Genomic DNA, 115,464 nt, shown 5'->3' on the forward strand with positions numbered 1-115,464 from the left:
ACATTCCTGGGAGACCGGGCTTTTATCCAAAACAGACAGTACCCCCCATCCCAACATCAGTAGGGATTCAGGACAAGGTAAGAACAGTCAAGATTCGAGAACGTTTTCCTGTGCATTCCATCTGCAGGGTATCTAATTCTGACTCTCATAAAACACTGGTTTTATTCTCCATTGGGTCAAGATGATCTTTCGGGTTCTCAAGCCTCCCAAATCTGCCATCCTCCTTGATTCCTCCAATCCTCTCAGCACATTCGTTGCTCCTTGGGGCTTGTAAGATGTTTCCACTGTCCACCTTGATCTCTCGCAACCATTCTTAACCTGTCACATTGAGACATCTAGTCCTCCAAGTGCCTCCCAGAGGAAACCAGCTCCTTTCTCCCCGAAGCCTGCATCTCACGACTGTTAACGCTTACTTCACATCGTGTGAACTCCTACTCGGGAAGACACCTTATGTCTGGCCCTGAACCCAGTGTAGTAATGTTTAGGGTTGGGCCCTCCACAACAAAACACGTATGTGTGCATTCACAGTCTTGATTCTTACAGGCACCCTCTGAGGTGGGTGGCAGGTGTCATCGTTCTCATTTACAAACGGAGTACAGCCCAGAGAAGTCCATCGATTTGTCCCAGGTTGAATAGTGAGTAAAAGAAATCCTTGTCAGATTGGGACGCAGGGTCACTAAGCTTCTGGACCCCAATGTGCACACCTAGAGCTCCCGGAAATGGCCTCTGATACTGCTCCCCACCAGACAGATGACAGACAGACAGCTGAGAGATGTTACTGGATGCATGGGGGGCAGGTGAGGGGGTGGGAGAGGGCACAGACCATAAGAGGCCAATAAGGTAAAACTTCCATAGCTGAACCTAAGTAAAGGGCGAAGGGGTGTTCTCTGTACTCTTCTTATGATAACTTTTGTGTAAGTTTGCGTTATTTTCACGCAAAGTTAAAATCACAACAAAAGTTACCTGTTTAGTTTTTCATTTCTTTAATAATAAATTTATTTTTTTATTGGTGTTCAATTTGCCAATATACAGAATAACACCCAGTGCTCATCCCGTCAAGTGCCCACATCAGTGCCCGCCACCCAATCACCCCCACCCCCCCACCCACCTCCCCTTCCACCACCCCTAGTTCGTTTCCCAGAGTTAGGAGTCTCTCATGTTCTGTCTCCCTTTCTGATATTTCCTACCCATTTCTTCTCCCTTCCCCTCTATTCCCTTTCACTATTATTTATATTCCCCAAATGAATGAGAACATACACTGTTTGTCCTTCTCCGATTGACTTACTTCACTCAGCAGAATACCCTCCAGTTCCGTCCACGTCGAAGCAAATGGTGGGTATTTGTCGTTTCTAATGGCTGAGTAATATTCCATTGTATACATAAACCACATCTTCTTTATCCATTCATCTTTCGATGGGCACCGAGGCTCCTTCCACAGTTTGGCTATTGTGGACATTTCTGCTAGAAACATCGGGGTGCAGGTGTCCCGGCGTTTCATTGCATCTGAATCTTTGGGGTAAATCCCCAGCAGTGCAATTGCTGGGTCATAGGGCAGGTCTATTTGTAACTCTTTGAGGAACCTCCACACAGTTTTCCAGAGTGGCTGCACCAGTTCACATTCCCACCAACAGTGCAAGAGGGTTCCCCTTTCTCTGCATCCTCTCCAACATTTGTGGTTTCCTGCCTTGTTAATGTTCCCCATTCTCACTGGTGTGAGGTGGGATCTCATTTTTCATTTCTAGGTGCTTTTCCATTGAATGGATAGCAATTAGCTTGAACGCTAAAACAACGCTTTGGGCTGTTAAAAGTCGATAGGAAGCTTCTGGAAACGCCCGTTTCCATCTCAGGCCCTCGGGAGGCAGCCTGAGGAGAGAAGGGCTTCCAGGTGTGACTAAGGGGGACCTGCCACCACCGGGAGGGGCCCGCCCCCGAGTGCGCCCTAATTTACTTCTTAATTTGCGGTTGCCGCACCGACCCCAGCGGCTTCGCAGGCAACAGCCCCTCCCCCCACATCGACCCCAGCGGCTTCGGAGGCAGCACCCCAACCCCCTCTGGGCCCCAGCGGCTTCGGAGGCAGCACCCCCCACACACCGGGTCTCCTGATATTTTCTTGGGCGTCTTTAGCTCGTTACTTAACTAGGAGAGCAGGAGTGGGCGCAAAGCCACTGCGGGTCGCGCCCAGAACCCCGCTTCCCTGTCCCCGAGGGGTGTCACTCCCGGCGGCTGTCCCCTGACCTGTCCAGGGCCAGCCCTTCGTCCACCTGTGTTCCTCCCGGAGCCGCTCCTCCCGCGGGCGGAGGGGAAGGGGGGCCGGCGGCGAGCGAGGGGGGGGCGCGGGGCTGCGAGCACAGGAGGGGGCAGCGCCGCGGAGACGAGCAGGGGGGACCTGGGGGCCGCGGGGCCAAGGGGGCGCGGGGCGGGGCCCGGGCGCGGGGGGCGGAGCTGCGGGGCGCGGGATGCCGCCGGGCGGGCGGGCTGGGGGGGGGGGCGGGGACCCAGGGCGGCCCACGCGCTCCGGCAGCCCCGTGGCAGCTGCGGGGTGCGCGGCGCTCGGACTGCGGGAGCTGGGGGCGCGGGGCCCGAGCCGCGGTGCGCGCCCGTGGCTCGGCCCATGTCGCCGGAGCCGGGATGAGGGCGCCCGCGCTGCTGCCGCCCGCGCTGCTGACCTGCTGCGGCTGGCTGCTCGCTCCCGTGAGTGCGTCCTGCGACCCCTGCCCTCCCCGCACCCGAGCCTCGTCTTCCCTGTCCTCCCATCCCCGAGAGGAGCGCGGTTCGCCTGGTGCGCTCCTCTCCGGTGTCCAGGAGCCCCGCACGGGGCCGGCCTGGGGACCCTCCCCCTCCGCCGGGACCCGGAGTCCGGGGTGTGGGGTCCGATGTCCAGGGTCCAGGGTCCGAGGTCCGGGATTCGGGATCCGGGGCCTGAGCTCGGGAACGGGGTCGTCTGGGGAGCTCCGGGACCCTCCCTCTCTGGGACTCGGGCAGGGAAGATGCCGTTGCGGGTCCCATCGGCCGCCCTGGATTTGCTAGAAGCTCCATCAGGTTCCCTCTGAGAAGCTGGTCAAGGAGGAGCTGATCTGGGTCGCTCCTTCCCGGGGCGTGAGGCAGGTCGTGCTGGGGAGACAGGGGACAGGGTTGCGGCCACCTGCGCAGATTCGCGTTCCCGAGGGAAATTTCAGTTACCTTGTGGTTGAATAGGTCCCCTTCCACCCCTTGTGCTTGTTACTGGTTTGTAAGTGTTTCAGTGTGTTTGGGAGGGAGCCGGTGTGGTGAAAGAAAGTTTCCTTTCTGAAATATTCTGCTCTGATTCTTTCATCATTGTTGAAGAGCACTGGAGCACATGAGACCGCGCAGGGTTTGTTCAAGCACTGCACTACTAGATCCTCTGCTGCTCTAGAATTCCTCCTTTTCTTTGAAGACCTTCCTCTTCCTTGAAGACCTTTTAAAACAAAACTGTCAGCTAGTTTCTTGCTTTCCTCCTGGGTCGTTTTATGCGTGTGGCACCAGATCATTGGCCCCCTGGCATCCTAGCCCCCTGAGGTCCTGTAGCAAGGACCGAGCTCTGGGCAGCTGGTCACTGCTGAGGGTATCCGTTACTTGGGGGGTAAGCACCTGCCCAGCTCCCTTGTCTGGTAGGAAGGTCCACCAGGTGTCCTGGGGTGGGGGGGGGGATGGTGCTTTAAAAAGACCCTTGTAAAAAAATAAAATAAAATAAAATAAAATAAAATAAAATAAAATAAAATAAAAAGACCCTTGTTAGTAACTGTCCCTCTTTGAAAGCTAGTTTGTTAGAAGTACCAGGAATTTCCTGGCCAATGCAGCTTTGTTTTCTAAGATCTCCCAAAGTACGTTATTGCTTGTCATGTTAAAGCAATGTCAGGAGCCATAGTGTCTTTTTAGTGACATTTTTTTTAAGTCAACATAATTTTCTCAATTCTGAAATTTAAAGACCGTTGACTTGTTCATATATGAAAAGTGTGATCTGTTTGAAACCAGGACTTTCTTAGTTGCTGGTTGTCCTCATGAGCTGGGAGCAAGGAGCTTTGTGTCTTTTAAAAATTGACGGTAAATGTGGCAAAAGTATCAGCACTTACTTCTTTTAATTCTGTTCAGAAACTTTATTCCTGGGGCACCTGGGTGGCTCAGTGATTGAGCATCTGCCTTTGGCTTAGGTCGTGATCCCAGGGTCCTGGGATAGAGTTTTGCATCAGGTTCCCTGCGGGAAGCTTGCTTCTCTCACTGCCTGTGTCTCTGTCTCTTTTTCTGTGTCTCTCATGAATAAATAAATAAAATATTAAAAAAAAGAGAAACTTTATTCCTGGTTAAAATTTATTCCTAACTGAGCATTTTGATAGTAGGATAATTAGATATAGATGGCCATAATATACCTGGAGTATGACTGTCTTACAATAAAAGTAAAATTTTGTTCAGACACGGGAGGGGGTGTGCAGTTCCAGCCTGTAGTATGAGTACTGGGGGTGTGGAGAAATAAAAAAAGAGAACAGAGATCAGGGACTATTTTCTTCTAAGACTAAATGTGCAGCTTTGTCTTTTGCACACAGTAATAGGCAACATTAATCACTCTGTGCCACAGCTTTAGTTCCTATGACAAATCGCAATGGGAAATCACCTCCTTATTTAGAGGCAGCAATCATGATAATACCCTCCTCGCTCTTCATCTTCCTACTTACCCCTCTAATCTTTTTGAAAATCTCCTTCGCACCAGATTCTAAAGTTTGAAATGTGACCTGCAGCTCCAGAAATAAAGTTATCCTAGTATAGTTCTGTTCAGTGAGGGCAGAGGCTGTGCTGAGAGGAGGCGTGCTGGCGTCTGGGGATAGTGCCTGGTCGTTAAGAAGAGTCTTATGAGTAGACATGTATGTGCCGTAATTAAATCAAGGGCTATGAAGCGGAGGACTCAAACACTGAAAAGTTAGTTATTGGATTAAAAAACTCTGTTGCTGCCAAATTAGTACTAACAACATACAATGTATTATGTTAGTAAGTTGTTTTCCTGCTCAGAAAAAAATTCTATTAGGTTTATGTTTGTATTATAATTCCTTACAAAGTAAACTTTTTTTAAATAACCATGCCAGAAATATGAAGGTGATTGCTTCTTTAATGAGTGTTATTTGGGGAGTAGTTTAGAATGATGAGGTGCTTTGTTTGGTTTTGTAGAACTGTTGTTTGACTTTCCTCTTATGGTGGAATTTTTAGTTCCTTCCATTTTTTTAAACCTTGACCAGGTGAATAGTGTTCACCCAGAATGTCGATTTCATCTGGAAATACAAGAGGAAGAGACAAAATGTGCAGAGCTTCTAAAGACTCAAACAGGAGAATACAAAGGTAAGATAGGGGCTTGGTGAGTACAACAGTCTCAGCTGGATAAGCTGATAGGCAAATAGCTCATGTCTCACTCTAAAAATTGATGTTTAAAATTGTTTTAAAAATCACCTGCATCTTCAAAAAAAGGTCTGTTTTCACTTTTTTAATGAACTACTGGTAAAACTCATATGAATATTGGGGGCCAGGGAATCCTTCCCATAATATACCTTTTAAAAGAGAAGCTCATCCTTAACAGTAACCGTATTCATGGTTTGACATAATAGCAACAGTTACTAAAATAATTTCATGGACACTGTTATGCGTTGCTGAAACAACTCTGTTATCCGTGGAAGGGGTATTTATCTGGTTTCTTGCATTTAAAATTTTTAGTTTAGTCGGGATCCCTGGGTGGCTCAGCAGTTTAGCGCCTGCCTTTGGCCCAGGGCGTGATCCTGGAGTTCCGGGATCGAGTCCCACGTCGGGCTCCCTGCATGGAGCCTGCTTCTCCCTCTGCCTGTGTCTCTGCCTCTCTCTCTCTTTCTTTTCTTTTATTTTTTTTAAAGATTTTTTTTAAAATTTATTTATTTATGATAGTCACAGAGAGAGAGAGAGAGAGAGAGAGAGAGGCAGAGACATAGGCAGAGGGAGAAGCAGGCTCCATGCACCGGGAGCCCGATATGGGATTCGATCCCGGGTCTCCAGGATCGCGCCCTGAGCCAAAGGCAGGCGCCAAACTGCTGCGCCACCCAGGGATCCCCCCTCTCTCTCTTTCTCTCTCTCTCTCTCTCTCTCTCTCTGTGTGTGTCTCTCATTAATAAATAAATAAAATCTTAAAAAAAAAACTTAGTCACCTCCCAGATGATTCTAATACAGTTAAGAATGGTGGAAACATCAGAAATCAAACAGGAAAATTAGACTTTTGATTTCTTGAAGACAGACCTATTGTGAATACAGTGAATTTGCTCATTTTATTTTCTCCACATCAAAAAAAAAAAAATAACACATACTGGGACCACTTGCACTCCAGCTATGCACATTCAGAAGTCTATTAATTCAGAAAGGTTCTGTGGTAACACCCAAATTATAACAGTAACAAAAACCTTTTGTCCTTCAGCTTGCTTTTTCTCTTTTCATTCTGAAGACAAAAATTAAAATCAAAGTAAGACTGTGCTAAGTAAGTTTAGTGTCCTACAGAGGGACTTGAAACCAGAAGTTATGGATGTGGGTTTAGTTCTAGACCAGCGCTGCCCAGAAGAAATGGTATGTGGACCACATAGGTAATTTTTAATATTCTTGTTGCCACATTAAAAAAGGAAAAAAAAGTGAGATTAATTTTAATGTACTTTATCCAAATATATCCAAATCATTATCATTTCAATTTGTGATCAATATAAAATGTCGCTGAGAAGTTTTGCATTTTTTTGCACACTAAATCCTAGAACCCAGCATTTGATTTACACTCATAACACGAAACGGTTTGGACCTACCACATCTCAGGTGCTCCCAGCAGCCAGTGGCTCCCATGCTGGACAGCTCGGCTTCAGACCATTGCTAACACAGGCATCCTGGGCCCTCTCTGATCCCCTCTGGAGCCTGTATTTCCTCAGCTGAAAAATGAGGTCTCTGACCCCAGGATTCCTCCAGTCTTAAATATCTGTGATTTTTGTAATGCAGACATGGTCCTGAGGCCACATCTTACAAATGGTCTGGTGGAGTTCTGACCAGAGAGAGGCAAGTGAAAAAGCTCAGCTCCACAGCAAAGGTGGACTGTGCGTCTGTCCTGTGCAAAGCCATGCACTGGCCATTAGCCAGCTATGAGGATAGATGAGACACAGGCCCTGCTAGCCAGGCCCTCAAGACAAAACAACTGTCAGGTCTGTTCCCTTCAGTTAAAATTAAGAGATTTAGGAAAAATAGATGCTGAGAGGAAATAGACTTTAGAATCGTCAGGTGAGTGGCTGGTGAACCTAGGTCACAGCAGCACCAACCCTGGGGCCTCTGCATGGAGACGGGTGGGCCCACATGCTATCTGTCCATCCTCAGTGGGTGACCCATGGGGGTTCACGGGAGTGGGAGCTCCAACCCCTCATGCCATCATTGCACAGTCAAGTCGCTGACATGTTCCAAGGCTGCCCACACATGGTGGCCACTCACTGGCATTAATTGTGCTCCTGGAGCAGCAGTGAGCAGAACTTCTTCATGTGAGCTCATCTCCCAGTGTTCAAAAGGCATTCGTAGGCTCTGTGGAGCCTACAACTTCCAACTCCTGCAGCCTTCTTCAGGACATACTTTCCAGGCCCTCTGCCATGAGCCATGGACACACACAGATGTTTCCAGAAGGGGGAAGGGAGGAAGACTGCCATTGCCACTGCTGGTCATAATGAAAAGCAGACCAAGCTATACTCGGTTTTATTGCCGTTGACAGCTTCTTTACACACAGCGCACCTGTCCCTGCCTACACCTGGGCCACAGGTCCCCTCCCCTTGCTCTCTCACAACTGATATTCTAGGGAAAAGCTCCCAGAATATTTACTGCTTCTTTCTTGTCACTCTTGATTTCCTACGTTCATCAAGAACATTTTGTTAACAAATAGAAAACTGACACTATTTCAGTGGACGACAAGGGACACTTAACACTTCAAACACAGCATTTGGCTCATGACTTTCCCTCAGAAGAATCCCCCCTGACGGTTGACCCGCACTTGGCTACATAGCGGATGGAGCTGGGCAGATGGGGTGACTGTAAGTTCGTGCCCGTGACTCACTTGACAAGTGCTGGGATGAGAAATGGGACGAGTTCAGGAAAGTTTTCTGCCATCATGAAATAGGATATTATGATCACCACAATCAGGAGGGGTTTTGTACATGAAAGAGTCTTTATTACTAGTTATCTTACTTAGATGGAGTGTGGCATTCGTTCGTTCAGAACAATGTTCTTTTAGTTTTACTCCATTCCAATTCTGAAGGCACAGTTGTGACCCCAAGTCCCTGGCCTTCATGCATGTAAGGGGTTGGGCCTATGAGAAAGCTGACGGCCTTGTGGCTGGGGGGTTGGTGGTGTTGGGGGCTGTGAGTGGCAGCTGCTCCTTACAACCCTTGTTTGTCACTATGAGAAAATGTAGGAGACAAAATGCCCAGCTTCCTATTTCCAGAATATCAGAAATGCAAACTTTACATCAAACATTCCAATTTCTTAAAAGTTTACAACTATCTCTTAAAAGTTTTGCAGGAGAGAGATAAGCCTCTTGTAGGGCCTGAGAGCTGCCAAATGGCTCTCCATGTGATGGCTGCACCACTCCCGGCTGTCCCACTGTCACACAGCTCCTCGTGGTGCAGAGATGGGCCAGGACATTTGAAATCTTCAGGACAGTCCCCTTTACAGATTCCTCCTGCCTCAGTTCAGAGATTCTCAGAGGTGATCTGTTTGTGACCCGTATAGACCCCAGGATGGCAATACCTAAGGACAGAGTCATTGAAAATCCCTAGTTCACCTTGACATCAGCTTGAGCAGAAAGAACGTGGTAGTTTTAGATGAAGGCTGTGAAAGATCCTCCTTGTTGAGAGTGTGGAGAAAGATGTCACTCAGGTTTCTTGCAATGACGAGTCTCAGACCTGGACATTGTCTTATATTGAAGGCTCTTATTATGAATATTAGTTCTACAGCAAAGATATCTGCGTATCACTTGTTTCAGGCAGAAAGAGCCCAGCTACCCTTCGGGAGAAAAGCGGTAATGTGACTGTTGCTCAGGTCTGGCCACCCTTCAGCTTTTTGTAAAGAGGCACAACTTGTGTTCTAAATTCTTTTTTTTTTTTTCTTTTTACTCTTTGAAATATATGCATGGCTCAAATGCCAGAGATATAAATAGTAGTAAGTTACCAGAATAAAGATTTTGTAGAGGAGGTAAACCAGAAGCAGCAAGTGAAGGCATTCTGACAAGATGAGAGTGTACATTTGCTTCATGAAATTAAAAGTGAGACGGTCTGTAGTGTCTACTTTTAAATTCTGTAGGATTAAGAAGTTGGTGAAACAGAAACAAGGAAAAATTGGCCTTTAATTATAGCGAGATAATTCATATAAACCTGACAAGGAGTTCTTTTTATTATGTGCTGAATCTAAAACAAATGCAAACATGTAAATCCAGATGAAAGACAATTTCAATTCTAAATCCTTTTAAAGAATTCACTATATAAGAAAGAAAAGCTTAGGAGGTATTTAGAACATTGTCATTTAATATTGATTCATCAGTAGACTAACTTAATCCTACTAATAGATGTATGAGGCACTCTGAGGCCTCCGATGCCTAAAAATATAGCTAAAATCCGGCACTGTTCCCTAGTGGTGGCCTGTGCCGACCTGCTGCGGGGTGGGAATGAGTCAGCCACACAGGCTTTGCCCAGTTTTTCTGCCTGTGCAGAGTGGAGAGGAACTTTTACATGACTTTGCATTATTTATGCTGAGATCTGGAGGGGACGTGGCCTGTGCCTTGGCAGAGCAGAAGTGGCTTCTGTGTTTTCTTGAGAGCTCCCCACTCTGAGCTATCCCTTCGGAAGGGGGTATGGTGGTGGATGTTAGCTTAAGACCCGGGCCCTGAGCGGTGCCAAACTAGAAAACATTCTATTCTTTGACTTTGATCCACTTGTCAAGCTGTCAAGCTGTGAGGAGTTTGGATTTCCCATCCTTGCAGGCTGACGAGTGAGCTGGCCACAGTCTCAGAGATGCCTGCAAAGGACTTGGGGGCCCTGGGTCAGAGACAGACTTGAATGCTCTTGGCACATAGGCCGCTTGGGTGTCATGCTCTCTCCTAGTTCCCTTTTCCCAAGTCACACAGGAGCGATGCAGAACGGCCACATGGGGCAAGGCCCACAGGCACCTTGTGTCACAAGAATGCTGCTGGCACTCCTGCCTGGCCTTGGCTCCAGAGAAGGATGCTCTGTCATTTCTTGTGGTCAGTCCAGCGGGAAGCCTCTCTCACAGACGTCTTCGAAAAGACAGTCTGGAACAAAGCTGTCACGGCCTCTTTCCGAGACATGGCCAGAGAGCATCGTCTCCAGCACAGGAGAGTGGCTTCTCCGGAGGGTTGGATTCCTGTGGATACGCAACAGCATGACTGTTAGCACCGCGGCTCACTGTCCTGTGTGGTGGCGGTCATCCTGCCACACTGTCTTCAAGGGGGAGATGGAATCTGTTCCCACCACAGCCCCAAGTCCTACAGTACTTGGCATTTAAAAACATACTGAATAAGCTTTTGCTAAACAAATTAATGAAAATTTTCACATTAAAAATTAAGTGACATATGCACATGGGGGAAAAAAAGCTTCAAAACCGTTTCTAATGACAGATATTTCCCACTGCGGACCCCTGGTTCCCCACCCTGGAGACAGCCTCTAACCAATCCCACGAACAATGCATGCACAGTATGTACCCGTATCCCCTCTCCATGCCTCTTTCTATGGATGGAAGCTTGGTACCCCAGGCCCATATGTTCTGGTCTATACTTTCTCTTCCTTCTTGTTTTTCACTTCAGCAGTGTATTTGGAGATTATTCTGTGTTGGCTTGAATATTCTGTTAAGACCTGTGTAGTGGTCTTATGTATTTCCTTAGTCTGTCCAGGCTCTAGAGCTTTCAGGTAGCTTACAACCCATGTTCTAGGGACTGCATTTGTTCATGTGAATAAAATATTTCACCAGCATTTGGGGGTGGCCTTCAAGGCACTGATCATGAAATCATCACCAGATAGCATCGTTTTAACAGCTTTCTTATTTCTGCGGTGGTCGTGTCGCATAGAATATAAGTCGTTTACATCCAGGCTTTTTCTTGCCCCTTTTCATCACAAAGGGAACTAGACAGTTCCATGAATCAGTTCCCTCAGACAATCAAGTGGGGAAGACGTCTCCTTGTCTGCAAACTCCTCCTGGATTCCCAGCTGTTAGAGATGCCTGTCTCTGCCACGGTGGCACCTGTGGAGCCCTGCTGTCACGTGCATCATCCACTGTCTGATTGCCCTTCTCCCTGTGGAGCATGAGCTCTTGAAGAGTGAGCGCTGGTTCCTGGCTTTCTATTCCAGGTCCCCAGCAGACACGCAGTAGATGCGTAAACAGAGTACCCACCATCTTCTATTCACGTGGGTCTGAAGGGAGCTGTTCTGGAAGTTCACGGCATAGCCATGGAGTCAGCAGCTCCCCTCTGACGCCAGGGTGATGCCAGAGCCTGTTTCTTCCCCTTTCAATTTCCCTCTGATGTAAGCAGATCCTTGTTCTAGTCCAAATATCTCTGTGGGCTGATAAGTTCAACAGCCTGATCTGTTTTTTTTTTTTTTTTCCTTAGGACTGGGTCTTTTTTAAATTTTTTTTTAACTAGATTTCTCCTAATTCTGAACTCCTTAAAATCAGCTAGTAGCCTAATATTGGATATTTAAATAACCAGTAATTATTTATTCAGTTTTCTGAAAGTATTGACTTTAAATTTACTTTTTTCAGGAAATGAATCTCTCTGAAAAAATTCTACTCTGAATTAATTTTAACGTTTAGACTCCAAACAGGAATCACAAACACAACATCAGTTTCGAGCAGATAGGGCATCTGCACGCCTAGATGCCTCAGTGGATGCTGATTGTGTTTAGAAGAAGAAAGCTGTAGCCTGAGACTGTTAACCACAGGAGGGAACTCAAAGCAGACTCACAGTGCACGGGTCGGGACCACGTTAGCGTCTCACCCCTCACAGATTCTGGTGGCTTTTCAATCATGTGGGCAGGTCATGGCCCTTCTTGACAAGGAGTTGAAGATATGAACTGTTCAGTTGCAAGGCTTTCTAGAGTTTTCTGGGTCGAGCACCAGTTCCAGGGATGGCCTCGAAATGCCCCATGGCCAGAGCCTCTGGTTTTGAGTGGTTGCCTTGTGGCATGGATGAGGGAGAGACAGGCTGTCTGGTTTTTGTTTGCTGATGCATCAGCTGGTTCTTTTATGAACTTTTGCAGCATGCTATAATTAAGTGCATGCCAGGAGGGAAGGCACAAAGAGGAGTTGGTTGGGGTGTGATCATCCCCAGGGAACCCCAGATCGTGTCCCTGTGGCAATGCTGTGGGTTTGCAGAGATAACAGGGCTTTGAGTCGAGAGACTCTGACGGGGGGGGGGGGTAACCAGAAAATGTGAATGTACAATAATATCAATTTACTTGGAACCAGAAACCGACAGTGACAGTGACTGAGGACTTATCTCTCCTCAGAGATAAAGGCAGAAGCAGGATGGGTGGGAAATCGACCAAGAAAAATGGATGTTCTTTGATTGTAAGCTAGTGGGTGTTGAGTTCTGTGCTCATTTACTGAGTCCTGCTCACAACCGTCGTCTTGGTCTCCTTTTGGCCTGGTGTGTGCCGTGCTCAGGCCTGGCTGGACTTGTTCCCTCCGGCAGCCACCCTGCCACAAGGCCAAGCCCTGCAGCCTTCCTTCCAGCTCCCCTTGTGCCTTGGCATTGCTTCTGTTGTGACACCGAATGCATGCACCTTGCACAGCAGGTGCGGTGTCCCATCTCAAGTTCCTCAGCCTCCTGGCACAAAGGCTTCTGCTGGAGGGACCCTTCCCATTCAGCACAGATGGAGCAAAGACTGTGCAGACCTCACGCAGCGCCTAAGGCAGAGCATGCTGTGCACCTGAGAGGCTGTGCGGGGTCCTGTCTCAGGACAAAGGAGGGAGATGCACCAGCACCCTTGTCGGGGGACCCCTCCTCCTTTGATCACCAGTCACTGCGTCAGGACGTGTCAAAGTACAGAAATTCGAGAGAGCATTCCGAGCATCTCCTCCATGTTGGTGGCAGAAAGAGCCCAGGTCCCTGGACTCCTACTCAAATACTCTTTTTACAAAACCATATTTGGTATCTTAGAGGGAAGATGCTTTAGAAGACGATTTCCTTCCTCTTTAGTGACTGCTTCAGGGGAAGGGACGTTCAGGTGGGTAGACCCCACCGTTTACCAGCCAAGAGCATACCAGCTTCTCCAAATGTTCATTCTTAATTGTCAGCATGTTCAGCCTAAGGTGGCTCATGAACAAGTATTCCCTCCATTGACTGTACCCCTGAAATCAGCGTTTCCTTTCCTCTGGCCTACAGTAATGGTCTTGAAGTTTCAGGACAGGAGCTTCATTGGTACCTTGTGCCTCCAGCCTTAGTTCGTTATCACACCCCTGGGGGTGGGGGTGGGGGGTCAAGTCGGTTCTCTGCTCTTCTGTGTGTGAACATGGACCCGTCACAATCAGCCGTGGTTTATCTGCAAGTGGAGACCATGCAGTTGGGGATCGTAAATCCGTGCCCCAGAGCATTCGCAGATGTCTGCAGCCTGGGTGTCAGGGTTACTGTGAGCACAGTCGGGGCACTCTGGCAGCCCAAGAGTCACTGACAGAGGCACCCTCCTCCCATCCCAGCACAGCATTAATACAGCTTTTCAAATCTGTGACTTCTTTGCAGCTCCCTCCTTCTCTGCAACAGGAGGGTAGAGGCTTATTTGAGAGGACGTGGGATGGGGCTGGGCTGCACAGCTCCCAGTGACAGGGCAGTGTGCTCTTCCTGCTCCCCTCCTGCCCTATCCTGTGAGGCCTTGGGCTCAGTACCCCGTGACTCTAAAAGATCCGTGCAAGACAGTCTCCTTGCTGCAAACCACAATACAGGGATTCAGAGGAGGGAGGGTTTCCACCGGGGGACCAGGTGCTGGCTCTGTTCCAAAGCTCAGAGGTGCAGGGTTTGGATGTGCAGCAAACAGGGAGAGAAACCTGTGTCGGCCTCTGCGCTCAGCGGGAAGTCTACTTGGGATTCCTTCTCTTTCCCTCTCTCCCCCCCACCCTCTGTCTCCCACTCTCCCCCTCTGTTCCTCCCCCAGCTAGTGCATTCTCCCCGCCTACCAAAATACGGAAATAAAATCTTCAGAGAAAACAGAGATAGAGGCTGTTAATGAAAGGTCACAGCAGCAAACGTCTCAGTGAGTGAGAGGCATGAGCATATTGCACACTCATCAGTTAACACACTCATCAGTGTTCCTAAACGGTTGCATTTTGGGGCCTGCACAGGCTTCCTGAGGCCAGCGTGTGCACGGATGTCTGAGGAGTGGCGTGGATGCTGCACCTCCTTTGAGGGGTTGGCAGCCGATCTGCTCAGGCTCAACTGAGAAGACCGCTGGATGCTTGGGATTTATTGTGTCCGGCACATGTTTTTAAATATATAGGTTCAAACTGGATCTCTTCTTTGAAAAATCCTTTTGTTGAGTTAACAGCCTTGGTTAATTCTGGATTCTGCGTCTTGGTTTAATTGTGAGTTCAGGTCCCAGAATATGACCCTTACCAACAGAACCTGCCTACACTGCCATCCCTATGGGGGCTAAAACTTTCTTGCTTCCAGTGGCAATGTCCCAGCAAGTGGTATTTCCAGACAAGCTGTGGCTTGCCCCAGCTACTGAGGGGGTGCCTCCTTCAGCAGCCTCATGAGGCAGAATATTGGGGTTCCCCGGCACTGTCCACAAAATACTCTTATAGCACCCTACATGTCTTTAGAGAACCCGGTTCCCTGCTGTCCAGGTGCCTTGGTGGTGACTGAGGAAGCATCATGGTCCCGGGGCTCGACCCTAGCCTTGGTGTCTCACAGGGACCCAGGGCCTGACCTGCTTATGGGCCTGTGTACGAGTCAGGAACACAGAAGGGCCGGTGCCCAGTGGAGGTCATGTTGGCGGAATCTTCTGGCATTGGTGCTACAGGAAGAGCTCTGGGTTAGGGCCCCCCTGGCAGGGCTTCCCTGGGGTTGTGCAGCCTTGGGAGGTGTAGGTGCTTAATAGACACTGGCAGAAGCAGTGAGTCCCTATTCCTGCCGATGCTGAGAGGGCCTGGCTTACCTCAGCTACAAGCTGCACTGTGTCAGGAAGGACGTGTGGCCCATGGTTGGACCAAGCATGTTCCGTTTCTGCCTCCGCGGGACACGGAGAAGGTTGTCACCATGCCCCAGGCTGGTTCTATCAGCTGGTCTGGACCCTTCCAGCAACAACCCTCTGGTATTGCCTTCCACTCACACTCATGGTCTCGTTCTGACAAGTCATGGCTTTGGGTGTCTCCCCTCAGTAGGCTCCTTTCTGCTCTGCTTCTGCCAATAACCATTAGTTTTCATCATTCCTGATGGCGGTGTTTTTAAAATAGCATTTGGTACTGTCCCTGGTTCTGTGAGTACATGGATAGAGCTTGCCTTATCTCAACAGAAAATATTTTAGGAACAAATGATGTCAGTACGCATCCTTAGAGCAATAGAAGAAGGAATCCCTCATCTAGTAGGAATTCATCGTCACTATTCATGCTTAGATGAACGGTTCTGTAAGACTTGGAGCAGTAGGATGTCTGTAACTGGATAAATATGTACAAAGATACCCAAAGAGCAAACCCAAAACTGAAGGGGGGACTGGCAGGAAAATTTAGGAGTGAAGTGTGTTCAGATCCAGTATTGTGTTCACTGTCCGGGGCTGGGAGTCCGCACCCTCGGCATCACCACGCAGCTTCCTGCAGAGCTCGGTTGGCGTCACTGGGGTGTCTTGTCGACAGTAGACACTGCCACAGCCTGGGCACAGCGTGTTCTCTCGCAGCTCCTGCGGCTGCTGGGGGTACAATGTCTGTATCTCAACCCCATGCTGTGTACACAGCTCCAGCCCCGGGAAACCACGGCCCAAGTGTCCAGGAATGGTAGCACTCTGGGAACATCTCTGAGCAGAAACTCACGGCAATGTAGAGGTGAGGATATCGTTACGTTGCTGCCGGTTGTAACTGCAGTTGCTCACTGAAAGCTCCAATGCCAGACGCAGGGCCAGGAACAGATGGTACGATTTTGACCATAGGACATAGGATAAATCCTATCACTATTGCCCAAGTGACCTGAAGCTTCAAAGTAAGAGGGTTGCTTCAAGATGCCCTGACCACCCCTGGGAGAAATGACAGGGGCCCAAGCTGCCCATTGGGGGCGTATCTGTCCTTCGAAGCCTAGGTGCCCGTGGAGCCTGGCATCTAGTCTCGCTGGCTCTGGGGCCCTCAGGAATGCTGGTCCCTGTTTGTGAGCACCAGGCAGAGGAGGATGCACAGTGTCCCCAGGAGCCTGTCTGCAGTAGCCCGGGGGCCAGCTGTGGGGCCAGCAGGCAGGGATGGGCGAGTCAGCTTGTCTGAGGGTTCAGGTCAGAACACGCGACTGGGGTCACAGACAACAAGGCTCTTTTAAAAATGGTTTTTTTCCAACTCAATTGGTGAGTCATTCTGTCGAGCTCGTAGTTTTTTTGTTTTGTTTTTAAAGATTTTATTCACTTATTCATGAGAGACACAGAGAGAGAGGCAGAGGGAGAAGCAGGCTCCATGCAGGGAGCCTGATGCAAGCCTGGATCCTAGGACCCCGGGATCACCCCCGGGGCCAAAGGCAGATGCTCAACCACTGAGCCGCCCCAGGTGCACCGAGCTCTTAGTTCTTTAGATTGATCCTATGCATGGAGGGGGCTGGAAATGGGAAACAAACCAATGGTCTTGACCACAATGGCCAAAATGAAGATGATTCATGGCTTTAAAGACCATTAAATTAAATTAGAATTTCAGATCTCAGAGGGTCTGTGGAAAACTCCTGGGAGGTTGCAGAGCTATGCCTGTCAGGTGCCCTCTGGTTATTTTAGTGGGAGGGCAGAGTACAGCTTCGGCCACCCAGACCTGCTGGTGGCGGCCAGCCTGCTGAGAGTACCTGCCCTGTGCTGCTCCTATCTCTGTGTTTACCTGGCTCGTTCTTCTTCTGCAAGGACACAGAGTGCAAGGCAGGGGGCGGGGGGTGTCCTCAAGGAATAAAACTGAGTGAGCCACGCAAAAGCAGAAGGGAGTAAAGGCTTCAGAGGGACCCCTGAGGTCAGTTCCTGTCAGGGCCAAGACCGCTTTCCTCTGTATTCGAGCTTGTCCTCTGTCCAGGAGGCTACAGAGCAGGGACTGCATGAGGACCAGGGATGCAGCTGGGAGACAGAGGCCCCCTCCGACTGCACGAGGACATGCCAGTGGAGGTTTGTCCAAGAGAACCTGCAGGAAGAGCAGCAGTATCTCTGAGGAGCTCAGGGCCCAGCCTCCTCACCCCCAGAGCCACTGAGGAAGGCCCCTGCCCACCCTGGCGCCCAGCACCCCCCACCCCACCCCCCACTGCCCAGCCCAGGCGGAGCTGACCCCACCAGGTGCGGAAGAAGCAGACTCATCCCGATCCCAGGTGGTCAGAAATGCAGGGCCAGACCTGGCGCCTGGGTGGCCACCCCCTGATCAGTCTGTTTCCCATTTCCAGTCCCCTCCGGGCATAGGATCAATCTAAAGAACTAAGAGCTTGGGGCACCTGGGGTGCTCAGTGGTTGAGCATGGGATCCTGCGCAGATGGGGCAGGGCCCCATGTCATGGCCTTAGGGACCATGGATTCCCCGCATGCTGGCAGGGGCACCAAAGGTGACCTGGGAGCTGCATCTCCATCCCCCCTCGTGGGAGCTGGTGCCAAATGGAAATGCGCTTCTGGTGGGTGTGTGCGCTTTGGTTCCTTAAGGCACAAGAGGCCTAGAATCCTACAGATACACTCCGGTGAAATGCTCTCAGTGTCCCCCCCCAAGTCGGGGAATGTCTGAGCCTGTGGATGGAGGAGCTGCGGGGTTGGCCAGGGCCTGTCTCATGGCCTCAGGAGCCGGGACCTCCCTCCGCTGCACAGTGTTTCCCAGGTGAGCCGTGAGTCTCTTCCCGAATGACCCTACACTGACCCCATAAATCGCTGCACTTGCTGCTACTTCTCCTGGCAGATGACTGGTGCTCACACCAACAGACAGATAAAGGCAACACCACAGCAAGCGACCACACGGACGTTCATTGTCAAAGTGCTTCACCCCATTTGGAGATGTCCAAGGAGGATTCTGGCTTGAGTCACCACTGCCCCACCCTGGCCCGGGTGCCGCCCCCACCACGGGCGGTGAGACCTGAGGCCCCAGGCCGAGCCTGCCAGCCTGGCACTCCCAGGGACTGCCACCAACCCAGGCTGCAGCTGCTCCCTAGGCTGAGTGGCCTGCTGTCTACACCGCAGCCACAACAGCACATGGCCTCAGAGGCCATGTGGGCCAGGGGTTGGGGGAGCGGTGGGGGGGGGGGCGTAGGGAGAGGAGCAGGGGCTGGAGTCCGGAGAGGCAGGTGCGTCGACACCCCTGGGAGAGTGGGAAGCACTGCCCTGCCCGCGGTCTGGTTTTCTGCTCAGTGCACTGACCGGGGCCCACTGCTCAGAGGGAGAAACTGAGGCTTAGAAAGGCTCCGCCTGTTCTTGCAGGCAGAGCTACACATGTTGTTTCTGGTCTTTTTTGAGCAAAGTTAAAAAAATAAGAAGTAAATGAAACTCAGGTGTACAGCGAGGCCCTTGGACCTGGGGTGTGCAGCATGTCCGCGGGGAGGCAGGGAGGCTGCCGAGTGATCCAGCACCGAGACCTCACGCTTCGTCCTCCGCCGCCGGATAGCATCCCCGCGCAGCGTCCCCCCGCAGTCCCCCGGCTGGCACAGCTCTCCTGTCCCGTCCCTGTCTCGTGGCCTCGAACTCTGTCCCTGGCGTCTTCTCTCAGATGTGGCGTTTCTCACTCGCACTCACAGCCCCTGGAAATCCAGCAACGGAAGCTCGTCTTGTGGGGCTGTGGGTGACTTCCCTGGGATTCGGGCTGGATTGAGGGGCGCGGGGCCGAGGGGAAGCCGCAGGTGGACGGGCTCCTTGCTCTGCAGCCCTGCGCAGACGCAGCTCCGGGCGGGCCCTCCCGCTCGCCCTTTCCCTGCAGCGGCTGAGTCTGGGAGACACTTTGCTGCATCAGACTTTCCACAGCGATTAAGCTTCTGAACCAGGAGCTGCTGGTACCATTTCCTGTTACCTGTGGAGGGAAGCATGCGGCCAGGGACTGCCCTGCAGCGCCAACAGTTGCTCGGTCCCTCCTGCCGCCGGGCCTCAGCCCCCGTCCCCCCATCACTGCTTCCTACAGGACCTCAGCCCCTGCCCCATCACCCATCACCGCTTTCCCACGGGTCCTCAGCCCCTGTCCCCGTCCCTGTCACTGCTTCCCCATATGACCTCAGCTCCTGTCCCCATCCCTGTCTTCCCCGTGTGCTGGGGAAACACTGTGGGAACCCCAAGTCCACCTCTGAGAGCCATGCCCACCGGGCCCCCAAAGGTGTCTGTCTCTGGGCTGATATTCATGGGGACTGGATTTCTCTAGCCGTGGAAAGGTAGATGGCTCTGGCCTGGCCATGGCCTGTGGCACCCCGGGGCCCTCATGCACAGAGGGCGGCCCCCACAGGCGTGGCCCTGGTCACAGCCTGGTCTGAAGCACCGGCACAGTCACCCCACTGTCAGCCCATCCCCTGATGCTTCGGGCGTAACTGGCCTCACAGCCGTGCCCTTGGCCCTGTGCCCCGTGCTCTCTGCATGTAGTGTCCTGATCTGGAGGGCAGGAGTGATGGCAGCAAGTCACCCCAGCCCCGCAAGGCCCAGAGCACACGCGGCCCTGGCCCTTGTGGCCCCGGCCCTTGCCCACTGGGAGCCTCATGCAGCGCGCCCACGGGCCCCTCCCTACAAAGACAGTAACATGAATGTGAGGTGCACGGTGTGCTTCTCCAGAAAATTCCTCGATGTTGATGTCACTGCAGAAATGAGAACAAAATCCAAACCTGAAAACAACACGTGCACCGTCATCTGTGAGAGTCCTGACTTGCCTGGAAATATGTTGGAGAGAAAACTGGTTACGAGGGCATCCGTTTCCTTTTCGTTATGGCAGATTCCCCCCCACTGGGTGGGACCCTGCGCTCTGACAAGAGGATCCCAGGTTCAGGTGTGTCCCATGTGCCTGTATCTCCCGCACATTCCAGGAACCGCGTCTCCTAACCCATATTCATCAGTGTCCTGTCTGCGCCGCCAACAGTGTTTCGAGGCTGCACATGCAGGTCAGTGTTCCTGAGCCGCTTGGTCTAGATGATTGTTTCCATTGGGGCCTGTCCTCGCTTTGCCCCTGAAACTGGCCGGGCTCCTGGGGGGCTCCTGGTCAGTTCCTGGGGGGCTCCTGGCAGCTTCTGGTGGCTCCTGGCCGAGCCCCCGCCCACCTGGCTCCTCCTGAAGCCCCCAGGAGACTCTGCACCCTACCGGTGCATCCTGGACCCGTCACTGACCCAGCTGCCCAGGTCATGCGTTTGTCCTGGGAAAAACAGGGAGAGCGGTCGGCGGGCAGTGTGGACTTGGAGCTGCCAGGGGTGGCAGGGGCTGCTCCGGGAGCTCACGTGGCCGGAGTTGTCGGCGGCCCTGCAGACCCTCAAAGAAGAAATCACAGACAAGGTGCGTTCACGCAGAAGAAACGCACGGAGCCCCATCAGCAGGTCCAGACTCAAGGGAAAGGCGCTGGCTTTATGTCTCAAGTTCCAGAAATAAACACACACTTTATGTTTCGAATTAATAGATGTCAGAGGCATTTTTTCTGGCTTTCAGTTCGCCAGGCTGCTAACCATCGCTTAAGGAAGAGGCTTCTCCTCCATCTTCTTGGTGGGTTTTGAAAGACAGAGAATATTTGTGTGATAAGTGAAAAATACACTTTTTAACAAAAACTCACATATTTATTCATAAAACATGTTAGATAATTTACATGGGTGTTTTAGCTGGTAAACACCATGTGGAGAAAGTCTCATCTGCTGGACGAGGGGACCCTCAGCAGCGGCCCTGGGATGGTCACGGCTTCTGTGATCTTCTCTCTCTGCGTTAAGCCTCTGGATGACTTGCGAGCCTGGCGTGTCGGTCAGTGGGGGGGCCTGTGTTGGCTGGAGCTGCAGGAGGGTGCCGTCCCGGGGAACTCCCTGCGGCCACGAGCTGTTCCCATCTGTGCTGTGCTGTTGTCGCCACAGACCACGCGTGGCTATGGAGCGTTTGTCCAGCTCCTGCAAAGGAGGAACTGAATTGTTATTGTATTTGATTTTAACTAATTTAGATTGAAATTGAAAAGGTCACAGAAGCTTGGGCTGCCAAATTGGAAAGTGCGGTTCTCAGACTTTGTCCTCAGCTGTATATGAGCGTGTACCACTTGGTTCATCCTCTTGTTCTTACTGTTTTAGCAGAGTTCTGACTTCCGTTAAGTAACCAGTGTCGGCCAGGATCCGGGTGGGTCCCTGCCTGTGGTTGCTCACGGAGTTTAATCATTTCTAACCATACCTGCCATTTTTTAAAAAAAAATTTTTTTCATTTATTTACGATAGTCATACAGAGAGAGAGAGAGAGGCAGAGACACAGGCGGAGGGAGAAGCAGGCTCCATGCACCGGAAGCCCGACGTGGGACTCGATCCCGGGTCTCCAGGATCACGCCCTGGGCCAAAGGCAGGCGCCAAACCGCTGCGCCACCCAGGGATCCCCATACCTGCCATTTTAAACAAATGATCTTTGTTACATTAAAGGAGTCTCATTAAGAGTTTTTGAAAATGAGGAATGGCTGCTAAACTTTGTCAGATGACTTTTCAGAGTCTATTGATATGAACAAACGCTTTCCCTTCCAGACCAACTGACATCCTTATCACCATCTTAATTCCCAAGGTTGCTGCCAAAGTGTCAGAAAAATGAATTCCGCATGCAGGCTGATTGCCTCACTGGGCCACTGTGTCTGACACCATCTACACTGCTCACTGGTTCTCAAACTAGCCTTTTCTCCAAATGTATTGCCTTGGCTCACACTTTTCTTTTATTGGGAAGGACTCCTGCCTGTCCTCTCCTGTCCCTCCTCCAGTCTGCCCTCCAGCTGAGTCCTGTCGTCATTGTTGGATCACAGTTGACCTCATAACAATTGATATTTCCTTCCTTGTGTGACTTTATGCTTTTCCTGCCTGATTTTTCTATTCCTTTCTTTTCTATGTTTCTGTCAGTGATTAAGCATCACACTTTGTACCAAAACAACAAAATGGGGATCCCTGGGTGGCGCAGCGGTTTGGCGCCTGCCTTTGGCCCAGGGCGCGATCCTGGAGACCCGGGATCGAATCCCACGTCGGGCTCCCGGTGCATGGAGCCTGCTTCTCCCTCTGCCTGTGTCTCTGCCTCTCTCTCTCTCTGTGTGACTATCATAAATAAAATAAAAATTAAAAAAAAATTAAAAAACAAAACAAAACAACAAAATGCTCTCAAGACAATCATATACCTCCTGCCTTGGTTGGTCAGATTGGCCTGGGGCCTCCCAAGGGTCTCTTCTGGTCACGGGGCATATGCTCAGCCCCCAGACAAACCTGGCAGGGGCAGGAAGGACAGAGGTCTCCGTGTTCAGAATTCAAACATGATGTGATGTTCTTGAGTCCAGTGCTTGGTGTCCTGCGTCCAGAGCCCCCCCGGGGGCAAGCTTTACCTCCTCATGCTCCTCACCCTTCTGCAGGCGCGGTGCCTCCCTCCGCCTCCCTCATTTCTTAGGCCGGGTGTATGCGTTCTCTCCTCCATGTTTATTGACCTCTCCGAGTGCTGCCCTTTCAGACTTCTTGATGTTATTTTCGTGGGATTAGGGAAGTAGAATCGAGAAGCTCGTGGACTCCTACTTGGCTGTCTCCTCCCCTCAGACTCACTGCAGACGGGGCCGCCTCCACACTGGCCTCTGGCCCTCGGTGCTCTCAGCCTGGGCCAGTCGTGTGGCTCCCCGCTGGGGCATAGGTGGGAAGGCGCCTCTGCCACTATTGCCCAAGGCCTGTACAGCCGGTGCGTGAGGGCCCAGTACACATATAAACAGGGCGAGGGCTTGCCAGCAACAGAAGGGGTGATCCAGTGTACTCTAGGAACTTAAGTCAAGTCCTGCTGTAATATGAAGATGGACTGCAATGAACCCATGGATTTTATATCTCTCCATTAAGGTTCTCACTATTGAAACAGAAATTTGTCATTTTTGGGTTGACGACTGTTGACCCTCCCCAATGACCGATGGCCTATGTTCGGAACGAGCTGCCTTCCCAGTGGGGCAGTCTCGGCACCGCTTGTGCTTCTTGGGAGATCTGGATACCCCCACTGTCCCTTGTTGGCTCTCTGTTGGGAACCGGGCCCTGTCCTGTCCAGGCCTCTGCCTCCTGTGCCAACAGTGGATGGTGTCATGTGAGCTGTCATTGCAGGACCACCGCCTGCCCTGCTCTCCAGCCTTGGCACACTCCTGGGGAGCCAGCCACTCACTTGTACTTGAAGACTTGTTCTGAATATTTCTTCAAAAGCAGTATTTTCTTTAAATATGTAAGAATGTGAGGGGAGCCTGGGGCTCCATCAGTGTAGCGTCTGTCTTCTGCTCAGGTCATGGTCTCAGGGTCCTGGGATCGAGTCCCATGTCGGGCTCCCTGCTCAGCAGGGAGCCTGCTACTCCCTCTCCTCCTCTCCCTCTCTCTCTCCTCCCTCTCCTCCTCTCCCTCTCTCTCTCTCTCAGATAAATAAAATCTTTTAAAAATTTAAATATGTAAGAACGTTAATATGGTGTGAATTTATGTGCTCATAAATCACTGTGCTCATTTAATCACTGCCATGTTAATGAATTTTTAGAATAAATATATTTTTATTTTAAGACCTTTAGAAAGTATTTTCATCTGGAAAACTGGACTCCTAGCCACTTCATCAGAGGCATCTGCATTCTTGAAGTAGAATCCTCCTATTCAAACCAAGCGAATGCTCCGTGAATGTTTCTGTGTCAGACTGGCTGGCCCGTCAGAGAGAACTGTGGTTGGTTTGTTGTCTCCATCAAGGCTAGCACATTGGTCCGCCAACATTGAACTTTAAGTGAAAGATAAAACTTTAGAAGTCACAAAATATAGTAGCAATACCTTGTTTGGACTTGTAGTAAAAAGCTGTGAGTTCAAGTATGGATTTGCTCAGGGATTGTGTGCTGTTGAGAGCTCTCTGCTGCCTGTCCGGGTCAACAGACACAGGTTTGTAGGCTTTGCACAGGGCGGGGTCTTGCTGAGACCCCGTGAGAGATCCAGAGAGCAGTTTGTAAATTAGGTTATCTGATAACTGCATGAGGGTAACCTAAGTGGTGAACACTTAGATGCTTCCTTGACTGTTAAAATCAAGTAAACTTATCAAATATTTAAATTTGCAAATTATCCTCAAAGTTGGATGCCCTGAAGGCACAAGTGTGCATTCATCCCAGGGAGCCTAAGCCTTCAGGACTCACACAGACCCCCAGTGGTACCCATGTCGTTACCCTGGGGGATGCACATCAGCAGGAGAAAAGTAACTGCCGGTTTCTATTAAAATCCTGCATGCGTGGCACACACTGAAATATTCAATTACTTTATACCACACATCTGGTTGTTTCTCCAAACCTGATTAAAGTGAGTACACAAGCTAAGAATATGCTCAGTAACATTGTTGGTGCAAACTTGTTTCACAGACAAGTGATTCACAAGGTGATTATCTAAATACCGGGCAGTCGGCTTGCAGAGGCTTAGACAGATGTGCCTCTTGGGCCTGGGCGTCCCCATGGGCAGCGGCGCCTGTGCTCCCCTTGTGCAGCCTTGGCTTCTCACATGTGTCTCTCCCTGCAGCCTGCACCGGTGTCTGGGACAACATTACCTGCTGGCGCCCTGCAGACGTAGGCGAGACCGTCACAGTACCCTGTCCTAAAGTGTTCAGCAACTTTTACAGCAAACCAGGTACTGTCACATCTGCACCTGCAGAGGCTGCAGGGCAGCCACTCCCTCAAACCACGAGAAGCAGGCTCACTGGTTGCCTGCTCTAGCGGGTGCATGAGCAGCTGCGGCATCGCGGGCTGCACTGGCTGTCGGAGCGGGAGGGTGAGAAGCTTCTTGCCAGGTCAGCCACCTGAAACCAAACACAGGGGAGAGCAGGCCTCAGGTCAGCACAGACGCCCAATCCCGACCATGACATGTGGCCTGAGCACCCGTGTGCGGGCAGCCGTGGGGTTCAGGCACCTGGAACGTGGACGTGGTTCCGTGCTCCCTGCTGTGTGTGGCTGCCCGTAGGCCCAGAGACCATCTCCCAGAGGCTCAGGGACAGCGGCAAGCCCCTCTGCACCCAGAGGTGGCTTCTCATCCACAGGAAACATCACACTCACTGGGCTGAGTGTCCTCAACTCCCAGCCCCCACTTTCTGAACTGGGCCCCTGTGGCCAGATGACCCAGAGTCTCGGTCTCCAGGGTCAGAGGGCCTGGGAGTGAGGGTGCCCCCGTCCTGTGCTCGCTGTCTGCACAACCCTGCAACACCTCCTGGCTTGTTCCCGAGAGGGTAGTGGTGGCGTGTTGTGTTGTAAACCATCCAGATTTTCTTTTTTTTTTTCTTAAAGATTTTATTTATTTATTCATGAGATAACACAGAGAAAGGGAGACAGAGGCAGAGACACAGGCAGAGGGAGAAGCAGGCTCCATGCAGGGAGCCCGACATGGGACTCGATCCTGGGACTCCAGGATCATGCCCTGGGCCACGGCAGGTGCTAAACCACTGAGCCACCCAGGGTTCCCCCAGATTTTCATAACATGAAGAAATATATCTGGAAAAATAGAAAAGAGAAGAGACATCTGGAAATCAGAAAGGCATGATACTTTGGAGTCTGTAGAGGACTTGTTTTCATCTTTTTTTTTTTTAATGTTTGCTTTTATTTTTTTTAAATTTTTATTTATTTATAATAATCACACACACACAGAGAGAGAGGCAGAGACACAGGCAGAGGGAGAAGCAGGCTCCGTGCACCGGGAGCCCGACGTGGGATTCGATCCCGGGTCTCCAGGATCGCGCCCTGGGCCAAAGGCAGGCGCCAAACCGCTGCGCCACCCAGGGATCCCCTTGTTTTCATCTTGAACAAACATTATAGGGTAAAAACCCTGAGAACTAGAATAGTTGAAATACTTTAAGCGGAGTGTTGTGGCACAGACTGGGATGGAGGAAAATGAGATTCTAAAGAAAAAGGTTTTGTTGCAAGATGAGACTGTTTCTCTGTGAGTCTGTGAGACTGTGGGCAGGCCCAGGTCACGCCTGCATACACATCACTAGGTTAGAAAAACTAAACCATCTTAAAGAATCTGAACTCTAAAAAAATATCCTGTCTAATCAATAACATTTCTGCTGAAGGTTCTGGGCTGCAATCTCCCAGAAATCCCGAATGAACGAGCACAGACCCAGGCTTCCCCTCCTCGGAGGTTTGGCTCCAAAGGCTTCCGGGGGCAGCCAGGGGTCTTCACACTGACAAACACGGCAGCTCTGGTCCCCGGGTGTCTGTTGTGAGACCCAGCCCTGGCCAGGCAGGAGCCAGCTGGGCCACGTGTGCCCAGGTCGGTGTAGACACTGGCCCTGCTCGGAACCATTGAGCATCCTCTCCTTTGGGGAACTAGAATCCTGGGCTGTATTGGGTTAGTGCTTGGTGCTCTGTCCAAGCAGGGAGCGTGGCACTGCCTGCTGCTGTGGGGAACATCACTACCACTGGGAGATTTGCTGGAGGTCCCCGGTCTGTGTATCACAGCTGATGATCTCAAGTGTCTTTGCCTCCCCTTGTTTAACAGGTCGCAAAATGTCCACGGGAGGTGCTTGCACAGACTCTTGACAAATCTAAATCATCGTCTGCGTGGAATGGTTGGGGTGTGTTTGCAATTACTTAGAGAACCACGGACGTCTTGCAGAGCTGGGGGCTGTGTAGGGCTGGGGCAGGGCCCACGGGGCATCAGGGGAGGCCCCACGGAGGAAATCTGACGGAGGTAAAAGGCTGGTTGTGAAACACCATCAAGAACCAATCGGGCTGGAACCTGGGTCGTACTTCCCAAGTTACAGAAAACTTCTACAGAGATGCCAGGTGCTCCTCACGGGGACTTGTAGGAGGCCCAGGTCACAGAAGGACATGTGGTCACTTCACCCCACAGACCCAACATTCAGGAAATAGATCCATGTTTTTATAACAAGTTGTTATCTGAGTTCTCACACATCCAGGAGGTGGGGGGGGGGGCGGGGGGGCTCTCCCGGTCGCCATGCGTGTTGTCACGGTGCGTGTTGTCACGGCAGCTGCACCTTGCTCTCTGTTGTCTCCGTGGGGGAAAGCCCCTCTGAGCTGCACTCAGTCATGGGTGCGAGTAACAATAAAGCCACGGGGACCCTGCACCAAGATCAAGTCTCTAAAAGGGAGAGCAGAAAACCACCACATGGGGATGAGGCCGGGCCCAGGGAGGAGGAGCTGTGATGGGAAAAGCTGGAGTCTCGGGGTGCCGTGGTGCCTCCCGCGCCCCAGAGGAGTAGAGTTTGGGGGATAGCTGGGCCTGCCCTGTCACCAGCAACAGGGCCCTGCTTGTCCTGGGAGCACACGAGCACGTCCTGAGACGAGCCGGGCGTTGGGGTTGGACGTCCCCAGGGCTGTGCCACTCTCCTGACCAACACTGCACCCCAGGACTCACACACCAGACCTGTGCTCACGGGAGTGTCGGGGGGGTGGTTGTCTGGGGAGCAGGGGCCTCCATGCCCGACAGACTCCAGCCTTCCTGCAGCGAACGGCCATGACCTCCTCCTGGCCACGCACACATGGACACTTCCCTGGGAGCACCCTTGGGGAGCTGCTGGCACAGGCACCGTTCAGAGTCTGGCCAAGGGCCACGCAGACAGAGCTCATGAAGAAAGGGGCCCACCAGGGGTGAGGTGAGCGACCCCACAGAGAGGAGGTGGCCCCACAGTCAGGGTGGGAGGAGGTGCACTCGCAGAGGATGGAGCAGGGGGTGTGGCTCCTGGGCCCAAAGCTGTGCACACCCCCACTTTTCTTCCCTCATCCTGCATTCACCCCCAAGCTTCTCTCACACCCCACTCACCTCCCAGTCCCCCCTCACCAACCCAGGTCCCCCTCACCTCCCCATAGCCTCCTCACCTCCCCAGCCTCCCATCCCCTCCCAGCCTCCCTCACCTCCCCAGATACCCCCTTACCTCACAATACCTCTATCACCTCCCCAGCCCCCCCACCTTCCTAGCACCCTTCACCTCCCCTGCCCCCCTCACCTCCAAAGATCCCCCTCACCTCCCCACACCTCTATCACCTCCCCAGCACCCCCTCACCACCCCAGCCCCCTCACTTCCCCAGGTCCCCCCTCACATCCCCAGCACCCCTCACCTCCCTACACCTCCCTCACCTCCCCAGTTCCCCTTCACCTTCCCAGGACCCCCTCACCTCCCCAGCCCCCCTCACCTCCCCAGCACCCCCCACCTCCCTAGCTCCCTCTCACCTCCCCACATCCCCCTCATCTCCCCAGCACCCCTCACCTTCCTAGGTCCCCTCTCGCCTACCAGCACGCCTCACCTCCTAGGTTCCCCCTCACCTCCCCAGGTCCCCCCTCATCTCCCCACCACCCCACCTCCCCACCCCTTCTGCACATGGCTGCCTCCTCTGACTCCAGGTGTCTTCGAGGAGGTGAAGCCAGGCAAGATGGAGAACCTGTGGAGGGGGATCGACCTCATGGAATAAAGTTTGCTTAAGCATCTCCCTTAGTTTACTGTTTGCTGTAACGAATGAGAGATGGCCGGTCAGCATCCCTCCTGGTTTGTCCCCAGGAGCTGGGCGTGTACAGGTTGGACAGCAAGCATGCTGCGTGGTGACCCCGCAGCCTGGGATGGAAACGTGGCCCTTGCTTGTGGGCATAGGTCTCCCACCTGTGATGTGGGACCATTAAAAGGTGCCCCCCATGTCGCCGTTGGGTCCATGGGAGCCTCGGTGCAAAGTCTGGCTCATGGCAGGAGCTCAGTGAGCAACCTGCAGCGACCTCACCCCCTCTGCTATTCGGATTCCTGATCGTTACCTTCTGGGCGCCTCAATCTCCCTATCTATATAATAGGGCAGGGGAACCTGGTCTCGGGGGCCCTGCCCCCCTTAGGACTCTGTCCTGCCTCCACTATCCACATGTCTCGCCCTCCAGCCCCCCGCAAGTCCCCCCACGGCTCTCCTGGAGCCAGAGCAGGAGGAGATTTGGGGCCTGGACTCGGGAAAATACAGGGATGGCGGTGTTGGGCTATGGTGGCAGGCCAGGTGATGCTGCTGGGGGCTTTGTGGAGACCTCTGAACCCCACTGTCTTGCCGGTGGGCGAGTCAGGGTCTGGGCTGCCCCGCCTGCCTCCACACAGCAGGCCGAGAATCACTTACGTGTATTATCACCTCAGTGTGAACGCACCCTGCTCCTGACCTTGTCTGGTCCATCGATTGTGTAGGCTGCCCTGGTGTAGAAAACAGAAAGCGTTTTTGAGTAAGGAACCCTATTTCCACCACTCAGTCACTATAGAACCTTGGGCGTGTCACTGAACTTCAGTCTCACCTGTAAAACGGGAGCAGTAATGCCCAGGTCGGCCCTGCAGTGTTGGCCCAAAACAAAGAGATGAGATCCATGAGTGAAAATATTTGCTATTCTGGAAGCCTTGAGGGCCGTGGGATCCGGAGAAAGCTTGGTGGGTGCTGAGTGGTTAAGCCTCTAGGCGCTGACGGCAGGAAGCGCCTCCCCAGGCCTGAGCTTCCTGAAGCCCACCCTGCAAGGCCCAGCCCTGTCCCAGGTCATCAGAGCCCCCTTAGGTCACTCGTCACTACCCAGTGCCGACTGTGGCCACCTCCTGGGGACACCACCTTTGTTTTAAAGACTATTTATTTACTTGTTTGTTTATTTATTTGAGGGAGTGGGTTGGGGGAGGTGCAGAAGGAGAGAATCTGAAGCAGACTCTGCACTGAGCATGGGGACCGACATGGAGCTCAATCCCACAACCCTGAGATCATGACCTGAGCCGAAACCGAGAGTCAGACCCTCAACCAACTGAGTCGCCCAGGAGCCCTGACCCTTTAGGTAGAGGGAACGTTCCATTCCTGAGCTTAACACACACGATTACATTAATTACATGCAGAAAGAACTGGTGCTATAAGATCAACACTGTCTTTATTTCATGCAATTTAAATCTTTTTTTCTTGCCTAGAAATTATCTTTATTTTTTTCATTTTTTAATCCACATATGTGCAAAATTCAACTGATTTGCAATTTCTGTTTAACTGCATTTTTTCTTTTTCTATATAAATGTATTTTATTTTCTAATTGAAGTTCAATGTGCCAACATATAGTATCACAGTCAGTGATCCAATTTAACTCTTATGCCCACGGTCTCTTCCTCTGCCATCACTGACCTTCCACTGATGTAACGTGCTGCCTGCCTGTGCACTCTGGTCGTGCCCAGAGCTGGCACGGAGTAGGATGGAGTGGGGTAGCCAGTACTGCCGTGGCTGGGATTTGGTGATAACTCTCCCGGGACAGAATATGAGTCTGTTAGTTTTCACTGTGCTTCTTCACAGCGGCAGCCATGCCAGCCATTACAGCTGCACCTTTGCTTCATGGCCCAGAAGCTCTCCCACCATCCACCCAGGCCCCTCAAGACCCAGCTTCCGTGGGTAGGAGCCCTGCCGGGGTGGGGCAGTGAACGCACACACACTGTGAAGTGTGTGAATGGAGTGAGACGAGGCTCCGCTCTCCACCCACCGGAGGGAGGCAGCAGAGAGGGCTGTCCCCCGTGAGCATGGCCTACACAGTCACCACGGAGGCCAGCACTTGGGAGCCCACAAACCTAATGCCGAGACTTTATCTTCCAGGAAACATAAGCAAAAACTGCACAAGGGATGGGTGGTCGGAGACGTTTCCAGATTTCATAGACGCGTGTGGCTATCATGATGCTGAGGACGAGAGCAAGGTAAGGGCCCCGCGTGGTTCCCGCTCGTTCTGGCCCCTTTTCTGTAAGTGTGCACGCAGCAGCGCCCACCTGCTGCCCGACAAGAGTCGTGTACACGTCCTTCCTGCCCTGAGCGCTGCTACTTCTCAACAGCCAGCGTGGGCAAAACCCCGTGTGGGGTCTGCGCCTGGCCCGTGGCGTCATCTCACAACCGTCATGGGGTTGGAGGCAGGAGGGCCTGAACATTGGCTCGTCTGAGGGGCTGTGCCTGCCTGAAGAGCCCCAACGAGCGCTCACTCTGCCGACCAGTTTCCTTGGCCCGGTTAAGGCTGCGTCACGGTGTGGGCTGCCCAGCAGCCTCACTCTGGATCTGCGAGCCCTGAGCCAGTGGCAGGAGCCAGAGTCCTGGCACAACGAGTGTGCAGACTAAAGCCCTGAGTGTGCTCCTGCCGGCAGTGCCCAGGGCATGCAGGCCCAGCCTGTGGTGTGGGCCGTGCTGTGTCAAGTGGGGTACAGGGGCCATGGACATGTGCTCACCAGGAGCCCTTTCCCTGGGTGCGTGACCCCATGAATGCCACGGCCAGTCGGGCCTGCTCCACCCTGGGCTCCCCCCGCAGCACCATGTGACGGTGGATTTGCTTTGTTCGCCACCAGAAAACCAGGTGACTGCTCTCCCTCGGGCTGCCCCCCACCCCCTCCCTGAGGCTGTGTTAGCCCCAGGTGAACGAACGCCCTGTGAGCCTGAAATCGAGCTGTGCCCACGCCTCCCCTGCAAGCACCCACTGGGTGAGAACGTGCTGAGGTGCTCTGAGAGAGCCAGAGGGGCTTCCCAGCACCTGGCCTCACGGTCACGCCCGTTTCCAGGGGATCCGCTCGTCTTCCATGTGTTTGCTCTCCTCACTAAAATTTGGGGTATAAAGCTGGTTCCTTTGCCACCACATTACCAAGTTCTAGAAATGGAAGTCCTTCCGTCTCAGCCAGTGTCCAAGTGATGCTGTTGTGGCCAAGGTGGTGCTGGGCACGTGTGAGCCAGGTCGCTCCTCAGCACAGTCTCATGTAGGCCTTCCTGCCGAGTGTTCCTGAGGTATGACGTGGGACCACCCCAGGCGTCCCTCACTGTGTCACACTTGGAGCGTACTGTGTTCTTACAAACCAAAGGCTGTGGCGACGCTGACAGAGGGTCCACAGTGGCCAGTCGTCTAACAATAGTTGTTCTTCATCTCCCTGCATCATGTTTTGCTAATTCAGGCCGTATTTCGAACATTCTTGTGATCATTATATTTGTTACGGTCGCCTGTGATTGGCAGTTAGGATGCACGGAGAGCTCAGGTGATGATCAGCATTTTTTAACAATAAAGGATCTTAAAGCTACGTTCATCATTTTCACAGACATGACATTCTGGTACATTAAGAGACTAGAGTGTGGTAGGAACGTAGGTCTTATAAGCCCCAGGAAAGCAAACAAGTCGCTGGACCCCTTTTGTTGGGAAATTGCTGTGCTGCACGGTCTGGAACGAACGTGTCTCCATGGCACGCCCACGTGCAGGATGATGTTGGATGCGTGTATGTATGTAAATTGTAAAATGAGCCCCTCGATCAAGCTGATTCTGCATCTCCGTACATACAACCCTTTATGTGTGACATGCAGACCTCACTGTCTCACACCCGATGGTCATGCACAGCCCCCGCCCCTTGTCTGGGTGCGTCTTGGTGACAGTCCACCTTACCGATGGAGACACCAAGGCTCGGGTGTGACCCGGTTGGAGGCCCCAGCTCTGTTTCTGTTGTGCAGTCACTGAGATTTTCCATGTCAGATGTAGTCAACGTGCTCTCTGCGAGCAGCCGCAGGCTGCAGGCAATGCCTGGTGGGGGGGGTGCTAGCAGCCCCTCTGGCAGAGGGAGCCTCTGTGGGGCCCATGTGCACCTGCTGCCCACCTGCATTACATCCTGCACATCCCTCAGGACACATGAGCCGTCTGTGAGCACCGCAGCCAAGTTACAGGACAGCTCCTGGGACATCACTGAAATGTCACGTACTCAGAACCCAGAACCACAGAACATCCTGGTTCTTCTTCCTCCTGACCTCCTCCTGGGCTGTGTGCTGTCGGTGGCGGGAGCCATTTGTCCTGCTGGCGTGGGGTGTGGCCACATGGGCTCTGCACACTGGCCAGGTGAGGCCTACCTGCCAGGGCCGAGCTCAGCCCTGGACATATTTCACGTCGCTTTGGTGTTTACTGACTCAGCGAGAAGCCTCGGTGATATGTCAGTCCCTCGTGAGTTATCTGTGGGACAGGAAGGCCCTGGGGTCTCGGGGTTCTGGAAGCCATTTAGCTACCACTGCTGGAAGACACAGGGAGGGCAGTTATGTGACCGAGGCCGCAAGTGCAGGTCCCCCAGGGCGAAGCCCAGTGTCAGTGACCTGCCGAGGTCAAGTCTGAACTCAGAAGGCGTTTTCATAGGAGGATGCCCGAGGATTTCAGGTTTGAGACTTGCCCCCTCTTGCTGTTGGCTATGTGATGACGAACCAGGAGATGCTTCTGTTGGCTTTCCAAGGATAAGTCTCGAGCTGGGGCCGAGTTTACCCCCAGCTTCCTTCAGAACTGTTGCTGCAGCAAGAAGTGCTCTGGGGACCAGGAATGGAGATGCCCCTCCTCATGGTGGCCAGGGCTGCAGGAGTGGCTCCCCATCACCCGCCTCCTGGACAGCCCTGCTGGAGGCCATCAGACCGTTCCAGGCACAGAAGACAGGCCCTGGGGATTGGGACAGTCTTGGGCCTCCGTGGTTAGGGGCAAGGGGCTCTGACCCCCCATGTCCACCCGCCCACCCCGTGGGGTAGAAGCAGAGTGCACCCCACAGCAGTGTCATCCACAGCCAGTTGCAGGTCCCTGTCCTCTTTCATCCATCCCACAAATACACGTGTCCTGGGAACAGCGGTGTCCAAGTGCATCCTCGGTTATTACAGGTCCGCTGTGGCTATAGAGGAGTCGCCGTGGGAGGGCGGGTGCTGAGAGCTGATCTTGGAGGCGACGCTGGCTTGCTGGACCAGTCGAGGCCGCCCCTGCTTCCAGGCGTCCCCTGGGTCACACCGTAGGTGGCATTTCCGGGAAAACTGATGGGGAAGTCTTCCAGGCCCTCCGGGAAGTGTGTGACTCAGTAAACCCCACCGGCAGGGAGCACAGAGTGTCTCTGCTTCTCTAATACTTCTCCATCCAGTTTGAAGAGCTATTTTTCTTCTTAATTAAACATTTCAGAGATTTTACAAATATCGTGAATGCATATTCCCTCCTAATGGATTAGAAAATCAAAATATTTAACGTGTGGCAGCGAAGAGAATGATGGCACGAAACCAAAGTGCATAACTTGTCTTCCTGACAGCCGTTTCCGCCGTTCACATACTCCGAATACTTGGTTGTTGATGGGATCGTGTCGAGGACGAGAACCACGCGGTGTCGGCCGTACCGAGGGCCCAGCGGGTCGCTGCCCCAGCTGGGTCTGCTCCGTGGCTGGGGGCCGGGGGCTGGCGGGCAGCCCGGCGACCTTGGCCTCCGATGTCGCTCCTCATCTTATCAGCAGCTCCGTGTCCTCCCGGCTCCCTGGTATTAATTGGATTTCCTGCTCTCACACAGGCCGACTCTGCTCTGGGTGCTGCGCGTGCAAACTTTGTTGGCTTCAGGATTAATTAAATTCAAGGGGAAAAAATTAGCCTCCACAGAAGCCACAGGCTTGGCTCCATGTGGTGAGGGAATGGAAGGTAAAGCCACCCCAGGAATGGGGAGACCACGGAGGAAGACGCTGCCCGAAGACCCCAGAGGCCCCTCCGATGTGACAGGAAGGGGAGCGGCTTCTCATTGTGGGCCGAGGCAGCCGGGTCTGGCGGTGCTCTGGACCTCCCCTTCCTGCTCCCACAAGCCACAGCGGGACCCTGAAGCTGGCCATGCATGGCTCGGACTCTGTCACAGGCCCCTGGTTGCCATGCCAGACCTTCCCTGTCCATGTTCTTCTCCCGTCGAAACCACTGTCCCCCAGGCCCGCTGCACCCTGAGGCTCCCTTGACCTCAGCACATTGGCTCCCCTGACCCCGGTCTCTTGGCTGTTTTCCCGCAGCAAAGGCTGTCTTGTGGCTCCTTCTTGAGTGCCCACTGGGGCCCGTCTCCTCGCCGCAGGTCTCTGTCTGCTGCCCAATGTCTACACCACTCCGGCCTCCCAGGCAGGCTGAAAGCTGGTGAAACACGGTAACGCCTAGAAACATTGCAGTCATCACAGGTCTCAGTGGGGCTGGGTGGGAGGTCTCTTTCTCCTGAGTATCAGGAGCCTCCAGACGAGGTACAAGGACCCCAGACAGCACCTGCCCCCTTCTGTGCTTCGTCAGCATTCGCGGCCGTGCTTTTGGCTGCACACCCTGAACCGCCAGAGGACAGCAGTGCTGCAGACACACTGGCGTCCTGTGCGGTGGACATGCAAGGCAGTGCCCCCCACGTGTCCTCTGTGTTATATATTTGCTAACATGGTTCTTGAATAAAGAGCGCTTCAGCTAAATTTAGCCAACAGAGCCGTCTGGCGTCTCAGCCTCCCCATGCATCAAGTGGACACATTTCTTCCATATTATGCCATCTCCCTAAACATATTTTCACAGTCTCCAATCAGCTTTCAGATGCACCAGTAACTCTCTCTGCTTCGTGGGGAGCGCACCCCCCCCGGCCCCCACCCTGACGGCCCAGCTCACGGCCACCCCCTGTCTGGGGCACTCAGGCGCACCTTGGCGCTTCGCTCATACCTCACGGGGACTGTGGGAGCATGATGCTGCCCCACCGCTCGGGGCGGGCTCCCCTGGAGACCCTTGGAGCCAGGATTCAAGCCCTGAGCCAGTGTGTACCTCCAGGCAGCAGACTTGGGTTTGCGAGCTCACCCGAGGTTCTTGCCTCGGGGACGGTTACCAGGTTACTCCAGCCTCTGAAGCAGCTGTGTGTGCCTTGTTTCCCATCAGACTGCAGAAGGGAGCGTCCCCCTGTGGTTCTTAGGGTCATGTGGGTGCCTGCTCATCAGCAGTGGGTGACACTGAGGGCCTATGCCATGAGGTGGGCACCAAGACTGGGCCGGAGATGCAGCTGGGATGCAGAGGGAGAGCCTCGGATGAAGCCTGGTCCAGAATGCTGCCACCAGCGTGCACGACATACTGCTGCCCGGGGTGCAGGGCTCTTCCCCAGCCCGCCGGCCCAGATCCAGGCTCAACGCTACCCGGGAGCATAGATGACATTCAGAGGATTCACCAGACGTGCAAGGCCATCAGCCATCTCCTGCTAGTGTTGACTGAGCCCGTGGCAGTGATCCGTAGTTCCTGCCTGATGAAGGACTGAGTCTTTCCAAGGCCAGAGGAGAATCTGGATGAGAAGCTAAGAAGGAAATATAATGAGAAAATGGTCACTGGGGAAGGAGGCCCACGGAGCCTCACAGGGGTGGGAGGGCTCCACTTTGCACCCAGCATCCTGCACGCATAGGCAAGGCCTGAGTCTCTTATCCAGTGGTGGTGGGGACGTGTGTGTCCTCGAGCCAGGGCCTCCTGCGACAGCCTGGCCTCCCTGGCCCCTCCCTTCCCTTGGGCTTGTTGATGAGCCGCCTTGCCTGGGGGCTCAGGCTTTTGGGGCTCAGGTAGTTGATGCCTGCAAGGCCGGGGTGCCAGCTGCCCTGACCGGGCCCTCCGGTCAGCAGAGGCAGCACGGGTCCTCTGGTAGGTGGGGCCACTGATGTTCACCGAGGGGCCCCACTGGTTCCTCCATTTGATGCACTGACTTGGGGACTAACTGCAATAGCAGAAGGAGGGTGGACACCGGGAATGTCCGATTCACGGGGACGAGGGCTCCATTGGGAACAGCAGAGGAGGGTGGAGTGGCAGCCCTGTCAGCCGTGGGCGCTGTGAAGACTGTGGGGCCATGGCTCCGAGGGCCAGGAGAAGCGCTGACCAAGGACAAACTCCTTGCGCCCAGAAGGTCCTTGTGGTCACTGTGTTTGCCCTTTTAAACATATCCTTGTTATACTTACTACTTTTTCCAGAAGTAAACATATATTATTTTTGTTCAAATAAAATCTAATTTTAGTCCACAAAAACTCCACTTACACTTATGCCAAGTTTGTCAAACCTCTTCTCAGTACTGTTTGCCTCTTAATCCTGGACTTTGTGGGGACAGTGAGGACACCCAGCTACACACGGGGTTCAGTGATGCCCGTCCTGCCTCCAGCCGGAAGCTCTGGGCAGCATGTCCCATGTGTGCATGGCTGCCCAGGTCACAGGTGCTGTGTGGGCACCTGGCCGCCTGTCGCAGGCTGCACACACGTCTTCCTACCCCTTACAATGTGAGAGTGCCCTCCTGAGGCTCAGCACATGTCTGCCCCCCCATCAAGACCCCAACCCCATCCAGGTCCTGGGACAAAGCCCTGCTGCACCTGCCCTGCCAGGCTCTTCAGTGGTTTCCCGTCTGGAACATTCTTCAGTCTTTCCCTACATGACACCATGTTTCTGAAGAACATAGGCCTGTGACTCTGTAAAGGGCCGTCTGTGGGTTTGATGTTTCTCACAGTGACATTCAGGTGGGATAAAATGTTCCAAAATATCTACAGCTGTTTACCTGGGAAATGTCATATTTGGATTTTAAAAGATAGTCCTTTTCCCTCTGAGGCCTGCACACCAGCAAAGGAGCATCCATGGCATGGCTGAAATAGGGGCACTGCCCTTGGGCTGGAGCACGTAGGATGCTCTCCCCAAAGCCTTTCCCTTTAGGAATGTTGGCAGAGTTGCTGCAGAGCCTTTACAGTGAGATTAGGCACCTCCTTGTAGTCCAACAGAGGGCTGCTGCTCCATGGGTGCCCGAACTCCCACCGTGGCCCCAAAGGCACTGAGGCAAAGGCCCCTGGGCTGCCACACTGCAGCTTGTCCTCCAAGCAGAGCACGCCTCAGGCCCTGAGCCCTTGTCTGCCACCACAGGGATGGTGACGCGTGAGTCCTGAGTCGGGACAAGCACCTGGTATTGTGTCTCGGGCCCAGGGGCTGCTGCACACCTGGCCAGCCTTGCCACCCTGTCCCCCTGCCGTGCTGAGCGCTCCTGCCCCAGCTCCCACTGCCTACCTCTTCCTGCCCCTGCTTTCCCCTTGGCTGTTGGGTCTGAAGCAGGAGCTAGAAATGTGGGTTGGCCCTTGCTCCTCCACCACCTGGTCGTTACGTGCACCAAGGACCGGAGCTGTGCCTTCTCGTCCAGGTGGGACCCACTCTGACACACAAGCTACCTGAGCCTCAGTGGCGCAAAGGGCACTAGGTGCTGGGCCATGAATCATGACTAGGAGGGACCGGGAGAGACCGGGGTTTTTCAGAGAGTGACGCGTGTGACGAGGGCATCGGTAGGTTCAGAAGAGAATGCAGCTGGGTGTCTGCCTCACGACGTTGCTGAAGGAGAGGTGACAGGCGGACCTGGCTTCCCCCCCAGAAAGCTTCTGGGATGGTGCCGGCCTGAGTCCGGAGGCTCTGGCCCCCCGATGCCTTTGTTAAAGTGCAGCTGGGAATCTACCTCACGCTGCAGCCCAGCACAGACATTTCACAAAACCACACTTTCTGTGCTGCTCCTCGTTAACGCTTGGTTGCTGCCCACTAAAGTGATTGCATAACTGACTAATGGGTTATAATGGGGTGAGTACATCGTATGTCGGCCAAACCTGGCCTCTTGAGAGAGAAAGGGGGAGTCATTAATAATCACTCCAGTCACCAGATGCAAACCAGGCCTGGCCTGGGCAAATCAGGCTGTGTGGTCACCCTGGTTATGACTCACTGTTTGGAAAACGCCGGCTGGGCCTTCCATGTTCCCCGAGAGGGGCCCTGCCTACCCTTGGAGCCGCGGCACAGATGTATGTTCGTGGAAAGTTAGGACAGGATATGCATGTGCCCTTGTGCGACACACCTGCTGCGCGGCTCAGGAAGCAGGCCCCACGATGGGCTGACAGCAAGGGCAGCCCGGTCTCTTTCTGGGACGTCCGCCCCCCAGGCAGGACCACCAGCTGGAAGCTGACTGAGCAAAGCGTCTGCTCACCCACCTCAGCAGCCACCAGAGGGCAAGGGTCCAGCACTGCCCCCCTCCTGCCTCCAGGGCCTCAGGGCCATGCTGGCTGCTCCAGGGTTGGACACAGGAAGCACCCACCCCTGGACAGTTTTGTCTTCCTGATTTTGTGATGATGCTGAGGAAGGTCTTCTCCAAGTTAATCAGCCTCCAACATGTGATCCTGCATCCACAGGGGACCAGGGTTGTCCGGTGCTTGTGCTCAGGGCTGTGGGACGTGGCTGCCTGGTCACGCAGCCTGCAGGGTGCCCCAGCCTGTGAACACTCAGGTCCCATTTGGTGTTCACAGCCCTTTCCATGTAAGAAAATGTCATGACTTCACAGGCTGGGACCAGAGGCCTCCACTGGCCAGGCTCTAACCCCAGGCGGGTCCCTCCTCATCTGTGCAGGCTGTGCCAGGCAGGGACCAAGCAGGAAGACAACAATGTTAAAATACCAAGTTAAATATAAAAGGGAGTGTTTATTTGTGATAGAAAATGAAATCACAAGTTGCTGAAGCCTCGGACCTCAAACGTGCTCTTCATTTACGATCTCTGTAAGTGGAGATGTCTCCTGTTGCTAGCTGCCTGGCATTCACATCCCTTCTGAGGCCCCAAGGCCTGGCCAGCTCGGGTCCCGGCCCCTTCCTCTCACTCTGCATCAGGGCAGGCTGTTCTGTTCTCGGGCTGCGCTTGCAGCTAAGAATAGGAAATCTAGGGCATCTGCTCCCTGGAGAAAACCACCAAGGCAGTTAACCCGTTTGGTGGACCCCCAGTGGCTACATCCACAGCTGCCTGGGTTTTCAGGTATCCCCCTGGTTTGAGGATGGCAGGGTTAGAGGCTGTTTTCCCACAGAGACGCCGTGTGATCCACACTCAGGAGCAGAGGTGCCGTCCATACTTGTGTGTCGATGCCCCATGAGCGACCTGAGCCCTCCGTAACCTTAGGAACCTCTGGAAGAGGTGCAAGAACCAGGACTTGGGAGATCAGTACCTTGTCCTGGGAGAAGTCCGTGTGCACCATGCAAGCAGGGTGCAGCTGCATCAGAGGGACCGCGTCCCCAGGCTCAGTCACTTCACTCCTGTCTCCCTGCCAGTTTTAACGAGGTCCCCATTCATTGCGGCCTCAGCCCCAATGCTCCATGAGACCCCAGGTCCTTCTGCTATCCAGCTTCCTGCTCGGGCACTAAGAACGGGTCCTTACAACAAAGGGAGTGGCGTTGCCATTGTCTTTCCTGCTTTACAGACAGAAGATAGAGGCCTGACCCAGTGCTGGGGTCCAACCTAGGTCCTCCTGCCCTGGTGGTGCTGTCCTGCTTCTGCTCCTCCTGGGGCTGCTGGGCTAGGTCATCACACTGGCCTCTTTATCCACCTCAGTTTGAAGATCAGACAGCATAGGGAGGAGACAGTTGAGAATGTGGAGCTTCATGATCCCGGTTCCCAGAAGCCCTTGGGGGAGCAGAAAGGGTTGAGGCACGTGTGTTCTCCTGGAGCTGCAGCCAACATGGTGTGTTTGGGTGTGACCTGCTGACAGCGGGACAGAGCCTGTGGGGGCGACTCCCCGGAGGAGGACCCCTGACGAAAACGCTGAGTGGTGGGCAGGGGAGTAAAGTCGGAGATGCAGAGACACAGCATGTGGACAGCAGTGAGGCTGCGAGCGATGCAACCGCCTTGTTACAGGAGGGTCAGGGGTAGGGAGCAGCCAGCAGGTGCCTCATTACAGCAGAGGGACCTAGGAAGGATTTTCACCAGCCACTTTGACCCTGTCTGCATGGTAGACCAGAGAGGTTCTGGAACGATTCGTGTCAGAATCACGGCAGGCTCCTGGTTCTGGGCCAGGCAGGCACCGGTGGGGTCTGAGAGTTTGCACTTGACACTGTTACTGCGGTTCTGGGGTCCAGGGGTCACACTGGGAGAGCCCCAGTGTGGATCCTAATATCGTGGCTGCTGGGCACCTGGTGTCCTCAACTGTGTGCAGGCCCGGCAGCCACTGGCGCAGGAGCCACCGTGGAATGGACAGAGCACAGAGGGCACGTGCCTCCTGGGTAGGGAAGAAGCAAGCTCAGAGGAGGACCGACCCTCCCCTGCACAGTAGGGCTCACTAGCTGACTGCTTGATGGTGTGTGGCCTACGGAACATGAAGGTGACCCTGAACTCCTATGTGGTGACATTCAGTACATGATGGTCAGGAGTTGGATAGGGGCTGTAGGAGGCCGACGTAAGGCCAAGGGCCGCTGATAAAGGGGTGTCTTATGCACTGGGTTTCAAGCGGGCTGAGCGCGAGATGCCTAGACATGCACATGTAGAAAGTTCTAGAAGGCCAGGGGACAGAACACCTGGAGCTATTGGGGGCTCTGATTCCTGAGTCAGCAGCGTGTGCAGTGGCTGAGACCGGCAGAGAGTGTGCAGAGCCTGAGCCAAGATGAAACCCACCAAAACATGGGGAAGGATGAAAGGGACAGAGAGAGTGATGCTGGGGACCAGGAAGGGGCGAGAGGCCGCGGTGGGAGCTCATGTCCATCCCCAGTGGAGGTGGATACCCCCCAGGGCCAGGTGGGTGGCCATGGCTGCTGGGAGCAAAGGGGATCATGGTTACTTGACGTGTTTCCTCTATGATTTTTGTTTGTTTTAGTTTATTGTCCAGCTTTGCTACCAGACTCGCTGTGGTTTCATGAATGTCATGCTTTCTCTTTGCTTATTATACTCTGGGATGATTATGTCCAGGAACAAGTTGCCTCAGATAAGATGGAAAGAACTCACCTGTTTGAGCGGCTGGATCCAGTGCCACTTTTATGGATCATATCTCACCAGCTCATTAAAATCTTCCTCCCTGGTTATTGATATTTTTAGGTTTTCCTCAAAGCTGTTGTGATCATTTTTACACTCCCAGAATATTATCCATTTCCTTAAAATGTTGACTTTGTTAGCACAGACTTTAGTACTTTGATTAAACCATGTGAGTGTGGGTGTGAAATACAATTTAGATATTTGTTTCTCATTATTTTTCTCCTTCTGATACTTGGCAAAGTATCTCTTCTATCGGCCTGCACGAAAGAAAACTGCCCTGAAGCTTGTCGTTAACCTGATCGCCTCCCAAGGTGCTCGTGTCCTCAAGCATTTGCAGAGTACTCACTGTTCTGGGCATTTCATACTGATGTCAAAAAAAAAACCTCGGACTTGTGGCCCCGTTGTCTCCTGGGGAGCCTGCCTCCTGATGCCACCTGGTGCTGCCAGCACTATTCCCTTCTTGCTTTATTTGGCTCGTTCTGTTATATTTCTGGCTTCTGTAGTTGATGCTTTATCTTCGTATTTATGAACAAAGGCTTTTGAAGCTGTGATTATGCCTCTGATGATAATCTCGACACACTTGTTATGAAACGCTCCCATGTTACATTTTTCAGATGCATTACTGCTTTTCTAGCTCTAATTTTATTCTTTAGAAGTGTATGCAAGAAAAATATTGGATAGTCATTACTTTCATTGCTCTTTTCAATTTATAATCATACATACCATGTCCCATGGGGGACAGGATCTTATATCCGTCTGATTATGCGTGTCTGTTCTACTTACCTGTGCTCTCTTCTCTGCCAATTGCCATCATTCATTCATTCATCCCACAAATATCTGATCCCTGTGATGTGGTGGGCAATACAACTGTGCTTTTGCTGCTATTTTTTATATACAGTGAATTCAGTTTACCAGCTCCCAGGACTGTGTTCATCTGTCTCATCTGGATTTGGAGTGAAAGGGCAAAGCTTTCCCTCTGTCCTCTTGGGAACAATCTTTCTAACATTCATGGTTTCCTCCTTATCGGCTGAACTCCCTTTGTGGCTCCCAAGGGGGAGCCCAGTCCTTAGGTCCAGGTGGGTGTGAGTAGGGGTCTGGAGATCACTCTGAGAGCAGCTGGAGATCATGCACAGTGGAGTGCAGTCCTCGAGGCCAGGGATCCCGGGGACATGCAGAACCGAGCATTTCCTTTGAAGGCCCCAAATGGGGATGGGCCCTCTGGAAGGGGTGTGAGGCTGGAGACCTCAGGGGGGCAGGCAGTCTGGGGCAGGGGCCCCTGGGTAGACCCTCTGCAGTACTCGGAGCCACAAGCTGGCTTTAGCCACTTGGAATGAAAATAGATTTACACTTGCCTCAGGGAAAAACACAGCTCCACAGGGCTCACCTCCTAAACAGAAATTCTTATTTTTCAGTTCTGTCCACATAGGTGGTGATGTGTGGGAGATGAGATGTGCACAGAAAATCCCCAGAAGGTGTCCCTCCTCCTTCCTCCTGCACAGACCCCAGATTGTTTTCTTGCAATTTGCCTCCTTCTCTTAAAAGCTGGCTGTGAGAAAGTTTCCCCTCTGCTCCACCCTGTATGGAACTATGTGGCTGTGGTTGGTCCTGGCGTTCCCAGTTGCCGTCATGCGGACGTCATGCGTTCTGACCTGGTGATGTTTTCCCAGGGTTGCCTCTCACTGAAGGTCCAGCTCTCGCTGGACTCTGCTCTGCTTTGCAACGGCCTTAATGGAGGCAATTTGCAAGGAACCAAATTAAGCTTTCTTAAATGACTGAAAACGTAAGATACATAAAATCTAAACCAGCTTTAAGCAAAGTAATATAAATCGAAATGTGGATATTCTTCTCTGTCTCACTCTCTCATTTTTTTTAGTGAATGTAGAAAAAATGTCTTAATTCCTACTGATCTCAATTTCCAGCTTGTGCATTTTCTCCTGGGACAGTCTGGGGGTGAAAACATTGAGTTCCCTCCCGTGGGTGCAGGTCCCCAGCTCCCAAGGCACTGTGCTCAGTGTTGTCAGTAGATGTGTGGAGCAGAATAAATTAAACTAACCAGTAATACCAAATGTGTTCAGCAAGAAATAAAAATCTATAAGAAATTGAAGGTAAAAAAAATCCCCAGTACTCAAAAATACTAAATATGGTGTAACAGTGTTGCTTTAACACCCACGGCTGGGATTCTAAGAAAGTAAAGAATCTCAATAAAAGAGCTGAGAACCAGGTTCCAGACAGCAGAGGCAGCCAGATTATGGCTGGATCGTCGTGAAGAGATGGGGTGAGCAGCCCGCCGGCATGGGTGGCAGCGAGGGCTGGACATGAGGGCTGCACCAGAAGCCTGACCCTGGAGGGGACAGGGGATGTCCTCTCATCCACCCTCGCTTTCCCAGAGGAAAATCTACAAATGTGTCACCTCAGGTGTTCCCTCCTGCAAGTGGGGTTTCGCACTTATGTCTCTGCGTGGCGCGGCATCCCTGAGTGGGGACAGCCACAGGGAGCGTCCTGAGCTGGAAGCAGCAGGGAAGCTGGCAGGAGCGAGCACAGGCGTCCCAGGAAGGAAGCGTCCTTGCCAAGACCTTACAGACTCCTGTAGCTCAACTCCAAGGACAGGCTTGTATCCAAATGCACAAACCACACAAAGGAAAAGCCACTCTGAGTGAAAGTCAGCAGATGACAGGTCACATCCTCAAAACTTCAGATAACGGAGGCAGGTATAGGATGCAAATAAGTGCATTTGAAATATTAAAAAAAAAAAGTAGAAATTAAAAATGTAAACCCGAAACAAGATGCTCTAACCAAAACTTATCTGGGGAAAAATAGGCCTAAAAATGAAAGTCAGGGAGATTCATTACACAGGGAAGTCCGACGTGGGTATGGCAGGTTACGGGGTTCTCAGTGGGTAGAGTGAGCGTTGAACACGCAGCACCGACGCCACAGGGGGCTGACAGTGGGAGACTGCACGGCTCTGGTGGGCAGGCAGTCACTCTGACAGCAGTCCTGAGAGGAGAGGACGCAGGGGTCACAGCCCGAGGGAGGCTCCGGTCCCCAGTTTGGAGAGCCTGACTGTCCCGCTTAACTAGAGGAACCCAGGGCCAGACCATGTGGTGAGGCCCCTAATGCCGGAGACCGGGGACCATGGCCTGGGCTCACACAGAGCAGGAGGGAAGGCAGAGAAGGGGACTGTCCACTCAGAAACCCAATGGAAACAGACATTCCAGAAAGACCGACAAGATCCACAGTCCCTCATTAAACCTGTCCAGGGAACGTGCCGCCGGCAGAAAAAATTAAACCAGAAAAAGAACTGTGACTGGAGAAAGGCTGAAGGTGGACACAAATAAACACACGAGGGAGCACAACGGGACTGATGGACGCGGTGGTACAATCAGGCAGAGGGACGAGACACACAGTGAGGCCAGAGCTTGACAACAAATAACGTGGCTGCGCAGTGATACGAGTCATGAGCGTCCACGCGCAGGAACCCTGGAACCACTCGGCTGCCCATCAGGTGCCCTGTGAGGGTGTCTAGGGTCTCCTGGGGCTGGCTCGGCTGTCCTCGGCTGGCGACTGCTGGCGACATCTATATAACCATAGATGCTGTGATTATTACACGTATGGGATCTATTCCATGTAAGCACGTATTAGGTGTTGTGTGATATGTGCACGTTACATATAGATTGTTTGCTATCCTTTTGATAGTTTTGAAATACTGCATTTTCCAGTTATTTAACATGAGCTCTGATCACAAGACGAAATGCTGAAACGCCGCTCAGGATGCTCCGGTCCTATTTGTAATCCCTCACTCGGAGCAGAGCACAGAAAATGGACAGACTCAAAATCAGAGTTTTCAAGGACATTTTCAGAATGCCAGATGCCAACTCCTCTCCTCTTGAGCTAAAAAGAATGACAGCGCAGGTGCGGCCTCTTTAACGTCTAAAATGGGGATCCCGGTGTGCCTCGCGGGGCTCACAAGGAAAACATTCTAAAATCAGATTAGTACATGAGCTTGCCCGTTGGAGCTTCTTGCTCACCTTGATGCCGGAACTACTTGAGAGGTAGCCAATTAACTTCATTTTCTCATTAAATATTAACTCATTTTTTCCCCACATTTTGTAGTTTGCTTCTGAAATATGTCATCACCACAGTAAGCCTGCAATACTGAGGATAATAGGTGAAGGAGCCCTCTCCTCGAAAGGGCATGACCTTGATGGAAAAGAACAACTCTGGGGTGGACGGTGGGTATGGATCCGCCCACAGGGACCCGCTGACCCGCTGCGGCTGCTGCACCCCACAAGGCCACAGGAGCAAGGGCTCATCAGGCCGCTCCTCCTACCACAGCCTGGACCCACATTTGCTCAGTGACCCTGGAGTGGGGGGTCAGCCTGGTGCCTCCCCGTGGGCACCACCCACTCTCTAGGGTTTGCACTAAGCTGGTGTGAACAGGCTGAGAGGAATGCGGCGTGTGCAGCATGTCTCCTGGGTGGCTGCTCCTCTCAGGCCCTAGGAGGCTGGGACACACTCGCTTGCACTACCAGTGGTCTTGTTTCCTGGGGCTCCATCATGGGAAGCCCCCCGAGGCACCCCGGTTTCCACAGCAGGATCCTGATCAGACAGCAGACTTGGGGATCCCACGGGTCATCCCTCTCCCTGCTGTAGACAAAGTCATTCACAACGAATTCTAAGGAGAAAGGTGGGCATTTAATGAGACGAGGGCTCAGGACAGAGGTGGGCCGACGCTGGCTGTGTGCCTGGGTGAGGGAGGCACTTGGGCGGGCTGGGAGCTGGGTGTGATAGCGGCAGCCGCCGAAGCTCACAGCTGTTTTGTTTCCTTTCTAGATCACCTTCTACATCCTGGTGAAGGCCATTTACACTCTAGGCTACAGTGCCTCCCTGGTCTCCCTTACAACGGGAAGCGTAATTCTTTGCGTCTTCAGGTAAGTGTCAGGAATGAGTGATTCTGGTGTCTGAGACCGGATACTGCCTTTGAGCCTCATGGGCCAGTCAACCTCCATCTCCGTGTGAGGCCAGCAGACCTCCCTTGGGGCAGCCAGTGTGAAATATGATGCTGATGTTCATATTTTTATTTAAAGACTCTGCATTTCTTATATAAAGAGATAATACCAGGCAGCCCAGGTGGCTCAGCGGTTTAGTGCCGCCCAGGGCATGATCCTGGAGTCGAGTCCCACATCCGGCTCCCTGCATAGAGCCTGCTTCTCCCTCTGCCTGTGTCTCTGCCTCTATCTCCCTTTCTCTGTGTATCTCATGAATAAATAAATAAAATATTTAAAAAGTAAATAAATAAATAGATAGATGATAGATAGATAGATAGATAGATAGATAGATAGATAGATAGATAAAGAGATAATACCGACTTTGGGTAAGCCTTCAACTTGACCGTTATTTACTAAACCCTTAAGCCCTTATGCAAATCCCTTGTACATACAGAGGCTCTTCCCTTCAGAAAGCCTACGTTCTGGGCCTCAGCTCGAATGGTGTTGAGAGACACTATAAAGTGTTGAAGACTCCGAAGGCAGGAGTCAGACGGCGGGGGTTCCTGTACCCGAGTCATGGTGGGATCTGGACAGTCACTTCCGTTCATGGTCCGCACAATGTGGCTGTAAGGATGATCCATGGCATGTCGCATGCGCTCTGGATTTTGCCAGTTTTCCTCCTGATCTGAGGTTCAAGTTCCCACCCACCTGAACCGGAGGGCTATGTTTTTGGTGACTGATGACATGCACCGTGCACAGCTGGTTGGGCAGAGGCAGAGGGAGAGGCTCCAGTTTCAAAAAAGAAGCTTCTGTCTGGGAAGAGCCAGTCAGTACAATCAGGACTAAATCTCCAGCACTCAGTAAACTGGATGGTGTTCCTCTTACTTTAACAGGGATTAGATCTCCATGGATCTTATTTCTCTTGACACAAATATATTTCAAATGGTGGCCAGTAATCAGGTAAAATCAACGATGTAACAAAAGGAAATGTTTTAGAAACTAACAGATAACCTGTCAGGAGATCCATACTGGGACATAAGCAAGTAAAGACTGAAGGGGCTGAAAACCCACCGAGTGTTTCCAGGCAGCTCTGCTCCATCAGGAGGGAAACCTCAGGAAGAGAGGGGCAGTCCCCGTAACACAGAACTGCTCTTTGAGGGACATGGGGATGTGGGGACAGTCCATCAGGTTCTAGGTCTCAAAAGAACAGAAACTCTAGTGCAACAGTGATACCTATTCTAGTATCTTCTGTATTTTTCTGTGTATTTTGAAATCTTCAAACTGTTGAGGATAAAAAAAATTTAGGGAGGTAAGCTGGAACGTGGTATCTTTTTTTTTTTAAGATTTTATTTATTCATGAGAGACACACACAGAGAGAGGCAGAGACATAGGCAGAGGGAGAAGTAGGCTCTCTTCAGGGAACCTGATGTGAGACTCGATCCCAGGACCCCGGGGTCATGACTTGAGCAAAGGGCAGATGCTCACCCGCTGAGCCACCCAGGGGCCCCAAGACACAGGGTATCTTCAACTAGAAAACATTCAACTTATTATTACAGTTCTCCCATACGAACCATCCATATTCTTGGCATCGGCAGTTTTTCCCAGAATTGGATGCACAGAGTATTTAATGAGCAAGGCCAATGGCATTTTGGAACCATGGCCAATGTGGGTTTTGGTTTGTAAGAGCAGCTCGAGTGATTTCATGAGTACCAACCCATCTTCCATACATGGACATCGTTCGTCACCTACCGGTGGCACTTGGCTACGAAATGACACGTCTGCTTGGGTGTCATTCTGCTGTGTTCCATGTGTAATGGTCACTGAAAAGAAGTGAAAAAAGGGCACAGGGCTGGTGTGAAGGCCTTGGGTCTGCCTGCATCATGGCTACGGAGGCACCTGCCTTCCCGCCTCCATGTGTCAGCTGTGCTGCTGTGTCCAAGACCAAGCCCCATCCGTGATCCGGGGTACTCCACCCAGGAAGCAATCCTTTCCAGTCACGGACACTTAATGCCCATAAGGCCCCGTGGCTGAGAGAGCAGTCGGTGACCACGTTCTTACTTCACACAGACACAGAGCAGCTTGTCCCTTAGGCCAGGTCCAGACCCCAGCGTGGACGTGAGTAACAACCACACGGCCTAGTTTTGTGTGGGACGCGCAGAGCTCAGGTTCACGTACTCCCCCCCCCACCGCCCCCCAGCCTGTGGGAGCTGGGTTCTAGTCTAGCCTCCATGGAGGAGCACGTTCTGCATGGTTCCTCTGAACAGCCGCCCATCATCCGGCGTACTTGGAAGGGAGGCTTCATGATGAGCAACGAGGGATGTGGGCACGGCTGAGAAACAGTAAACACTCCTGCTCTGATGGCTTGCTCCCTGAAAGGAGTAGTGCCCAGGTCCGGGGGACGGTGACAGACCCCAACCCCACTCGGAGCAAGACATGGGCAGGAGACTGAGGACAAAGCCGGGAGGAGAGAAGAGGTGGCTGGAGGCGTGGGTGGGTGCAGCCACCCCACCCGACCCCCCATCCCCCCCCCCCCGCCACCACCACCCCCAGCGAACTGCAGCCTGCGCCTGGGGCATGGGGCGGGCTGTCGCGCAGCTCTCATGGTTCCTCGTTATTCCCATTTCCCCCTTTCATGTGGTCACTCCTGCATTCTGTTCTGCTCATAGGTGTCAGCCCAAAATTGTGGCACGTCCTTGTATTGTAGGCTTAACCTCCGATGGCCCCTTTACCCCCTCCCGGTCCCCCTCATGCTCCCGATGTTGCTGTTTTGTATTTTAGTCCTACACCTCTTTTAAGGCCACCAGGAGTGATAGCTGTCATTTGCGGCAGAGGGTACCCGGAGGTGCCATGTGCTGACGTTCCCGAGCCTTCCCCATCCCCGGGTCTCCGTCGGGGCCCTCCTGCTGCCTGAAGAGCCCCTGCAGGATCTCCCCCAGCCCGGGCCTGCTGGCAGTGAAGTCTTGTGGTTTTCAGTCGCCTGAAATCCTCTTAATTTCTCCTCATTTGAGGATGTTTTGAAAAATATGGAAGTCTCTGTTGGCAGTTTCATGTTTCATCCCACTAAAAATGAAGGGCATTTTTCTCTTTGGGAGTCAGCAGCCCGTGTCACCACCGTTTCATTGAAGGACAGGGGCTTTTTTCCCCCCACAAGCTTGGAAGCTAGAATCCGTTTGGTTTTCAGCAGTGATGCTATTGGGCACTTAGCGTGGTTTCCTTTCCGTTTGTCCTTCTTGGGGGGTTGGTGCTCCTTCAGTCTCTGATTAGAGTCTATTTGCTTCTAGACATTTTCAACTCAGTCTCTAAGGACCCGATTGTCCCTCCTGCATCTTTGCTCTCTCATGCTGTGCTCGCCGCTAAGCATCACTCCATCCCCATGTATTTCCTGCTCTTTTCTATATGTTCCGTGAGTCGGCTTCTCTACCCTCATCTATGCTCAGCCTACCCATGTATTTTCTGTTTTGTGATACCCTTTTTTACCGGATCTAATGTCAGAGGTGGCCACTTCGATGGCTAATTTTAGGGTTCTTTTTGAGTTTTCAACTTTCCATTCGATTTTTGTAGTCAATTCCATTCTTCAGTAAAATTCTCTGCCTCTTCACCAATTTTTTGAATATATTAATCTGAATAAGAGTCGGTGTCTTAAAATGTCAATATCTGAATCTCTTTCTATTCCCTGGGTTTTTATTTTTATTGCATTTGATCATTTACTCCTGTTCCTGGCAAACCTGGTACTTTATTATTGAAATCACAAATAATTTAACTGTAGAGGCTTTGGGCAATGTCTGAAATCCCGGTCCCAGACTCCCACCCAAGGACGTAGGAACACGGCGGTGGGGGGGTGGTCACCTGCAAACTAGTCACTGTCCAAACCGCAAACCCCTATGTGCGGTGGGGATAGTAGGTTCCCTAAACACAGGAGAAGGGCTGGAGCCAATTACTGCAGTGTTCACAAACCTGAGTCTACTTATCTCGCCCCCCCTCCCCCCGCACCCCACCCCGCATTCCCATCCCCACCCCTCATCCCTTCCTCTCTCCACCACAGGAAGCTGCATTGCACCCGGAACTATATCCACCTGAACCTGTTCCTCTCCTTCATCCTCCGATCCATCTCAGTGTTGGTCAAGGACGACGTTCTGTACTCCAGCTCGGGCACACTGCACTGCCCTGACCAGCCATCCTCCTGGGTAAGGCTGTCCCTGTGAGCAGGTCTTCTCTCTGAGGGCAGGGTGGCATGTGTGACCTGCAGCCCCACGACCCCCGTCATTACTGCCCTGGCCCTCAGTCTGTGTGCCCACCTCACACCCTGCCCAGCGCACAGTGTTAAAGGCAAGGAGCCAGGCCGGAGAAGCAGAGGGGTCAGAGGCTGGGACTCAGGTGAGATGGGGTTGGGGACACCGGTGCCTCCAGGGACTGGAGGTCGTGGGCCGTGAGCATTGAGTCCCAGGGAGGGCCAGCACAACCTGAGGGCATTGCCCTGAGTGATCAGTGCCTGGTCTGGGCTGAAACATCCTGACATTGATGGAGATGCACAATGCCGTTGTTTTCACCCCAGATCTCCCAGCTTATGAGCAATAGATGCTTCCAGAGATGGCTGGGTGTGAATCACCTGTGCCATCAGTGAGCCCCTGCAGCCCAGCTCTACGATGGGAGGAAAACCCAGCTGACCCAGCTGATTATTTCTGTAGATGTTTGTCACTGGCTGTGTCTTTAGCATTCATGGGCCTCCAATGCTTAGTCCACGTAGGACAGCACTTGTCGCGCCTGTCCGATAGGCAGGTCACTCAATTGAGTCCTCCTGAGCCTCAGCAAACAGCTGCAGTGTCCTCAGGACCTTCGGCAAGCGTTTGGGCTCCAGTCATTTGGGCTCTTGATCAGACCGCAACCTTTGAGGTGCTCCGCTTTTCATAAGGAGCCAGGACGCTGGTCAGTAAGTTCAAGGGCCTGCTTCTCAAGACATTTGGAGGAGCCAAGAACTCGACAGAGTCTGTCCCCTTTTGAGAGAAGGCTTCTTGCCACCTCCCACCGACCCCCACTTCCCACTGATCGGGAAGTGAGCTCTGGGCTCAGTGTGTCTCCTCCTGGCGATCCAGGGACCAGGACACGGGCAGTGACCTGCTGGGACCAGCACACATGGTATGCAGGGTCACTGGGGGTTCTCAGAACCTGCCTGCAAGCTTCCCAAGGCACCCCTGAGAGCCTGAGTCCGGGAAATACACAGTGGCCACTGTGAGCTCTGCAGTCGGAGCTGGAGGGTCTAAACAGCCAAGCTCTGACCTGACTACAGCCGGCTGCCCCAGGGGCTGGGGGGACGAGAGGCAGAGACTGAGGCTGGAGGCTGAGCTTCTATATATCCTGGAGGGTCCTGGACGCACTGCCCTGTGGTGTCAGTCAGAGCGGCAGATGGTTGGGAAGAGGCAGAGTGAGAGTGAGCCCATCAGCACGTGTGCACATGTAATCACTGGGGTCCACATGTGCATGTGTGCAGACATGTGCCCACACAGCCACAAGGATGTATGCATGCACAGAGGCCCTCGTGGACACGTGGGAACATAGCCCGCCTGGCTTCAATCGTCCGTGTCTGGATCCAGGCCCGGGAGGACTGCTGACCTGGGGCTTGCATGGTGTGGTGGGGGCCCCATGCTCTCCAGGGCTCAGCTGTGGACTCAGGTCACACATGAGGCCGTGCCCAAGTCTGTGTGGAGAAGGCGCGGGTGCCAGGCCTGCACGTGCACAAGGGCCCCTTAGCCCCGCAGACACCAAGTGTGTTGCAGGGACCAGGGAAACCCCTGATGCTGAGGGCCTGGGCGTCTTACCGGTTCCCACAGAGGATAGCCCAGAGGTGGGGGCAGAGCCCCTCCTGTTCCTTTCAGGGAGCGGGTCCCAGAGCCACAGTCTCGTGCCAGGTCATAAAGCAGACGGGGCAGCAGACCTCCAGCTCCCTGGCTCTGCCAGCTGTCTACACACTGGCATCCTTGTCCTCTGCACAGCTTCTTTCTGACTCCTGGAAAAGCATGTTCTGGTCCAGAAAAATGAGAGGCCAGGTGGCTGCCTGGAGGCCACTGTCAGCAGGGCACCAGCCAAGGCGGGGCTGGTGACCTGACTGCAGCTGCATCGGGGTGGGAAGTTCCCAGACCGTGGAGGTAGCGGCCCTGGGGACAGTCCCGCAGGCTGTGGCCCCGATGGGGAGGTTGGCAGAGGGCCTACCTTGGCCCAGATATCCTGTGCTCACATCCCAGAGGCTGTGAGTGGCTGTGGACATGCACATGGTTGGTGTCTCCATGGCTGTACCAAGAAGATGCAGTCACCGTAACCAGGCGTTCTGTGTGCCATGCATCCTCACTAAGCCAGGGTGCAAGCCCCGAGCCAGCTGTTGTGTCGGGATGAAGGGTGGCAGTCGTCTGGCGCGTGGACATGACACAGCTTACTGTGTCCTGGCACAGTCCTGGCAGCACTGGGCCCCACCAACATCCTGCACATGGACCCTCTGCCTGTTCTTGTTTCTGTTGGGTGGAGCTCACACATGATGACATTGGATCGAAGGGCGTGTATATGTTAGAACCGCAGTGAACCTTGCTGTGTGGTTTTCAGAGGAGTCAGGGCAGTCGACGCCACGCCGGCCTCAGAGGCAGGGACTACAGCCCCTCAGAGTGTCCCCATCAGGTGGCACAGAGCCCTCCCTCCCCAACAATGAGCAGCCAATGGGTCACAGCCACACTGCGGGCCGTTCCCATAATTGAGTGGTGCCCAGGCCCTGACGCTTGCTGGAGTGGCTCCTGCCCCACCGCTGGCCCGCGGGCACCTGGCACTTGGCCTCAGTCACAGTGACGGTGCAGCACCCGAAGGATGAGCTTAGCCTTGCCCACCTGGGAAGCAGGAACCTGGCACCTGGTGGGGCAGCGGTGGTGGTGGGGTGGTGGCAAGTGGGTGGTGGGCTCGGGCTGCTGTGAGTTCCCTTAAGCACGAGCACAGCCACAGGGCACATTCAGCTGTGTGTCATCAAACCCACAACAGAGAAGTGTGCCCACCTAGTATGTGGATAGAGATAGGCACGCGTGTCTGCATTTCCAAGCCTGTACGGACATACCCACGCGTAAATGTGAAAACGTGCCCCCGGGTACCAAGGTGCCTCTATCCACTCGCACGTGGGTCTCCTTCAAGGGAGGGCGGCAAAGCTGTGGGGGAGGAGAAGCGAGGATCTTTTCAACACGTGGACACAACTTACGGGTTAGAAGCCTCAATTTCACTTTTGTTCCAGAGGCTGACGTACCTGGTAGGTCTGAAGAAGGTCTGAGAAGGTTAGATATGTGTGTGTCATGTGCCAGGTGGGCTCTCCTGTGGGGACTCTCCTGGGACGCCTGGCCACTCACGGGCTGCCAGCTGCTCCTGTCCTACACTGATCTTTGTCTCCTGGGGGGCGGGGGCAGGACCCACGAGGGACGTGGGGATGAACGGGGCGGAGCGCCCGGTGGTGGGCTTCCTGCCACATCCCGCCACATCCTGCCAAGGGCGGCTGGTGCGTCTGCCCGGGGCCACGTCAGTGTCCCCGGGGCTCTGAGCTGTCATGCTTCCTCAGCTCCATGCTCAGCATGCAGGCACGCGTGGCGGTTCTACCCGAGTGGCCGTGTGTGCTCTGTGACCTGCAGGTGGGCTGCAAGCTGAGCCTGGTGTTTTTCCAGTACTGCATCGTGGCGAACTTCCACTGGCTGCTGGTGGAGGGGCTGCACCTGCGCACCCTCCTCGTGGCCATCTACTCCCCCGGCCGTTGCCTTGTGGCCTACCTCCTGATCGGATGGGGTAAGAACCGGTCCACAGCTGTGCCCGCCGCCCCATCCACCTCCCCACCGCCCCTCACCCCGTAAGTGCCAACCCCTCAGCTCACAGACGCCCTGGGCCACCCCTGCAGGATGGCCTCCGGGTCGTGAGAGGAGGTGCTTTCCCAGGACCCTAGCTTCCTGTGGGAGACGCCCCCCTACTGTAGGAGCAGGAGTCTGTGCCCCACGCCTCCAGTCCTGGGGCCGCCCTGTGTTGAGAAGGCTGAGGGGCAGGAGGGGAGTAAGGGAGGGCAGGAGGGGCGGGAGGGGAGGGCCCAGGGGCAGGAGAGGCAGGAGGGGAGGGCAGGGGGTTAGGGGCGAGGGGCAGAAGGGGAGGGCAGGCGGCCTTCCATGGAGAGGTCCTAGTACCTGCCCCTTGGCAGAACCCTGAAGGGCAGGGTGGGGGTGTAAGCAGAGGGCCCCCATCTGCGGTGTAGGACACCCCACCGTCCTTGCCCTGCCCCCACACTCCAGGAACAACGCATACAGTGTGCGGAGATGTGTGCAGTGCAGGCCTGTGAAGTTCCAGCTTTCCACACACAGTTGATCCTCACTGCCGTGTGAAGCTTGAGCATAAAGTCCCGCATGTTTATGAGGCGTGTCCGCCTAACCCTCCATCAGACAGCCCACCCCTGCTGCCCGGGGGAGGGGGTGCAGCTGCGTCCTGCCAGCAAGCACGGGGCTGGGGGTGACCCGCTGTCTCCCTGCAGGCATCCCCACCGTGTGCATTGGTGCGTGGACAGCCGCCAGGATTGCCCTGGAAGACACCGGGTGAGTGCCTGTGAGGTGAGGGCAAGCACCCAGCCCTGCAGCTGGTGTCAGCGAGTGAACGGGAGAGAAGCCTGCTCCATGCCCACAAGGAGGATGTGCACTGGCAGCTGCCACCAAGCACATGGTTACAGGGTGGCACGTGGACATCACTCCCACAAGAAGACCCCAGCCTCACGACAGTTGGGGGCGGGAATATTGGGAGAGGATCCACACGCGCAGGACAGAAACAGCACCACGTCCTGCAGCAGAGCTGGGATGGGGCTAAAGAGAGGGGCACAGCATCCCCAGTGGGGAGCTGGTCCCTGGAGGGAGCCAAGCAGGATGCACGTGCCCCGTGGGGAGAGGCGGCGGGAGCAATGCGGGAGAGCACAGCCGCTGAAGCAGTTCTCTAACCTGGCACAGACCGGGTGTGTTTTCTATCTGCAGTGAGCTGGGCCCCCGCCCCTCGGGCACATTTTCCCACCACGAATGCCCTGCCCCGTTCGGGCTCTCGCCCACCCCTGGCAACACCCTGGATGCGGTGACTTATGTAACTGAGGGTGACACAGGGTGTTTCTGTGCGCTGTGACCCTGTGGCACCCTCTGGCCTCAGCCCGCAAGCCCACTCGCCGTGGTACCTGCCAGGTTGGCCAAGGGCCAGCTGACCTCACCCAACTCCCTGCCACCCTGCGGCTTCCAAGCACACCGCATCCTGCTGCCACAAGCAGTAGGACCCAGAGGCCAGGGTTGGTCTGCGCCCATACAGGGGTTGGAGCGGGGAGGTGGAGTGAATGATGCGGACAGTGCGGCCCGGATGCTGGACCCCGGATGCTGGACGCCGTCGCTGGGCCTGCCTCGTGTCGTCCAAAGGCATTTTAAACCTTAGAGATACAGACACAAACTATCCTGGGGTGAAAAAAGAGTCATTTTCAGGAGATAAACTCCCATTTTTCGAAGGTGGCCAGAGCGAGCACAAGCCACTCCTCCTTGCAAGGTGTGGGGCTGCCGGGCAGGCCTTGCCCTTCCCCCACTTCCTGGAGCTCTGCTCATGCTCACTTGTCCCTCACTAGGTCCTGTCCCTGTCGGGAAGGATGAAGTAAAGCAGGGTCCCCGGCTGGGGAGGGATGGCATCTGGGTGTGTGAGTGCGCATGGGCCTCCGGGTGGCGTCTATTGACACACCCAGGGGGTGCGTGTGCACTGTGAGGAGCCAGCTGCGTTCAGAGGCTCTGCATCCAGATGAGGCCACAGGCAGTGCACATCCTTGCTGCCCCCAGCTGATGGACAGATCTGGGTGACGACGGGACATTCCTTCTCTCTTTCCCATAGCTGCTGGGACACCAACGATCACAGTGTTCCCTGGTGGGTCATACGAGCACCGATTCTGACATCCATCATAGTGAGTAATCCCAGATCGAGGCACAGCCCTCCACAGGGTTGCGCGCTTGGGGACAGAGGGAGCCTGCCTCCCTGCACTCAGTAGGGTTACCCCATTGTGCCGTCGTCTTCGTCTTCCTAGAGAAGAACCGCAGGCAGTGGCCCGCCCCTTTCATCCTTCATTCTCACCTCTGGGAGGAAGGCCGGGGAGCGAGAGGGAGGGGACAGAGGTGCGCTCCCTGCCGTAGACACCTGCAGGGGGCTTGCAGGCCCCAGATACAAAGTTACATTGAGTCATGTTATCACTCGTCCATCTCTCATCTGAAACTTCACTGACACCTACCTGTGTCTGCACCTGAGGTCATGGGACACGTGCCGTGGTCAGGAGACCCCGCCAGCTCCCACCCTGGGGCAGACCCAGGTGGGCAGGGCCCCGAGCTCCTGTTGCAGGGGTGCCTGGACCCTGTCCAAGGCGAGGAGACACAACTCAGGGATGCTGAGCTCCAGACCCCCCGCCGCACCTGCCCCTGCAGGGGAGGTCGCGCAAAAACACGCCGTCTGTTCGTGCAGGTCAATTTTGTCCTCTTCGTTAGTATCATACGGATCTTACTACAGAAGTTGACATCTCCAGATGTCAGCGGCAACGACCAGTCACAGTACAAGTGAGTATGTGTGCGGATCGGGGAGCTGCCCTCACTGGCCCCCGCGGCCTAGAAGTCCAGAGTAAGGGTGGATGAGGGTCTGCACACCCAGCAGACACCCAAACGCAGGACTGCTTTCACGGGAATGCGGCTGTATCTCCCTGTGGGGAATCCTTCGAGCCAAGCCCCCCTGCATTTCAGCGGCAGATCCTCTAGTGAGCTTAGTGACTGAAGCATTTGGCTCACTTCCCTGCTTTGTAATCTGACCTTTTCTCCTTGGCCACTCATTATTTGTATTTTATACATTATTCTTTCTCCCCCATCGGACCACATGGCATCTAACGCTGGGCTTCATACTTGATAATAATGGGCAGGTTTGGGCTGAACGAGTACATGAGGATAGTTATCATCATACCTGCCTGGTGGGAAAGAGAACATGCCCACCATCATCCAGCTACTTTATGGGCCCTGAAGACCCTATAAAAGAACTTAAAGATTCTGTGAATCTTGGCTGAGAATTTATAAAGAGACAGCGAAGCTCACAACTTTGTTATAAAGTAGAACCAGCTTAGCGTGGGGTGGTTGGTCCAGCCAATTGGAGCCGCAGGTTCAGAGAGACCAGGTGTGGAATCCGGGCTGCCTGGAGCTGGGTAACTTGGGCGGGTGACCTGACTGTGCCATGGTGGCCGCACTCGGATGTCCTTCCCCTACCTCCTGGGACAGCCAGGGTGGACCTGGCGCCATCTGTGCACAGGACTGGTGCTGGGTTCACGCAGCAGCAGGAGGCCTGGGGTGCGACCTGACCACTCCGCGCCTCACTGTCCTCATCCGTAATAACCAGATCCAAGGTTAGGAGGAGACGTTTGGCACCGGCACCTGTCGGTGTGGGGCCCAGACCCTCCTGCCGGTGCCCCCGGGAGCATAAAGCCCATGGTGTCCTTCCTCTGCCCGGTCTGTTCATGGGGTGCATGGAGGTCAGCCCTGCAGGAAGGAAGGCGTGTGGGTCTACCATGGACAGAGTGGTGTTGCCCCATCTGAGCAGCGCTCGTGCTGGCGCCCGGACCCGCTCATGCCTGCGGCCCAGGGGCAGCTGCTCAGGGGCTTGTCGAACTCAAGTTTTGATGTTTGGCTGGTGTCGCTTAGCTTCTGTGTAGACCTTTTCCTTGGGAGTGTTCGTTATGTAGATCTTCTACATACATGATTTTATTTTATTTTATTTTTGTTTTTATTTATGATAGTCACACACAGAGAGAGAGAGAGAGGCAGAGACACAGGCAGAGGGAGAAGCAGGCTCCATGCACCAGGAGCCCGACATGGGATTCGATCCCGGGTCTCCAGGATCGTGCCCTGGGCCAAAGGCAGGCACTAAACCGCTGCACCACCCAGGGATCCCCTACATGCTTTTATTTTAGAAACAAGATTAAGTAGGGAAGATAGGGTCTGTTCTTTTTCCAGGATGACAAAAATCCGGGCATGCCTGCGACGCTGCCTCTGGTGGCACCTTGGTGTCTTCTCTGTACCTGTAACAGTAACAACCCCAAGCAGGAAGCCTTCTCTGGAGGCAAGCAGGGTAGCCACCTCCAAGCGTATGTAGGAAGTCAGGCCAAGACCCCCGTCTCACCCTGAGCCAAAGGGCTCAGCCCCTGCACAGCCCACCCCCTGCCCACAGGCTAATGCTGAGCCCAGACGTGAAATGCAGCCACCTCATCAGGGTGAGCATTCAGCTCTGTTAGGGGGCAGCTCATGCTCTGCTGCAGAACGGCCAAGCCTCCAGGCTTTGTGCAGATGGCCTGAGGCAGACTTCCCAGTTTTTGTGAGCGTCACAGGTTGTGCTGTTTAGGTGGGGCAGAAATCAGGAGAAATGGACACATTTCTAGAACTTACATCCCAGGCTCTGAGTGCTAGGTTTGGGGCAGGTACCTCAAAAATACGTAAAGAAACTCATGACTATCAACTAACCAGAGAAGGTGGGGAGATAGCCCCCTCACTTGGTCCCTCAAGATGAGGCCACTGGGTCACTGGAGGCAACTGGATGCTCATTTGGGGGCTCAGCCTGCACCCACATCACCGAGTGGCCTGAACTGGCCTGGGGCCAACATCCTCATTCTTGACAACCCCCCAGGGGCCCCAGTGGTCCCGACGCAGAGCATGTTGCAGCGGTGGGGTCACCCAGGAGGATATTAGGCCCACCCAGCCACTCCTGCCATACTGGCCTGATAACGGGACTGTAGACACAGGCTGCCCAGGGGAGTCTTGCAGGCTCCCTGGATGATGCGTCTAATGCACAGCAGTTAGAGCTCAGAGCATTGGTTCCCAAAGTGGGGTTCAGAGCATTGGTTCCCAAAGTGGGGTTCCCAGACCGTGGCTGCAGCGTTATGGGAAACCCCACGGAGTCTGTGTGCACAAGGATGGGCGGCACAGGGGTCATCCACGGTGACCTCCACGGGTCCTGCTGCAGCAGAGGCTGGAGACGCCCTAAGGAGCTTGGCTTAGAGAAGGGAGACTGTCCAGTGGTGGGGTGGGGAGGGGCCACGGTACAGCAAGTGCCGCTGCAGGAGGGCATGGGCTCTGCGGTTCACCTTCAAGCCTCTGAGGCTGCAGCAGATCTGCGTTGTGACCAGGGTGGGTAGTGACTCCAGGTGACCCAGCTCCACAGAACCCACAGCCCAGAGGCTGGGTCACTGGCCCTGCCCACAGCCCGTGTTTGAGGGCTGCACCTCTGCTGCTCTGCAACTTTGACCTGAAAGTGAAACGTGCCTCTGTCCCAACAGTTAAAACCCAGGATGCTCCACTCAGGGCAGTAAGACCCCCAAGACTTTCAACCTCGGTGGCTGTTGGTTGGCCTCGTCGGGATGTCTTGCAAGGGGGTGGCTGCGTAGGTGACATATTCTGCGCATAGTTGGGGTGGGTTACTCAAACTTGTGAGAAACAGGCTCAGCCCGGGGTGGCCCTGGGCCAGTGTGCAGCCCCAACCCTATAGGCTTACCACTTTCCTTTGTGGCAGGAGGCTAACCAAGTCCACGCTGTTGCTTATCCCACTGTTCGGAGTTCACTACATGGTATTTGCTGTGTTTCCTATCGGCATCTCCTCCAAATACCAGATCCTGTTTGAATTGGGCATCGGATCTTTTCAGGTACGTGTGGACAGGGCTGTCCTTCTTGCCCCAGTGGGTGCGCGGCCCTGACCCTCGCCCCCTGTCTTGCAGGGCCTGGTGGTGGCCATCCTGTACTGCTTTCTCAACAGCGAAGTAAGTGCTCTGTCAGGGCTTGGGGACCCTTGGCCTATGGGGGATGCCCTCACGTGCCCCCATCCACCCACTGGGGGCTCGGGTCTCCTGCTGGGGCAGCCCCATGCCGTCCCTTCCGGCACCATCCACACGGAGCAGCGTGGGTGGCCCTCCCACAGGCCGGCCCCTGCAAGCTCCCCAGCTGGGTGGCTGAGCTGGTCACTGTCTTGACCCTGGACACCGGGCCACACAGACCCGAGGGGAGGGCGGACGAATGGATGGGACCCTTCTCCCCAGGCTCCCCGGGCTCCCTTCCACAGCTCATCAGGTCGCATGTGCGGGGGCCCCTCAGTCTTGTGACGCCTGCTTTTGTGCAGCTGTGCATGTGCGCTCACTGGGTCCAGGCCCTTCCTGAGCCTGCCCCCCTCACCACTTCCTGTGGGTGACCTAGAACCAATTCCCCACCTGACCCAGAGAGACCCCCAGTCCTGCTGCTGTGTTACCTCTCCTCCTGGAGCAAGCTGAGCAGCACCCTCTGTGCCCACAGATTCTCCAGAGGAGAGGAGATGGCCAGAGGCCTGTCAGCGCCCACCCAGCATGGGTGCTTCTCTCGGGGGGAGCTCGTGCTCCCAAGCTCCCATGTTCGCCTGACCCCGCTTCCTTGTGGCCTTGCCCTCACCCTAGGTGCAGAGTGAGCTGAAAAGGAAGTGGCGAGGCATGTGCCCCAGCCAGCCCTGCGGCCAGGACTCCCAGCTGCACAGCTCTTCCGTCTCCAGGAATGGCTCGGAAAGTGCCCTGCAGCACCCCCGGGGCTCCCGCGCCCTGTCCTTCCTGCACACAGAGACCTCGGTCATCTAGCATGCCACCGCCTCACAGATGGACTCCCCGGGGGCATGTTAGCTGTGACGTGCTAGCGCTGGTCTCTGTGTGTGCCTCGATGGAACCGGGGTCACGCTGTGGCGGCTGGCTTTGCCCAGGTTGATGGGCCCATTCCCACGGAGAACAGGGGGCTTGAGAGGAGCAACATGGGCCCAGAACCTGGATCCTGCCGCCATGGAAGGAAACGGGGTTTCTAGTCCTGCTGCCAGTGCTGGGCTGGGGCTGGGCCTTCTGTCTGTGTGACCCCAGTGCTGGTCCTCGCCCCCAGCCCCTGGGCAGGTGACTGGGGCAGCCCTGTCACCTGCAGGACACAACACTGAACAAGACCCACCCCTGTGGGTGTCCCCACGTGTCCCCTGGCCCCAGGGCGCCCTCCCCCTGCTTACTCCCAGGACAGACAAGGAGGGTGTCTGGCTGGCCGGCAGGGTATATGTCATAAGGGCCCCTCCCACAAGAGGGGTGACCCAGGGACAGGTTCTAGGGCCAGGTCATTGGGGTGACTGAGACACCAGGCAGTTTCTGGGGGGAGCAGAAACCTAGTCTCCTTGTGATGAAAATCATCTTAAAGTCATTTCTGTTTAAATGGAGAATCATCTTAACAAACTGCAAGTGTGTTGGGCACTTCTGTCCCACTTTGGCAGCATCCTCGATCCCGGCTCCCCTGAAGCCAGCAGACCTGGGGAGTGGGTCTGGGGGGGCTGAGCAGCCCCAGGGGAGCAGCGGGTGGTGAGGACAGTGAGCCCATCAATGGCCCGGGCCCGGCCCTGCAATGTGTGACAGTCGGGCCTTCTGCCCAGACACCATCCAGCCCCTCCACCCTGTGCATGGTGCTGGTGCTCCCAAGCCCAAGGCCTCCAAAGGCTGGCTGCCGAGGGGGTGACCGGGACACCAGCACAAGGGGGCAGGCAGGGGCCGCATGGAAGCCACCAGCTCAGGCCCTGCAGCCTTCCACAGGAAGGGTGGGACAGATGGAGTCCTGGCCGCAGGGCCGGCTGGGGCACATGCCTCGCCACTTCCTCTTCAGCTCTGTGGGATGGACGCTGGGACACATGGGGCCAGTGGAGCCACAGTGTGTGTTCCAGGGCCCCCACATCATGATCCGTGGGGCACTTGCAGCACCAGGCCCAGGATCGCAGGGACCCAGCCTGTGCTCCCCGTTGGCCGCGCCCCACCCCCCCATTGAGCGACCAGCCAGCTGAGGTCAGTCTGGCCTGGGATAGGAGCACGGTGGCCAGTGAGAGTCCATGTGTGTGCCCTTGGCCAGGTAATGTGCACAGAGGGTCCTCGGGCCACCGTGTCCTCCTATCAGGAAAGCTGCTTGCCCATCTGTTGGCTGGGGCACCTACCTGGCCTACAAATCTCCATGCCCTAAGGCTCCAGCTGTGGATACACTAACTCATGTTGCCTGAAGGCCATCACCTGTCACCTGCAGAGGAGCGAGCACCCTGCACACTTAAGGCCCGTTTGGGGGGGGGGGCACAGGGGGACAGCATGTGGTTCCTTCCAGGCCCCAGAAAGCAGCCACCTCCCCGCAGGGCACCCCGGCCGTCCGAGATGGGTGCCCTGCACACGGCCAACCATGGCCACGAGACCGGAGAACCTGCTTCCTGGTGCATGTGTGCATGTGTGTGCACGTGTGTAGTCCACCCTGCACCTGTGTGCCCTGGGCGGATAAAACCCATTCCCAGGGCCCTGGGCACTCCCCTGAACACTCCCCATGGGACAGATGCAGCAGGCCGACCCAGTCAGGTTCTCAGGAGGCCCAGGGCCCCGTGAGAGGGGTGCAGAGGGAGGGGAGGGAAGGGGCGACAGCCTCCGGGTGCTGGTGGTGGGGTCAGAAGGCAAGGGAAGGCCCAGGCAGGGGAGGTGACACAGCCCCACGTCTGAGACACAGCCCCACGTCTCAGGGAACAGTGTGCCTCCCCACTCTTGGCAGGAGAGGCAGTTGCTACATGGCTTGCTTTCAGGTTTTCAGATCCCAAGAATCATCAGGGGCGTTGTGGAAGCTCCGTGCTACAGGCCAGCGGTGCTATAGGCCAGCGTGGCCGTGAGCGATCTGAACACGGCTTCCACCAGCCCTGCCTCCTGGAGGTGATTCCCAGGATTTTCCTCCGTGTTCACACAGGCCCCCCCCACCCCCCTTCTCCGTGGGAATTGGGTCGTGTTGTGCAGAAGCCCTGCAGCTGCCTCCCCAGGTAGACCGAGGCTGCGACCCCCCCACCCATGTCACCCATGAACACACGTGCTTCACATCCACACTACACGTCGTCCACAGCCCGGGGATAGCTGTCAACCCTATCTGTCCCCTACAACCAATGCTCGCCTACGCATCTGCCCGGTGTTCCCACAGAATGCTGGGTGCAGGTACCCACCATCCTCCCCGGGCCATGGCAGCCCCTTCCTGCCCTGGCTGCACCCCCCACCCTGGCCCCAGCCCCATTGACATGTCCCCTATCTCCCCGGATCTGCCGGCCTCGGGGCACAAGGGATGTGAGGACCCCTGGTTGGTTCTGCTGGAAACCCAGGCCTCAGCCTGTCCCACCAACTGCCGTCAGGTGCCGGTCCCCCACGCCCCGGAATACAGATCCTGCTGCGATCAATCGTACAAACCGTACAAACCGACTTCCTTACTCCTGGGAAACAGGGACAAGACTCAGCAGGGGCCGTGATTTGCGTCACAGGGCCAGGCACCCTGAGGGCACCTCACAAAGGATTGAGGGCGTCCTTTACAGGAAGTGTCCCTTGGAGGATGGAAACAAAGATGCTTCCTCCCCCACCCTCTCAAGGTTTCATAGGAAAGGGGAGCGGCACAGTGGCTGGCAGGTGACGTCCTTGCTCGTCCACCCAGTCAGGGCCGTGCAGACCTGAGGGGCAGGTGGTACTGTGAACCCCGGGCCCTGAGCTGCTGCTTATGCTCGATGCCCAGAACTGAAGAAACAATGAGGACAGATAAACCAGTGGAGTCTAATCACAGAACAGATCAAGTAGGACCAAGGTAACCTCTAGAAGATGTGGAACTGTCCGCGTCCACTTGGTGAGCGTTGTAATCAGAGAGAGCAGACTACACACAGCACACCTGGAAACACAGGCTTCTATGGTTTAAATAATTATGATTATGAATCTAGAGCTTGCAAACTGCTATTTTCAAATCATAAAAGATTATAATTCCTTTCTGACTTGAAAACACACATTACATTAAACCCCATTACAAGACCATGTGGGCCATGGATCCATCTGTGTGTCTGCTCCGTGTCCCTCACCCACACGTCTGCCGTCTGTCCGTTTGACCATGTGACTGCCCCTGGCCTTATGGAAGACAATGCCCAGGGGTCAGCAAGGGTAAGAAAGGTTTTGAGGAAAAGCCAGGCCTTAAATGAGGCCCCAGGGGGCATGTGGAAGGGATAAAGGGGGCACGGCCTGGAGTAGGACAGGTGCTGCTAGTGCAGCTAAGGAGCTGCAGCCGCTCAGTGAAGGAGGGTGGCAAGAGGTGATGTCAGTTGGGCAGGCACCCAATGCTCAGAGCAGGGGAGATGGACATTCTTCGGAAGACTGGGAGCTTTCCAAGGATTTGGGGAGTGACGCAGCCAAAGCACTGTATTCAGGTGTGTCAGGAGGTAAGTTGATGGGGGAAGGCATTGTGGTCAGGCGTCTGTGAGTGTGGTCTGTGCAGGACGGGGACGAGGTGGGGGGGTGGTGCATAGCCTTGGTAGGACAGCTGGCAATGAGGTGACGAAGGGAATCGCTGGAGGACGCCCACGGCAGCGACACACACTGTGGCCAAGGGGCTGCTGTGTCCGTGCCATTTATTCTCATACCTTCAGAATAAAGTGAATACATTGCTTTTTAAAATATTAGCCTGGCTCATGGAACTAAGGGCCCTCATGCATCCTGGGCTGTGGGAGTTTTCCTTAGAAAGGAGGGCGTCCGAGGGCCTTGAGGCAGGGGAAATGCTGCCCCACACCGCTGTGCTGACACAGGTGCCCCTCGAAGAAGACGCATGGTGGAGACATGCAGGAGGCCACGTAGGGTCGTGCCACTCCCCACCAAACTGATTCTAAATATGCTTCTCACCAATGTATGAAATCAAAAAGAAAGAAATCTATGCATAAAGACCTGCTTGACCAGACCGTGGCCAGAACACAAAGCCCCAGTCTGAGTCCAACCCCGGGAGCAGCCTGCCTCCCCATGCCTGGCCACTCGGCGGACGAGACTGCCTCCCCGGGCCACACTCACTACCACGGGACGCATGCGGTGGGCTCCCAGCCATCTGGAATGGTGCTTGGAGGACCTGCAGGAGGGCTCCTGGGGGTGGCCACAGAAAGGAGTCCCTCACTGCAGGAAGCTGCCAAGCGAGGGGGTGGAGCTCAGAAGGCACAGGGGTGACCGCCCCTGACTGCCCCATGAGAGGACCTGAGGGAGAACATAGCCTCCAGATGCCCAGGGGGCCTGGGGCACACACGGAAGCATCTCCTGAGAGACTGTAAAAAAATATATGTAAGAGCAAGTTGAAAGAACGCTTGATTTATAAAATGAACCAGAGAAGTGAAGCATTTGACTCTTAGTTCGTCTGAATAAAGTTCCTTCCCCTTTGGATGGGGCAAGGGTCCAGGTCCGGCTGGGCCCAGCTGACGCTTGCCATCCAGCCCCCCGCCCCCGCCCCCTGGCCCCCGCCCCAGCCCCCCAGCCCGGCGCTCCACCCAAAGCAGAGGGGCATCCCAGTATGGAGCTGGCCAGGCCTGCTGGGGAAAGGCACCTGTGCCATCTGTGGAATTAGCTGTCCTTCCTTAGGGCAGCCAGGCAATGGAGCTGCAGAGCGGGGGTGCAGTGACCTCTGGCATGCCGACCACAGAGGTACTAACCTTCACGGATGCTCTTAAGGAGAAGATAAGGGGCTCTTGGGGGCTCGAGACATTCATTAAAATCTTCCAGAAGGACAAGCTAGATCATGAAAAGGCACCGGGGGCCTTGGCCAGTCTGGCTATGGGTGGGCAGTGCAAACTTGATTGAGCCAAGACTACATAAGTCTGGGGCTTATTTTCTTGGAAATACATTTGAAAATATTTAATTCTGTGAGGGGGGAAAAAACCTAATTTAAAATAAAGTGACTCATTTTTTCAAGCAGGTTACTTTGGCTCCTTCTCTCTGCCTTAGCACAAGATACTCATTGCTATAGCAACCAGCATGGAATGAAAAATAACCCAGAAATTTCAGAGTTCTTCCTCAGAGAAAGTTTCTAGGTTTGTTTTGATGGGATCTTTCCGTTAAGATCATTCTGTTCTCAAATGGCAGACAGATCTGGTTTGGCGCCAACGTCAAATAAAGTGCATATTTCACAGCCACGTTGTCTGACCAGAAGGTTCCCTCCAGCTATCCAGCTGCCCCGTTGCCAAGAACGGCTACTTCTGTTCTGCAGGAGTCGGGAACGCCACCTGCACCGGGCCGCAGGTGCCCAGCCTGCAGCTCCCTCCTGCCCTGGGTTGTAAATCACAAGCCCCAGGCCTCGCATCAGGGCCGCATGTGTGTGCAGGAGGCGCTGCTGTACCCTGGGGCCTCCATTTGGCTCTTCACAGGCCAGGTGCCCACGACATCTCATGAGCCCCTGGGCCCTGCCCTGAGGTTCCTGGCCAGGAAAACAAAACCAAAGTTCGCTTCTAAAACCAAAAAAGAAACAATGACCATGTGCTAGTGCTTCACATTGTAGGTAAACATGAAACCCAGATGGCTGAAGGAGTTATTATACTAAAAAGCAAAACGAAAAAAATACTAAAAATGAGATCCCTGGGTGGCTCAGCAGTTAAGTGCCTGCCTTCAGCCCAGGGCGAGATCCTAGAGTCCCAGGATCGAGTCCCGCATCGGGCTCCCTGCGTGGAGCCTGCTTCTCCCTCTGCCTGTGTCTCTGCATCTCTCTCTCTCTCTCATGAATAAATAAATAAAATATCTTTTAAAAATACTAAAAGAATCCATAGGTGAATTTCTCTATCGTTGCTTGAGACAGTTCTTCCTAACCTTAAAGAAAATAGCTTCTTTTACCACATAGAAGTTCTTACACTGAACCACATTTTAAGGTTCTGCACATCAAAAAAAAAAAAAAAAAACACAAAAAACAAAAAACAAAAAAAACACTACACTAAATTAAAAGGCAAATAATAATATAGAAAAATACTTGCAAGAACTAGGGAAAGGACTGAATATTCTTTAGTTTCAGTCAATAAGCAAGCTGCCAAGACTCCGTGACTATTTAAAAAGCTAAGCCACAAAATATAAATAAAAGTACCTGATAAATATGTGAAAAGGGTTCAACTTCACAAGAAAGTAAAGCGATGCATTTTTATTTCCTAATACTCACAATAATTTGTAAAGATAAATAAGTACTATTCCACATGCTATGTTACTGATAGGACTAAACCAGCCCAAAATTTCAAGAAAGCATTTTGGTAAATACAAGCAATAATTTCAAAAATGTTTGTGAACTTGGAACAAATAGTTTCACTTCTTAAAAATCTATCCTAAGCAAATAAACCCTGTGTTAAGCAAATATTTAAGTACAAAGATGCACACATGGCAAGATCTTGAGAACAGCCTGAGGCTGGGAGGAATGGCTGGACCCCAGTGTGCCCCTTTACGGGGAGATCATGTGACCAAGGACGTTTACAAACTTCTAGTGATAAAAGATAATGCTTAGGAGGTTAAGTGGGAAAAACAGCACGTAAATTGTGTATAGAATCCTTCATTCCTATAAAACACATTAAAATATTAAAAACAGCTAAGATAGTAAGGTGGCTCTTCTTGGATGTAGCATTCTTTCATGTTCAGAAATTCATGCTTCCTTGCTTCCAGCTAACGTGTAAAGTGCCTTCGATTCACCGGTCAGGGCTCTTAGGGGAACACTGGGAACTCAAATCACCTGCCTCCCTGGCACCCACATCGCAGCAGGGAAGAGGGCTGGGAGGAATAGGTCAGAGCCGACTGCAGCCGATGTCCTCCACACTTACTCTACAAATCAGGGGCACAGAAACATGTCCAGTATGGGGATGGAAGTTCCCCAGCACCAAGATTGTGATGACAAGGAAAACAGAATGAACACAGTGGAAATAAAACTTCTAAAAGTCTGTTTTACCACAATTCCTTACCAGGTAAAGTGCCCAGAAGTGATATTCTTGCCATTTACAATGGGCCAATGTCACTGAGAACCTTAGCTCCCCTAGATGTGCACCACCTACCCCGCCTGAGGTGTGGCTGTGACAAGGAGAGACAGTGCATATAAAACTGGACAATTTATTAATAAAATGCATGCTTGGGAAGTTATAGCCATCATCGTTCTGTTAAATGGAAATGAAATCTTACCATTTTGTTCAAAATGATATGTTTCTTATGAAGTTACTCCCAACCAAGAGCTTAATTTCAGGCATTGGCCTTAAAATACAATCCTATGTCCACTTTTGTGGCAATTCATCTTTCATCTTCTCCCCCGGAATGACTGTCTACAAGGAACTGGCCTTGCTTGTAGGGGTGATGGCGTGGCTGCTAGACACTCCCTTCTTCCCGCCGTACACAGGAGGTCTACTCCTCGGCATGAAGGGAGCTGCTGACAATGAAGGATCGAGGGGCAGAAAGGGCAAGCTCTTGACTAACTTTAGTGATAAATGAATAAAGTATTTACTTTGCCTCCTTATTTACTTTTTTACATTGAATTTCATGTAGTATTCTATGCACATGGCTTTAAATAAAGAGGAAAGCTTCTTTAAGTAATGACAGATATGAATATATTAATTTTTAAAAAAAAAACAAAGAGCCAAATCAATAAATCATGTATTTTCTTGCGATTAAATCTCCTTTGCACAATTCAGATCATCACGATTGGATTTTGTGATAATTCGGATCAAAAGTATAGGTAAAGTATGTCCAGCAGTAGTAACTCAACTTCAAATTACTCTTCTAAATTATCTGAACCTTTTTTTGCAATTAAAGAAAACCTCTACAAACATTGAAACAAAGTACATATAAAGGTTAAAAACCAAGTGCCCCTCAAATTTCTTTGCAAAACTACATGTCAGATTTATACCCAGTGAAAACCGCCTCATATGTGAACTGGACAAGATAAACATTCAGAAAATATAAACTCAGATGTCAGCCAGGGACTCTAACTTACTTTTTTAATGAAGATTTTTGTGAACTGTTGGACAAAGAAAGAAAATGGAAAATTTCAAGAATGAGAAAATAACGATGTTTAAAAAAACTGTCAGCAACAAATCAGTTGATATAGAGACAATCTAAATAATCACACTGCACTTGTAAAGTTAAATACAAATGTAAGAAAATCCTCAATAGGGATGCCTGGGTGGCTCAGCAGTTGAGCATCTGCCTTTGGCCCAGGGCATAGTTCTGGATTCCCAGGTTCGATTCCCACATCGGGCTCCCCGCAGGGAGCCTGCTTCTCCCTCTGCCTGTGTCTCTGCCTCTCTCTGTGTGTCTCTCATGAATAAATAAGATCTTAAAAAAAAAAGGAGTCCAGAAATCAAAAACAAATTTGTGTCTTTGCCAAAGTGGCAGCTCTGACCCAAAGCTGATGAGCTCTAATCAGAAGTTGAGGGTGGCCTGTGTGGACCTATGTCCATGGACAGTGCCCATAGGGCAGAATGTTCTAGAGCGGTACTGTGTCCAAGCTGCTGGCCTCCTGGAAGTCCTCACCGTGGCACAGAAGGCACCTTGGTTTGGGACCCTGACCTCCGGGTCAGGTGGGCATCCTCCTCCCTGAGTCCCAGGGCCTTCTCATGTCCCACGACACAGAGGCCTCCACAGATTCAAGGACAAGCAGCAAGGCCCAGCCCTGACCCCACACACCACTGAGCTGCCAGCCTGGAGGAGCTCAGACATGTAACCCAGGAGAGCGCGAGCCACCTGGAGGCAGGTGGGCCAGGCGAGGCTGCTCAGGGGAGCCGTGGGAGGTCCCCGGCCCAGGTCTGCCTGTGGGTGGCCCAAAGGATGAAGTGCCGTTGGAATCTCTCCCTGAAATGCTGGCGTGGCTCTAAAGGGGAGGCTTGGTCAACATGAGCGTCCGTCCTCCATCCATCACAAGGGCTTAGGATGGCTCACAGACCTGTAAACTCTTGGAAATCCAGAGATAAGCAGCTCCAGCAGGAAGCAGAGGGGTGCAGAGGGAACAGCGTGGGGTCACGTGGCACACAGGGTGACCCGCCCGTGGGCACCCGGCTTCCTTCTCACGCAGCTCATAAGCTCACCCAGTCACACCCTTGGCCATTACCATGATACACTCTGAAATCTAGTGTGTGGTGCATCCAGCTTTCTTCTTCCTCCTCAAGGTTGTTTTGGGCTATTCTGGGTCTTTCCTGCATCCATATGAATTTTAGGATATTTTCCCTATTTGTAATAAAATACTTTATTCTTCCGAAAGCTGTTGTCAACGGGACTGTTTTCTTGATTCCCTGGTCAGGCGGCTCCTTGTTCCTGTGCGGGATGGCAGTCAGCCCTCGGACGTACGCTTTACTGACCCCAGGGTAGTTCCGACTGAGGGGTGGAGCCCTCAGGTTTTCCCACCTACAGAGTCACATCATCTGCAAACAGAGATGCGTTTACTTCATCTTTCCTGGGGTGGATGCCTTGTGTCCTCCTGCCACCTGCTTGCTCTGCTGGGATCGCAGCTCTGTGGGGACTGGTGCCTGCCTACCCCGGGTCTCCAGCCCGCACCTCTCAGGGTAATACTCACGGTGAGCTTGCCCCTGTGGCCTGGGGGACTCAGGCCTCTTCTAGGCCTGCTCATTGATTATTCTTACCGGACTGGATGGCACATTTGCTCAAATGCTTTTGCTGAAAAGTAGTTCTGGTCTTTGGGGGCTTCTTTATTATTTCCATATGAACCCGAACCTTTTGAATGGAGGGAGCAGATGTCCTGAGGCACCTAACGCATCCCACCCACTGTGACACATCCTCGCCGTCAACATCAGAGATCTGGCATTTTCTGGGTTTGCCTGATTTCTGAAGACAGCAGTAACCAGCTGGGCCCATCGAGGACTCCAGTCACATGTGAGCAAAACGGCCAACAGTGTGATCTCAGCTTGACCCTGAGACAGGCGTGGGTTACCGTTCTCTCCAACTCCTCAAGCAGATGGTGGCAGGTCCTGAAGCTTCTCGTCTTAAGGCACTGGGAGCCTTTCCCAGGACACCTCGTCTCCCCCGTGATGCTCTGGCCACTCCTGGCCAGCAGCCGACTCCAGCGAGCCACTTTCATCCCGCAGATTCCATCACAGGATCGAAATATAGATAGTTTTCATTTTTTGGAGACTCTGAACAGGCAGTGCACGACATGATCCCACTCACAGCTGACTGACTACAGTTCAGAGGGACAAGACCATTCAGGGCCGACGTTCACTATGTGCTCACACTTGGCGCTAAGGCCCGTCGCCCTGAGAGAAGCTCTCCCCTTCACTCCTGACGCCATAGACTTTCCCTCCCTATCTGACTGCTCTTCTCATGGAGACACAGGCCTGGGCGCCGAGCCTGCGCTGCCATGCTTGCTCTGTAAGCCACAGCGAAGCCCTGTGATGGGCATTGGTGCTTCGTGGCCACCCCCAGCCCCAGCCCTGCACTCTGCCTGCAGGATCCCAGGACTCTCCGTCCCGTTCTAACCCCCACCAGCCTCTGTCACTGACATTTGGATGTGCATCCAGGGCTGTTGCTGTAAAAGGGTGGGGCCACTGTCACTCATAGCAGCACATCCCATCCTGGGAGCCGCAGACTGTGCAAAATCCTAAGAACTGTGGCAGACAAAATCAGTGGCATTTTTATACACTAACAATGAGACTAAAGAAAGAGAAATTAAAGAGTCAATCCCATTTACAATTGCACCCAAAAGCATAAGATAACTAGGAATAAACCTAACCAAAGAGGGAAAGGATCTGTACCCTAAAAATTATGAAACACTTCTGAAAGAAATTGAGGAAGACACAAAGAGATGGAAAAATATTCCATGTTCATGGATTGGAAGAGTAAATATTATGAAAATGTCTATGCGACCCAGGGCAATTTACACATTCAGTGCAATCCCTGTCAAAATACCATAGACTTTCTTCACAGAGCTGGAACAAATAATCTTAAGATTGTGTGGAATCAGAAAAGACCCCAAATAGCCAGGGAAATACTGAAAAAGAAAAACCAAAGCTGGGAGATCACAATGCCAGATTTCAAGCTGTATTACAAAGCTGTGATCATTAAGACAGTATGGTACTGGCACAAAAACAGACACATAGATCAATGGAACAGAACAGAGAACCCAGAAATGGGCCCTCAGCTTTACGGTCAACTAATATTCCACAAAGCAGGAACAACTAGCCACTGGAAAAAAGACAGTCTCTTCAATAAATGGTGCTGGGAAAATTGGACATCCACATGCATAGGAATGAAACTAGACCATTTTCTTGCACCATACACAAAGGTAAACTCAAAATGGATGAAAGATCTAAATGTGAGACAAGAATCCATCAAAATCCTAGAGGAGAACCCAGGCAACACCCTTTTTGAACTTGGCCACAGCAACTTCTTGCAAGATACATCCATGAAGGCAAGAGAAACAAAAGCAAAAATGAATTATTGGGACTTCATCAAGATAAAAAGGCTTCTGCACAGCAAAAGAAACAGTCAACAAAACTAAAACACAACCTACAGAATGGGAGAAGATGTTTGCAAATGACCTATCAGATAAAGGGCTAGTATCCAAGATCTATAAAGACTTTATCAAACTCAACACCCAAGAAACAAAAAAATCCAGTCATGAAATCGGCAGAAAACATGAACAGAAATTTCACCAAAGAAGACATACACATGGCCAACAAGCACATGAGAAAATGCTCTGCATCACTTGCCACCAGGAAAATAGACATCAAAACCACAATGAGATACCACCTCACACCAGTGAGAATGGAGAAAATTAACAAGACAGGAAACAACAAATGTTGGAGAGGATGTGGAGAAAGGGGAACCCTGTTGCACTGTTGGTGGGAATGTGAACTGGTGCAGCCACTCTGGAAAACTGTGTGGAGGTTCCTCAAAGAGTTAAAAATAGACCTGCCCTATGACCCAGCAATTGCACTGTTGGGAATTTACCCCAAAGATACAGATGCAGTGAAAAGCCAAGACACCTGCACCCTGATGTTTATAGCAGCCATGTCCACAATAGCCAAACTGTGGAAGGAGCCTCGGTGTCCATTGAAAGATGATGGATAAAGAAGATGTGGTTTATGTATACAATGGAATATTCCTCAGCCATTAGAAACGACGAATACTCACCACTTGCTTCAACATAGATGGAACTGGAGGGTATGATGCTGAGTGAAGTAAGTCAATTGGAGAAGAACAATCATCATATGGGTTCACTCATACAGAGAATGTAAGAAATAGTGAAAGGGACTACAAGGGAAAGGAGAGGAACTGAGTGGGAAAAATTAGAGAGGGAGACAAACTATGAGAGACTCCTAACTCTGGGAAACAAAGGGTAGTGGAAAGGGAGGTGGGTGGGGGGATGGGGATGGGCACTGAGGAGGGCACATCATGGGATGAGCACTGGGTGTTAGACTATATGTTGGCAAATCAAACTTAAATAAAAACAAATGGAAAAAATTATTAATGGCTTATTTTCTTACGAACAATGGTTCAATATGCTTTCTGGGATCGACTTTAATGTAAAAACGTCTAGGTCATTAAGGGAACCTTGGCTCCGAGGCCAAAATCCTATCCACAGAAATCTTATCGTTTTCATCTGTGGCTCAGTTATGACTCACACTAGTGTGTGGGTGTGTGTGTGTGTGTGTGTTGCTGGTCGAGGATGAAACTTTGTGCAGGTTACCAGTCATGTGCTCAGATTCCCTTGGATTATAGTTCAGCAGCAGCTCTAACAGTTCAGTGTGCATCACAAGGATCAAAGGACCCACCCCCCAAACCCCCCAACCCCCACATTGAAGAGCTCTTGGAAGCCAAGTGAGTGCTCAGTGAATGTCAGACACTCCCCTGCCATTTCACTTGGCAGGTCTCGCTTCTTCTTTTCGTGGTCCTGTGTTTCTCATCTTTCTCTCTTTACAGTAGAAAGCATATGCCTTATTATTTGTTCTATTTGCCAGAAAGAGCTTCCAATGTTTTCAATTTTAAATACAAATAACATTTTTCTGGTTAAAATGTTTAAATTTCATTGTTTTTAGCTTACGTGAACCACAATTTATTTGCGTCTCTGGTCAAGGTCATTCCAAGCAATGTGGTCTCTCCTGTTCTAAACAAAAAGCCTACAGACAGACTATGCACCGGGCTCCTGTGCCCACCCCGAGCACCCACTGAGAAGGCCACTTGGCGAGTCTTATTCGTGAGAAATCTCAGACATACACCGTGGAGAACCGCCTTCCTTGAATCTGTCTCCGACCCACGCCTACATGGCCCAGAAATGCAAGCTTGAGGCTCTCTTGCACAATATGCTTTAACTCAGTTTTTCCACTTCTCCCTGGTAAACTAGGACAGAAACAATTGCCGCCAGCCTCCCTCCCTGGTGAGAAGGAGGGACAACAAAGATTAATGTGATAACGTTCAAAGAACTACCTTAAGAACTTGGAACAGAAGCCGGCAGTACATGGAAAAATCCATAATCATATCTCAAAATTGGGCTTGTAGATGGTGTCAGAGTCTGTATTTTGCAAATGCTGTTTTTCTCCATTATTGGCATTCAGGGATCAAAATAGGACTGTAAATATTTGAGTTCATTTGTGAAAGAGAACGCATACAGAAGAATGTGCAGCTTTCCCCTGATACAGGCTACATGTGTTCCTCCGCAGAGGTGCTTATAACGTCAGGAAGGAGACAGCTGGCAGACTTTGTCCCTTCACTTGCCCTCAGAGGGAACCCCAAATCAGCACACACACTTCTCTCAACACTTGCTTTTGATTACTTTCTATTTTAGTTTTCAGAAAATAGTTGAGATATTGGAGGACAGATACAGACTTCACCCTCATGAACGTGCTCATTTCAAAGCCCAGATGGCCACCCTTACCAAAACACAGGTTCCAGAACCAAAGTAGCCCCACCTTTGCCTACCTTGCCTTGTTCCATGGCCTCACACGCTCTGAACTCTGACCAGATACCATTCTTGACCACAAGGTGGTAGAGATGGGAGACTTGGATGGGTTTATGTAAACCTGCAACACACAAGGGGTATGAAATGACTCAAGGCTCAAATCCTACTGGTAGATGAGCAACATCATCTCCAAAGGTGTCAGAAGTTTCTGCCCCTGCGTGAGTGTTAGTTTGTTATCTTGGTTTTCTCACAGTGCCTTTTTAATTCAAACAATTTTTAAAAACCTTAAAATAACAAGTCAAGTCCTTCATGATACCATCTTCCAGAGATAACCACATACAGTGAACAGTTTGGTTCATGTTCAAATATCCATACACAGAGTCTGGATATACCTTTGAAAGTTTAACATAAATTATTTTTTTATAAATTTATTTTTTATTGGTGTTCAATTTGTCAACATATAGAATAACACCCAGTGCTCATCCCGTGAGTGCCCGTCACCCAGTCACCCCCACCCCCGGCCTACCTCCCCTTCCACCACCCCTAGTTCGTTTCCCAGAGTTAGGAGTCTTTCATGTTCTGTCTCCCTTTCTGATATTTCCTACTCATTTCTTCTCCCTTCCCTTCTATTCCCTTTCACTATTATTTATATTGCCCAAATGAATGAGAACATATAATGTTTGTACTTCTCCGATTGACTTATTTCACTCAGCATAATACCCTCCAGTTCCATCCACGTCGAAGAAAATGATGGGTGTTTGTCGTTACTAATGGCTGAATAATATTCCATTGTATACATAGACCACATCTTCTTTATCCATTCATCTTTCGATGGACACCGAGGCTCCTTCCATGGTTTGGCTATTGTGGCCATTGCTGCTATAAACATCGGGGCATCAGGGTGCAGGTGTCCCCACGTTTCACTGCATCAGTATCTTTGGGGTAAATCCCCAACAGTGCAATTGCTGGGTCGTAGGGCAGGTCTATTTTTAACTCTTTGAGGAACCTCCACACAGTTTTCCAGAGTGCCTGCACCAGTTCACATTCCCACCAACAGTGTAAGAGGGTTCCCCTTTCTCCATACCCTCTCCAACATTTGTTGTGTCCTGTCTTGTTAATTTTCACCATTCTCATTGGTGTGAGGTGGTATCTCATTGTGGTTGATGTGTATTTTCCTGATGGCAAATGATGTGGAGCATTTTCTCATGTGCTTGTTGGCCATGTCTATGTCTTCCTCTGTGAGATTTCTGTTCATGTCTTTTGCCCATTTCATGATTAGATTCTTTGTTTCTTTGCTGTTGAGTTTAATAAGTTCTTTATAGATCTTGGATCCTTTATCTGATAGGTCATTTGCAAATATCTTCTCCCATTCTGTAGGTTGTCTTTTAGTTTTGTTGACTGTTTCTTTTGTTGAGCAGAAGCTTTTTTATCTGTTGAAGTCCCAATAATTCATTTTTGCTTTTGCTTCTCTTGCCTTCATGGATGTATCTTGCAAGAAGTTGCTGTGGCCAAGTTCAAAAAGGGTGTTGCCTGTGTTCTCCTCTAGGATTTTGATGGATTCTTGCCTCACATTTAGATCTTTCATCATTGTGAGTTTACCTTTGTGTATGGTGTAAGAGAATGATCCAGTTTCATTCCTATGCATGTGGATGTCCAATTTTCCCAGCACCATTTATTGAAGAGACTGTCTTTTTTCCAGTGGATAGTCGTTCCTGCTTTGTCAAATATTAGTTGACCATAGAGCTGAGGGCCCTTTTCTGGATTCTCTGTTCTGTTCCATTGATCTAGGTGTCTGTTTTTGTGCCAGTACCACACTGTCTTGATGACCCCAGCTTTGTAGTACAATCTGAAATCTGGCATTGTGATGCCCCCAGATATGGTTTTCTTTTTTAATATTCCCCTGGCTATTCAGGATCTTTTCTGATTCCACACAAATCTTAAGATGATTTGTTTCAACTCTCTGAAGAAAGTCCATGGTATTTCGATAGGGATTGCATTAAATGTAAATGGCCCTGGGTAACATTGACATTTTCACAATATTAATTCTGCCAATCCATGAGCATGGAATATTTTTCCATCTCTTTGTGTCTTCCTCAATGTCTTTCAGAAGTGTTCTGTAGTTTTTAGGGTATAGATCCTTTACCTCTTTGGTTAGGTTCATTCCTAGGTATCTTATGCTTTTGGGTGCAGTTGTAAATGGGATTGACTCCTTAATTTCTCTTTCTTCAGTCTCATTGTTAGTGTATAGAAATGCAACTGATCTCTGGGCATTGATTTTGTATCCTGCCACACTGCCAAATGGCTGTATGAGTTCTAGCAATCTTGGGGTGGAGGCTTTTGGGTTTTCTATGTAGAGTATCATGTCATCTGCAAAGAGGGAAAGTTTGACTTCTTCTTTGCCAATTTGAATGCCTTTAATGTCTTTTTGTTGTCTGATTGCTGAGGCTAGGACTTCCAATACTATGTTGAATAGCAGTGGTGAGAGTGGACATCCCTGTCTTGTTCCTGATCTTAGGGGAAAGGCTCCCAGTGCTTCCCCATTGAGAATGATATTTGCTGTGGGCTTTTCGTAGATGGCTTTAAAGATGCTGAGGAATGTTCCCTCCATCCCTACACTCTGAAGAGTTTTGATCAGGAATGGATGCTGTATTTTGTCAAATGCTTTCTCTGCATCTAATGAGAGGATCATCTGGTTCTTGTTTTTTTCTCTTGTTGATATGATCAATCACATTGTTTGCTTTATGAGTGTTGAACCAGCCTTGCATCCTGGGGATAAATCCCACTTGTCATGGTGAATAATCTGCTTAATGCACTGTTGGATCCTATTGGCGAGTATCTTGTTGAGAATTTTTGCATCTATGTTCATCAGGGATATTGGTCTATAATTCTCCTTTTTGGTGGGGTCTTTGTCTGCTTTTTGAATTAAGGTGATGCTGGCCTCATAGAATGAGTTTGGAAGTACTCCATCTCTTTCTCTCGAAACAGCTTTAGTAGAATAGATAGTGTTTCTTCTTTAAACGTTTGATAGAATTCCCCTGGGAAGCCATCTGGCCCTGGACTTTTGTGTCTTGGAAGGTTTTTGATGACTGCTTCAATTTCCTACCCTTTTATTGTCCTGTTCAGGTTTTCTATTTCTTCCTGTTCCAGTTTTGGTAGTTTGTGGTTTTCCAGAAATGCATCCATTTCTTCTAGAATGCCTAATTTATTGGCATATAGTTGCTCATAATATGTTTTTAGGGCAGCCCGGGTAGCTCAGTGGTTTAGCGCCACCTTCAGCCCAGGGCGTGATCCTGGGGACCTTGGATCAAATCCCACGTCAGGCTCCCTGCATGGAACCTGCTTCTCCCTCTGCCTGTGTCTCTGCCTCTCTCTCTCTCTCTCTCCTCTATGTATTCTCATGAATAAATAAATAAAATCTTTAAGATATATACATATATATATTTTTAAAATCGTTTGTATTTCCTTGTTATTAGTGGTGATCTCTCCTTTTTCATTCATGATTTTATTAATTTGAGTATTTTCTATTTTGTTTTGTTCTTTTTTTTTTTTACAGACATGGAAATGCATTATTTTTTTTACCACAGTTAAAAAAAAAGAAAAAATGCACAGTCTTTAGAACAAAAGAATTAAAGGCAGAAATGTAAAGGAAAAATACATATTCAAAGAACATAGTGAGGTATAAAAAACTATTCTCTCTTTTTTTTGTTTTTGTTTTTTTTGGTTGTTTGTTTTTCCTCTTCATCTTGCTATAGAGTTCCTCTACTAGTAAATATTGCAATAGCCAGGCCTCATGAACTGGGGGGTGGTCCCATTTGCAGGGTCTCACGTCACTTCAGTAGGGGGCAAATCAGCTGTAGCCAACTCGGTATAAACTCGCCACAGCGCCAACTCCATAGCTAGCGGCAGGGGCAAAGGCATGGTAGGGGTCGGCTGTGTACACCGTCGGCTGGCTAATGTTTTATCTGTCTTATTAATTCTTTCAAAGAACCAGCTCCTGGTTTTGTTGATCTGTTCCACAGTTCTTCTGGTCTCTATTTCACTGAGTTCTGATCAAATTTTATTAACTCTCTTCTTCTGCTGGGTGTAGGTTTTATTTGCTGTTCTTTCTCCAGTTCCTTTAGGTGCAATGTTAGCTTGTGTATTTGAGTTTTTTCCAGGTTTTGGATGGATGCTTGTATTGCAATGTATTTCCCCCCTCAGGACTGCTTTTGCTGTATCTCAAAGATTTTGAATGGTTATATCTTCATTCTCATTAGTTTACATTAATCTTTTTAATTCTTCCCTAATTTCCTGGTTGACCCTTTCATCTTTTAGCAGGATGGTCTTTAACCTCCACATGTTTGAATTTCTTCCAAATTTCTTCTTGTGATTTAGTTCTAGTTTCAAAGAAGTATGGTCTGAAAATATGCAGGGGACAATCCAAATCTTTTGGTATCACTTGAGACCTGATTTGTGACTCAGCATATGGTCTATTTTGGAGAAAGTTCCATGTGCACTTGAGAAGAATGTGTATTCAATTGCATTTAGATATAAAGTCCTGTATATATCTGTGAAATCCATCTGGTCCAGTGTATCATTTAAAGCTCTTGTTTCTTTGGAGATGTTGTGGTTAGAATATTGTCGTTTACAGAAAATGCCGTGTTGAAGTCTCCCAGTATTGCTGTACTATTATCTAAGTATGTCTTAACTTTGGTTATTAATTGATTGATATACTTGGCAGCTCCCACATTCGGGGCATAAATATTAATGATTTTAGGTCCTCTTGTTGGATAGATCCTTTAAGTATGATATAGTGTCCCTCTTCATCTCTTACTACAGTCTTTGAGATAAACTTTAATTTACCTGATATGAGGATGGCAACCCCTGCTTTCTTTTGAGGACGATTTGAGTGGTAAATGGTTCTCCAACCTTTCATTTTCAGGCTGGAGGTGTCCTTACGTCTAAAATGAGTCTCTTGTAGACAGCAAATAGATGGGTCCTGCTTTTTTATCCAGTCTGAAACCCTGAGCCTTTTGATGGGATCATTAAAATGGCCCATTCACGTTCAGAGTTACTATTGAAAGATATGAATTTGGTGTCATCATGATACCTATTCAGTCCCCGTTTTTGTGGATTGTTTCCTAGGGCTTCCTCTTTCTTTTACAGGGCCCCCCTTAATATTTCTTGCAGAGCTGGTTTGGTGGTCACATATTCTTTCAGTTTCTGCCTATCTTGGAAGCTCTTTATCTCTCCTTCTATTCTGAATGAGAGCCTTCCTGGATAAAGTATTCTTGGCTGCAGGTTCTTCTCGTTTAGGACCCTGAATATATCCTGCCAGCCCTTTCTGGCCTGCCAGGTCTCTGTGTAGAGGTCTGCTGTTAACCTAATACCTCGCCCCATCAAGGTTAGGGATGTCTTGTTTCTTGCTGCTTTAAGGATCTTCTCTTTTGCTTTGGAATTTGCAAGTTTCACTATTAAATGTCGGGTTGTTGAACGGTTTTTATTGATTTTAGACGAGGACCTCTCTATCTCCTGAATCTGAATACCTGTTTCCCTCCCCAAATTAGGGAAGTTTTCATCTATGATTTGTTCAAATACACTTTCTGGTCCTCTGTCCCTTTCAGCGCCCTCTGGAGCCCCAATTAAATGTAGATTTTTTTTTCCTTCTGAGGCTCTCATTTATTTCCCTTAACCTTTCCTCGTGATCTTTTAACTGTTTTTCTTTTTTCCTCAGTTTCCTTCCTTGCCATCAACTTGTCTTCTATGTCACTCACTCATTCTTCTACCTCATTAACCCTCATCGTTAGGACCTCCAGTTTGGATTGCATCTCATTTAATTGATTTTTAATTTCTGCCTGATTAGATCTAAATTCTGCAGTCATGAAGTTTCTTGAATCCTTTATGCTTTTTTCCAGAGCCACCAGTAACTTTCTAATTGTGCTTCTGAATTGGCTTTCTGACATCGAATTGTAATCCCAATTCTGTAACTCTGTGGGAGAGAGGACTGTTTCTGATTCTTTCTTTTGTTGTGAGTTCTTCTAGTCATTTTGCTCAATGCAGAGTGGCTAAAAACAAGTTGTACTGGAAAAAGGATGGAAAAAAAGAGATATAAAGAAACAAGGGGGGTAAAACAAAGAAAGGAAGAACAAAAAACAAAAAAACAAAAAAACAAAACACAAGGAGGGGTATCCTCTGATTCTATATACTGATACTGTATATTGTCTATATACTGTCCCTCGACTTCACCGGAGCTTTCCAACACTGCTCGGTCAAGAACTTGCTCTTCCCCTGTCCTTCTAGCTGGTCTTCTGGGGGAGGGGCCTGCTGCTGATTCTCAGATGTGTGCACCTGGGAGAGCTGCCCGGCCCCTGCCAGGTGCACGGCTCAGTGGGAGCTGTTTATCCTGTGAGGCCCTGTTCCCTGGCGGCCCTGCTCAGTCCCAGGTACAAGGTGACACAGGGAGAAACAAGACTGGCAGTGGCCAGCTCTCCTGCCCTGGAGTCAGCTCCTGCAGTAACTACTGCAGTCTCCCAGTCCGCAGGGGCCTGGATGCTCCGGGGGTGGGGGCACCAATCTGCACAGCTCAGGGCCACCCCGCAGCAGGAGCGTCCTCGCTGTCCTGTGCCCTCCTGGCCTCCACCTGTCCCAGAGGGAGCGCAGGATCTGGGTGTGTTCCTCGGTGTCCTGGGCTCCGGGGCCTGCACTGCTGGAATTGCGCTCTGAGGGCCGCGCAGCCCCCTCTGCGGAGCCGCCGCCTGAGCTATTCCCAACGCCCTGCGGGACAGGCGCTCCAGCCCTTTACAGCACTCAGCCCGCAGGGTGTGGCGTGCTCTCCCCGGGGCGCCCCTCTTCTGTTAGTGCCCCTGGGACCCTGAGGGCATCCCTGCCCCTCCTGGGATCCTGCCCGAGGCAAGCGCCTTTCCGTCCGGGAAGATTGGTAAAGCTCCTGCTTCTCCGGGACTGGGCTTTCCTGTCCTGGAGGCTCTCGCAGCCTGGACCATAGACCGGCTCCTCACCAGGGTGCCTTCCCCACTGGAATCTTTTTTAAATTTTTTCCTGTCTTTCCTACCTTGATAGAAGCGCGAACTCTTCTCACTGTAACATTCCAGCTGTTCTCTCTTTAAATCTCAGGCCGAATTTGTAGGTTTTCAGGATGATTTGAAAGTTATCTAGGTAAGTTGGTGGGGACAGGTGACTTGGAGACCCTACTCTTCCACCATCTTGCCACCTTTTACCTGCTACTTTACTTATTAGGTAATTTTGACTGCCTGTGACTATTGCCATTTACATTACATGTTATCTTTTGAAAAATCTCAGTAATCAAACTTGCCAAAAAGAAATGTAATAATGAACATAGAATTCAGCTCTGTAAAAATTCATCTCTTAAAATGGGGGAATGTCCACAATCTCCACTACTGGCCAACATCTTGCTAGAGATATTACTCAATGCAATTAGGTAAGAGAAATAAATTGAAGGCATAAAAATGAGTCAAGAAATAAAATTATCCCTATGGGCTGATGATATGATGGTAAACCTGAGCGCATAGCAAGATACCCTCTATTCTTGATTAGGATGATTCAAAATTACAAAGTTTAATTTATAATTTTAACATAATTCCAACAAAAATACTGACTTATAGAGTTGGACATGTCGTTACTAAACAAGCATGTAAAAACAGCCAAGAAATCTCTGATAAAGATAAAGCTGTGTAAGGACAGGCCCAAGCAGACATTAAAACATGCTTTAAAGATACTTTAGAGCTTCTGCAATGAAAGCACTTTACTACTGGCATGTAAATAGATCAGTGAAATGGAAACAGAGAGAGCCCAGAAATAACGTAAGCACACAAGGAAACTCAGCAAATGGCAAACGTGGCCACCAGGGCAAAGATTCACTTTTTCATAAGTGGTGCTGGAACAGCTGGTTAACCAATGTGGAAAATAAAACTAGATCCATACCTCACACCACACACAAGAATAAACTCCCAATCAGATTAGAGATGAAATGTAAAAAATGAAATCATACAAAGCCCAGAAGAAATGTGGGTAAATCCCATTTCAACCATACAAGAAGAATTTCTAATTATGACTCAAAAATCAAAGGCAATGCAAAAAAGAGTCGATAAATTTGACTACAGTAAAATAATTTTTAATTAAATGTTAAAAACGGGATCCCTGGGTGGCTCAGCGGTTTAGTACCTGCCTTCAGCCTGGAGTGTGATCCTGGAGTCCCGGGATCGAGTCTCACATCAGGCTCCCTGCATGGAGCCTCCTTCTCTATCTGCCTGTGTCTCTGCCTCTCTATGTGTGTTTCATGAATAAATAAATAACGTCTTTAAAAAATTAAATGTTAAAAATGTCATTTTAAAAAAAGCAACTGACACCCCAGGAGAAAATATTCACTGCACATATCACAGATAAAGGGCAGATACATATAATAGATCAAGAACTCTTAAAAATATGGGATCAAAGGGCCCAAAACCCAATAGAAACATGGGAAATTGCAAAAAATAATTCAGGAAAAGAGATATAAAGATGGCCCTCAAGCATATTTTTTTGAAGTGTACAACACATTCCTTGGGTGAGGATGTGGGACGAAATGTACTCTCATATGTTGGTGGCAGGAATGCATCTGGTACAACCCTTCATGAGGGAGATCAAATCCTCACAAAACTGCATACACACTTACATTTGATTGACCCACCTATCCCACTTGTAGTGAATCCCACTGAACCCTAAAATATGCCTCCAGCAATACAAAAATGCATAGACACAAGATTATTCATTGAAGTGCTATTTGTAGTTGCAAAATACTGGAAACCACCAATAGGCCCACATGAAGCCACATGTTCCAATCAATGAAGTGCCTGATATGATGTAGTGAGAAGGGAATATCACCTCTGCAATATTCTTAAATGCACCAACTTAGTCTGATCATGGGGAGATATCAGACACACCCAAATCAAAGGAGGTTCTATAAGATGTGCGAGTAGTACTTCAAAGAGCATCCAGGCCCTGAAAGAAAAGGAAGGCCACGGAGAGTCACAGGATGAAGACAGCTGGGTGGGACAGTGGGACCTCACCACATGACCCAGTGATCTTCAATCAACATTGTAACCCAGCCAATAGCACTGCACAGGGGGATGCCCTCCTTTGACAACTGTACAATGTCCATGCCAGATGTTCACATCAGACAAAGCTGAACAAAGGATACAGATGACTCTGTATTCTTTTTGCAACTTTTCTGTAAATCTGATATTATTTCAAAAATGTTCTAAAACTCGTAACTCTGTAGACCCATCCGGAAAAAAAAAAAAAGAGAGAGAGAGAGAAAGAACCAGAGGGAGCCTGGTTTCCTTGGCTTGCTTGTGTTTGTTCAGTTTACCCTTATCAGCTATGTTAGCCTCCAGAAGCACCAGCCTCAAGGTCTCCCGAGTCTCTAATCCATGGATAAGTGTTTGTTTGGCAGGCAGGGGTGGTTGGGGGAAGGTGGGGCAGAGTTTTCTGTATTTGCTTTAAATTTTTGGTGGGGGGATTCAAATCCCTCAAAAACAGAAAGGCAATTTTTTATTTTTTTAAAGATTTTATTTATTTATTCATAGAGACACACAGAGAGAGGCAGAGACACAGGCAGAGGGAGAAGCAGGCTCCACGCAGGAAGCCCGACATGGGACTCGATCCCAGGTCCTCAGGATCACACCCCGGGCTGCAGGCAGCGCTAAACCGCTGCACTACCGGGGCTGCCCAGGCAATTTTTTTAAATCATAGAATTGACGCATATAAAAAGGAGGTGTAAGTAGAAATAACAAGAATTTTTCCTTCCCACCAAGGATGCCACCCTACAAAGGTCACCTCTGTCAACCGTGGGAGGGTGTTAATGTTTAGATACATGAGATAATATGGTACTACTGCAATTCAACCTGCTGTTTTTCACTTAGCATTTTTGGACCTTGTACAGTTCCTAATGGCTGGTTCCCTACTGACTGACACCTAAATTGTCACACAAAATTCCACAACCATGTGTCTATGTACTTGTGCACTGCTGTGAGGGCAGCAAAGAAACAAAGAATCTAATCATGAAATGGGCAAAAGACATGAACAGAAATCTCACAGAGGAAAACATAGACACGGCCAACATGCACATGAGAAAATGCTCCACATCATTTGCGATCAGGAAAATACACATCAACCACAATGAGATACCACCTCACACCAATGAGAATGGTGAAAATTAACAAGACAAGACACAACAAATGTTGGAGAGGATATGGAGAAAGGGGAACCCTCTTGCACTGTTGGTGGGAATGTGAACTGGTGCAGGCACTCTGGAAAACTGTGTGGAGGTTCCTCAAAGAGTTAAAAATAGACCTGCCCTATGACCCAGCAATTGCACTGTTGGGGATTTACCCCAAAGATACAGATGCAATGAAATGCCGGGACACCTGCACCCCGATGTTTATAGCAGCAATGGCCACAATAGCCAAACCATGGAAGGAGCCTCGGTGTCCATCGAAAGATGAATGGATAAAGAAGATGTGGTCTCTGTATACAATGGAATATTACTCAGCCATTACAAACGACAGATACCCACCATTTGCTTCAATGTGGATAGAACTGGAGGGTATTATGCTGAGTGAAGTAAGTCAATTGGAGAAGGACAAACATTATATGTTCTCATTCATTTGTGGAATATAAAAAATAGTGACAGGGAATAAAGGGGAAAGGAGAAAAATGAGTGGAAATATCAGAAAGGGAGACAGAACATGAAAGACTCCTAACTCTGGGTAACGAACTAGGGGTGGTGGAAGGGGAGGAGGGCGGGGGGTGAGGGTGACTGGGTGGTGGGCACTGAGGGGGGCACTTGACGGGATGAGCCCTGGGTGTATTTCTGTATGTTGGCAAATTGAACACCAATAAAAAATAAATTTATTTTAAAAAGGAGTGCTTTCTAAAAATTGAAATCGGGATCCCTGGGTGGCGCAGCGGTTTGGCGCCTGCCTTTGGCCCAGGGCGCGATCCTGGAGACCCGGGATCGAATCCCACGTCGGGCTCCCGGTGCATGGAGCCTGCTTCTCCCTCTGCCTGTGTCTTTGCCCCTCTTTCTCTCTCTCTGTGACTCTCATAAAAAATAAAAAGAAAAAAGAAAGATTTTAAAAAAATAAAAAAAATAAAAATAAAAATTGAAATCATTGTTCATGTTTTGTAATGTGCGCTGATGCTTTTTTTATTTAAATACATTTGCTGTCTGACTAAATGTCCCATAAAACCGTTAATAACAACAGAGGGTCCTATTTTATGGATATACCACAGTCTAACCCAACAGTTCTCAAGCCAAGTCTAGCTCAAGGTCCATTTTTCTGTGCAGGCCAAGAATAGTTTTACACGTTTAATGGTTGTGAAATCCAAACAAGGAGGTGAAGCTGAGGCCCTATGTGGCTGGAGCGCTTCCTGTCTGGCACTTCACAAAGAGCCAGCTGAGCCTTGCTTAACCTGCTGGTCAGCACTTACCATGTTCACAGACTTCATTCCTGTGTGTGCTGCCCAATGACCATCTGATTCCAACTCCACCAATATCATGACCAGGAGTCCTGAAGATCCTCTCTGCAAACATCTAAGATGCCATAAACATGTAACCAGTATCCCTCAGAGCTTTCAAGAAAGAAAACCACATGGACACACCTGAGAAAAAGAGGGGCTCAGGCATGGAGAGGGGGTGGTTGACAGGAGCTGCGTTCAGCTGGGCAAGAAGGGCCACTCCGCAGATAGCGGATGGCAGCTGTACCCACGAGCAGGGTGACAAGGGAGCTCTCTGGCCTTGGGAATTTGCAGGCCAGGTAGATGCCCTACGAGGCTGTGACACCTGAATGTCTACCACCGGTATGGAAAAATATACCGAGTCCTCACTGCACTTAGTAACCTGGTTATCCGTGTTCTGCTGGCACAAGCGCACACCCAGCTCCACCAGCTGATGTCATTCTAATACAAGCAAAGAAACCGTTTTTGTTAACTCGCGCTGCCTCCTAAGTGTGACCTCTGCTGGACTTTGGGGATCTTGGGAAACAACCCTGGGAACCACCTGCCTCCAAACTGCCTTCAAATACAAAATGGTAGACAGTGATTTTGGCTTCCAGATGCCCCCCCCCCCCCCCGCCCAACACTAGCTCCCTATGTGATTTTTCATTGCTGGAACTTCCCGTTGCACTGATTTTGCCTAGGACTTCTAAAATTATGTTCTTGGGATCCCTGGGTGGCGCAGCGGTTTGGCGCCTGCCTTTGGCCCAGGGCGCGATCCTGGAGACCTGGGATCGAATCCCACGTCAGGCTCCTGGTGCATGGAGCCTGCTTCTCCCTCTGCCTATGTCTCTGCCTCTCTCTCTCTGTGTGTGACTATCATAAATAAATTAATTAATTAATTAATTAATTAATTAATTAAAAAAATAAAATTATGTTCTTTACAAGAAAATACCCTTCAGGCAAGATCAGAAAAAGCAATGAAAATTCATTTTAAGATTTTATTTTTTTTATTTATTCATAGAGAGAGAGAGAGAGAGGCAGAGTCACAAAGATGGGGGTCTTTATCCCCTCACACCCTGCCTCAAAGCAAGCATACCTTTTCCCTATCTCGCAGGTGAAACCCAGGAGGTTGACCTGCAAAAGCACAACTCTTAAGGCAAGGAAAAGGGAGGACCCTGATCCCAGAACCTGTAGGGTAGGCTCTTTCCTTTTTTTTTTTTTTTTTTTTTTTGGGTAGACTCTTTCCAAACTGCTCACAAGAAACTGTCCCCACTGCATCAGAAAGCATGGTGTTGCCTTTGGGTTCTGTTATTGTTTTTGGAGCATCAGAATAGTACCCTACACATGGAAGTCTCTCCTAAGACAAAAGGAGTTCTTAAGGCCCAATCTCCCCTAGCCCTCACCTGATGGAAGAATTCCCAATGATTTCCTTGGATATTCTTGACCTGGCAAGAGCACATCCCCTCCCATCCTCAACCGGGGTCAGAGGGGGGCCCATGCCACCTTCTCAATGGGATGGGAATGGCCATTGTGTCCACTCATGGCATGAAGGTAGCCAATGCATTGTCTGTAGGGTACTGGAGTCAGGCCTGAGGTAATGAAGCTCAGCAGGAGCTTTGACAAGACTTTGGAGACAAGGCCCTGCTGCATTCTCTCAGCCCTGTGCCCGGTGGCTCTTCTGGCCATATTTGATCCATCTCTTAAAATGGGCTCTCTTAGGGAGCTCTGTATGAAAGATCTCAGTGAAGCGAGCTGCCATGTATGTAGACATGGCTACCGACAATTTGCTGGGCTAGTGATTTGAATGAACCTGAACAGCCCCTCTGAGAGCACATCTGGCCAAACAGAAGCACTAGAAATCCCAGCTTTCAGCTCCTGGCTGCAGGAGCAAATCAAGTCTCTTCCATGATCGTATGTCTACACCGGCAACAAGCGTTAAACAAATACAAGATGGTAAATTCATGCCACTTTGGAGAATGAAGAGAATCTAAAATAATGTACCCTGACCACCAGGGCAGACAGGGCAGTCCCTGCCCTATCCACACTTCTGACTGAAACCCTTGAGTTCATCCTCAGAAAGAGAGTTCTGTCGCCTGAGCTCCCATGGAAGTCTCCAGGGAAAATTCGCCCGAGGTGTGGCGTACATGAAAGTGTAGCCATTTGCTTGTTTGGCAATTGTGACTTATATATGCAAAGTCTATGCTCATCAGTGAGAATACCCAATACGTTATCACTACATACCATAAAATTATCAAAAATAGCTGGTTTAGGGGTTTCTGGCTGTCCCAACAGGTAGACAGGAGACTCTTGATCTCCTGAGAGTTTGAGCCCCACGTTGGGTAGAGAGATTACTGGTAGAGGGAGCATCCCTGGTGGCTCAGCGGTTGAGCATCTGCCTTTGGCTCAGGGTGTGATCCTGGAGTCCCAGGATCGAGTCCTACATCAGGCTCCCTGCATGGAGCCTGCTTCTCCCTCTGCCTGTGTCTGCTTCTGTGTGTGTGTGTGTGTGTGTGTGTGTGTGTGTGTGTGTGTCTCAGGAATAAATAAATAAGATCTTTTTAAAAGACAGACAGAGAGAGAAAGATTACTGGGGGGGGGAGGGTGCTTTAATAATCTGTTCTGATTCTCTGAAGCAATGCTTATAATCTATACGTTAATTTTTATCCTTAAATATCAGTGGAAATCTTGGAATTCTGGTGCTATAGAGAAAGAGAGTCTGAGGGTAAGAATTCAGAAGGTCAGCAGATCAAGTCATAGAGCCTCCAGGCACTTTCATGGGAAATGATGTGGGATGTCCTAGTTCAGCCTCTCCCTGGACAGATGAGGGAACGATCCCCAAGGACATGGGGCCTTTTCCACAGGCTCCTCTGAGGTGGGCCCAGAACTCCATGTTTGAAGTCATATCAGTATGCAAACCCCAGCATCTTTGCTCTGAGGGCAGGGTATTATATGGAGAAATTAATTCTGATAATATTCCATAAATAAGGTTAGAAAGGTTGTTTGGTAGGCACCTGGGTGGATCAGTGGTCGAGAGTCTGCCCTCAGCTTAGGGCGTGACCCCAGGGTCCTGGGACCATGTCCCGCATCGGGCTCCCCACGGGGAGCCTGCTTCTCCCTCTGCCTATGTCTCTGCCTCTCTCTGTGTGTCTCTCATGAATAAGTAAATAAAATCGAAAGAAAAAGAAAAGAAAGAAAGAAAGAAAGAAAGAAAGAAAGAAAGAAAGAAAGAAAGAAAGAAGAAAGAAAAGTTATTTGGGACAGCCACAGGGAAATGCCAAGAGGAAATGAGGAGGGAAAGGTTATCCGACAAGCCTGAAATGTAGAATTTAGTAACCAATAGACAGTTTGAAACCACTCTCTCTCACAGGAAGGCATTATCAGTCACTGCCAGGCAGGCCAACTCCCAGGACAGACACTAACAATGCATATTATCCTCATGCCAAAAACCCATCTGCTCCAAAATAGAAAAATAACATTTTCTGAGGTGCAGCAGGTGTGTTTGGAAAGAACAACAACAAATCTCACTTGACTATGATGAGCATGGCCCCTTTCAGAAGCAGGGGAGAAGGATCTGAAGCAAGGACAGTGGTGTTTGCTGAGTGCCTGACATTTGCCAGGGGTGTGCAGACATGATGTCCTCTGCTTCTCAAAGCAAACCTGTGCATGAATAACCCCCTTTTGCCGGTTAGGGACAACTGCAGCTCTGAGCAGCAGAGCCAGGGCTCTGAACCCAGCTCTTCCCCATCCAGGGTCAGAACTACAGGGGCCAGAGGAAGTACGGGGGTATAGGGGGCTCTAAAGTTTGGATCTTGTTTCTATGTGTGATGGCTAATGGAAAACTTATAACAGCTTGTTTTTAACCTTTTGCCTTTGCACCAAATTACCTGGAAACACCTTGAAAGGAAAGAAACCATTTTAGCAGCTCCCTGAATATTCACCCTGAACTCAGCACCATGATGATGTAAAATATCAGAGAGGCACAGGATGCCAGGCTTCCCGAGGTGGTGCTACTTCATCTTCGGTGACCAGCACGTGCTTCCAGCAACACAACAGGAAAACAAGATACAGAAAAACTGTACCTAACCATGGGACCCCGGCTGTCTCGGGCACACACCAACAGGGAAATGGACAGTTCATCCTAGTCTTTGGGAACACACCTGGTGCCAGCTGCCCTCCAATTGTGGAGGGCCGTGGCCTCAGCATCTGCACGCTCAGGAGCCAGCCCATCCAGAACCCGTCCTAAGACCAAACCATGGACAGTTGCCTTGACCATCACTTCATACTTAAGCCTCCAGATAGGAGAGTTTCCTTCCTGCAACCCTACTCCCCAAGATAGTATCTATCACAGTGTGGGTCAGATAGGAACACATGAGTATCTATAAAATGGAAAGATGAATAATAACATGAAGGAAAAATCAGAAAATGCTACTTCCAAAAATCAGAAATCAAAACTAACAAGAATCCAAGCAAGAAGTCAGAGATCAGTCAGAGATTGCAGAGATGCAATCTTCCCAGGGGTTGTGTCCCCAGGGGACCACAGGGTGGCTAGGTAAAGGGAGGAAGGTCTCTTGAGTGCCATCCAACCACATGAAATCACTGGACCTTGGGACTGCATCAGAGCACAGATTTCAGGGGTCAAGAGCAGCATGGGGAGCACGGGACAGCCTAGGGTTTGCCATTCCCCGGTTTTGTGGTGTCATGTGAGGAAGCCAGGGCATATGATACTGTCTCTTTGTCAGAAATATCTCCACAAAGAATTAATATTGTGAAAATGTCAATGTTACCCAGGGCAATTTACACATTTAATGCAATCCCTATCAAAATACCATGGACTTTTGTCAGAGAGTTGGAAAAAATTATTTTAAGATTTGTGTGGAATCAGAAAAGACCCCAAAGAGCCAGGGGAATATTAAAAAAGAAAACCATATCTGGGGGCATCACAATGCCAGATTTCAGGCTGTACTACAAAGCTGTGGTCATCAAGACAGTGTGGTACTGGCACAAAAACAGACACATAGATCAATGGAACAGAACAGAGAACCCAGAAGTGGACCCTCAACTTTATGGTCAACTAATATTTGACAAAGCTGGAAAAGAGACAGTGTCTTCGGAGGAGGGGCAAGACGGCGGAAGAGTAGGGTCTCCAAATCACCTGTCCCCACCAAATTACCTAGATAACCTTCAAATCATCCTGAAAATCTACGAATTCGGCCTGAGATGTAAAGAGAGACCAGCTGGAATGCTACAGTGAGAAGAGTTCGCGCTTCTATCAAGGTAGGAAGACGCGGAAAAAGAAATAAAGGAACAAAAGGCCTCCGAGGGGGAGGGGCCCCGCGAGGAGCCGGGCTGAGGCCGGGGCGAGTGTCCCCAGGACAGGAGAGCCCCGTCCCGGAGGAGCAGGAGCTGCACCAACCTTCCCGGGCGGGCGGAAAGGGGCTCGCAGGGAGTTGGAGCAGGACCCAGGAGAGCGGGGATGCCCTCGGGCCCCGGGGACACTAACAGGCACCTGCGCCCCGGAGAGTGCGCTGAGCTCCCTAAGGGCTGCAGCGCCCTTAGGGAGGACCCGGAGGGAGGGAGGCTGGACCTGGAGCAGCTCTGAGGGGCTCGGGCGGCGGCTCCGCAGAGGGGGCTGCGGGGCGGGAGCGCGAATCCAACAGCGCAGGCCCCGGAGCACAGGGCGCCCGGACACAGCCCAGGATCCGGCCTCCCCCAGGACAGGCAGAGGCCGGGAGGGCCCAGGACAGCAAGGACGCTCCTGCCCCGAGCTGAGCAGATCAGCAGCCCCGCCCCGGAGCCTCCAGGCCCTGCACGGAGAGCCCCGTAGTTACTGCGGGGGCAGAATCCAGGCCCCGCCACTGGAGCTGTTCCTCCTGGGGCCTCACGGGGTAAACAACCCCCACTGAGCCCTGCACCAGGCAGGGGGCAGAGCAGCTCCCCCAAGTGCTAACACCTGAAAATCAGCACAACAGGCCCTTCCCCCAGAAGACCAGCTAGAAGGACAAGTTCCAGGGGAAGTCAAGGGACTTAAAGTCTACAGAATCAGAAGATACTCCCCCGTGTTCTTTTTTTTTTTTTTTTTTTTTGCTTTTTGATTTCTGTTTGCTTCCCCCACACTTTCTTTCTTTTTCTTTCTCATTTTCTTCTCTTTTTTTCTTTTTCTCTTTTCTTTCCTTCTTTCTCTCCTCTCTTTTTCTCCTTTTCCCAATACAACTTGTTTTTGGCCACTCTGCACTGAGCAAAACGACTAGAAGGAAAACCTCACCTCAAAAGAAAGAATCAGAAACAGTCCTCTCTCCCACAGAGTTACAAAATCTGGATTACAATTCAATGTCAGAAAGCCAATTCAGAAGCACTATTATACAGCTACTGGTGGCTCTAGAAAAAAAGCATAAAGGACTCGAAACTTCATGACTGCAGAATTTAGATCCAATCAGGCAGAAATTAAAAATCAATTGAATGAGATGCAATCCAAACTAGAAGTCCTAACGACGAGGGTTAACGAGGTGGAAGAACGAGTGAGTGACATAGAAGATAAGTTGATGGCAAAGAGGGAAACTGAGGAAAAAAGAGACAAACAATTAAAGACCATGAGGATAGATTAAGGGAAATAAACGACAGCCTGAGGAAGAAAAACCTACGTTTAATTGGGGTTCCCAGGGCGCCGAAAGGGCCAGAGGGCCAGAATATGTATTTGAACAAATCATAGCTGAAAACTTTCCTAATCTGGGAAGGGAAACAGGCATTCAGATCCAGGAAATAGAGAGATCCCCCCTAAAATCAATAAAAACCGTTCAACAACTCGACATTTAATAGTGAAGCTTGCAAATTCCAAAGATAAAGAGAAGATCCTTAAAGCAGCAAGAGACAAGAAATCCCTGACTTTTATAGGGAGGAGTATTAGGGTAATAGCAGACCTCTCCACAGAGACCTGGCAGGCCAGAAAGGGCTGGCAGGATATATTCAGGGTCCTAAATGAGAAGAACATGCAACCAAGAATACTTTATCCAGCAAGGCTCTCATTCAGAATGGAAGGAGAGATAAAGAGCTTCCAAGACAGGCAGGAACTGAAAGAATATGTGACCTCCAAACCAGCTCTGCAAGAAATTTTAAGGGGGACTCTTAAAATTCCCCTTTAAGAAGAAGTTCAGTGGAACAATCCACAAAAACAAGGACTAAATAGATATCATGATGACACTAAACTCATATCTGTCAATAGTAACTCTGAACGTGAATGGGCTGAATGACCCCATCAAAAGGCGCAGGGTTTCAGACTGGATAAAAAAGCAGGACCCATCTATTTGCTGTCTACAAGAGACTCATTTTAGACAGAAGGACACCTACAACCTGAAAATAAAAGGGTGGAGAACCATTTACCATTCAAATGGTTCTCAAAATATACCCTAAAAACTATAGAACACTTCTGAAAGAAATTGAGGAAGACACAAAGAGATGGAAAAATATTCCATGCTCATGGATTGGCAGAATTAATATTGTGAAAATGTCAATGTTACCCAGGGCAATTTACACGTATAATGCAATCCCTATCAAAATACCATGGACTTTCTTCAGAGACTTAGAACAAATTATTTTAAGATTTGTGTGGAATCAGAAAAGACCCCAAACAGCCAGGGGAATTTTAAAAAAGAAAACCACACCTGGGGGCATCACAATGCCAGATTTCAGGTTGTACTACAAAGCTGTGGTCATCAAGACAGTGTGGTACTGGCACAAAAACAGACACCTAGATCAATGGAACAGAATAGAGAACCCAGAAGTGGACCCTGAACTTTATGGTCAACTAATATACGATAAAGGAGGAAAGACGATCCACTGGAAGAAAGTCTCTTCAATAAATGGTGCTGGGAAAATTGGACATCCACATGCAGAAGAATGAAACTGGACCACTCTCTTGCACCATACACAAAGATAAATTCAAAATAGATGAAAGATCTAAATGTGAGACAAGATTCCATCAAAATCCCAGAGGAGAACTCAGGCAACACCCTTTTTGAACTTGGCCACAGTAACCGGAGAAGGACAAACAGTGTATGTTCTCATTCATTTGGGGAATATGAATAATAGTGAAAGGGAATATAAGGGAAGGGAGAAGAAATGTGTGAGAAATATCAGAAAGGGAGACAGAACATAAAGACTTCTAACTCTGGGAAATGAACTAGGGGTGGTGGAGGGGGAGGAGGGCGGGGGGTGGGGGTGAATGGGTGACGGGCACTGAGGGGGACACTTGACGGGATGAGCACTGGGTGTTATTCTGTTTGTTGGTAAATTGAACACCAATAAAAATTAATTTATAAAAAAAAATAAAAATAAAAAAATAAAAATTAAAAAAAAATAAAATAAAAAGATTCATGTAAACTAATGAGAATGAAGATACAACCGTTCAAAATCTTTGGGATGCAGCAAAAGCAGTCCTAAGGGGGAAATACATCACAATACAAGCATCCATTCAAAAACTGGAAAGAACTCAAATACAAATGTTAACCTTACACATAAAGGAGCTAGAGAAAAAACAGCATATAGGCCCTACACCCAGCAGAAGAAGAGAGTTAATTAAGATTCGAGCAGAACTCAACGAAATCGAGACCAGGAGAACTGTGGAACAGATCAACAAAACCAGGAGTTGGTTCTTTGAAAGAATTAATAAGATAGATAAACCATTAGCCAGCCTTATTAAAAAGAAGAGAGAGAAGACTCAAATTAATCAAATCATGAATGAGAAAGGAGAGATCACTACCAACACCAAGGAAATACAAACGATTTTAAAAACATATTATGAACAGTTCTACGCCAATGAATTAGGCAATCTAGAAGAAATGGACGCATTCCTGGAAAGCCACAAACTACCAAAACTGGAACAGGAAGAAATAGAAACTGAACAGAACAATAACCAGGGAGGAAATTGAAGCAGTCATCAAAAACCTCCCAAGACAAGAGTCCAGGGCCAGATGGCTTCCCAGGGGAATTCTATCACATGTTTAAAGAAGAAACCATACCTATTCTACTAAAGCTGTTTGGAAAGATAGAAAGAGATGGAGTACTTCCAAATTCGTTCTATGAGGCCAGCATCACCTTAATTCCAAAACCAGACAAAGACCCCACAAAAAAGGAGAATTACAGACCAATATCCCTGATGAAGATGCATGCAAAAATTCTCAACAAGATACTAGCCAATAGGATCCAACAGTACATTAAGAAAATTATTCACCATGACCAAGTAGGATTTATCCCCGGGACACAGACTGGTTCAACACTCATAAAACAATCAGTGTGATTCATCATATCAGCAAGAGAAAAACCAAGAACCATATGATCCTCTCATTAGATGCAGAGAAAGCATTTGACAAAATACAGCATCCATTCCTGATCCAAACTCTTCAGAGTGTAGGGATGGAGGGAACATTCCTCAACATCTTAAAAGCCATCTACGAAAAGCCCACAGCAAATATCATTCTCAATGGGGAAGCACTGGGAGCCTTTCCCCTAAGATCAGGAACAAGACAGGGATGTCCACTCTCACCACTGCTATTTAACATAATACTGGAAGTCCTAGCCTCAGCAATCAGACAACAAAAAGACATTAAAGGCATTCAAATTGGCAAAGAAGAAGTCAAACTCTCCCTCTTCACCGATGACATGATACTCTACATAGAAAACCCAAAAGCCTCCACCCCAAGATTGCTAGAACTCATACAGCAATTTGGTAGCGTGGCAGGATACAAAATCAATGCCCAGAAATCAATGGCATTTCTATACACTAACAATGAGACTGAAGAAAGAGAAATTAAGGAGTCAATCCCATTTACAATTGCACCCAAAAGCATAAGATACCTAGGAATAAACCTAACCAAAGAGGTAAAGGATCTATACCCTAAAAACTATAGAACACTTCTGAAAGAAATTGAGGAAGACACAAAGAGATGGAAAAATATCCATGCTCATGGATTGGCAGAATTAATATTGTGAAAATGTCAATGTTACCCAGGGCAATTTACACGTTTAATGCAATCCCCATCAAAATACCATGGACTTTCTTCAGAGAGTTAGAACAAATTATTTTAAGATTTGTGTGGAATCAGAAAAGACCCCGAATAGCCAGGGGAATTTAAAAAAGAAAACCACACCTGGGGGCATCACAATGCCAGATTTCAGGTTGTACTACAAAGCTGGGGTCATCAAGACAGTGTGGTACTGGTACAAAAACAGACACCTAGATCAATGGAACAGAATAGAGAACCCAGAAGTGGACCCTGAACTTTATGGTCAACTAATATTCGATAAAGGAGGAAAGACTATCCACTGGAAGAAAAACAATCTCAATAAATGGTGCTGGGAAAATTGGACATGCACATGCAGAAGAATGAAACTAGACCACTCTCTTTCACCATACACAAAGATAAACTCAAAATGGATGAAAGATCCAAATGTGAGACAAGATTCCATCAAAATCCTAGAGGAGAACACAGGCAACACCCTTTTTGAACTCGGCCACAGTACCTTCTTGCAAGATACATCCACCAAGGCAAAAGAAACAAAAGCAAAAATGAACTATTGGGACTTCATCAAGATAAGAAGCTTTTGCACAGCAAAGGACACAGTCAACAAAACTAAAAGACAACATACACAATGGGAGGAGATATTTGCAAATAACGTATCAGATAAAGGGCTAGTTTCCAAAATCTATAAAGAACTTATTAAACTCAACACCAAAGGAACAATCCAATCATGAAATGGGCAAAAGACATGAACAGAAATCTCACAGAGGAAGACATAGACATGGCCAACATGCACATGAGAAAATGCTCCGCATCACTTGCCATCAGGGAAATACACATCAAAACCACAATGAGATACCACCTCACACCAGTGAGAATGAGGAAAATTAACAAGGCAGGAAACCACAAATGTTGGAGAGGATGCGGAGAAAGGGGAACCCTCTTACACTGTTGGTGGGAATGTGAACTGGTGCAGCCACTCTGGAAAACTGTGTGGAGGTTCCTCAAAGAGTTAAAAATAGACCTGCCCTACAACCCAGCAATCGCACTGTTGGGGATTTACCCCAAAGATACAGATGCAATGAAACGCCGGGGCACCTGCACCCCGATGTTTCTAGCAGCAATGTCCACAATAGCCAAACCATGGAAGGAGCCTCTGTTTCCATCAAAAGATGAATGGATAGGGCTTAAATTTTTCATAAGAACTCATGAAAAACATGGGGAAACAAATATCTTCTGCCGAACGGTATTCCACATGAAGAGGCTCAGGCAGGCCCCCTCAGGGAGACTTGCAGCGATGGCACGGGACAGAGCCCTTGGCAGGGTGCCCAGGGCAGAGGGAGCCAGCACTTGTTAGAGATGCTGCTGAAGTTGGTAGATGCTGTAAACACGTGGAGAAAAAGCACTTGGGCGACCGTAGGAAAACCTGGAGCAATGATGACATAACTGCCCTCTGCCCTGATAGCCCTCTTTGCAGGATGTCGTCCTGAACACAGTGAGACCCTGACAAGACTGGCGTATGAATGCTGTCAGAGAACCTCATGGTACACGTTTGCCCTCCGGTTTTCACCCTCCTTGCAAAATTGCCAAATGAGATCCATAAGAGAATTCCATACACAAACCAGATTGCCACGAATGAACTGACAGTATCATCTGGGCTAATCCAGGGGCAGGCAGACCCAGGTGGGCCTGGGGACCAGCTGCCCAGGACCCTGGCTGCCCAGGACCCCAGCCCCGAGTCTGCAATAGCCGGGATGGCAGATGCCAGCAGAGCCGGGTCCCCTCTGAGAGCCAAGCACCAGCTTTGTGGTCTTGGGCCCTCTTCATAGGCAGCACACTCACTTTGGGCTCTTGTCTTTACAGGGTTTTCTTGGCTTACAAGTCTCCATCTTCCCCCTTCTGACAGATGAGCCCTTTCTTCAGTTACATTCACCTTTAATCAAGTTGCACACAGGTTTCTGCCTGGGACATTTGGTCTTTGAGGTCACTTTACATGTCTTGCTTTGATCCACGCTAAGCTAATTCTCAGAGGGCCACCAAGTTCCTCCTGCTTGAGGGAAGTCTATCAATACGACATGATAAACATACACATACAAAACCAACACTGGCGATGCATATACAGTGGAACACGAACATTCATGAGGCTGTAGGAGTCTGGGGGGACTGCAGGTGTACATGGGAAGGTTCCAGAGGGGACACATTGACACGGAGTGTTAAAACACAAGAAGCGGCTGCCCCGTGAAGTAAGTGCAATGGGCGTCTGAAGAGCACTTCCAGGCTGACGAAACAGTAGAAAACTTCCAGGGATCCACAGTAGTTCAACTTCTAAACTTCAACATCTTTAACGGGAAGACTTGTCTTATTCACCGCTGTTCATTGTAGAAGAGTTCACTTATAGCAGAGGCTCAAAAAATATTGTTGAAAGTTGAATGAATGGGTCCTAGGATGCATGTGGCAGATGGTGAAAAATGAAGCTATGAATATACATAGCATTCATCCATAAAGCCACTTGTTTAACATGCCAAGCAGTCTGGATATTATGCTGGAAACCATCGGAGATTTCGAGCAATGAAAGTAACATGATCTAATGTTGCCATGGGAATCTGTGGGACCAATGAGAAGGGCCCCAACGATGCAGGTGGAGATGAGGAGATGAATTCAAATGAGTGTGAGAGGACTTGTGTGGATGATAAGCAGAAGTTGTCCAAGATGATTCCCTAACCATGAATGTGGACAGCTGGACAGGTAGTGGTATTACTCACTGAACTAGGAATTAAAGGCAAGAATTCATTACCAAACAAGATTATATTTCTATTATAGATTAAGATTAATTTCTAGTATATTATAATACAAAATTTAGGCATAGAACTTAAGAGAAGAAAGAAGGGGAAAAAAGGGGATGGATGGCTAGATGATGGATGGATGTAGGACAGATGTTTGATGGATGAAAGATGGGTGGCTGATAGATGATGGATGGATGATAGGAGGATGATGCGTGGATGATGGATGGGTGGATGATGGATAGGTGGATGATGGGTGGATGATGTGTGGATGATGGGTGAATGATGAGTGAATGAGGGGTGGATGATGAATGGATGGGTGGGGGATGAGTGGATGATGCGTGGGTGGTGAATGATGGGTGGATGATGGATAGATGACAGGTGGATGATGGGGGTATGACAGATGGATGATGAGTGGAGGGGTGGAAGATGGGTGGATGACAGGTGATGATGGGTGGATGATGAGTGGATGAAGAATGGATGGGTGGATGATGGATGGATGATGGGTAAATGATGGGTGGATATGGGTGGATGATGGGGGGATGATAGGTGGATGGCGAATGGATGGGGGATGATGGGTGGATGATGGTGGATGGGTGGAGGATGGGTGGATAATGAGTGGATGGGTTGATGATGGGTGGATGATAAGTGGATAACAGGTGGATGATGGGTGGATGATAGGTGGATGCTGGGTGGATGATGGGTGAATGTTAGGTAGATGATGGGTGTGTGATGGGTGGATGGTGGGTGAGAGCTTAGTGAATGGGGGGATAATAGGTGGATGATGAGTGGATAAAGAGTGGATGGGTGAATGATGGGTGGATGATGGGTGGATCCTGGGAGGATCGAGGGTGGATGAGGAGTAGATGGAGGGATGATTAGTGGATGATGGGTGGATGATCAGTGGATGATTGGTGGATGATGTGTGATGAGGGGTGGATGATGAATGGATGAGTAGGTGATGGGTGGATGTTGAGTGAATGAGTGGATGATGGGTGCATTTTGGGGGATGTTGAGTGGATGAGTGGATGATAGGGGGTGATGGGTGGAGAATGGATGGGTGATGGGTGAATAATGGGTGGATGCTGAGTGGATGATATGTGGACGATGAGTGGATGGGGGATGCTGAGTGGATGGGGGATGATGTGTGGATGACGGGTGGATGATGAGTGGTTGATGAATAGATATGAGTGGATGGGTGCATGATGGGTGGATGATGGGTGGGTGATGGGTGGATGATGAATGGATGATGAATGGATGGATGGGGAATGGGTGGATGACTGGTGGATGGTTGGTGGATGATGGGTGGAAAATGAGTGGATGAGGGGTGGATGACAAATGGATGGGTAGGTGATGGGTGGATGTTGAGTGGATGAGTGGATGATGGGTGGATGATGGATAGGTGATGGGTGGATGATGAGAGAATGATGAGTAGATTGGTGGATGATGGGTGGATGATGGGCAGGTGATGAGTGGATGATAAATGGATAGGTCGATAGTGGTTGGATGATGGGATGATGGCGGGGTAATGGTTGGATGATGAATGGATGGGTTGGTGTTGGGTGGATGATGAGTGCATGGGTGGATTATACCCATAATCCAACCCTGATGGGTGGATGATGGATAGAAGATGGGTGAATGATGGGTGGATGACGAGTGGAGGGGTGGATTTTGGGTGGATGATGGTGAATGATGGGTGGATGATGGGTCAATGATGGGTGGATGTTGGGTGGATGGGGGGATGATGGGTGGATAATGGGTGGACGATGGGTCAATGATGGGTGGATGTTGGGTGGATGATGAATGGATGGGGGAGTGATGGGTGGATAATGGGTGGATGATGAGTGGATGGGTGATTGATGGGTGGATTATGGATCGATGATGGGTGGATGATGATGGTTGATGAGTGAATGAGTGGATGATGGGTGGATGATTGGTGAATGATGAGTGGATGATGGGTGGATGATGAGTGGATGGTCAAATGATGGGTGGATGATGGGTGGATCTGTGAATGATGGGTGGATATTGTGTGGATGATGGGTGGATGAGGGGGAGATGATGGGTGGATGATGGGTGGTTTATGGGTTGATGATGGGTGGATTATGGGTGGATGAAGAGTGGATGGGTGGATGATCTGTGTATGATGGGAGAATGAGGGTGGATGATGGGTTGGTGAGGAATGGATTGGTGGATGATGGGTGGATTATGGATGGATGATGGGTGGCTGATCGGTGGATGATGGGTGGATAATGTGTGGATGGTTGATTTGTCTGGATGTTGCATAATGGGTGGATGATAGGTGAATGGGTGGATGATGGTTGGATGTTGGGTGGATGATGGGTGGCTAATGGTTGGATGATGGGTGAATGATTAATGGATGATGCGTGGATGATAAGTGGATTGGTGGATGATGGGTGGATGATCAGTGGATGGGTGGATGTGGGGGGATGTGTGGATGATGGGTGTATCATGAGTGGTTGATTAGTGGATGGGTGGATGATGTTTGGATGATGGGTGGTTCAGTGGATGATGGTGAATGATGAATGGATGATGAGTGGATGAAGGGTGGATGTTGGGTGGATGATGGGTGGATGATGAGTTGATGGGTTGATGATGGTGGATGATGGGGGATGATGGAGGAATGATGAGTGGATGAATAGTGGATGGCTTGTTGATGGGTGGATGATGGGTGGGTGATAGGTGGCGATGGGTGGATAATACATACATGATGAGTGGATGGGTGGATGATGGGTGATGATGGATCAACCATGAATAGATGATGAATGTATGGGTGGATGATGGGTGCATGATTGGAGGATGATGGGGTGATGACTGGTGGGTGAAGGATGAGTGAATGTTGGGTTGATAGAATAATCCACCTCTTTCTCTCCTCTACAAAAACCAACATGTGCATTTCTAAGCTGCCTTTTGTACCAAAGGTAAAGTCTCTTTCCCATATCACCATCCAAATAATTCCTTAGAATATTACTAGCAAGCAGTTTTGAGCTAGCATCCACTGAGCTTATGCATTGTTAAGCTTTTTAACAAAGATCATAATTCAAGTATAATTATATTTCTTCTTGAGAAAATTCAGTAAATATTTGTTTGCTAAATAGCAAAATTTCTGAAACTACTGGAGCAATTGGATGCTCCACAGAAGAACATCAGACATGCTCCTAAATCTGAATAACTTGCTTACATCTGCCAGAAGAAAGCTGAAAGTACCAGAGTGTGAAATTTTGAGCAATGGGTCCCCAAATGCTCCAAGAGGTTTTCTAATTGCATATTCTTTATGAACACTTAATTAAACTTGTCACATTAATTTTTAATTAAAGAAGCACATTAACATTTCATCTGCATGAACATTTGTGTGGACACAGTCCCTGGGTGATTAAAATCCAGGCTTCACTTGGAGGACACAGGCACTCTGAGCTCTGTGCTAATGAGCAGGAGAGGGCAGGACAATCCTGAGAGCATGCCAGCATGCAGGGAACCAGGAGCCTTTCTGGGTCTGGCAAGAGCTGCTCTCTGCCTTGGGCCTCAGGGACAGCTCTCCCCGTGGGGCCTGCCCTTTACTTTTTTCTAAAAACCCTCTCTTCTCTCGGGCTGACCACTGTGCTTGGGCCTTCCACTCCCAACATTAGCCTCCTGATGAAATTGAGTTGCCATCCGGAGAGCAACCCTACAGAGGAAAATGCACACAGAAGATGTGTGCCCCAGAGAACAAGGTCAGTGTGTGACCTGGCACCCCGTGATCCCAGACACCCTGCCACCGGATGAGAGGCCCCTGCCTTCCACAGACCAACAATGACAAATGTGCTGCTGCAGAATCTCCAAGCACCCAGGCTCCCGCGGCACCCCCACCCGCTGCCCCCACCCGCCACCCTCCAGAGACACTCGCCAATGTCTCCACCCTGAAAGTCTCTACAGCCCTGCTCTCCATGAGGACAGCATCCCTCCCCTGGGCTCCAGGGCCTGGAAGGCCAGCAGATCGCCCGGAGAGTGCCGCAGGGAAGTGTCCACAGTCCAGGCCTCTGTGTGGGCGAGGACCCCCAGAAGTAGGAAGTGGCATTTTCATAAGCCTGGTCTTCTGCAGCGCCCACACCACTAGTGAGGTTGGTCCCATGGAGCCCATCGCAGTGACCCCAGGCACCCCAGGCCCAGGTGGTGGTGTCCCAGGCCCGGTGGACACAGGAGGGAGCGGTGCAGCGGCTGACATGTTGGGAGGGTCCATGCCAGAAGACAAGCTGCCCAGGGACCCGACACCTGCCCCCGCCCATGCTGGCGGCAGCGCCAAACAAGGGGTCCCTGCCAGCTGGCATGGTCCAGATCCCCCAGAACCTGAGCAGCAAGTGGCACCAGTTCCCACCACCTGCAGGTGGGCTCCCTCTGGGCACTCACCTGTTACCCTGGGACCTCAGGGTCCTGCAGCAGCACCCTCATCCCCCCATGTCACCTGGCCTCCTGTGCCCTCCCAGGCCCCTCCACCCTCTGCCTCCTGGCAAGCGGTGCAGGAGGGAAGCGCACCGGGCTGACCTCACTCTGTCAGCTGCTCTCTTGTCTGACAAGGGGCTTCGATCCTTGAGGATCATCCCCAGGAGGCACAGTGTATATGAAATGGCAGTTGTGGGCCAAGAGCCTCTCAGATGTGGTGCAGGTGGTGCTGCCCCCAGACGGGCTCCAGCCATCAGCCAGGCCGCATTTGGACAACGGGGGTAAGTGAAGCCCTGGTGACCTGGGGGATTGAGGGCGGCAGCAGGAGGGCTGCTCGCCCACCGGTCCTTAGTGTTGGCAATGTCATGGGTCATCCATGTCAGAGGTGTGGCCCCTGCCCCGGCTCCCCTATCCCTGAGACCATCACCCAAGGAAGGAGAAAGGGCCCCAAAGCCACTTTCAGTGGCTCCCCCCACCCTGGGTGACAGCCCTGCCCTAACTGCCCCGGGACTCACCCCCTGAGCTCGGGGCTCCTCTCGGGGCTCCCCCTGCAGTGGGGACCAGGCCTGTGGCATGCTCCCCAACTCCACCCAGCAACCCACCTTCCAGGAGCGAGGCTCCTCATTCCCAAGGCACCTGCCCACCCTCCTGGCAGCTTCCCTTGGCACAGAGGCGGCCCCTGTCCTTCCCAAGGCTGAACGTGCCATGGTTGGGAACATAGCAGCAGAATTCTAGGCTCCAGCTGCTCTGACCCTCTGTTTCCTTATTGAAGGAAGGAGGGGATGTTGCCTCCTTTAGGACCACAGGCAAGAGTGCAGGGCAACTGTATACCCCGCCTCACACGCAGAGTCCCCATGTCCTTCACCATCAACACTATTTCCTGTCTCCACCAGCATGACCCTCTCTTCCACCACCTGCCCTCCTTCACCTCTGCAGAAGCCTCAGCCTCGACCAGCCTCCTGAAGAGCAGCCAGGCCTCGCGTGTCCCTGGGTTCCCCCTTGTCATCAAAAACTATTATAGATGTTTCTGGGATGGTGTCTTTGGATGGGATTGATATCTATGTCAGTGGACTTGGAGTAAAGCCCTCACTACAGTGAATGGTCCTCATCCCAACAGCCTAACGTCTCCATAAAGAGAACAGGACTGTGGTCCCAGGAAAACAGAATTCAGGCAGCAGACAGGCTTTGGTCATGGCACAGTCTTGGCTCTCTTCCAGTCTGCAGCCTGCCCACCACCCTGCCGTGCAGTCAGTGTTTGTCATGCGACTGAGTACATTCCCAGGAACACGAGGGTGTCACATGTGTTGCTAACTCCTCCAACATGTGCTTGTTGAGGGCTCACCACGTCTGGAGCACAGGACGGGAAACTGGTGGCACCATGGTGTGCTCCTGCCCAGGATGGGGACATGGAGAGGCCCCAGACCCTCCCAGAGAGGCCCAGACCATGCTGCGGGCAAAGGGAGTGGTACAGACCGAAGAGGAACATGAACCTAGCAGATCCAGACAGGAGCTCTGGCCTTCTGCCCACAGGACTTCCCACGCTGGGCCCGTGGCTTCACCTCCTGAGTTACAGCAGACGGGGTGACCCTAGGCCATAGGAATCCAGCAGGGGGCCTCGTGTGAGGCCTTTGGAGGGTCCTGCTGAATGCTAACTCCCAAGCTTTAACATAGAGAAGCCACAGGGGAAAAGAGAAAGCTGCTTCAGTGATAAAATCCAAGTTTTAAACTCATGAAGAACAACCATCATCGCCTTCAGAGGTGAACACAGTAAATGTCCTACGACTTGAAGGAAGAGATTGGCCTGCCCAGGGCTGCCCTGCAATGTCCAAGCTGCCCAGGGACCCACTCGCATCGGCCTCTTGGGCAGCAAGGACGTAACACCACAGTGGTGCACAGGTGCCGCAGAGGGAGGGGCTGCTGAGCCACAGAAATGTGTTTCCCACAGATCTGAGGCAGGAAAGCCAAAGTCCGGGTGCTGGCAGGCTGGGTGTCTGGTGGGAACCTGCCTCCTGGGATCGTGGGTGGCACCTTCTTGCTCTGTCTGCACATGGAGGGGATCAGGTGGGCTGTCTGGGGTCTGTCTTACAAGCCACCGACTCCATGAGGAGAGCTCCACCCTCGTGACCTGGTCGCCCCTGAAGGGCCCGACTGCCAACACCGTCACCCTGGGGATTAGGAGGTCACCACATCACCCACATGAACTTTGAGAGGGACTCAAGCGCTCAGTCCATAGCACCATCACCTGCGTGGAGCTGTTAAAGAGAAGGCTTAGAGACAGTCTGTACTAACAGGGAAAGGTTTAAGTTGTAGCACTAGGTATGAAAACAAATCAGCACCCACAATTATAGACGAGTGCAGCCCTGAGATGCCCACGCCACCACCAAACTGTGAACGCACACATGGTCAGGAAATCAGTCTACATGAAGTACTTTCTTCTCTTTCAGCCATTCCAAACCCTTCATATTTCATGACCATGAACTATGTTTATAATGGGAAAACAAATAGTAAACCATTTTTTAAATAAGTTGCAATTCTGAAGAAGAAAAAAATCAAGTGGGTAAAGAAGTCTTAATAATGAAATGGCAGGTTCCTCCTCACAGAGTGTTTAAGGAAACTTTTGATTTGGAGATTTTGTGGAAGAGAGTCACCAGTGTACAAGAAGGGTGCCTTCCAATGCTAATACTCTGAAATTTTAAAATACTTTATTTTCCATTATCAGAAGAATCTTCAATCCTTGATGCTACTGTATAAATTAAAAATACCACTTGTGGGCCATGAAAAATTAAGTTAGGGACATTGTTTTCAATATTATGTTGTTAAGTCTTCATTAATCTAGAATATAAATGCCTTTACTTTGCAATTTCTCTTCCAGCAGCTAATTTTCATTTTTTCCCACTGTAAGTGAGCATTTGCCTGTGGAGAGAGTTTACATCTGTTACCAAATGACAAAGACTTCATCTCAGATCTGTGATGAACTCGAGATAACTTAAGGGTTTTGGTGCCATTTTAATATGGAAGTTTCAATTATTGTTAGCAGGAGAGAACACATTTAAAAACATTAATGACAAAAAAAATAAGAAATAATTAAAAAAACATTAATGACAAAACTACCCATCTTCTGCAATTTCTCTTTTCAGATCTCTGCATTGTTGTCTCTATTCTAAGCAAGACATCACGTCCCCACTGAATTACATGTCTTAAGAGCATGTTCTCTGGCATTTTAGGCCATAAGTGAAGAAACCAGTGTAATTGGTTAGTCAAGAATATAGAAAATAGGCGTTCTTGAGTCAAGACTCAAGAAAATAGGCGTTAGATTCCCAACTGCCTGAACTAGCTTCCTTGAAACGCCATGTCTGAGAAATCTGGGGGTAATATGAGGGAAAAGTGATAGGTGGTGTCCTGGGGCTTGAGGAATTTTACTTTATTACTTTTAATTTATTGTTTACATATAATATTATTCATGCACGTGTACATATAATTTATATATTATTTTGCTACTTTATTCTTTTATTTACTTTGGAGATTCACACCTCACATTAACCTATTACAATCTCTGAGAAGTCCTGCCATATAATATGCTCTTTACCTATCTTCAGGCCAGTATTTACAGCACTCACTGTATTTCATCGAATCTAAGAAGCCATTGCTTGGAAACATGTGGCTGTTTTGTGGACTAAGTAAGAAAGGACAAATAGGGGCGCCTGGGGGCTTAGTTATTTAAGCATCTGCCTGTAGGGGTGCTGAGGAGGTGCGGCTGTGGGGGGACCGGGCGGCCTTTGCTCCCCGCCCCTGCACGGCCCTCGGAGATATCTTTTAAGGACAATTTTATTTCTGACTTTCCTCCTATTTCTGGGTCAGTGTTTGTTGTTCTGTTGCTACGGAAACACTAAAATCTGGATCCCGCTTGACTGGGAAGCTGATTTCTTGGGCTTGGCGGTGAGCAGAACATGCGGGCAACGCTGCCCTTTACTCTCCACGTGGAGCCTGACGCTGCCCAGAATTGGGGCCTGGACCCCGCCCAGGCAGCCTCGGGCATGGCGAGGCTGAGCACTACACCCCGCAGGCCGCACCCGCACCCGTGCATAACCCCCGCCCCCTCCCCTCGGAGCAGGCCAGGAAACAGGCCAACAAACCCAGGTGCCGAGTCCCACGTGGCTCCAGGAGAAATGAGTGTTGATCTGAGGAAGGATTTTGTCCACTGACACCAGAAAGAAAGAAACGGGAAGGGGAGGTTGTTGCAGTCCCCGGGAGGGGGGAATGCTCTGAGGCGAGGAGATCTTACCAGGCTCCGCAGTGAAGCCAAAACTGGGCCATTCCCAGCTGCCACCCTGGAGTCAGACGCATGCACACACCTGGACACAAATGTCTATCTATACAACTCTACACAGGTGGGGGGGGCGCCTGGGGGCTCATGGGGCAAGCATCTGTCTCAGCTCAGGGTGTGACCCCAGGTCCTGGGGGTCCTCCCTCTCTCTCTGCCCTCCCCTGCTCGTGCTCTCTCTCAAATAAATAAAATCTTTAAAAAATAATAAATCTATAGCAAAGGAAACATCACAAAGGTCACTGGGACCAAGCAGGGTTCAAGCCTGAGGAAAGCGGTGGAACTCTGTAAGAGAGACAAAGTGTCCAGATGGAAAATCTGCTAACTGGCTGATTGTCGAGGAGAATCTTGTTCACAGATACTAGACAGGTTTAGTGGTCCCCACACTGGCGCACACGCAGCGCCCCATACAGCACATGCGTGCACAGCCACACACACATGTGCACACCAGGGCAGGGACCTGGGACTGGCTGTGGGGTGGCAAGGCTGCAGTGACTCGTCTCATCAAACTGCCAGGCCAGGGAGGCCCTGCCTTCGGTGCTTGGCTGCCCCCTAGCCTGCGCACAGTCTGGACCTCAAATGCATGTGGCCTCTTGGGGACTCACAGTGCCCACAAGAACGCAGTTCTCAGGGACAGGCCAACGCGCTGCCAGGGCTGCATCTGAGCACAAGCCTCGCTTGCCCCTGTTCACATCCATCAATCCCAGCTGCTCTTACGTGGTCATATAACTTCTCCTGGAGAAAATGCTTGGTTTGTTGGCACAAAGCCCACCTGCCATTTATTTTGAGGCCCATCAATCATGTGTGCACCACACCTGGAGGCTAAGCATCTGTTTGGTTTTGTTGTTTAGCTGAAAACCTGAGCCGAGGAGCACCAGTCATGCATGCCTTCTGTGACAGGGGCATCTGGGGTGACAGTGCTAGAGACACACTTGGGGCAACAATCTTGACTTAGAATTTATAGGAATAGGGCAGCCCGGATGACCCAGAGGTTTAGCGCTGCCTGTAGCCCAGGGCGTGATCCTGGAGACCAAGGATGGAGTCCCACATCGGGCTCCCTGTGTGGAGCCTGCTTCTCCCTCTGCCTGTGTCTCTGCCTCTTTCTCTCTCCGTGTCTTTCATGAATAAACAAATTTTAAAAATTTTTAAAGAAAATTCAGAAAAAAAAAAGAATTTATAGGAATAAAACCTCTCATCTCCAGACCTCACGCATAGGCCGAGTCAGAGAGGTGGGGGATTCTCTGAATATGGTGTGAAATAAGGGAGGGAAGGATCCTATTTTTCTGAGCTGCTTCTGCTGGAGACAGAAAGGATGACCCATGCTCCACAGGAAGGTAGCCACGGCAAGCACAAGCGCTTCCTTTACAAAACTCAGCTATGTCATGCAAACATGTCTAGAAACCAAATACATCTGCCCAGTTCGTGGAGAGCTGTGAGGCCCTATGAAAGCACAGAGACTCCGGAGGTGGGGAAGCTGCATCAGTGCACATATGTGGGCACACTGACGAGGGCACAGTGACAAGGGCACACTGACAAGCACACGTGGGCACAGTGACGTGGGCACAGGAGGGAGGCAGCGGCCCAGGCACTGCATGTCCAGGGAAGGCCAAGCTCCAGGTTCAAGCGCTAATAAAAGCTCTTTTCACAGAGTAAAGACAGAATTGTCATGGGGGTGATCTCTCATTGCTCCAGCAACTGCCGTGGAAGCTCCCCTCATGTCTCCGCGGCTCCCCAGCTGCGCAGGGATGGGGTCTGACTGAGCTCTCACGCCTTGGGAAGTTATCAGGTGGCATCAGGCAGGCAAGTGGTGGGTTCAGCTCAAGCTCTCTCTGGCTGCTTTCAGGCTAGAGGAGGAAGCACGGAAACCTGGCGACACACTACCAGCCACCCTGGCTGGGACCACCTGAAGCCTTGGCGGAGGTGCCCGAGAGGAAGGCTTCTGCTGGGCAGGGCCGGGGGGGTGGGGGGTCAGGGAGCAAGACCAGCTAGGGGACGTGCACAGGGGGGTCCGTGAAGGAGGGACACCCAGCCGGAGCCACGTGAGCCAGTTCCCTGTGACGAGAGGGCACTACAGGCCCTGAGCCCAGAGAGCCCCATTCGGGCAACAGACCCAGAGGCCTGTCCAGCCTGTGTCCTGGAAGAACCAGAATCCAGGAGGGAGAAGAGGGGAGGAGGGAAGGCACAGACAGGCACCCCTGAGCCACCACACACTCGCAGACCCAGGCGGGGCCGAGCCGGAGGAGATGGGGCTTGGACTGATAGGATGAGACCCAGGTCAAGGTCAAACCAGGCAGCAAGGCCTGTCCAGGACCGGAGTCACCGAAATACGGCAGGATCCACCTCAGATACCTCCCAGGCCAGGGCTGACAGCCACACAGAGCCATGGAGACACTGGGATTGCTCTTAAGTGACCTGCTGTCACAAGTCAGCAGCAGAACATTGTTAGGTTTTTTAGTCCATTTGTCAGTTTTACAAGAATACAGGCCTCGTGGCTTGATGTCCCCTCACCTGAAGGAGAACACGAATACCATGCCAGAGAGCTCAGAACATTCGCCAGGCAAGGTGCCAAGTGCATCAAACAAGCATCAAGGATCGTGGAGCGAGGGAGAGGCTCGGCAGCTGTAACCCAGAGGCTCCCCTCCTGCCTCCTCCTTCCCCAAACTTTCATTCCTGAAAATGAATTCCCCACGTCCACCCCCTTGGCACCTCCCAATGCTGGGGGATCTCCTTTCCAAGTAAAACAATAAAAGCTGGAGAGGTCCACTATCCCTTCACGTGATGAACGAATGGGTCTCTGCTGACAGTGTGGGAGACATGGACTTGAGATCCCAGAGACATATTTAAGGAAATTTAGAATAATATCCATTCAGAAACCCAGGACCATTTGCATATATAATAAATCACAGTTAATTCAGGAGAAAAAGGCTCTATTTGTGACAGGTCACACACACAAAAAAACAAAAAACATAACAAGTTAAAACATGAGTCATCTAGTCATTTGGCATGGGGCAAAGATAAAAGAACATTTTAAAAAGACACCAACAAAATGTGTCTTTCTCCTAATTTGGAATCTGCAGTTTACGGCTCCAAGACAGACATGGAACATGGAGAAGGATAATGAGCACAGTGGGTTTTCAATAAACACTTGCTTAAAGGAGTGTGTCACTATTCTCAGCGAGCACCTTCATTCAGAAAACACACGCAGAGCTCTGGGAATCATCACTGCAATGTCCAGGAGACCACACCTGAGTAATCCACCCGGATTCCGCACACTCCGCAGGGAAAAGGCATTCATTTCCATGGACAATTTATTGCAAAACAGCTGAACAGGGATATTGGTTAAACAGAAAGACTTATGACAACAAACAGAGATACCAACCGGCCACTGATTCCTCGTCTACTTCCCGCAGCTACACAGAGTCAGGCTCTAACAGCCACCATTAGTAGGAGAGCCTTACAGAGAGTCTACTCTAGGGCCACTCCCCTGGGGCGGGGAGGCTCAGCAGTGAGAGTCAGCCTTCAGCTCAGTTTGTGATCCCAGGGTCCTGGGATCGAGTTTTGCATCAGGCTCCCCGCAGGGAGCCTGCTTCTCCCTCGACCTGTGTCTCTGCCTCTCTCTGTGTCTCTCATGAATAAATAAGCAAAATATTAAAAAGAGAGAGAGAGAGAGAAAGATTCTACTTTAATAAAACCAATCAATTCAACACTAGGCACTTTGCATGTAAATTGGAAGCATCATAGACAGGAGTCCTCCCCCCACCCCCTGGCCCCCATGCCCAGTCTGCTGCGGCTGGGGAAACCAAGGCCAGGCTTCCAGCTTGTTTTTGTCCCCCATGTCGTTCTCTTCCTCTGGCACATTTCCCGGGGCATTTATACAACTGCCCCCAACTCCAAGGTCTTATGAGTGGCCTTGCCATGCAGGCCTGGGCTGGCTGCAGCCCCTAGGTTATCCAGACCGGCTGCCACCCTGAGAAGCGCCCTTGCCCAGCAGAGAGCAGAGCCCGTGCAGATCCTGCCCTTGCTGCCTGAGCCGGGGCTAGAAAGCATGAAGTGGCTCTGGCATGGAGGTTGCAGCTTCTGGCTCAAGTCCGAGAGTAGTCAGGTCTGCATGAATGGAGCGGCAGGTCTTGGAGACACCCAGGCAAGAGGCAGTGGTATGCGCTTGAGTGGGAATCTGGTGGCCCTGCCCCGTGGGGGCGTGGCCCCTGAACCCGCATTCCTCTCAGATCAGTTTCCAGGACCAAGGAGAAAGCCCAGGAAAGGGTCCTTTGAACCAGGAGCCGCTCAGAACAGAGCCGTCCTCCTGGCAGGCCTAGGCAGGGAGCCACTCTCCTTGAGCCACTGCCCGAAGATGGCTTATGACCTGCAGACACACCCGGCAGTCCTGTGTGGAGCAGCCCAGTCTCTCAGGGACCCCACCTGATGCTGCGGAGCACACAGAGCAGCTGCACTTGGCTCCTCCAGGGCCGACCAGCTGTTGGCCTCGTGAGCTGTGAACGTCGACCTTCAGAGTGAGAAGGAAGTCTAACATCATCTCATTGCTCCATTCCACATGCACGGGGCTGAGTCTTTGCAGCAAACAGTCCATGAGTCTCTGACATGCTCCATGGCTTCACTCCCTCTCTGAGTTTGCACCTACTGAATACCGGGCCTGCTGCTGAGGATGCATCTCCCTGTAGCACCCCGCAGGTGGGTGCAAAGGAGGAGGTCCCCCCACCTCCCTGACAACAAGACAAAGGAAGGGGATGGAATCACTCCAATGGTGGTGAGAATTAAGTTCTGAGCAAGTGTTAGGAGAAGAACCATATTTGTAGACACTGATGGGGGGTGAGGGAGCCTTTGGTAGAGCCCCACGCTGGCTGGTTCCATGCAGGTCTTCAGGGGTGGCTTGGATATATTTACACCCACCCCCAAATTACCCTGAGCTCCCTGAGTATGTGGAGCCAAGATGCTGTAGGGAGCAGAGCCAGTCGGGAGGACAAGGGAGTAAACATTTGGTCCTGGCCAGCAGAGCACAGGCCAGAGTCCCCAGGGCTGCCAACGGCAGGTAGAGGCAGAGAACCGCCAACATGAGGAGGAAAGGGGGGCTGTGCTTGGGCTCTCTTGCCAGCAAGGGGCCGGAAGCCAAGACGTCAGAGTAAGACAGTGATGTGCTGCCAAAGACAGAGCAGGTGCTCACTCACATCTGACAACAGTATGGTTGGTATTCGGCAGTCACGAAGCATCTCGTCATCAATGCCGACAAACCCACCAAGGCCGTGCTCATTGTGGGGGGCAGGTGCTAACCCCCGGGCTCCCAGGACCTCCGTCCTATGGCCAGTCTGGATACTTGGATTCTTTGCATCTGTATAATTGTGATTTCAGTTCCAATCCCTGGTTACAATTGTAAATAGTTTCAAAACATACTCAGTTTGATGCTGTAAAATAAAGAGCAACTATGTGCACAGGTGACTGCCTATCACGGGCCAGACAATGAAACTTCACAGGAGGAATTTCCAAATATCTCAGACACACCACAGAATTTTTAAAATTAAAAGGGGGGCTCAGTGGGTGAAGCATGTGCCTTCGGCCCAGGTCATGATCTTGGGTCCTGGGGTCAAGCCCCAAGTTGGGCTCCCTGCTCCGCGGAGCACCTGCTTCTCCTCTCCCTCTGCTCATCTCGCCCCCCTCTCTCTCAAATAAATAACATTTTTTTAAAAAATTAAAAGGGTTGATGTGACACATTCTTGTAAAGAAGACGTTTCCCCCTCTGAGCAGCGGACGTGAACTAAAGCTATCTATCTATCCACCAATTCAGTCAGGGAGACACGTGGAGCTGCCTGAGAGACAGGGAATGCCGGGTGCAGGCCATGCGTCCCACCTCAAGCCGGGCCACGGGGGCCAAGGGTGCAGGAATGGCTGCAGGAGGACAGAGGAGCCCCGGATGGGTCAGCCTCAACCGCAGGAGCCAGTGAGACCCCATGTCTGCATGATACCGAGGAAGAGCATCCCCTGGGGACCGTGACTCAGTGGCCCTCTTGGGGACAGGCTGGATTTGCACAGGAGGGATGCCAGCCTGCCATCACAAACCCTGCTGGAGGGAGACCACAGGAGGTCTTGCCGTCAGGGGCGACATGGGGGGCAGGGGACAGGCTGGGCAGAGGACACCGCAGTCCCTCTCAGGGGGCCCCTCAACTGTCTGGAACGTTCTTAGAACCACCGAAGGCCTGACACGGTGGTTTGGGTGCAGCTGGGGCCAGGGCACTTTCACGACCAGGTGCCTTGAGTAAACAGAGGCCCTTCCTGCAGGATAGCAGAGGGTCTCAGGAACACCAGGAGGAGAGGCTATGGCTGGTGGCCGGGGAGGAGGGGAGTGGGTGCGTCCAAGAAAGGCCCGCAGCCAGGAGGTATCCACTTAGAAAGTGCACTTGGTGGAGTGTGGCTTCCTTGGTCCCTGGAGGAGCCAGCATGAATTTCATGTGACCCTCACCCTGCAGGACACAGGGATCGGGTGTCTGTGCCCTGGGCTGTTGGACAGCTAGCAGCCTGGGCTCCAGGTGCCTGGGGTCATGGGGTCACGGGGTCCCGCGTGACGGATGCGTGGTTCCAGCCCCGCCAAGGCCCTGACATGACTGAAGTCGTCTGTTCAGTGAGGATAAGGAGCAGCGACCGTCCCTGTGGATTGGTTCCCATGGGCACAACCAACAGGCGTGTGATGACCTCACAGATGCCCCTGTGCATCCCCGGATGGCCCTCCAACCTCAAGAGCCAGAGCCATAGGTCAGCACCATCGAAAATGGAATCTGAAAACGTGTGTCATACAAGTCTGGACATGAGGAAGACAGTGGTGGAGCCCCCT

General features: G+C 51.0%; 1 protein-coding gene across 2 annotated transcripts; it reads left to right on the forward strand.

Annotated features, from left to right (window-relative positions):
* Nucleotides 1-2,569: 2,569 nt before the first annotated feature.
* Nucleotides 2,570-62,105, forward strand: VIPR2 (vasoactive intestinal peptide receptor 2). Of its 2 annotated transcripts, none has more exons than XM_055335272.1 (13): nt 2,570-2,691; nt 5,244-5,343; nt 24,871-24,978; nt 30,918-31,015; nt 46,686-46,783; nt 50,883-51,024; nt 54,484-54,634; nt 55,362-55,422; nt 56,729-56,798; nt 57,347-57,438; nt 60,422-60,551; nt 60,624-60,665; nt 61,329-62,105. In XM_055335272.1, the coding sequence occupies exons 1-13, from the start codon at nt 2,629-2,631 to the stop codon at nt 61,500-61,502; spliced, it is 1,329 nt and encodes a 442-aa protein (XP_055191247.1). In that variant the 5' UTR covers nt 2,570-2,628; the 3' UTR covers nt 61,503-62,105. The 2 variants fall into 2 exon arrangements, with proteins under 2 accessions (XP_055191247.1, XP_055191248.1); XM_055335273.1 differs by having other exon boundaries at nt 54,517-54,634.
* The last annotated feature ends 53,359 nt before the right edge of the window (nt 62,106-115,464 follow it).

This window comes from Nyctereutes procyonoides, unplaced genomic scaffold, assembly GCF_905146905.1.
Source record: "Nyctereutes procyonoides isolate TBG_1078 unplaced genomic scaffold, NYPRO_anot_genome, whole genome shotgun sequence".
Taxonomy (NCBI): domain Eukaryota; kingdom Metazoa; phylum Chordata; class Mammalia; order Carnivora; family Canidae; genus Nyctereutes; species Nyctereutes procyonoides.

Bases quoted from the DNA above. Each gene is read 5' to 3' on its own strand.
- VIPR2 (XM_055335272.1), top strand. From the start codon at position 2,629: ATGAGGGCGCCCGCGCTGCTGCCGCCCGCGCTGCTGACCTGCTGCGGC. The intron at 54,635-55,361 runs GTAAGAACCGGT...GTCTCCCTGCAG, and splicing joins CTACCTCCTGATCGGATGGG to GCATCCCCACCGTGTGCATT. The intron at 60,666-61,328 runs GTAAGTGCTCTG...CCCTCACCCTAG, and splicing joins ACTGCTTTCTCAACAGCGAA to GTGCAGAGTGAGCTGAAAAG.